The 116,306-nt window shown below is 36.7% G+C and overlaps 11 protein-coding genes and 1 long non-coding RNA gene across 17 annotated transcripts; 4 read left to right on the top strand and 8 right to left on the bottom strand.

Moving 5' to 3' along the window:
- The first annotated feature begins 8,702 nt into the window (after positions 1–8,702).
- LOC113767626 (probable serine/threonine protein kinase IREH1) lies at positions 8,703–20,611 on the top strand. 2 transcript variants are annotated; one of them, XM_027311780.1, is made up of 18 exons: positions 8,707–9,822; positions 11,576–11,646; positions 11,732–11,914; positions 12,007–13,392; positions 14,862–15,034; positions 15,415–15,661; positions 15,741–15,833; positions 15,917–16,057; positions 16,131–16,223; positions 16,800–17,001; positions 17,701–17,786; positions 18,714–18,802; positions 19,086–19,137; positions 19,221–19,277; positions 19,412–19,585; positions 19,676–19,753; positions 20,084–20,242; positions 20,339–20,611. In XM_027311780.1, the coding sequence occupies exons 1-17, from the start codon at positions 9,048–9,050 to the stop codon at positions 20,165–20,167; spliced, it is 3,984 nt and encodes a 1,327-aa protein (XP_027167581.1). In that variant the 5' UTR covers positions 8,707–9,047; the 3' UTR covers positions 20,168–20,242; positions 20,339–20,611. The 2 variants fall into 2 exon arrangements, with proteins under 2 accessions (XP_027167582.1, XP_027167581.1); XM_027311781.1 differs by lacking the exons at positions 18,714–18,802; positions 19,086–19,137; positions 19,221–19,277; ... (2 more) ...; positions 20,084–20,242; positions 20,339–20,611 and having other exon boundaries at positions 8,703–9,822; positions 16,800–17,012; positions 17,701–17,781.
- A 3,155-nt stretch (positions 20,612–23,766) lies between these two features.
- On the bottom strand, positions 23,767–27,212 carry LOC113767623 (probable inactive receptor kinase At1g48480). Its single transcript, XM_027311776.1, has 2 exons — positions 25,515–27,212; positions 23,767–24,758 (listed from the first exon to the last, which is right to left on the bottom strand). Exons 1-2 carry the CDS (start codon positions 26,902–26,904, stop codon positions 24,148–24,150), a joined length of 2,001 nt encoding a protein of 666 aa, XP_027167577.1. The 5' UTR covers positions 26,905–27,212; the 3' UTR covers positions 23,767–24,147.
- A 9,294-nt stretch (positions 27,213–36,506) lies between these two features.
- LOC113768020 (RHOMBOID-like protein 13) lies at positions 36,507–38,320 on the top strand. Its single transcript, XM_027312234.1, has one exon. The coding sequence runs from the start codon at positions 37,096–37,098 to the stop codon at positions 37,909–37,911; it is 816 nt and encodes a 271-aa protein (XP_027168035.1). The 5' UTR covers positions 36,507–37,095; the 3' UTR covers positions 37,912–38,320.
- Positions 38,321–39,564: 1,244 nt separating this feature from the next.
- Positions 39,565–44,148, bottom strand: LOC113767431 (protein ENHANCED DISEASE RESISTANCE 2-like). The gene is made up of 3 exons (XM_027311529.1): positions 43,993–44,148; positions 41,199–42,365; positions 39,565–39,963 (listed from the first exon to the last, which is right to left on the bottom strand). Coding segments are annotated over exons 2-3 (1,152 nt in total). The 5' UTR covers positions 42,350–42,365; positions 43,993–44,148; the 3' UTR covers positions 39,565–39,962.
- Positions 44,149–44,744: 596 nt separating this feature from the next.
- On the bottom strand, positions 44,745–45,577 carry LOC113768776. The gene is made up of 2 exons (XR_003468141.1): positions 45,480–45,577; positions 44,745–45,157 (listed from the first exon to the last, which is right to left on the bottom strand). It is a non-coding gene; the product is annotated as an uncharacterized LOC113768776 (long non-coding RNA).
- A 90-nt stretch (positions 45,578–45,667) lies between these two features.
- Positions 45,668–49,605, bottom strand: LOC113767951 (chaperone protein DnaJ). The gene is made up of 9 exons (XM_027312157.1): positions 49,158–49,605; positions 48,971–49,039; positions 48,695–48,790; positions 48,454–48,578; positions 48,024–48,219; positions 47,610–47,785; positions 46,865–46,994; positions 46,378–46,538; positions 45,668–45,779 (listed from the first exon to the last, which is right to left on the bottom strand). Exons 1-9 carry the CDS (start codon positions 49,449–49,451, stop codon positions 45,668–45,670), a joined length of 1,359 nt encoding a protein of 452 aa, XP_027167958.1. The 5' UTR covers positions 49,452–49,605.
- A 396-nt stretch (positions 49,606–50,001) lies between these two features.
- LOC113768366 (cell division cycle-associated protein 7-like) lies at positions 50,002–52,946 on the bottom strand. Of its 2 annotated transcripts, none has more exons than XM_027312695.1 (10): positions 52,739–52,946; positions 52,473–52,644; positions 52,210–52,373; positions 51,944–52,115; positions 51,649–51,844; positions 51,103–51,173; positions 50,935–51,012; positions 50,616–50,703; positions 50,450–50,505; positions 50,002–50,295 (listed from the first exon to the last, which is right to left on the bottom strand). In XM_027312695.1, the coding sequence occupies exons 1-10, from the start codon at positions 52,802–52,804 to the stop codon at positions 50,135–50,137; spliced, it is 1,224 nt and encodes a 407-aa protein (XP_027168496.1). In that variant the 5' UTR covers positions 52,805–52,946; the 3' UTR covers positions 50,002–50,134. The 2 variants fall into 2 exon arrangements, with proteins under 2 accessions (XP_027168496.1, XP_027168497.1); XM_027312696.1 differs by having other exon boundaries at positions 50,164–50,341; positions 52,739–52,943.
- A 1,488-nt stretch (positions 52,947–54,434) lies between these two features.
- Positions 54,435–56,822, bottom strand: LOC113767627 (nudix hydrolase 17, mitochondrial-like). Its single transcript, XM_027311782.1, has 5 exons — positions 56,392–56,822; positions 55,907–56,027; positions 55,686–55,769; positions 55,451–55,579; positions 54,435–55,338 (listed from the first exon to the last, which is right to left on the bottom strand). The coding sequence occupies exons 1-5, from the start codon at positions 56,478–56,480 to the stop codon at positions 54,988–54,990; spliced, it is 774 nt and encodes a 257-aa protein (XP_027167583.1). The 5' UTR covers positions 56,481–56,822; the 3' UTR covers positions 54,435–54,987.
- Positions 56,823–66,995: 10,173 nt separating this feature from the next.
- On the top strand, positions 66,996–82,116 carry LOC113767459 (stromal processing peptidase, chloroplastic). Its single transcript, XM_027311566.1, has 25 exons — positions 66,996–67,348; positions 67,675–67,857; positions 68,283–68,524; positions 69,837–70,035; positions 71,090–71,137; positions 71,313–71,420; positions 71,516–71,704; positions 71,856–72,155; positions 72,726–72,827; positions 73,339–73,473; positions 73,770–73,994; positions 74,284–74,487; positions 74,787–74,957; positions 75,471–75,620; positions 76,746–76,883; positions 77,264–77,491; positions 77,633–77,785; positions 78,123–78,252; positions 78,991–79,129; positions 79,383–79,503; positions 79,590–79,670; positions 80,269–80,370; positions 80,549–80,699; positions 80,988–81,119; positions 81,618–82,116. The coding sequence occupies exons 1-24, from the start codon at positions 67,118–67,120 to the stop codon at positions 81,077–81,079; spliced, it is 3,822 nt and encodes a 1,273-aa protein (XP_027167367.1). The 5' UTR covers positions 66,996–67,117; the 3' UTR covers positions 81,080–81,119; positions 81,618–82,116.
- A 2,461-nt stretch (positions 82,117–84,577) lies between these two features.
- Positions 84,578–88,048, bottom strand: LOC113767309 (glutamine synthetase nodule isozyme-like). Its single transcript, XM_027311358.1, has 12 exons — positions 87,659–88,048; positions 87,276–87,315; positions 87,066–87,169; positions 86,885–86,933; positions 86,674–86,780; positions 86,486–86,573; positions 86,179–86,307; positions 85,958–86,032; positions 85,795–85,848; positions 85,647–85,684; positions 85,342–85,501; positions 84,578–85,026 (listed from the first exon to the last, which is right to left on the bottom strand). The coding sequence occupies exons 1-12, from the start codon at positions 87,730–87,732 to the stop codon at positions 84,874–84,876; spliced, it is 1,071 nt and encodes a 356-aa protein (XP_027167159.1). The 5' UTR covers positions 87,733–88,048; the 3' UTR covers positions 84,578–84,873.
- A 10,391-nt stretch (positions 88,049–98,439) lies between these two features.
- Positions 98,440–102,526, bottom strand: LOC113767595 (zinc finger BED domain-containing protein RICESLEEPER 2-like). Its single transcript, XM_027311744.1, has 3 exons — positions 102,494–102,526; positions 98,897–101,007; positions 98,440–98,804 (listed from the first exon to the last, which is right to left on the bottom strand). Exons 2-3 carry the CDS (start codon positions 101,003–101,005, stop codon positions 98,736–98,738), a joined length of 2,178 nt encoding a protein of 725 aa, XP_027167545.1. The 5' UTR covers positions 101,006–101,007; positions 102,494–102,526; the 3' UTR covers positions 98,440–98,735.
- A 1,422-nt stretch (positions 102,527–103,948) lies between these two features.
- Positions 103,949–113,324, top strand: LOC113768593 (coiled-coil domain-containing protein SCD2-like). 4 transcript variants are annotated; one of them, XM_027313016.1, is made up of 18 exons: positions 103,949–104,580; positions 105,566–105,741; positions 106,686–106,761; positions 106,926–106,967; positions 107,149–107,211; positions 107,296–107,345; positions 108,011–108,038; positions 108,341–108,415; positions 108,497–108,607; positions 108,742–108,802; positions 109,186–109,299; positions 109,408–109,529; positions 110,241–110,310; positions 111,288–111,329; positions 111,491–111,531; positions 111,641–111,767; positions 112,071–112,219; positions 113,013–113,324. In XM_027313016.1, exons 1-17 carry the CDS (start codon positions 104,194–104,196, stop codon positions 112,199–112,201), a joined length of 1,716 nt encoding a protein of 571 aa, XP_027168817.1. In that variant the 5' UTR covers positions 103,949–104,193; the 3' UTR covers positions 112,202–112,219; positions 113,013–113,324. The 4 variants fall into 4 exon arrangements, with proteins under 4 accessions (XP_027168817.1, XP_027168816.1, XP_027168818.1 ...); XM_027313015.1 differs by lacking the exon at positions 113,013–113,324 and having other exon boundaries at positions 112,071–112,463; XM_027313018.1 differs by lacking the exon at positions 113,013–113,324 and having other exon boundaries at positions 104,508–104,580; positions 105,570–105,741; positions 112,071–112,463.
- Positions 113,325–116,306: the final 2,982 nt, after the last annotated feature.

Here is a 116,306-nt window from a genome sequence, read left to right as displayed (position 1 = left end):
ACAATTGTTTCTTGATTTGTCAAGTGTAGTTATTACAAGCTCACGACATGTGTCCCAAAAAGAACTCAACCCAACTTTTTATTAAAAAAAAAAATGACGAGTTTGCTCATTCCAGATAGGCCAATGTACATGCATGAAGAATAGATACAAAAGAGAATATGGATCCAAAAACATAAATAATAGTAGTAGTGTTAGTGACAAAACTAAAATGGCCAAAATAAGCCGCTCTATGGTCTGAAAGGTCTTAATTTGCTGAGAGATGAGGTGAGCCACCTTCCAAGAAAAGTTGACAACTCGATCGAATTCTTGGGGCTTGGAATTCAAGATAATAGCTGTATCTTATGATTCTAATTTGTGTATATATAATAAAGTAACACGTAATTTGATTTTTCGTATCATATGTGCAGATGTATAGTTATATATATATAGATATGGATCTTACCTGCAACATTCATGATTTGTCGAGTTGGCAATTTGGCGTCGATATTTATAATGGAATAGAAAAATGATTTGCAGAGTGTAGCCCTCTTAGTTTCCTCTCATGCAATCTTTTTCGAGTGTGGTCCTAAAGTTGGAGAAGGCGGTGGAAGCTGTTGACTAATGAATAATGTATGGTTAATATATAGTAATATAGAGCGCCCACCGCATTGCCATAGAATAATACTTATAAGCAACTGCATTGCTTTTTATGGGCATATTGAAATCGCACGCCAAATATTAAAGTAAAGTTTGGGTGAATGGATGAGTTGAATGATTCCTTTCGATGCGGTGTCAAGTGTTAATAGGACCTTTAAGGGTTCGTTTGGTTCATGTGTTCATAGTTCATACATATAAATACTTTGTGCAATCAATGTCCAAGCCCTGATGTTTTTTTTTTTTCCTTTTCTGGACCAAGAAAATACTTGTAATGATGTATTAAAATCGATCAGCTTGTATATCGGAGGGAAACATTAATCAAGTTCTAAACAAATTTCTGTACTAGTAGGTCTTCTTGTACCTCTTCGCTAAGCTGCTGGAGTACAGTCAAGAAGACTGGTAACAATAATGTATTCAACTTACAAGCTTTGATTCATATGATTCTTTTCCCGGTAATCTTCCAGATTTTGGTTTAGCAAAAATATTCTAGGGAAAAACTGGTCAAATGTCCTTGATGCATTGTATTATGGATAGACATTGATTGAGGTGGAGAATCAATAGTGATCTTTCTTTCCTCTTACTTTATAGTACTACAATCATGCATTTATCTGATTGGGTTGAAGGAGGACTAACCATTGGAGCACAGTATTATATCTCCACCAATGGAGGTTGAGGGGCAAGGTGCACGTTCTGCATGCTACGCGATAAACTAAGCACATAGTTTTTCTTCAACGCAAAGTTGGCAATCGTGCCAACAGTCATAAAGTCTACGAAACTTGAAAGGACCAAAGACGCGTTAGAATTTGTTTTTTTTTTGGTTGTTTTTTAAGTAGTGCTACTGTCCATTTCTTCAATGAGATCTTATGCATGGGTATTACACTTCTGCTAGCAACTAGCATCAGTTTTCTTTCCGAAATTGATGTTTTTTTTTTAAAGCAATACATTATAGTTATCTTGTTTACTTTCATATCTGCAAGTTTTGATATGGTAATATTGTGTGAAAGGATAAATTCTGAAAGTTTTGATACGGTAATATTGTATGAAAGGACAGATTCTATAGAGTGAATCACTACCGATTCAAACGGGTGTCTGAAATTTTTTCAAAAAATTTTGAATTTTTTAGAATACAAGTTAAGCGATTTGATTCATTGACCTACACTCATGAAAAGTTTAAAACTCTTCCTAGTGGCCAACCAAAAAATCTTACTATATCGGCTCGAATGTCGGTAAACTAATTGAATAATCGAAATTTTTTACCTAAAAAGTCATATATTAATATATATATAAAAAAAAGGTGCTACTAACACATCATTTTACATTCTACAACAAGTATGATGAAGCGTGTAAATCTTCATGAAAGATTAACCTTGTGATGAGATCTGACTAGGTTCAAGTTCAACAACCCTAAGACAGATTTAATTGGAAATAAAAAATAATTAAATCATGTGTCATTCGTGTATTTGGTAAAAGGCGCTAAACTCGGTCTTAAGGAGGGGGATGTGTTTTAAGACTTCCAATTTTGCATTGACCTTAAACATTGGTTTTCCAAACCAACATACGAATTTGTAACTCCATATGTGTAATTCGGACTGGAAGTAGATCAATGCTAGTTATAGCACGGGAGTACAAAACAGAGTTTTAGGCAGTAAGATGTGCTGATAAGAAGCATTTTTTGTTATATAAATGAGAAACATGATAACCAGCACTTCTCAGCGTCTTGTATCGTTAAAAAAAAAAAAAAAAACTATTTGCAATTTCAATTTATGATTCTTACTGCAAATGAATACTAATTGTACTAAAACAAGATCGAGTAAATGGATGTAGTGTTTAGAGTACTTTTGTTTGTTATTTTTTTTATTTTTTGTCGATACGATAGCTTCTTACACTATGGGAAGGGGAAGGTCTTTGTCGATACGATAGCTTTCCTATAGGGAGGGACTGAACCACTACCGGACCAGACCTGAATTTTTCAAACAATGCCACATTTAATTGTAGCAAATTGGTGGAAGGTAAGCTTTGCCTTAATGCATTGGTAGTGAACCACCAGCCTTATGCTTCTATGAACGTGTTGACGCATGTCATCAAATTAAATGAGAGAGTAATCGCAAGCTTCTTTAACATTTGTACTCGTAATAGTCCTCCACAAGTCTACATCAGGATCAGTAAGAGTAATTATGCTTAATAGTTGGAAGGCGGAAAGACTTGTTAATGTCCATATTGCTGTTCTTCATGTTTGGTAATAATAGTCGAAGTCCTCATGGGATAGAAGCATGGGTTTTGCTTAATACCAACTATTAGCCCAAATTTGGCTTCTTTCATCCACCATTAACATTTAATTAATGAGTTACTTCTTTTTTTTTTTTCAAATAGAATTAGTGATGCACATCGAGTACAGGGAGAGAACGAAATTATCTTCTTTGAATATTAATGCATCTATAAGCAACAAAATTGAATGATTGAAACATTCCAAATTTTGGATCTTGTTCTGTCCACAGCAATATATTATATTAACAAACGTGTCATTGCCCCACCCGTTGAATGAAATTCCATAACATCTTGCAATCAATTGAGTTTCAGCCTCTGTTATCGTTTTGGGAAAAAAAAAAAAAAGAGTCTTCAGCCACCACAATGCCCTTCTGGAGAACAGTAGCAAAAGGATATGTATAACGTCAATCTCAAAGGGTTTTAATTGTACACCTGTGTAATTCAAGTGTTAGAATGCGTGGCTCTTACATTCAATTATGCACATTTGACACCCATGCAATTACACACACAAGGTTCCAAGTTCGACCTCCACTTGCTATCATTGTTGGGTATCTTTAGCACGAACTCTGCCCAACCTGAGAGATTAGTTTGGGTGATTCCGAAATACCCCTCTAGACCAGAAAAAAAATTACACACACACACATATATATACATATATTTGACACCCATGCAATTACATATATATATCTATATATATATTTGTGTGTATTTAATACTTATAGCTTGGGTCTGATTATTGTCAAATTATAACATAGCCTCCATCACAAAAATTACAAATTACACGGATGGAAGTTCCTTTTTTGGAGGGTGAGGGGGTGGACTGTGGAGTGTTCTGCTCTTTAATCCGTCAAAAAAGTGAAGATATTGAATGGTAAGCAATGTCAAAAAAAAAATCTTAAAAAAAAAGCAACGTAAAAAATTAGTTTTGCTTGATTGACAGTGGACGAAACGGGGTTAGTCCAAAAATTTTTTTTATTGTCACGGGATAATTTTAAACACTATAAGTTGTAATACATATGAACTTGCAATCGTAAAGGTCGATTTAAGATTCAAATTATGCCCAAATGAATATGTCACTAATAAATTGTTTAAACTAATTTGTTAGAAAAGAAAATGAAATTAAAAATTAATGGTCCAAATAAACTATAGTCATAATTGAACGACTCTTAAATTCTCTCCATTTGCACCCTCAATCGAAGACAATCCAATGCACTCCCACTAAACAAAAGCCATAAATAATGTGGTTCGACTCTAGTCTTTGTTGTTTTGGCAGACCTCTCTTGAAATGGAAATGAATCCGGGAAATTAGTATTCTTGGGCACCAAACAGACCCCACTGTCCTGTCGCTAATGTGTTGTTTAAAACACAAGCAACTAGAGAACAAGACGTGTCGGCTGTGTCGCTACCTTGGGCTGCTGCCTTCTTGTGGCTGTATAGTTGGCAGTAATTTGATTGATATCCAGAAAAATAAAAAAGTACTAAACAATTGTTACGTACTCCCTCAAGCACCAAAACAAAAAAAGTAATAATAAGAAAAAGAAAAACAATTATTACGTATAAGAAAAATGTAGTATCCAGCTTTTGTTAATATACTGTACAGATATCTGCACAAATAAGATTAAGCCACCTAGAAAAATGAGTAAATTGATATTTTATACTGCATGACAAGTGAATGATAAGAGGGTACTGTGTGGCTTATCAATTTACTCATTTTTCTCTCTTATATGGCATAGGCAATTGAATAGAATTCATGGATCAATTTGTTAACTGGGTTTACCCATTTATCGTTCAGATTTTCTTTCAATTAACCAATCAAAATCAATCTCTTCTTTCTAGCAACTTTTACCCCTTCATTTGAATTATTTTCACTCTTAACAATATAATGGCACTTACTTTGGTAAATATATATACAGAGTAATTAAATATTCAAACTTTTAATACATATGTACAGAGATTGGTAATTAATATTCAATTTAATTATTTATTTAGTTACTTGTAAAGGAAATATTCTCCATTTAATCAAAATAATAAAAGTCAACATGGCTATTTTGTCAAATTAAATAAATTTTTTAAGATACACAGACATCCGAGATGTAACCAGACGAAGACAAAAACTTGAGTAGAACTAATCTGCGAGATCTAGTGGTTCAAAGTTTGCTACATATTTATTATGCATTCAATGCTTAAGTTGATAAGATGGTGTGACAAATTTTGAACCGCTCGATCTACACACCGAGTCTACTCAAGATTTTGCCCTAAACAAATATCATGCACATTTATTAAATTATCTATATTCTTTGTCAATTGATAATACCTACACCACTAGCTAATAGTCTAATAATACAAGGGAGGATCTAATTTTAGATCAAGATGTTTAACTTCTCGACCTACAGTCAAACAAATTTGCTGTCTATTCATTAAATTAATATTGTTACTCTGTGCAATATATGCACGGATTAAAATCTTGTTAAGATTTAGAAGGAAATGCGTATGGTCATATATAACAAGGATGAAATAAAGCACCTAAATTACTGTCACTTGCCATGATCTAAAATTTGGAATTTCCTACTTTTCGAGTTCACTTAACCACTATGCACTCTCTAACTTGCCATTCATGATTCAACATGCATGAAAAATTCGTACGTAGAAGGTGTTTGTACTTGTAACTTGATGCAACATAAGAATGAGCACTGGAATTTCTTTCTTTTTTCTTTTAAAGGTTAAATGGAGGCCGAAGCCAAATTACACAGCTAGATATCTGCTATATGCATGCTCTACCTAAAAGGTCTTCAGGCAAAGCTGCTTTCACCGAGTCTGAAAAATCATCCCTCATTATTATTATAGATTGAGATAATATTTTGCAAAGACATCTGCACCTGAATTGCCTTCTCTCAAAAAATGGGAAAGAGCTCACTCCTAACTGCGATTTAGCAATTCTCGCATCTTTAATACCAGACTATAGTAAGCATGATCTGCTGAAACATATTGTCGACAAGATGAATTGCCGGATGTAAAATTTGCTTCAACTTCAACATGTCGACTGAAGCCTTGCCATAAACCCCAAAGTTCCGCCGGCAAAATATCACCATAACCCACAGAGCCAAACTTCTTGATCATTTCTAAGAAGACGATCCACCGAAGAATCATCAGAATTCAACTTGGTCCAACCCCCCTCGGGAAAATGTTCTCCAGTGAAAGAGAACATTTTCCCTTAATTTCAGCAAATCGCTGTGAAAAGCAGCTTGAGATTCTTTGAGCTTTAGGGGAACGTTCAATATGAAGTGAGGTGGGAAGATTCAGAGTCTCTTCATGAATGAAGATACTACTGAATTATTTGTACTGTTGCGTTATACTATGAGCTCTGGAAATTTACGGGATCATGCATGTGAATTTTTCGAATGGGAAACCATTTCAATTTATTTGCTGTAGCCCTCTTTTCATTTTCCATGACGGGCCCATGCTTTTGGATCAAGCAATGGCCAAAGGTTGAGTTAGGAATTTTAGCTTTGAGAAATTGGGCCATAGTGTCTGGGCCTGGTTTTTTTTGCTTGTATCTCATATAACGTATCAGTCCAAAATGTTCAGCATCTTCACTCTTTTCAGTGGACAGTTTAAAACCAAATTCGGTCATTTCTAATGCAATAAACTGTTAATAATTTTTTTTTTTTTTTGGGGAGTGTAGCTCCTATTCTATCCATTCGTTTTTGGGTCTTGTGATAGTGGCAAGTCAAGTCAACTCAAAATAAAGCCCAATAATACGAGCAGAGTTACCCCATTGCTTCTGTGCCTTGCAAAGGAAAAAATCTACTGGGCCAAGTCAGAGCGGTAATGGGCCTTTGAGATATAATTTGCGCTTAAAATCATATTAAAGAGAGAGAGAGAGAGAAGCCGAAAAAACCAAGATAGTACAGACGTCCCAAAAGGAACAAAATTAACTGAAAGAAGAAAAGAATAGAGAACGATTGTTTGATCGCAAAGGAAAGTTCCGAACTTCACGCAGGATGAAGTAATCAAAAGCATAAACATTTTTTCAGCAGCAGGGATAGAATTGTATGAACGTGTATATGAATGAACAGCCAAAGATCTTAGCCAAGTTTGGAATGACTTTTGCAGTGCTTGTTTTAATAATAGTCCGTTAATCCATGGTGGAGCACAAAAATGTTGACCGTGACAGCCTTTTTTCGGATTGGTGGAAACACTTCTACTCTTTGACCAATTTACATAAAAGTGATACACCGTTACCATGCAAATTAGTGCACGAAAAAATGATTCGAAAAGGTTGAAACGCTACTAGCAAGTTGTTGTGCTGTAGGCCGTAAAATAAGTACATTGGAATGAATGGAAGAAAAGAAATGGTGAACTTTGCGCGCGTGACCTAAATCAATTTTAGTACTCACTTCTTGCTAGTTTCCAATTTACAAGCACTTGGGGTGAGTTTGGCTCGGATTAGATTAGAGGGGATCACTTATTTTTGGACTGCTAATTTTGAATCATATTTGAATGAGTAATCTTATTATCGTGTGTTTGGTTGGTTTTACAGTTAATGAAATGTGATAGGAAATAATGTCATTCTGTGTTTGATTCGAAATACGATGAGTTGGGATTACGTGATCATAGACCAAAATGCCTTTTTATCAAACCAACGATTAGGAGTATTAGCTGGGCTTGATAAATTTTGTTCCTTCCTAGGCAATTCAACCATTCATTTTGTCAATAATCTACAAAACGATGGTATTCTTCTGAACTCCTACAAAATGGTTTCTTGTGTCAACATGGACCTTCAAACCTCGAAAATCTCACTTGATGTTAACCTAATGTATGATGATGATAAAAATCACATAAAATCAAGTTTAGTATATTTATCTATCTTAAAATGTTTTACAATTCAAACACTAGGATTTGATCAGATCACAAAACGCATCGACATGACAAATTGACCAAAAACCTTCTACTTAACCTACTTTTTTTTTTTTGGAACGAATTCTATTGAATCTTCAGCTCTGTTTGGCAAGTGAGTTTTTTGGGTGTTTATCTAAAATTTTATTGTAGCTTATTGTAGAAGTTTTTTTAAAAAATTTTAAAGTGTGTTTTTTTTAATATTTTGAAGTGTATAATTCAATAATTTTTAAAAGTTTTTTGAGATTACTATCGCTAAAGTTTTTAAAAAACTTATAACAGACAAACTTGGCAAAAAACTTGTCTACCAAAAGCTTTCATTCTCCCTTTCTCTTTTACCTTGAAAAGCATAGCCATATTATTTTGGTTATCCACGAAAAATCAAAATCATTGAAGTTAATTTTCTTCCCCTATGAAATATTTTGGCGACGTAATTCAAAATATAATTACAAGGAAGTAAAATCTGAAGCGGCAGTTCAGCCAAATATCATAGAAGGTAAATATAGAAAGATTGCAAATTTACTTTCCCCCAAATTCTAAACACTTCTTCGCCCTTGCCACATTTTTTTTGACATTGGTTTAATTTAATTCCCCGTTGCCTGCAAAAACATTTTGATCTCCTTTGAATTGCTATTTTTTAGAAGTTTTTGTAGAAAAAATATATTATAATAATTTGATATACCTGAATAATTGAAAGATGTGTTAAAAAAAAAATAAATTCGATAGTAAACTACAATGCAAATATAACCGAAATCATGTCCCTAATTTTTCTCGCTATTTTTATCCATTTGGATTAATCTCAGTAAATTAAATTAACGTCCCAAAGTTTCAAAAAAACAACAGGTATAAAATCCAATCTCCTCAACAGTCGTAGTCTTTTTCCTTCCTCCTTCCTTCAACAGAATCAACCCCACTTCTTTCTCTCTGTCTTTCACAAGCCCCATCTGGTCTGGTCCAAACACGTTCAACCAAGATCAAAACCCACCGTCTCTCTTCTTTCTCTCTTTCTCTCTCTCTCCAAATTTATTAGTCCTTTTAATACCTGAAGGAAAGTAAAAGAAACTCCTTCTCCATTATTTCTCACATATGCCCAGCTTTGCATCACTCCTCATTCATGGCAACTCTCTTACCTTAGTCCAAAACCGCCGGCCCTGCATAGTTCCTATGCTGGGGCTGCAAATTCAAGCGAACCCATCTTCCTGAAACCCTGTTGTGAATTAAAGTTGAAAGGATAAAAGGGAAAAAAAAAGATGGTTTTCAAAGGCAGGTTTTTTTCTTCTAAAAAATCTGATACTTCTAGCCCAGATGGATCTTCTAATAGTCCGAGATCGTGGGGATCGAATTCCCCGATCCGATCGGATAAAAAGAAAGTTAAATCTGCTAGTGTTTCTTCCAAAGATAATTCTCCCGTCAGTAGCGGTACTAGTACTAGTTCTAGTGGTTTTAGTAAGAAAGATGGGAAAGGGAAGGAAACCCTTTTGAAAAGTTCCAGTTCTAGTCAGGCTAGGGAGTTGGGGAAGCCCAGTACAGGATTTTCGAGTAGTTTGAAGTCGAAAAAAGGCATTGGGGTTGAGAAATTAGGGGGGAAAGATGGGAAAGAAGTTGGGCCTACTCCATCGGCTGCGGCGGCGGTGTCGATGTCTCCGATAGTGGCTTCGTCGTTGGGGTTGAATAAGATTAAGACGCGATCGGGGCCGTTGCCTCAGGAGAGTTTTTTGGGGTTTGGGAGTGGGAGGGAAAAGGGGAGTGCTTTGGGGGCTAGTAATTTGTCGAAGGCGTTTATTGGTGGTGGGGCAAATAGTGGGTCGAGTTTGGGGTCTGGGAAGAAGAGTGGTGGTGTGAAGAAGGATGGAGGTGGTGGTGAGGAGAAAAAGAAGTTGATTGGAAATATAGAAAATGCTGGTTGGATTGATAATGGCAGCAACTCAGATAGTATGTCGACTGAGAGTGGACCATCGAGGGAGCAGAGCCCACATGTCCAGGCTCCATCGAGGTTACAGAATGCAGATTCCTCCACTGAAGCTGGTACGTTTTTCTAACTAAAATTGATTATGTCAGTTACATATGAACTGCTCTTTCATAATGTGGCAGTGTAAAATGTGGAGATCACGTTTGAAGGAATAAGGACACTGTGATTGTTGATCCGTCAAATGCTATAGGATTCTCTGATAAGAAATGGAATGCCGTGAGATTTTGGCTGCAAGATTGCTCCTTTTTGGGAGTTTGACATTCTAGCTAGCCAAATTTACGGCTGAGACGTGTATTTAATAGTTTGGCAGGGAGTTTAATGATCACGGGATATTCTTTAGAAGTTTTAGTGTACAGAAAAATAGACTGTGGTAATAGGGTTAAATCATAGGTGACTCCCTGAGATGACCGTGCAGGTACAAATAAACTAGAAAAATCAGTTGAATTTTGTAGTTAGATTTATATCCTATGGGGACCATGAATTTGAAGTATAAGTATCAATCTATAATTGCTAAATGGAGTGTTAGCTGGCACGCGAACATTTTCAGGCCACTGTGAGTTACTTTTCTCTTCTTTGGAATGTCTTTTATGAAGGTTGTATGCATTCCTTCTGGTTTACATCTAGTATTTGATAGGTGTAGTTGTTCGAGGATATTTAACATATGCTTGGGCACATAATAGATGTGATATGTCTGAAAATTAGAAGATAGTGCAAAATTAGGGAGGGAGATACAGAGCTCGGAGCAGCAATACAGGAGTAGTTGAAGATTCATTTGCCATAAACAATTTAGGTGAAGGCGCAATCCCAATTGAAGAACCCCCAAAAAAAAAAATCGCTGGCTGAATAGCAGATTGTATGACTTTAGTAGACGAGAGGCTGGTTTGTATGGCGTTAAATGCAGTGCTGTTGGGTAGTCCCCACATGGCCGAAGTTGCAATAATCTTATTTCACAGAATAGGCCGAATGTTACACGGGTGGTAGGTTTTCTTATAACAGCTCCACATGAGGTCTTAGTAACAAATGACCCTTATGTTTATGGCCCTTTGCCACAGTTTCCAGGCTTAAAATTCCCTCAAGGTCCTCTGAAACTAAATTCAGCTTTGAAGAACCAAATCCTTTTTAGTAGGTTGTAAACATGTAATCCTAATCTCAGGCATGATCTTGATGCCCCTTTCAAATGGCAACAAAAATAATATACTTACATAGATTAGTTAATTGGCTTTTTTTGATTCATCAATCATGAAAATATGTGATTATCAGTAGTCTTGATTTAGAGTGGCCTCTGGTGGTAATAGAGCCTTTCAGCATGCCACTTGGTTCTATTGATATGCTTGTAAGGATGGCTTTGCCTGTGACATTTAAGTTGTGAATTGAAGAAACCCCATGTATTGTTTGATGTACCAGTCTTTAGGTACCTTTAGAGAGTTGATAGATTTCTGAGGGTGAATAGAATCTAAATTGTATTATAACAAATGAAGCGGTTTGAGCTTAAGAACTGGTTTTATTGTATTTGAAGTTACACTAGTATAGAACAATGAAATTCTTTTTTACCTTGTCCAGAGTCTGGCTGCTTTGGATGTGTGGAACTTTTGGATTCTTTTTCTCATCATATCCACATAGAACACTATTCTCTTTACCGTAGTTGGACCACATTCAGTTGAGCTAAAATGCTACCTGTACAATTCTATGCAGTATTCCCTGTTAATGATCAAAGACTACCAATGCTGAATAAATGGCAATACAATTCTATGCAGCCCCTCTCTCTCTATCATCTCTCTCTCTTTCTCTAATTTTCTGAGTTGTCAATAGGGCGATTCAATTCTTCATGGGACCACTCTGGAGGCCCAAGAAGTTCCGATGTTTATACTCCAGACGTGAAGGTAATTCTCCCAATCATCCTATTGAGTTGACCAATGGCTTAACCTTGATTATTTAAGTACAAATGACGTTGATATGATTATGTAGACATCATATGAATGTGATAACCCAAAAGAATCGGAATCTCCCCGCTTTCAAGCTATACTTCGCGTGACAAGTGCACCAAGGAAGAGGTTTCCTGGGGATATCAAAAGTTTCTCCCATGAATTAAATTCGAAAGGTGTACGACCTTTTCCATTTTGGAAGCCTCGAGGCTTAAATAACTTGGAGGTAGTAAAACTTTCTTTTGCTGTTGTTGCTTAATTTTTTAGATGTTGCTCAACTTAAATCCGTATTTGCATAATTATTAACAATTGCAACAGGAGGTTTTGGGGATGATAAGGGCAAGGTTTGACAAAGCAAAGGAAGAAGTCGATGCTGATCTGCATATTTTTGCAGCAGATTTAGTTGGAGTTCTGGAAAAGAATGCTGAAAACCATCCTGAATGGCAAGAAACCATTGAGGACTTATTAGTGTTGGCTCGGAGTTGTGCTATGACACCAGCAGGGGAATTCTGGCTTCAGTGTGAAGGCATTGTGCAAGAGTTGGATGATAGGCGTCAGGAGCTTCCCATGGGTGTGCTGAAGCAGCTTCATACACGCATGCTTTTTATCCTCACTAGGTGTACTAGATTGTTGCAGTTTCACAAGGAAAGTGGGTTTGCTGAGGACGAAAACACCTTCCAGCTTCGTCAATCGCTTCAACCTGTGGACAATCGCATTCCTTCTGCCACTGGAATGGGTGGAAAGGTTTCTAGTGCTTCAAAGGCATCAAAGACCTCTACCACACGGAAATCTTACAGTCAAGAGCAGCGTGGTTTGGAATGGAAGAAAGACCATGGTGTGAAACCGGGAAATTTGCTGTTATCGCCTACTGATGCTGCAAAGAACTTGGACTCTCCTAGCAGGGACCGGATGGCTTCTTGGAAGAAATTTCCTTCCCCTGTGACAAAAAGCCCAAAAGAAGCTGTTTCATTGAAGGAGCAGGATGATAGTAATGTTGAAGCTACCAAGATATTAAACAACAGAAGGGTACTTCAGGATGGCGACCTAGCTACTGCTAAGCTTCCTGAAGTATCTTCGGCCAGAGATACTCAGGGACATTCTTCCCTTCCAATTAAGCACCAGCATAAAGTTTCCTGGGGTTACTGGGGAGACCAACCAAGTGTATCTGATGAGAGTTCAATAATTTGTCGCATTTGTGAAGAAGAGGTTCCTACTTTACATGTGGAAGAACACTCTAGGATTTGTGCAATTGCTGATCGTTGTGATCAAAAGGGTCTAAGTGTCAATGAGCGCCTGCTTAGGATATCCGAAACTCTTGAGAAGCTAATGGAATCATTTTCTCATAAAGATTTTCAACATACTGTAGGGAGTCCTGATGGTGTGGCTGCAAAGGTATCAAACTCAAGTGTAACCGAAGAGTCTGATATGGTGTCTCCAAAACTGAGTGATTGGTCTCGAAGAGGCTCAGAGGACATGCTCGACTGTTTTCCAGAAGTAGATAATTCTGCTTTCATGGAAGATCTGAAAGGTTTACCATCAATGTCATGTAGAACTCGTTTTGGTCCCAAATCTGATCAAGGAATGGCAACATCATCAGCAGGCAGCATGACACCTAGGTCCCCATTGATGACGCCACGGACCAGCCAGATTGACTTGTTATTGGGAGGAAAAGGTGCTTACTCCGAACATGATGATATTCCCCAGGTTGGTTTCATTTGAAAACAACTCATTGTCCTTGAATTTGTCTTTTGGTTCCTTAATCTTCTGCTGTAGGTAGTTCCACTTGTTGCATGACTTGACAATCTCTAACTCAATATCGAACTTCTGTGGTTTTTCTCATCTGCTTTCTTAAGTCAAATTTAAAAACAGGAGTACATGTCTATACCTGTACATCGGTAATTTTTCAAGATGTAAATTTTGAATAAAGAGTGCATGATACAAGTAAGTTTTGAATAAAGATAGTAAATCAATGTAGTCACCATGTAGTTTGGTCAGCTTTTCTATGTTTTTGTGTTCAAGTGACCTTACTAAAAATGTGTTTGTTTCTTGCTCTTTGGATCGTAAGTAAGTGCAATCCCGCACATGCCACTCTCAACTCTCTAAGTTAGAAAAAGAAAAGGTTATCGAACAGAAAGCAACCAGAGCTTCTCAAATTCTCCAATTTAGACTGTCTGCAACTTATTTAATGAACTGATAACACGGTGGTGTTGGAAATTGCCATTGTAGATGATACCTTGGGTTCGATTTCAATTTATGAATCATATGCCGTCACAAAGTTCAGAAGCAAAGTGTTTCCAGAATGAACATTTTTATGCATGCATTATTCAGTCCATCTGACTGCCATTTTAGGGTCATAGCTTATCTTGTTAGAATATTATGTGGACATGGACTGCCTATAATGAGTTTTATATGGCCAACCAGTTTGCATACTGTAAAGGATGAGACATAATGCTTTGTCTGTTATGTTACAGAAACGCAACTAGAGAAAATGCAATATTGTTTAATGGTTTGGTAGTTTCTTCTTCTATCAAGAGACTTTCAGCTTTTATTGCTGGGCTGATTCCTTTTATTACTGTTTTCCACCTTACTTTTAGTTTATAGATAAAGTCATTATTTGTGCATCAATGGCATGGCATATAATTTTTCCTCAGGAGTTGCATAATCATTCCATAATGTTGGTAGGTAATGATGCTGGTCACTGTTGCCCACCTAATAGAAAACAGATCGAGGGAAAAGGAAAAGAGGGGAGTACCTGTCTCCTATGAAAATGTCCATTTTATCCAGCTATGAAGCAGCTAATGTCTGTGACAGTATATCAGTTAGTTGAACCTAACTAGTTATGCAAATTGAAATACTGTTAACTTAAAAAGTTATTTATCCAGGAGATTATCTTGGATGTCTTCCTGGATATTTTGGAAAAGTTATTTGTTAAAATAGAATGATAACTTGCTGCTAAAAGAATGGACAGTTGGATTGGGAGTTCTTTGTAGTGTGTAACAAAACAAGATATTAGCAGCTAAGCCCATGTGTATTGTTAAAGCACTAAATAAGCAGAGGAGTGAAAAATGGATGATCAATTTGAAATTATGCCATGTAAATCTGTAGACTTCTCGAGGTGGAATGCTAGCTTGTATGGATACCAAAACTAAGACTTCCCTAACTTGATAATGCAGATGAATGAACTTGCTGATATTGCTCGATGCGTTGCAAACACTCCCCTAGATGATGAACGCTCTTTGCCATATTTGCTCACTTGCCTTGAAGACTTGAGGGTTGTCATTGATCGTAGAAAGCTGGACGCTCTTACCGTTGAGACTTTTGGAGCACGTATAGAGAAGCTCATTAGGTGGGTTTCTTTTCTAAATTTTCGTGCAGGGATGATGGTAATGTTGTCCACGTTAGAACTACTCACCCTTGAGAGTTCCTATATCAATCCCACATGATTTTTTCCAACCAATAATATATCCAAAGAAGGAAGGGAGTGATGGAGGGAGGGAGGGAGGTAGGGACTAAGTGGGAAGACTATGCCACAGTAGCAAAATCGCAAACCATTTATTCTGTTTTTTCTGAAATATGGTCGATCCATACCTCAAAGGTTTCAAGTAAGAACACCGGATCTGAAAAGCAAAATGGAAGCCCTCTTTCCTTTTTTTTTTTGGCTGAAATGTGCTAAATCCGTACTTCTAAGGTTTAATTGTTGACCTTTGATGGATGTTACTTGTTTAGGGAAAAATATTTGCAACTTTGTGAGCTAGTTGATGATGACAAAGTTGACATATCGAGCACTGTCATAGATGAAGATGTTCCTCTGGAAGATGATGTTGTACGTAGCTTGAGAACAAGCCCAATACATTCCAGTAGGGATCGGACCTCTATAGATGACTTTGAGATTATTAAACCAATAAGTCGGGGGGCATTTGGCCGTGTTTTTCTGGCCAAAAAGAGAACAACAGGGGACCTGTTTGCGATAAAGGTAGCTCAAACTTCCCTCTATTTGCTCATTTCCAGCTTGTGGGTCTGCTTGTTGATTAACTGGCTGATATCTTTTCCAGGTTCTTAAGAAGGCAGATATGATACGCAAGAATGCTGTTGAGAGTATTTTAGCAGAACGCGATATTTTAATTACTGTTCGCAATCCTTTTGTGGTGAGCAGGTCTATCTAGCGTATCATTTACCATAGGTTGAAAATTCTTTTATGATTCTTATTTGAAGATTTTTACTTTGTTAGGTTCGCTTTTTTTACTCGTTTACTTGTCGGGAAAACTTGTACCTTGTGATGGAGTACTTGAATGGTGGGGATCTTTATTCATTATTAAGAAATCTGGGGTGCTTGGATGAAGATGTAGCTCATGTATACATTGCTGAAGTTGTAAGTGCTTCCACTTGAATAAATTTAAATTGCATGAACACCAGTCAGACAACTGAACTTACTATGTGGCCAGGTTCTTGCTTTGGAATACTTGCATTCCATGCGCATTGTTCATCGGGATTTGAAGCCTGATAATCTGTTAATTGCGCATGATGGTCATATAAAGGTAAATGTTATTGTTCAAGTTTTTCTTGTTAACATGGTTTATATTATTATTTTTTTTTAAAAGTTGGAATAAGTTTGTTAAGCTGTATGCTTGAAATTTACTCTTATTTAAAATGTCTAATTTATCCAATTGCCAAACAGAGTGATGGTTGACCTTAAATTAAACAAAAGAGGTATGCTCAAGTTGTGTGGTACTCTTGTCTAACTTGGTACAGCTTGGTTATCAACTTTGTCACATGCTGTTATCTTGAGTCTTTCCCGCTGATTTATACACAACTGAGGTTTAAGTGGTGGTTTTGTTTAAGAAATCTGTAGATTTTTTGGGGAACTGTGAAGGCTCCAGGTCCCGAACATGTTTTTTGATGTCTGCTTGATTTTGCTTAGGCTTTTTTTGGCACGATACTTTGAAATGTCTGCTTGATTTTGCTTAGGTTTTTTTGATTCTTGATTATTGGCTCTCATGTCATTGGGGGTCTGGCAAGTGGTGGAGGGTTGAATGTCCAAAGCAAGATGTTTTGCTAGCTTGTATTTCATATTCATGTTAGTGAGGAAATCTGATGGATTCTTTAATTAACAGTTGACAGATTTTGGGCTCTCTAAAGTTGGTCTCATCAACAGTACTGATGATTTATCTGGTCCAGCAGTCAGTGGAACATCCCTGATGGAGGAGGATGATTCCCACATATCTGCATCTGACAGTCAAGATAGGCGTAAGAAACGTTCTGCTGTTGGTACGCCTGACTATTTGGCCCCAGAGATCCTTCTGGGAATGGGGCATGGTATGTAAGCTGTGGGTATCTCTTTTCATATATTCAGAAAATTTTTCCTTGCTTAATTCCCGAACTTGCTAGTACCATGCCTAATTTGACTAAACCAGGTCATTCTTGCTAGTGCATCATAATACATATGCAAATGCAAAAGTGAGTCTGCCCATTCTGTTCTGCTTGTGCTATAACAAATGGAGTCTCTTTCCTCTTCTGGTCTTCTTGTTGCTGGTGTTTCCATTTAACATCCGTTTCTCTCTATATGTTTTAAGTTGTCCAAGCTCTTACACACCTATGGACATCTGTTTGTGTATCTGCATGAATGTGCTAAATGCATCTGGTTGTCTGTTGCAATTGACATAGGATCATCCAAAGGGGCATACTTTCTACTCATCAATTACACAATGTTTTCACTTCAGATGTTCAGGATGCCAAAAATCTTTGTCAAACTGCTTTTCCCGTTCGTAATTTGTTTGTACTGGGAAGAATCTTGAGTGCATTTTGGAAACCTATTTGGTGAAAAACAAGAATTTTTTTTCAAAGTAGGCTAAAGGTTGCAGACGTGCTTTATTTCAATTTGGTGTTTTGCTTTTCTCTTCAATCACCACCATGGATTGAGGTTCATGGGGCTGAGAGTTTTATGTTGCGTCTGTTGGTTTACTTGAGAAGCATGTTTCTCTCTGATTGCGATATGCCATCATATGATTTTCTCAGGATTTACTGCGGATTGGTGGTCAGTGGGGGTTATATTGTTCGAACTAATTGTTGGTATCCCACCTTTCAACGCGGAGCATCCTCAGGTTTTCATCTTCCACAGGAGTTCTTGTTTAATACCTTATCTCTTGAAATGATAACTGTTCTTTTTTATATCTTGAAGAGGTATCCTTGTGAAGGTTATGCAAAAGTTCAGTTTAATTTGGGGGTTTTTTTTCTATTTTGTTGGACATTTTGTCTAACTTTTTTCTGTCCTCTCTCGCATTCTCAGCACATTTTGTGCTTGTATGAGTGCATGCTTGTTTATGCTGATTTGGTATGTCTGTATTCACAAATGTTGTTATGTTTTTATTGTTCAACGAGTTATTTCTTTCGTGTCAAGTCCTAAACAAGAATCTACAATTATGTCGAGTAATTCAGGAATTAGAGTTGCCATTTAGAGGGTCCATGTGTGGACACACATAATCATACTCTTTTGAGATGAATCTCTTTTATACTTTAGCGGAAAATGAAATTTATCCAGAGGTGCGTACCAATGTTAATCTATTCATGTTTCTACGAGAATCATTTGTGATCCTTTTCTGGATTACCTAAGATCAACTAATCACAATTTTTTTAGCTAAGAGCTGTTTTGTGGTTTTCTTCTTCACTTGTGACTTGTACGTTTAGTAGATTTTAAGCTAAAAAGGTCGACTCTAAGAAGCAGCCCCATGGGTATTTCTAGATATAGATTTAATCTTTTGAAAGCTTTAAATGCAGAACTTAATTCCTATTTTCTTGCTGCACTATCTCCCTTGAATCCTTTTGAGCGAATGGAACAAAGGAAAACTTTGGAACTTTTCTTTAAGTGTCTTGGGAAAAAGTGTAGAAGCCAATGAGAACTGCTCGTCTTGTTGAATAGCTTTATTAATTGAAAGTAGTTGGAGGAGTTAAACACATCAATAAATAAAGCTTCATTTCTTTATCTAGTATGTTCAGAAGAATAATCTCTGATTTCTTTTGCTTTTTTGTAGAAAATTTTTGACAATATTCTGAACCGTAAGATACCTTGGCCACGGGTCCCTGAAGAGATGAGTCCTGAGGCACTGGATCTGATTGATCAGTAAGAAAAACTCTTACTATTTTTACTTTCATGTCTACTTGTATGTATTAGAGCTAATTCCTTGATATTCCTGTGCTCTTATTTATTTGTTTTGAAAGTCTAAGCGATCTTATATGAGTTAATCTACTATTAAGCTAGTGTCCTCTCTCTTTCTCTTTCCTTTTGGTGTGCTTTTATTCTTCTAATGATGTGACATGCAGCAGACATTTTGCTTCTTTAATTTGAGTATGTATTGCAGTTAAGAATTATTTGACCTGCAAACTGCTGCTTTTTTTACTTATAGGTTGATGACAGAAGATCCTAATCAAAGACTTGGAGCAAGAGGAGCATCAGAGGTAATATCACCTACTTCCTCTCTTTGTGATCTTAATGTTTGTTTCACAATTTGGTCATCATTCCAAGTTAACTTGACATACAGGTGAAGCAACATCCATTTTTTAGAGATATTAACTGGGACACGCTAGCTAGACAAAAGGTGCGGCTTCTTTTTCTGTTGTTTCTGTTTCAATCTGGATGTCCTACTTGTTACATTATAGGTGACAACTTAAAAAGTTATTTCCACGAGTATTTCTGTTAAATGTTCTCATTTCGGTCATATGCTTTGCCCAGGCTGCTTTTGTTCCTGCTTCGGAGAATGCAATTGATACAAGTTACTTTACCAGTCGTTATTCATGGAACCCTTCAGATGAGCATGTCTATGCAGCCAGTGAATTTGAAGATTCCAGTGACAATGGTAGCATGAGTGATAGTAGTAGTTGCCCAAGCAATCGCCATGATGAGCTGGTATTCTGGTTTACTCGTTTAACTTGGAAAATTGTACAAGTTTTTTGGATTTGGTTTTAACATTTTTCTTTGTGAACCAATGAACTGTAGGGAGATGAATGCGGCGGGCTTACAGAATTTGAATCCAACTCTTCCATCAACTACTCGTTTAGCAATTTCTCATTCAAGGTAAACCTGGGATAGTTTTGGTTGGATATCTATTTGCTATACATGCCTTGAAACTGTTTAAAAGATCCTGTTATTTGTTGAAGAACATTGTAGATGCGTGCTTATTAGCGATTTTATCTGCTCTTCTCTTTTAAGGTTCTTCATAGTGACTGCAATTATCCATGCAGTAAAGCCATTGAGTTTGGAGTTAGTCATATATTTGGGGGTTCTGGCCTTGCGTCTTATTGATTTTGTACACTGGATAATACGTTGTAATTGAGAATCTAAATTTATGTTACCGTTGGATAATACGCATTTTAGCTCATCTTTTAACTTGATCTTGCCGTCCAGAATCTGTCCCAGCTCGCATCGATCAATTATGACTTGCTTACTAAAGGCTGGAAAGACGATCAGTCGACAAATCGCAATGCATGACAAGATGAGCGATTTTGGCAGTACAAAACCCATTGTGGAGGCAAAGTATCTCCCAGTTTGTATACCCTTGTAAATGTATGGTCTTTTCCTAAAGGTCTTGCAAATCTCTAGCGGTTCCATGCCTTTTTGCTTGCTTGAATTCATGCTAACCTGCTGTGGCTTTACTTCCAGATTGCAGATATAGAGAGGCAGCTTAAAGGCTTATAATTTGCGCAGGACTTTTGCTTTTACGTAGAAAGGCAACAGCCCTCCCTTATGTGTTGGGGGGTTTTCAGTTTTACAGTCGAATTTGGTTTATTATTTGGTTTTGAGGAAGCCAATTTGTGTTTCTGATTTTCTTTGAAGCTAGCTGGGCCTGCGTGAATTCATGGTCTTAGCTTTGAAAATTCTAATTAAGTACAGATTTCTCTACAGCAATGAAACAATTCTCTTTGGATTTTCAGATACTGAACCACAAAAATTTGGAATCTAGACGGAGGGAACAAGAAGAAGAAAATGAAAAAAAAAGAAAAGAAAAAAGAAAAGAGTGTTTCATGGCCAGATGGCCTTGCCTTTTTTATTACTATTGTTTATTTTTCGGGTGGTGCTAATGGGTTTTTACATAAGAGCCCAAAAAATTAAAGCCCTGAAACCACATTCCCGGAATCATCAAAATTGCGTTTTTTTTTTTTTTTGAAAAGAATAAGGGCCCAAATTTATCTGGGGCTTTTACAATTGACAGGTGTGGGGGGTCCATGAGAGAACAATTTTTCTGGTTGCACCGTGACCAAGTATCGGACATTTTTTTTTTAAAAAAAAAACCAAGACTAAAGGGGAAACAGGAGGGATCGTGCTTTTTACACCCTTAACTTTGATATCAAATACCAATCTTATAGCTGAAGTTTTGAATGTGGATAAGGTAGCCTTCAAATTTGGATAGAAAAACAGCTTCATCTGACAAAAAGAAAGACACATATTTGATTTTTTTTCCCCTCTCCAAAACGATTAAGAAGGTGTTCTTTTTATCGTTTTATTTTTGCGTGGAAAGGAACCAACCACAAACACTGATAGAGTTAGGCCATTCAAGTACGGTTTTGCCTTTCATAGCTTAGAAAAATTACTACTGGGGAAAAAAAAAATGTATGCATGAATTCCGGTTCCTAACAAATGCCGTGGTAACAAAACCTATTTAAAAGTCATCGAATTAGAATGGCTATGAAAAATACTCATTTCAAAAATTTTTAAAGACGTTGTGAGGTGGGATTTTGTTTGTATTCATTGTCCCCAACTGTGACATCATTTCAAATTTTGAAAGACCTTTGGATTTTTGGTGGTTACAAGTTACAGGATGATGTGAAATTGGACACTATTATGATTGTGACCTGTTTTGTTCACCAAATTAGATTTCATTGTAATCTCTAAAATTCCTGCTAAAGATCCTGGTTCTTCATTTTGAACAGGAAAGAAAGGAAAATTCAAGTCATTTGTATGCTCACACTTCTCAGAACTAGTATCCAAAGAAATTGTAACCCTTTTTTAAGTTCTGAGAGTTGGTACGAGAGAGCCCCCTCCCCCTACTAAAGAATGCATGGAAGATCCTTAGATGGCTCCTTCTCATTTGATGATGCTGTTGACCGACTCAGATTGGCTTAAAGATTCCCAATTTGGGATCCTTTGTGTGTGTGGATTAGGTGGTATTAAGAATAGTTTAATTATCCCTTTTCACTAATTCTACAGTTATTTGATCTTCCTTTGATTCAACGACAAAGAAAAACTCCACTAAATTGTGTCTTGAAGCAAAGCTTAGATGAGATATTGATGACAATAATTATTCTAGTGAATCTTAAAGAAATTGCTTGTTCGTTCTGATGATTGACAACCATTCATTCATTTCTTTCTTTCTTTGTTCTCTTTCTTGTTGGGGTGCCCGGAAAATTAAAGAGACTGCATGAATATGTTGGCAAATTATGCTGCATTCATCATATTTTTCCTTGCTCGAAAAGAAATCTTTGTTTCTTTTGTTTTTCCTCTGTTTTTCTTGGCTTGATAGACTCTGGAGATTACCTCAAACTTGAACTGAAGGTGTTCGTTCATGTAGGACTCTAATCTCGAGTCTCTGTCATTTTTATGAACCTTAGTAACATCTATCAACTCACAAAGGGATGTGGAGGATTGCAAGATTTCTGACCAAGGAATGGATGTGCTAATCCACCAACACACTTTCTTTAAGAGGGAAGGAAATAAGTGTGGCTGACTTTCTTGCAAATGCAGAAGCTAAATCCGATCAAAGTTGGATTATTTGTAAATCAGTAATCACCCGCCTGTTGGATTATCTCCCTTTCTAATCATTTTCTGCATTAAAATTTTAGTACTTTCTTTCTGTAGTGAACTACAAGCTAGAAAGACTGGCTGTAGTAAGGTGGCACGAAGCTTGAAGCTCATGACCTCCTTTTCTCGTATGCTATTGCCACTGCCAGCCGAGAGGATCTGCAGTACGGGATTCATGGTTCTATAAAGGTGGAAAGTTACACAAACTTATCATAACGCCTATAGCAGCATCAAGTTACCTGGCGGCAAGGCGCAATCAGTAGTGAACAGTGAAGAATGGTCGGTCTTGCTCTTGCACATAATTGCTGGCCTGGCATCACATCACATGGTGGAAACCACCATCTTTCCTATAAAACAAATCTCAGAATTATATATTTGGGACAAAGATAGTAGGCCAGCTCAATGCCACGAGACAAAATGAAAACCATCTCACCATCTCCATATTTGGTTAGAAGATTAAAGTCATGGAACTTTTGTTTTTTAGCTCCCTTTTTGACATGTACAACAAGTCTCTCAAGATTTTGAATCTCTCAAGCTTAGGATGCTAGCCAGTTTCTAACATTACATGAAAGGACCACCATGACATTAAACGATCTGCTTACCCACCATTTCACATCACCGGTTTCTTGCTGGACCACCATGCAAAGACCCTTTGTTTTTTCATCAACTATACAAACTTTTCACTAGCTCTCATGGTCACAAGAGGAAACTTTGAAAATCCTTTCCAGCCATGGGTGACTCACTGGTTGTACCATAATCAATCAAGTTAGGTTTGCAATTGCTGCTTTTTTGGGGGGTTTTTTGTAGCTCCTTCCTAGTTAATCAGAGGAAGCCAAAAATATTCACCAGCCACCGCTCCTCCTCCTCTTGTTAGCCAGTGAACATCATGAGATTTATAGTCTTCACTTGGTTAAATTCCACCTATTAATTATCAACCACTCCTACTATAAAGATCATTTGCCGAAGACAGATTCACAACCACATGGAATGAACCTTCCAGCAGCCACCAATATGCTATCCTGCCTTCACTTTAATAACATAACCACCAAAATCACACTTTTTTAAAAGTATGGAACCAAACACCCCGGAGGTACAGCTAAAAGTGATGACCAACTTCCAAGAAAGATAGGTTATTAGTGACTGTAACTGTGGCTTGGATAAAGGCAAAAGAGATCAACAAACAGCGGAGGGTATCTTTATCAAGGCAAGTTCTTTAACAGGATTATTAGCTCTTCCCCTAATCAACAGAATTAGAGGAGGATCAGAGAATTAATTACCAGGGAAAAAAAGTGTAAAAGAACCAAACCACACACCGCCAAAAGACGGTAAAAAGGGTTTCAATCTCAAGTTCAGGAAACAAAGATGTTTGAAAAAGAAAAAGGTAAAGTGAAAAGGTGAAGTCATAATTACAGCAACCATTACCCATACAACGAGAACAATGGAACAGATAGGCCCCAGAGAGGAAAAAAGACAAGGCTGCTACAAGGGGAATTAAAATTTTTTTTTTTTTTAAGAAAAGCAACGTGTACTGTTAAATTTCAATAAAATAAAACGAGGCCTCAATTAACAAACAACAATAACAGACAAGACTCTAAAATGGGCAGTAGGTTGAATCATTTTGGGTTCCTCTTTAGTACAATGGTGGCAGCACACCTGAATGGCCAGTCGACCTTTTAGTCGGCTTCATGGACTTGATCAGACTGTTCCAGATAATCTCGCACGCTTGATCGACGGAGCTCCTGAATCCGATTTGCGACCTCAGACATTGAAGGTCGGTTGTCAGGATATTGGGCTGCACAATCTATTGCAAGCTGCAAGAGCTGCACCATTTCTTCCTCAAGATTCTGATACCTGAGGAGCTCAAGATCAAACACTTCAGATGTCCACTCCTCTCGTACTATTGACTGAACCCATCTTGGTAGGTCGACCCCTTCTTCATTTAGGAGGGCATGAGTAGGTGCCTTCCCTGTAAGAAGCTCCAAAAGCAATACACCAAAACTGTAGACATCTGCTTTTTGTGAAACTTTTCGAGGATCAGTCACCTCTGGTGCGCGGTAGCCGGCAACTCGGGTGGGAGAGGATGGGGGTCCAACAAGGTGAGCTAGGCCAAAATCTGAGACTCGTGCCTCGTAAGATTTGGTGAGCAGGATATTGGACGACTTGATGTTTCCATGGGAGACATCAGGACCTTGAGAATGCAGGTATTCTATGCCACGCGCAGCTCCAAGAGCAATACCAGACCTGGCTTCCCAATTCAATGGAGTCCTACCAGCTCCTTTGTTTCCTGAGCAGGAGAATACAAAGCAATTAAAAGAATAAGATTAAACCAACGAACTACAGTTACTTTCTGTTTCCAAATATAGGTGTTCTGTTGGAAACATTAAAAGAAACAAAATAGGACAGCAGCATGTTTAAAATTTAAGATATTTTGACAAGGAATTTGAAGTTGCAGTTTTTTCAAACAAGTAATTAGTACACAACTAGATGATCACACAATAACCACATAAATTGTGGGCAAAAAGAGCCATAAATTAAGCTTATTGACGAAACAGAAGCAAAAGAGAAATGGCTAAAGATAATTTAATTACAATTACTCCCACAAAACCTTACTCACAGACAAAAGAACAAGTGGTCTTAGTTTTCATCATTGTATTATAGACCAATTAAACAATCAGAAAAGATAATCCATCACAATGTGTTTGTTGGAACAAGCTCAGTTAAAGATGGCAAATAAGACAATCACTTCCGTAAAATGAACCTGGCCGACACACAAAGTTTCCTAACAAATCAAATTAAATCCTTGTCTATGAGCCTATGATCGACCGCCTACTTGCAGCTTTCTTACGTTAATCTATCTCATAAAAAACGACAGCTAAAAACAAGATAAATAAAGTAACTTATGGTCCACAAACAGAAATCAGATATTGCAGAAATCACAGCAATTCATGAATCCAAGACAACAACTTGAAAAAGTAAATTTGCAGTGCATAATATATTCAAAATTAATAGTAACATGAAGAAAAATTCGACTAACACTTACCATGTAGAAGTGCAGACAAGCTTCCCGTTGGCATATAATCATATACAAGAAGCTTTTCCTCTCGGCTATAATAGTAAGCCCTGAGAGGCACCAGATTTTCTTGTTCCATGGCGCCAACAGCCTCAATTTTCTCCCTGAATTCATTCTCAGAAATAGTCACATCCCGCAATCTCTTCACAGCCACCACGGTTCCAAACTCCAAAACAGCCTTATAAGCAGTTCCAAAAGTCCCTTTTCCTAAAACCTCAGCAGATGCTCTCAACAAGTCCTCTAAATCAAACACCCTGGAAGAATTACCAAAAAACACTAATTTCTTCGACCCATTTCCTCCGACACTACCACCATTACCATTCTCCCCTTTCCCACTCACCGTCATTGCAGCAGCCGCGGCTGCAGCCACCGAATATGCATTATTGAAACTACCATGACTCTCCCCGCCTTCAACAATTGGTTTCTCCCCAGGAACATCAGTATCTTTAGCCTGCTTAAAGGTGGCTAAATCAACAGACCTGGCTTTTTGCCCACTTCTTTTCCTACACAACACAAAAATCACAAGCAATAACAGCAAGAATCCCAAAACAGATCCAATAACAATGCCCGCAATTGCTCCCCCAGACAACTTATGCTTTCTTCCATTGGAAACAAAAATTCCAGCTCCATTATTATCCACCGCAAAAGCAGGTGGAGTTTCATTTTTAGGACAATTAGCAAGAGGCTTACCGCATAATAATGCGTTCCCTGAAAATGCACTGACAGGCTTTCCCTCAAGACTTTTCGGAACCGACCCATTTAAGCTATTGTAAGAAACGTTAAATTGGACAAGATTTGGCAGAGCTAACTCGGGTATTGACCCAGAAAGATTGTTGCTTTGTAGGTAGAGGGTTCTTAAACGGGTCAAATTGTTGAACCCAGATGGTATTTCACCTGAGAATATGTTCTCTCCAAGATTCAAGCGTACTAATGAGTGAATGCTGAGAAGTTGAGAGGGAATGGGGCCCGAAAATTGGTTCCCCTGAAGATAAAGATTTCTGAGTTGAGTGAGTTGGGAAAGATCGGTTGGGAGTGGCCCTGACAGATGGTTGAGGCGAAGGCTGAGAGTGCGGAGTTGAGTGAGGTTTGAAAGGGTGTTTTCCGGGATAGTGCCGGAAAGGGAGGAACCCGGGAGGCGGAGGGCTATAACGTGGTTGTTTTCGCATTGCACACCAGCCCAGTTGCATGGGGTGGGGTTTGAAGCATTCCAGAAGAGAGTACGCCCGCCAACGGCGGAACGGAGGGATAAAAGGGCGGCGCGGTCGGAGGCCAGATCTGAGGAAGTTGTGAAGACGACCAAGAGGTCGAAGAGAAGGAAGAAAAGGAGCTGCATTGGTGGTTTTTGGGATAAAGACTGCATTTTTATTTAATTTTTTTGCTCCGGGCTGGTGGCGTGGGATAGTGTGTGTTTTTGTGGGTGTGCTACTGCGTGCAATTTGGGGTGTTTTTAAGGAAAGATGATGGTTTTTATGAGGGGGTTCATTGCTAGTAGCAGCAAGGGAATGGAAATGGGAAGGAGATGGGGGAAAAAGGATAGGGAGTTCTTTCAGTTAGGTCTCTGCATTTTTGTGGTTTTTCAGCTTTATGAGGAAAGGATCATATGACTGAATGAAGTTGGGTTGAGTGACTGACAATAAGTGTGTGTGTGTGTGTTTTGGGAGAGAGAGGAGTAGTGTAAGCAAGCAGTAGGGACAAGGGAGGGATCCAGGCTGGGAGTTGGGTAATAAAATCCAAGAATGGGGGTTAAGAAACCCTAGCTGTTTACCCATGTAATGCAATTATGTCCATGGATATGGTCAACCACAATGCAGGTGGCTGATGAGTATAATAACACAGAGTAGAGTAATCCCTTTTTCGGATTCTTCCTTTTTTTCTTTTTTTTTTGGGAAATAGTACTAGTAGTGTTTGGATAACAATTTTTTTAAAATAATATTTCGTTTATATCATAAATATATTTTTTAACTCATTTTTTTATATTTTAAATTATCATTTTATCTTACATACATCACATCACAAAAAGTATTACAGTAATTATTTTAAATAATATTCTGTCCAAACAGACCACAGCTTGAAGCCCCAAAAAAAACAAAAATTAAAAAAGAAAAAAAGGAAATGGAGCATTAGTGAGGAAATGAATGAATGGGAAGGCTCAAAGGATTGGGAATGGAGGAGCAGTCTTCTTGACTGAACAAGAAATTTTTGCCTTTCTTTTCTGCATTTTTTCCTTTTCATCAGTGAATTTCTTGGTTATAGGAAAAGTCGTTTTAACTTGATAAACTGGAAAACCAGGATTATTATTATTATTTTTATACAACTCCTGGTACTGTTTGTTTTACGTATTGTCCTGCCTAAGTTGTTTTACACGAAACTTCAGTAACCTTGACTTGTATGCGCAGATTCATCAATTGTTGTCTGGTTTGGGGATTATATTTGTTGGGGATGGTTTGTCTTCATTTGAAGTCCTCCTACTCATAAATGGAAATGGATGTGAAGATTACTATTCTAATCTTCTTTTAACTCGACCAAACTTTTTGCTGCCGTTTCTCTAATTGTCTGTCTTCTACACTTTGTCTTCTACACTATTCTTTCATTTATGTTGCTGTCTCATGGGTCATCAGTCATGGCCTAATCCTACACCACCAACAAAATAAAATAAAATTTAGAGCCTCATTTGTCTCCAATTTTCCGTTTTAATTTTGAAAAATGCATATCACCCTTGTTCTCTTTTCCAGAAAATATTAACCTCCAAAATACATTAAACCTCAGATGATCAGGAATTTCTTCTCTTCAGGACGCTTCAACGTCTAGCTAACATTGGCAAGTTGCTCGAGAACTTCAACAAAATGAATAAGAAAAGCAAAGCAAGCTTAAAAGCATAGGATTGCTAGATCTCAGCTGGCTTCATAATAATTAGCAACAACAAGAACATCAAAATATAATGTTAATAACTATAAAAAAAAAAAAATAGTTGTTTCACTTTCAAGTGGAACTACTCTTATTTCAGGTAGTGATCCTCAGAGCACAAATGTGAAAGAACATTTGATGGTTGAACCATCATGCTATGCTTATCTCTTTTTGTCGGTCCATTCCTATAAAAAAGAACTATTATCAATTTGATGCCTTTACTTCTTCCATTGTTGGATTTATTGACCATTGTCTTCTAAATTATATATATACATATATACATATTTATTGACCACCGTATAAGAATATGGATTTGGGGCAGCACGGTTGCGGAAGCAACCGTTCCGAAAGGTTAATGGCTAAAATTTGGCTTAAAAAAAAGTGTAAGATTCAGATTTCATATTGTACATCGTTTTTCACACCGTATGTGAGACTTACAAAATTTTGTGCACAAATCGGTCTAGACAATTTTTCTGTTGACTGTTCTTGCCCCAAATCCATGAGAATATAATCTTCCTTGATAAAGTTGTCAACCTTGCATAGTTTTAATATCACCAAATCAATTTTAATTGAAAGAAAGTCTCTTGATTTATTTAACCGTTGTAAGTTGAATTCAGTTGGGGTTACTTAATGAATGAGCTTTTGAGCCTTTGAAGTAATTGTCAAGTGACCTTAGTTAAAAGCAAGGTTTATCCAAAACAAATTAGCTAGGATTCCCCAGTTACCATGAGTCACGCCTACCATGGGAAAACTTTAACAGTCGGCAAACGCTCTAAGAACAACTTTGCCGTATCCGGTAGTGACAAAGTACGGTACAAACATAAATATAAATATTAACACAACAAAAATTTGGGCACCAATTTTAATGAGAGAAAAAAAAATTTAAGTATTTTATCTTTTCATCTTATCTTGTTAATGTGTACTTTTACTATAGGAGTGTTTACATCTCTCCAGTGTCTATACTGACGGTAGAGATCCTTGATCCTGATTTTTATATACCCAACAAAAAAAATTGCTGTTGTCACATCACATACATAATGGTAATATTTAGTTTATATTATAGTTCGAAGAAATATAATAGAGAAAGAGTCAACAGCTCTTCAAGTCCTTTTCTCTCTCTCTCTCTCTCTCTCTTTTTCTTAGTTATATATGTCAACTGGATGGATGACAACATTTATTGTTCGGAGCCTAAATTCGTGATATTGTAGGTCACTTACGTTTAGGTTATTTTCATTTGGTACTTTTTTTTTTTTTTTTTTTATTGATTAACACTTGCCTTTTAACTATGTTTTGTTTTCGTAGTAGAAAAAGCCAATCAAATCCAATTGGTTCACTGGGAATGCTACCTATTACCTCTACATTAGGTTACAAACAAATTGAGTTAAGTCAAGTTTTAACCTAATCGAATTGAATGTGAAGATTCGACCTAACGAATAAAATAATAATAATTTTTAAAATAATATATATATATATATATAATTGAGTCGGTTCGAAAGCTAACAAATTTAGTATCTTTGAACTCGATAATTAACTAAGAAAAAAGTAAGACAAATAATATTTACACTCCAAGATAACCTTCGACACCTTACCTTGCTTGATTTAATAAATCATTAGAGTCCAATGCCAAGAGTTACTCTAGCATTACAAATATCACTTGTTAAGAACAATTGATCGAAACCAATTTCCGCCGCCCCACAAGTGAGATGCTTATTAGAAGAGAGCGAATTACTATTAATTTTTTTTTTGGGTGAATTTAATTTGTTTGTGTATTAGTAGAGCCTGTGGAGGTTTCCGGATGACCCACCCAAATTAGAGGCGGTATAAAAAGGGATATATAAATGAGAGACAATTTAGGTGGGAGACTCCTTCTTAATAAGAGCATGCGCAAAATCGTAAGGTTAACTGTTACGTGGACCGGCCGACCGTCCCTCGGCCCTCTATTCTGAAAAGGCTGATTTTAGTTTAGTCTTTAAATTTGGCGGAGATTGGATAATAAAGGATCAATTTGGTTCTGGTTGGACTGTCAGCTTTCGTTGCTTTTCACGGTCCCTTTCCCTATTACAAAAATGTCCAAACCAAACATTATTTAAAATTCAGCCCAGCTTCTTTCTTTTGTTTTCTTTTTCTGGCAGATACAGATCACACGTATAAATAAATAGTAGTAGATGAGTGCCATAATTAAGTTAACTTGTATCTACATTTAGTTATTAGGCCAACTCGGGTATTAATTCTCTACAAAACTTATGCACCTTTTTTTTTTTTTTTGGGATAAGTGAGAGATATTAAGTCGAGGCCCTCCTACTTACAGTTTCTTCCACTTTTACTCCCCAACGTAAACCTTCCCCAAAACTCATGTGTAAAATTTGAATTTGAAATTTAAATTTTGCTCATATGTCATTCATTCAACCGTGATAGTGTATACACTGACAGTGTATATAAGATTTACTCTTAGAAGAATAGTAAATTGGATTTACTATTCTAATAAAGTTAACTAATTTTTCTTAAATTGTGTGAAAAAAATAAAAGTACCAAAATAGGCAGAAGGAGTATATATATATATATATATATATATTTTTCGTAGTTTATCATGCATGAAGTTTTGAAATAAGAAAAGCTTTTTGAAAAACACCCAATCCAAGCAGTCTAACAGAGGCAAAGGTTGTTCAGAATTTCAGGAGGGTTGTTTAACATTCACCTTTAGCCAATTGCTTAATCAAGGTCACTCACGGTTAATCGTACTAACGCCTGAATTCTGCTCAATTTTGTCGAAACTTGTAAGCAAATACATATAAATATCTAATACCAACCGAGGTCACTATCATATCCTTCTACTTCCTTTTTCCCTGCAATAAATACCTGTCTTCTTTTCGTCAAACAAGAAACCAATTAATGAAGTTGTGGGCTGAATCTGGTGTTTGTTGTGCGGCGCACATTTTATCCTTGCACGTAATTTTTTTTGTTTGGCTTTCCACCTTTCATATTTTTTCCTAAGAACTTCTCATTCAAGTTTCGTGGATAATAAAATGATTGAATATAAAACTGTTGTATATATGCATTAAACTTTAACCAGACTTGTTTAAACAATAGAAAACTATCAGGCAAATGCTAATGTTATAGATATTTATTGTTATTCTATCTCCTTATTTGGATATTTTCCATTTTCTGAATTTTAGACACTTTTACAAGTATTTAACATGTTTTATAAATGTACATTAGAGGGTAACACACATATTGCTAAGTTTTATTTATTTATTTATTTATGTCCATTCTACTAGAATCCTATATCTACTAATAGTCCACAACACTAAGGTTTTTCTTTGCTTTTTTTTTTTTTTTTATTTATGATGATGAGTAACACACAATTTGTAGTGGAGAATTGGGTCGGATGATAAGGTGGGAGGGATTGCAAGTAAGAGATCGTGACTTTAAGACCTCTCACTCATTTAAAAAAAAAAAAAAAAAAACTACAATCCACGTCAACCAATTATAGTGAAATTCAAATTTGGGATCTTTAATTAATTTCTAGAGTCTTTGATGCATTGACCACTAGATCAATATCTTACCCACGCCTAAGATCCATCCAAGGAGTATAATATGAATGAATGATACAGTGATACGCAGCAGCGCCGAACCAACAACTGCCCATTGAAACTGAGACACAATATCTAACAGGAGATTTTCAATCCACTCCATCAGCCCATAACACCCACGTATCCATGCCCAGGTCACAATCAGGCTCCTTTCATTACCTTTTATTTCCTCGCAATGGAAACCCCTGCATGTCACAAAGTCAAGCAAGGAGAGAATGAATTTTGCACGTTAACAACAAAAGTTTACTCAATTAACAAGGACGAATCAATTTCTTATAAAAAGTCGTATGTTTTGGAGTTGGTTCCATCCAAATTTTTAATCACTAAAGAGAAAAAAAAAAAAAATTCGTACACGAAAATGATAGTGTAACCAACAGACATTCTCTCAAAATTTATTATGCATATAATAATAAGGTAGCTAATGTAATGATCAGAATAGTCGCAGCAGGATTTATCAGCTGTGCACCACCACCAGACCAGAAGAGCTCTTGAATTCTGACTTCCTAATACTACTTGAGGTTGACGATTCAAATCACAAAGAACCAACCGTACCAGAACCAAGAGCCATGGAAGAAGATTTCCATCATCCCTGGATGCGGCTTGAAATGATCGCCAATTTGTTCCAAACTAAATAAGAATCCAACAGCCGAAATGTTGCCCTTGTGTTGTTCTAGTGTGCTGAAAAATCTGTTTTCTTCATAGTTTTTGTAGCAATCATATAGACTATAAGCTGTTCTTTTCAGCAATATTACTGTCAAGACAAATTAGAGCAGCATCTAAATCCTGCAGTATATATATATATATATAGGTGCCTATAACCAACAAAACTGGTGTATCCCTATTCCCTGCCAATTTATGCTCTATTCTGTTGCAGGATTCAGGAAGTTAAGAACAGTTAGGTTGATGCAAACAATTGGGATATGACATACTATCTACTTCAGAAGAAAAACCTGATTGTGATCCAAGGATTGCACTGAAGATGTGACTCGTGTTATTTGGAAGAGAACTGACCCGGCACAAGACAGCACTAAGGTCACTAGTTCAACAGCATGTAGCCAGATTTTGCTTAGCTTGACATGTTCTCTTTTTGAACATTAATCGCTAAAGAACTATGCTGAAATCCACACCAGCAGTCAGGACATATGACCTACTGAAAAGTTTCCATTCCTTTCAACCTTCATACTATTACAGCGTGTCTACGGAATCTACTCACTTTAGAACTAAATTATCTATCGACTGTGGAGCCTCATCCTACCAGCTGAGCTTGCTTAGCCCATCTCCTTAATCTGTCCTGAAACCATTAGTAGGCTCAATAGCAAAGTTTTTGGATCAGAAACGACTAATCATGAGTACCAGCAGCAGTTGGCAACATTGAAACCAGAAAAATTAGGCAGCTATCACATTGTACTATAAGTCCTCATGTTGCACTTTGAGGATAAGAATGCGGTCCTCAGACTATAAACCAACTAAAAGATCCAACAGGTTAAGTAACTTCCATATAATTTTTTTTTGCAATTCCGAACCTATTATGCTTCCATTGAAATGTTAAGAGAAGAAGCTTATGAACCATCCATGCATCCGTTGCTCTTTGCTGTAGTACTTCCTCAAAACATTCTTGTATTACCGTTTACTTCTCCAGCTTCTAGCAGTTCTGGGGCATCCATTTTATGCTTCAAAGTCACAAGAACTACTTGCTCAATCATTCAATGTCCCTGCATCACTGATTTACAAATTACTAGTTACTTAACGAGGTCAGGACATTTGGCAAAAAGGAGAGTGATTTTCTTTTCTGGAAAGGAGAGTTACTTGATTGACTTCCAATAGATACACAACTTTTTTCCTCCATCACACCTCATTCATCCTAAAACTTTCTGTTCTAAGGTTGCTTGTATAAACCAAAGCGCCATTGAATGGAATGTAAAAAAACGAAAAATCTCTGGTAAAATTCAAAGTGTCCATCACATATAGGAGAAATTTCATAAAATCGAACTCATAGGCACAAAAAAGAAAATCTTGTTGCAACAAACAGCTAATTGCAAAAAATACAACCCGTTAAAAGGCAAGATACCCTGTTTATAGTTACAGGAGTAGTAAAAAATCTTATAGGACTTGAACCTTACATATAAAGTTATGTGCATATTCACAATGAAAGGGATGATTTCTAGATACACAAGGTTTGTTTTATGTGTGGAACTGCATGCACGGCATCTGACTAGACTCTCCAGGCTGAATTTGAAGATCTCTCAATATCAACTATACTTCTGATCTGTTCACTATTAAACAGTTCATTTCAAACTAGCTACCTTTAAAAGGTAGAAAGTTACGAGGATGTAGATAGAAAATGCCAAAGGTATCAACCAGCATTCATCTTCTTCATGTGGATGTATCAGTACAAATTTCAACTAGAAATTCGACTCCGTCCCTACTCAGCAATGTACTTTTTAATTGGAAAAGGTGGGGAACTTAAAGGAGGGAGTTACTAATATTATTTTTTGCTTGGGTTAATTTCAGAAACCTCCCCTGTGGTTTTCTCCGATCACACCTAGCACCCCCCCCCCCCAACTTTCAGAAATCACACTTATAACCACCCTTAGAATGACAACTTTCATCACATAGTTAGCCCTTTTGTGTAAGAATGCATAGTACTTAAAAATTGTTTATAGGAGAGAGACTATTTTTTTGTTCCACTTTTACCTTGCTGGAAGATGGGTTTTGAATTTACAAGATGAAAATAAAAACAAAGCAATGTTGTGATAATATTTTACAAGCTAAAGAGGTGCAAGTGAAATAAGCACAAGAAGCTTCTTAACTATGCTACTGTAGAGGACCGTTGGGCAGGACCATTTCCAACGTATATGGTGCTTAAGTTATATAAAGTAGTTTGGAAACAAGATATCAGTATCATTCACTATCAATTTTCTTTGGGCAAATTGCAACAACTGATGCATCAATCTAATACTGATTGCTATCTACATTTTTATTCAGATTACAAAATCAATTTGATGAAGTACAAGTACAGCATGCAATGCTGTAATAGTTTATCAGGTATTTCAGCCTTCATAGTAATAGGCAATTGAAAGTAAAAAGCTGAGGAAGTTGGACCTGTTTTGTATGGTACTTGTGACAATCCAATCAAATGTGTATTTCCATGGTTACATGAGTTTAACTAAGTCTAAGCCAAACTAAGATTTCAAAAGTGTGCTGCTATTCATATCTGTTCGTACAACTGATGCATCAACGTGTCTTTCCAAGCAGCTAGTGCATCAATGCATTGCTATACATTATAAGATTAGTATATGGCAATGCTTATTCCACCAGATGAAATACACCAAAAATACAATAATTAGTAAGTCTTCTTATCATACATTTTGATAATAAGGAGTGCCACAGATAATTACATTGCCCAAATACAACTCCCCGTTAGAGCAAAACAGCATGTGGTACATGGAGTGTTACTAAAGTCAATTAGTCACGTCCTACCTGATATTTATATTGCAATCCAAATATGTCCAGAAACACCATCTAGAGCTAGTTGCCTAGATGGCGAGAATTGCAATGCAAAGAACTGTACATAGGCAGTTCTAATATGATGTAGTGCAACACCATAAGCGGGCAGAAAGTATGAGTCAATACCACATTGCACCACTATTCACAAAAGCTAACAAAAGTCATTACTAGGAAGTTCAGGTCACTGGTACTTGTACTACTTCAGAAACCAAGCGTAAGTACTGCAAGAAACCTCTAGCATCGTTAAAACCACTTGGAGAACCTCCCTGATACAATGTGAGAGGCCTTTGTTGCAGAAGTACTGATGCTAATAGAAGTTCCAGGTTGAGAACCATCATTTTGAGTAGCCTGCGTAGATGGTTTTGCTGTCCCCATGTTGGAGTTGCACCTTCATCAGAGGTGACATTGTTTACAGCATCTCTGGTTTTCTTTGAAGGCCTCCCTTTTTGCATCAGAAAATTTTTTACCATATTAGTTAGATCAACGATGAGGTAAAATGTCTAGAAAATAAAGTTCGGAACTAAAATGATTGTATCACTATAATCTAAACGGAATAAAGTAATAACAACAATGTCCTAATGCTATAAAATAAAAGGGTATCTTTGTCTAAAATTTTTTAACATATTGAGTTAAATTACTTATGGGGATAAAGTGACTATAAGATAACGTTAGGGAGTAAATTGATAGTAGTGATATAGTTTAAGGGGGTAAAGTGATAATAATCCTAGTTGTGCTTTAGTAAAGGTTTGACGGTCAGGAGTTGCCAAAGTTGCGAAATGGTTAAGTTACTATCGTGAAAAAGTTAAACTGTAAAAGAAATCGCTAAAATCTATAAAATGCGGCTTCAGATGCCTTGCTCAAAGGCGGTATATCTCAACAACGCCTTCCAAAATTCCAAAAATAATCAATTTTTTGAATAAAAGGGCAAATCCGGATAAAGAAAATACCTCCTCGCCGAGACTAATAAATTCCCCCAAATCATCCTAGAAATTCTAGAACTCCCTTGTAGGCTCGGTAATCATCATTCCTCAGCAAAACTTTGTCCACGTTCTTGCTGACCCTTGGGAGCCTGTTGTCCTGGACAATCATTTCTATTTATTATTGGGAAGTCCATTAGTATTTCTACTGATTTTCAGCCTTTTTTTTTTTTCTTGAATATCAAATCTGGGTTTTTGTCAGCAATTTCTTAAAATTCACAGCTTCAGTGAACTTCTCGGTTGCCACATCAAGAACCCATCTTGCAATGTTGGTGGTCCGCAATTTTCTGTAAGTTTTCTTAATTTATAAGGGCTTTCGAATTAATGGGTCGCCAATATTAGATCTGCAGTCGCGATTGTTACTGAAGTTTTGACATGGGTTTTGTGACGTATACTGTCAAGATTCAAGATTTTTGCTATTAGTAGTAATGCTTGGATGCTTTCTTTTGAGGACATAAAGATTTGATTTTTAATGAAAGTGTCACTTTTGAGCTAGATTATACTAATTCGGACCAGAGAAGGAAAAACAAAGAAAAAGTTGAATACTTGGGATTTCAGGGGTTTGGATTCTAGATGGGGAAGCCACTGATTTATGAGATTATGGAAAAGCCAGCAACAAGTTGTATGATAGGAATATTTAGTGCAATTTGGTTTTACATACAGAAAAAAGGGATTGGTTATTCACATGTAGGATTGAGTTATGAGACTGCAGTTGAAGGTCATTGGTGGAGGATAATCACGTCAGCATTTTCGCATATTAGTGTTCTTCATCTTGTTTTTAACATGAGTGCACTGTGGAGCCTTGGAGTCGTAGAACAGTTAGGACATATAGGTCTTGGAGTGAAATATTATCTGCATTACAGTCTAGTGTTAGTTGTTTTATCGGGTTTGCTGGTTCTTGGGATGTATCATTTTCTGATTCTGAGGTTCAAGATAGAGTATTTTCGGAGAGTGACTGCTGTTGGGTATTCTTGTGTGGTCTTCGGGTGGATGACTATTTTGGCAGTAAAGCAGCCGTCTTCCAAATTGGATCTTTTTGGGTTTCTTTCGCTTCCTATCAGCTTTGCGCCTTTTGAGTCCCTGATCTTTACCTCTATAATTGTTCCACAAGCGAGTTTTCTGGGGCATTTGTCTGGGATTATTGTTGGTTATGCTATAGGTTGGGGTCTGATCCATGGAATGAACAATTACTGGGCTTTTTCTATGTTGTTATGGATCGTGATAATATTTGTACTCAGTTTGAAGAAATCTGGTGCGTTTGATATTAACTTTCTGGAGATTGAGCCGGTCACTGATCCTTCACTTCCATCTGTGAGGTTTCTTGCCTCAGGAAATGGTAGAACCTTGCACATGAGTACGTTGCCCATAGCTGGTGCTGAAATGGTGTAGCCATTGAGCAAGATAAAGTCTTATTTTTGTTCTTGTCAGACGATGGACGACTGGCTTGAATGGCACAATTTATTGTCCATGTAATTAGTGATGCTTCAGGACTTTTTTTGGTGATCCTATATGTTTTCCACAAGAGCCATTATTGTTCTACTGATCTTGTTTTTTGGACTTAAGCAGCTCTGGATTATATTCCTGAGCCATTATTTCTCACTTAAATGTATTCGATGTTGCTAATCACTTATTGCCACAGTTTCCAGATGTATAAAGAATAGTTTCTCTGGCGATGCCTTAAAAGCTGGGCAGATGTATTATCCTTCTGGTTCCTTGTTTCTGTTTGATAACCACCAGCGAATTTGCTGTGCCTCATTTGTACCTTCTCTGGCATACATGTTTTCTTTCCTTTTGGTTCTGGAATTATGTTAAGAATTACATTCACATGCTTTTTCTTGTAGTTAAAATTTGTCCTGATTTTTTGTTGGAAAACCACGTGGAGCATTTCATTTGCTTGAGTGTGTAATTGAATATTCGTCTGTATGGATTATCAGCCCTTAACTTAACCTCTTACCACAAGGCTAGTACTTTGATGAAGCCTCATGCAATTTGTTTAATTACTTTGAGACATAGAATAATTTTTTTTTTTTAACTTAGTTCAGCTCCAAAAGAAAAGCGCTTTTGTGCAATCAGTTACAATATTTAAGTAAAAGTAGTGTTGTCGTTTCGTTTCTAAGAAAGAATTTACAAGCTAGTCACTTACGTGGGAAGTATATCATTGATTTGTTGAATCTGGGGATAAGGTCATGTTCTCCACTCGTTTTGTATAATATTCTGAGTTTATTGCACTAGGCACCTTCTCTGTTCCATAGCCATTCATTGTTTCTTCTACCATATAAAAGAACCAACGTGTATTGTCAATGAACTTGTCCACTGCATATTTGTCCCTCCTGCATTGGCTGGTAGCAAATTTCAGATAAACCAGAGACAACAGCTATAGAAGATGAACTTAGAAGGCTAGTGCTGATAACGATCCTGCTTCGGGGAAGCAAGAGCTGAACATTGTGGTGTAGGATCTTGATCTCCTCAGACACAAGGAAGAGGATAATTTGAGGGATGAAGACTATGGATGTGTTATTGATGTTAAATTATATTTTGTTTTCCCATTGAGGGAGTACTTTCATGGCCCTGTTTGATACGTTCCGGAATACAAGTTATCTTGAGATAAAGGCGAGGAGTTCTAATTAAGAAGAGGTTTAGGATGTATCTTTTCTCATCTATGCAAAGAATATATGCACAGCACGGGGGCTTAAAGGCTATATACGTTCGAGATTCTTTATGTCATATAAATTGGAGTAAATTTTATATACATTGACAGTGTATATACTATCACAGTTTGATGTATGATACATATACAAAATTTAGATTTCAAATTTAAATTCGGATTATGTGTCATGCATCCAATGGTCAAATTATGTATATCGTCAGTGTATAGAATATTAATTCTATAAATTGTAGCTTGCAAATGTGTCTAAAAAATTTTATTTGCGCCTCGGTTAACTTTCAAAGCGTCCATACTTAGGCAGAAATACCAACATTGAAGCTTTACGGTGGCCTTCCTCTTTAAAGTAAAACACATAAACCAGTCTTAACACATCAATATTATGTAATGACCCATCAAAGTTTTGAGGGACTGTCTCCTTTCACTGATTCTACGACAATATGACTGCAAATACATCGTAATACCGCTCACCCAAATACATTGTCATACCATTGCAAATACATTGAAAGGGAGGTTAGGGAAGGGGGCATTTGTTGGCAGTCAGAAACAATAAAGAATGCAATGTTAATACTGTAACTATTTACAGAGCAAAACAATCAGATTGTGCACAGGTAGCTACAAGACCCGATTTTGACAACAGACCAATAGATTTTAATGCCGCCAGAACTTCCCTCATTGAATTGATAAGACGGAGTCAGTCAGTAGGTAGCAGGAGCAACCATGGAGAAGCCAAATGCCCATTGATTCTTCATTAGATGTCAGCCTGGTGCTCAGCATATCTGCAAAGTTCAAAGTAAAAGAGAGAAATTTCATAATGCAGTAATAAAACACAAGAAGTCTATATTTCCTTCACCATCTGAGAGCCTCATACGTTACGTTCTTCACCATTTGAGAGCCATAGGTAGTAATCTTATGTCTAATACTCGTCCAACCGTAATGATGTAACAAACATTTCAAAGGTTGCTCGAAAACAAAAAAAATTCAAAGGTTAAAATAAATAAATAAATAAAACTGACATATCAACTACAAGATGAGGCTACTTCATGACAAGTTTAACAGAAATATACTGAAACCGCAATTTACAAGCTAACATTTTTCCAAACACGATTTGCATGTTTCAACTTGTAAGTGTTCTCTTGTCAAAGAAAAATATTATGTCCAACATTATTCAAATCGAAATGGTTTCGCATCCACCCTCAGAAAAACAAAGTAAATTGCAAAGGAAAAAGAGAGCTAATAGGAAAGCAGGAATGCAAATGGGGCATCAAAGACTACAGTAATAGGAATGCAAGGTAAAAGCAAACAACAGCATAACATATTCCAGAAACAAAGTAGTGGTGAAAAAGCAGATTTGCCAAAGTGAAGAGGAGATTAAAAAATGAAAATATACAGTTCTTTGTATTACAAGGAAAACCAGGGAATCAAATCAAAATCATTTTGCACTATGCACTGGGATACAGTAAAATCTTTAAAAGTAAGAAAGCAGATCCAGCAGGAACTGGCAACACTTCAGCTTATTTATGATGCAAAAATATGAACCATTCCAGCTTCTTCCCTAGACATCATGTTGCCAATTCCAGAACCAGAAGATATGGCTCTAGGGGAGAGGTACAAGCGTAAATAAGGAGTGAAGAAGTAGCCTTCGCCTTACTCCAATAGGGCTTTCTATAATGATTCGTTTGGGTAGAATTACAATTGCCTTATTGTGCCCAAATCTACCAACTCTTCCAGATATCATAAATCAGATTTCAATTGTATACTTTCAGTACAACTTTTATGTACTAAAATTCCTAAATCATTCTATGTTAACTTTCAAAACATCTTAATAAATGGAGACATTTCAAATGTTTAAAGGAAAAAAGACCACCACAGAGAATTTGTCTCCTATCATGGGTACCAGAGATTGGAATAATGCCGCAGCTGCAGAGCTTCATGAGTTAAGACTGCAGAGGTGAGGGACTAGCTAATTCTATACAATGTATTTGATGCAAAGTTTATGCTTCAGAAAACTTACCATTTAATTGTATCTGCTTTACATTTTTCATTGCCATGTGAAGAACCAGAATCAGAGCTACTTTCTGTGTCCTCTTTAGTTTCATCATCAGTAATCCCCTTGGCATGCAAAGAACCATAATCAGAGCTATTTTCTTGGGTGCATTTACTTGTTTCCTCTTTACTTTTCTCATTGACATGTGAAGAACCAGAATCAGAGCTACTTTCTTTGTCCTCTTTAGTTTGATCATCAATAATACCGTTGGTATGCAAAGAACCAGAACCAGAACCAGAACCAGAACCAGGACCAGAACTATTTTCTTGAGTGCCTGGAAGAATAAAACTCCCAATAGACTTCCATAATCGCATCGATAGAGAAGACTGCATACCCAGGCTGCCATAAGAATGCATTTCAATAGGCCTTGCTGAAGCTGGGTTCAACTCAGAAAATCTAAAAGCCCCTAAGATTCGTTCAGGAAGCTCTGACTCGGTCTGACTCTCAATGAGAAAAGCCAAATCAACGGTGAGAGTTGTTATGTAGCCAAAAGCCAGATGAACAATTGCATTTGCTACCATTGAAGATGCAATATCTATGTCAACTTCTATAAAATTATCTCCTTGGCTATACTTGCACGAAAGTGCCCTGCCAATTATGCATATAGCCTGCTCACCAACTGCTTTTTTAACTATCCAAGGTCCTTTAACAATATTTGCAATCATCTTTAACCTAGAAATCCTAAAATTATTATCCCCTTTCAAGAACTGGTCCACTAAAGATCCCTCTGGAAAAGAACTCATAGAGACAAAATATGCAACAGCACTAAAATTTTCCTTGCTTGGGACCTGCAGGTTGAAGGCCCAGACAAATGGTTCACCACCTGCTGGAAATTCCTCCTGTAGCACTTTCCTAACACGATGATTTGGATCGTTTAAAAGCTCCGAAAGTTTTGTAGAACCTTTAACCCAATCAAAACCTAGTGGCTTCAGAAGGTATTCACCAGCAGGCACTTTAACCCTCGTTGTAAAATAATCTGGTCCCCTTACCTTAAAAGAATCACCCAGTGGAGAAGCCCATCCATTAGAACAGTTATCTGGATCACAGAGTGGGACAGCACCTTCTGATCTAACTCTCTCTAGCCATGCAGGCTCATCATTTCCGTCAAGATTGGCCATGAGAAAAGAAAATAATCTGCTCAGAAAAATTAAGCACATGATAAGGGGATTGTAATTGTCTTTGATCTTCAACATTTGTATCAATTAAGAACAGAGTCAACATGCTGAACTTACAGGAATTAGTGACACCTAAAAAAGGTAAAAATTTACTGCAAAAATAATCCAAATTAAACACTGAAGGGGACGTTAGGCGGTAAGCCACATGCTTTGAAAAGAGCCACTCTTTAGCAGGACATTTTTACTCCGTAACAAGTTCGTCTCATTTCACATGTAGCTAAAAATTTTCCAAGTATTGGGAGAGCATTTACATCATAATCTTTCAATGAACCACACATAATAAAAAATATATTAGAATAGTTTCTGATTGTTAATAGACAATCAAGGCATCACTTCCAAGTTTAGACCCTGAAAAATTCCTCCATCTCTTGAAAATACAACAATAAATCTCAATGCTAACACCATTTAGATTTTAAAAAAAAAAATCAACAGTTTTTTGCCAAGTGGCAAAAATGCTCACTCATCATTCAGTACCTAAGAGAATTCAAATGCCATTTACTTTCTGTGCAAATATGGACGTCTTAGAATGTCAACTATTAATCTCCAAAAATTATACCAGATGCTAAGTTAGATAACTAGTAATTAATAATGATAGCTAGCAATCCCCAATGTGGTTGCAAAATCTAAAAGCCTCTTCACCAATGTTTCTTCTTCTTTTTTTTCCCTTTTTCTTTCCTTAATTTTGGATAAAGATTCTTTTTTCTTCTATTATGAGCAAACCCACATTTTTAATAAGGTCAGCATGTACATTCCTTTTTTTCCTTCTATATAGCAACTCAGCGTCCCATAAGTACTCCATAAATTGATAATTAGAAGGATAGAAGCTCATCAATTTGCATGCAACATTAACTTCAACTCAGATATTTCACATACAAATGCCATACCCTACGACTTTTACAAAAATATAAGTTCTGAAACTGAAATAAGGCACCATAAAATGCTAACAATTTCCTGATGAAAAAGGTTTATTTCTAGCTGCAAAACACTTGTGTAGAAGTATATGCAATAGACGCATATTTACAGGTTATTTGCAGATGTATCCTAAGCTTAATCACCAGATGGTTAATGTGCCTGTTTTTCAGATAAACAGACTTAAGAAACCTACGCCATCAATATGAGCCTTATCGCCAGAAAATCAAAGGAGGCAAATTCTGAAGACAAAAGAGAAGCAATTTTTACGATTAGTCTATGAAAATCAAAGAGGTACATGCAATTTACATATATGTATGATCAATCCTCAAAAGCAAAAGAATAAAAGATTATCAGTGAAAACCAGAAAAAACATCCGTTTGCTCACCTCATTATGATTCAATGAAATACAATTAACACGAAAAATAGGAAAGAAAGGACGGAGAAAAATTGATTCTTTGAGCTGAAAAATTCCATCTTAAACAAAACCCAAAAGAATATTTTCAACGTCTCTTATCCGGGTTGCAAAATCAAGGCAAGAAACAGCATCACATTGAACTAACAACACCAAAAAAAAAATGCATAATTCCATAAAAGTCCTTGAACAGTAAAAGAAAACAAGAAAATCCCGCGAAAAATTAAGAGAGAAAAAAGAAAGTTCTGGGAAATTGCAGTACCTCGTTACGTTCGCAAATCTGGATTGGAAGTGTTTTGTATTAAAAGATTGGGGGGTTTTAAAGATGCGATTTTGTGGAAATATCTATGGAAAATGGGAGTTTTCTTGTTAACGCGGTCTTTAATTTCTTTACCAGTATGTTGTTTCTTATATTACTGTCAGGATGCCTCCTGATTCGTTGGATAATGATCGAAACAGGAAGGTAAGGCAAGGTGAAGATGGTGGGCTCCCTCTACTTTCAAGATTTTAATTTTTTTTTGGGGGGGGGGGGCCGAGGGGGTGAAATTTCTATATTTTAATTACTGTAGCAGTCCTGATAGTTTTAGAATGTTTATTTCCTTCCCCTTGCATTTCTTTCCATTCTTTTCCATCACAATCTTCCTCTAAACTGCCCCTCTTCCTCTTCTTTTGCTCTTTTCAACTCCCTCAGATTTCCAATGGTTGCAATTCATCATCCAGTGGACAAACAGTAATCGACCACTACTGATGAAACCCTAACACATTTAACTCCCCATTCATTTAAATAAGTATTATATTGCTCTCAAGTCCCTTCCTATATATATATATATATATATTTTTTTTTTTTTTTTTGATAATCTCGAGTCCCTTTCTACTGACCAATACAATTAATCAATTATGGAACACCGGCCCACAACTCATGTGCAATCAAAATCCACATCTCATAGATAATCTATACATTACTGCATTATAGACAAGTTTGCTGATCAAAAGAGACAACATTTCAACGAGGTATAATGCCTGCAAAGTGCGCCAACCTGACCCAAAACTTAGCTATACCCAATAATTCAAGTCAATAGTCATCTACACTCTAAAGCATCTCTTGAGTAACAGATAAAAAAAATAGTTGAATTGCACAAGTCGCCCCACTACTAATTGCTTTTAATACAAGTTTGGTACAAACTGCAAGAAATGGCAAAAGCAACTAGCGCTGGACTTCAGGGTGCGGAGAAATACTTTTGGTTTTTGGCTCTTGTCTAAATAATTTACAGTAAGCTGTTCTTCCCACCAAGGTGAATACAAGTGTCATGATGAAAATTGCAGGAGAGTAAATCATGAGTGAACAACGTGGCAGGGGACTAGTAACTCTCCATGAAACTGGTGCTTCCATGCCAACTGATGCGAATCTTTTACCAGATTGCTTTTTCCTACAAAAATTAAGCGTGAGGCTGATCAGAAACAAGTGTAATCCTGTTATACATTCTGCTCAGGGGAAAAAAAAAAAAGAAAAAGAAAAAATTGTAATCCATATATATGCACTGCAGATGTGACTTCTTATTCAGAATTCAACTGATAATGCTTAATGACAACATGCGAGACACAAGTTCAAAAACATGGCAATAAATCAAGCTACTTGCACTCTACTAAGGATAAAACATTCAGAGTTTAATCTACCCATTTGTCCAGATATGCTCATGTAAAAAAATAATGATATACTTTTGTCTAACATAAGTGCAATATAATTCATACCCCAAAAAGTCCTTAATTGACTTCCACAGATAGGCCATACTTTTGCCCCGATGATCTGAAGCAGGCTTTGTATGTTGGTCATGATCATCACCTCCAGGCATCTCTGATTAGTTAATGAAACAAAATTAATCACTGGAGTAGAGTAATTTAAACTGAAGACAAACAGAGACACGAGTTCTAAATCTGGTTCATTTACCAAAGAGAATCAAAGGGAGAGCAAATTTACCACTGGATGAAATGCCGTCCCTGGATGTTTGCCTCAGCAAAGCCAACTCTTCAACTAGTGAGCGTTCTGCATCACTAGTGTCATCATGGAAGCATGTTAAATAGAGAATAACCTTGTAGTAGTCAAGACAAATATCCAATGGCGCATACCGAACAATCTAACAAAAACGCAAAGACCACATTTTTTAGTAGCAAAACAACTTGGATTATTCATAAAATGATGCTTAACAAGATTCTTTAAAACAAATGACCAACAATTCCACTTGATCATATGAAGCAAGGCCAAAGAGTAAGGAATCAAGGACCTCTTGGGATCATAAACCAAAATAGAAGTAGCTTTTTCTCTTTGTATCAAGGAGAAAAATAAATCAAGAACACTATATTACTGTGCCATTGAGAAGTGAATATTATCCTCAGAAGTTTTAAGCTTTTAAAGTAGCTCCTCTTACTTCCGTACTGATTGATGGATGTTAAAGGAAATTTTAATGTACTCAGAATCTATTATAACGATGAAAATTTTCATGTAATCAAAGCCATAGCCCTACAAAAGGGAAAAAAATACAATCCTGAACAAGTAGTTAAACGCAAAACACAGGCCAATCGTAACATCTAGGACCGAGAAAACCAAGGGTGTATATGTGTAAAACTAGTACAAATGCAATGAGAGACACACCTGATATCTTTCGGGATCTGAATATTTACAGAGAAGCAATGATCGCCTCGTACAGAGGGCTTTTTTATATGCGGAACTCCCATGGACCGCATCTTTATTGTATCCCCAGGCTGAATTCCAGGAGGGATGTGAAGATCTCTGATACCCTCCACTGTTCTGACCTGCTCAACAAAGTATGCTATAATTGTAAATATTCAAAGAATACCATGCATTTTCTAAAGGCACAAAGAGTTCTCTCTCTGCTGAAGTAAATTCTGCAAAGAACCAGCTAACTAAAGGGCAAAAGAAAAGTTGCTATACACACCATCTAAGAAAGAAGATGACATTTCCACAGTCAAAGTTCACCAGTACCATATGGCAAACTTTGCCTAATTTGTAGCTATGGTTGTAACCAGAAACATTTTTGCATTGAATCGCATGAGACAGCTTTCAGAAAGAAGTACTATGGATTTGATCCAGCTTTGGTGCCAAAATTACAGTGATTTACCTTGACAACAGTACCCAGAATGGCTTCAGTAAAATCAACTTTGACTTTTGAGTACAAATTGAGACCGTCCCTCTGAATCCCGTGCTTTTCTTCTATATGGAGAACAATGAAGAGGTCACCAGCTATGCCCCTAGATTAACCAAAATAAGCTTTTGTTTAAAACACAACTACCAACTTCAAGTTCACTAGTGCTACAAGACAAAACAGGCAGGAAATAGAGTCGACTGTGAAAGAAACAAAATTTTTTAAAAACACAGTGGTGAAAAAATTAATCATAATGGCTAGGGAAAGTCAAAACCTTATATGAAGAAATTCATAATGGCTAGTTAAGGAGTTAAGCTGTGTAATTCTTTTTGCATCCTGTTCCCTGACACCAAACTGGATAAAGAGATAACGATACAAAGTCCTTTAGATAGTCTTTTAGAAACAGAAACAGCACAAAAACTCAAACATCCCCCATTTTCCTCAAGTAAAAGAGAAAAATGAAAAGATATCACACTGGCCTCCTACAAAACCTGAATCAATCTATAAAACAAAGCAAGGAAGAAAATTCTTGCTTGCACATTGATATAAAAAATCTCAATGTCTATGCCAAGCACAATTCAGATTTCCTAACTCCCCACAATAGGTACAGCTCCACAATATTATATCCTGTATAACTTTATTCCCAAAAAAAAAAAAAAAAAACTTGCACCTTTTACAAGACCTTATAAGCAGGATATATAACTAAATTTTCAGCAAATACCTTTTGTTGTCAATATTTCCCTCTCCTTGAACTTGCATTGTTGCTCCATTATCAATACCAGGTGGAATCACTATGTTAATTCTTCTTTTTGACTGTATCCGACCATTGCCACCACATGTTCGACAATGGTCTGTGATTATCTTACCAACACCCCCACATTTTGCACATGTAGACACCTAGAGATATCATATATTTCCACAGAACGTCAAAAATGGCTTGAAGATAAAAAGAATTTTGCAAATAGAAGCTTTCAGAATTGGTGTTTCTTAGCTGGAACTTAGTTTAGATGTATGACAACCATTAGACTGAAAGGATACGTTCTAAACAAACTGACCAGTTGAAATAATGATAAAGAAGACTTTTTATCCTCTAATGCATACATCAACAATTACAACAATTACTTGAACAAAATACCTGAGACATTATTCCGAAAGGTGTTTGTTGAGTTTTAGCCACTCCACCTCTACCTCCACATGCATTGCATATTTTTATACTATTGCTGGTTTTTGCACCTGTACCACTGCAATCATTGCATGTCTCTAAAGAAGGTACTTCAATTTCTCGCTGACTTCCAAAAATTGATTCCTCAAAACTCAAACACAAGTCATATCTACAATATAAAAGTTACGCAATCAACATTTAGTTCTCCTTCTTTAAGTAAACACCAAATCAACGTAGACAGTGCTGAACCAGAAAGCATCATCTACAGCAAACAGTATTTGCCTTCAACATCGCTCTGATAAGTTAGGAATATACATTAAATCAGAACCATAAACCCCAAAACTAGATCATAAAGGCTGGTGGCAAAAGCAAACATAGAGAATTTACGGTGGCAGAAAGATACCTAATGTCAAGATCTTGACGGCTCTTACTTCTAAAACTGAAATTGAAACCCCCTGGTTCACCACTTCCTCCGAAGAAACTGCTCGACTCACCAAAATATTCAGAAAAGATTTCGAAAGGATCCACCTAAGGACCCAAAAAATCAACTATTAATAAACCATATAAGACCAAACAACCAACTTTCAATGTCAAGAAAAGCAAATGTTCTAAAGCAATGTAACAAAATAAAAACAGGAACTTACTCCTTGCGAACCACTAGTGGAACCAACAAAATCTCCACGTAAACCTGCCTCACCAAAGCGATCATATGCAGACCTTTTCTCATCATCTGATAACACCTACACATAGAAACTACATTTTAACACCCATAAAGAACCCTTAAATTGGACAGCAGAACGGCAGAATCCGGTGTAAGCATTTCAGCGCTATTTAAACGTTCAAATCAAAATACTCGGACCTCAATGCAAATTCACTATAATCTTTTGAACTGAATATTCGAAAAACAGAAGCAGACGCACCTCATAAGCAGCACTAATCTCTTTGAACTTTTCTTCAGCACCTGGCTTTTTATTCACATCAGGATGATACTGTTTTATCCGATCAACAATTCAGGCAATACAATCGAACAATTTAAAATTACAAACTTTTACTATTAATATAGAAATTAAAAATAAATAGAAAAAGATTAAGCAAAAAAGATTGAACCTTGCGGGCGAGTTTGCGATAGGCAGCTTTGATGTCTTGCAAGGAAGCATTTTTACTGACGCTGAGAACCGAGTAGTAATCGGGAGTCTTGGCAGCAGCTCGGGCTATGACAGGGCTCAAACGACGGCGTCTGGGACTGAAGCTGTAGAATAGATTAATGGGAACGTTAGATGATGAAGAGGAGGAGGAGAATTTGAGGGATTGGGTTTTGGGGGAAGTGAAATTTGGATAAAAGTTCGGGTTAGAAAAGGTGTTGTTGGTTGGATTGGGTTTTGGAGTTACTGCCAATTGCATTGCATTGATTTTTGGGAGAGAAGAGGAGGGATTGCGTTTTGGAGTTTTGGGGAAATTTTAGGTGGGTTTTAGGAGGGTTCTTGATAGACACTAGTATGAGATATCAAGTTACACAGCGTTATGCAAAGCAAAATTATCTTGAAGGCGTGATTCTTCGGAAGTTGCATCCTACTCAATCAATGAGGAGATCGGACGAGTGGACCACAAAACTCCTCTAATTTTACGTGCAAGTACATTCCTAGAATTATTTTCAACCATTTAAACAGCTAAATGTGATTGAGACAATTCTTGGGATCCCTTCTTCCCAATTCGTGCCTCAGAGCTAAATCGTGAAAATGAAACTGTATTTGCATATATGACCTTCATTCAACTCTAATCCCTTCCATAGAATCTTTCTTTCTTGATCCTACTGAGCCCACCTTCGGAGTCAGAACACATAGTGATCACCGTGCGATGCTTAAAGATGAGAGAAGCCATCCTAGACGTTTTACTCAATCAACTTCTCTAGAAGCGATCCATGGGTTTTTGCAGACCAGCATGCAATAGTTGGTGGAGTGGGCAATTGTAAACTTTTAAGTTACGCATGGCTAGAGCAAATCCAAGGACAGAAAGGATCAACACACGTTCAGTGTTTAAGAGAACAATAATTCATTTACAAGCGGTCAAGCATTTACCAAGACTACTTAGCTGAACCAAAATGAGAGACTACATTCCATGCCCTTACGCAGGGCTTTACAAGATCTAGTTGTCCATGTAACTCTAGTGATCACAACATGTGGCTCGTAGAAGAAGTTCTTGGCTAGGAGAAGCTTCTCATCCACCTCGTTTGTCTGCTTTCCGAAGTCTGTCCATCAAGTAATGTGCCACTGATTCATATCCCATCTCCCTTGCTATGTTTTAATCCAGAAGAAAAGGCCAAAAAACTTCCGCATCACTATATACAGTAACAAGTTTGGGTGCCAAAAGCACTGATCAAGAATAAAGTCTTGTGTTCAAACCTTTGAAAATAGCTATCCCAGTTGGTGCCATGTTGCGCTTCTTCAAGCAAAAGGAGCTGTAACATAAGAACACATCAGGAGAATTTCAGGTCCACAATGGCTTAGCAACATACATGCTGCAATGGCAAGTACAATGTAATCATGTGCCAGAAGTCTCCTGCTGTACCTGTTACAGATCCAATATGGTTTAGTTCCTTTTTCTTCAACACAGTGAGGGCACATCCACTCTTGATTTGCTCTGACGTCCTCAATTTCTTGCAAAGACCATGATAATAGAGCTTCAGTTCTAATAATACAACATCCTCCAAGTCATATTTGATTAAAGCCACACAAGATACAGAAGTAAACTATGACTATGCATGTATCAGCATCCAAATGCCTCGTCAAAGGTGTCAATTAAGGTGGTCATAAGAAGCCTGAATCAATTTAGTTATCTCCAAATTACAAAGCTGAGATTTCCAGCTTTACTTTGTGTATTAGCATACCTTCACCATATCTGACCTTGAGACAAGCTCGACAGAGAACACCATTGCTCGAGTGACAAACCGAGCAATCTGTCTTCCCTGCACCAAAATGAATGATTTTCACTTGGCAAATTTTACAAAAGTAACTTAATTATACAAAAACACTTAGTATTTCATCAAGCAACTAACCTATGCATGGCTGGTCCATGTCTAGATCACCACATCTTCTGCAATCTTCTTCACCACACAATTTCTTTTGCCTGCATTTGTTATTTGACAGTGGCAAATAGCTTATCGCTCTATATGTGATGGAAATAATACCAATACTGGAATATAACCAGAATGAAGTATGGTAATGTTTAGAACCAAATAATTAAGCATAAATCCACACTCTTAGCCAAGGTTAGCAACTGAAAGCACCAATAGCTCTATAGAGAGAAGAATGAGAGGGAGAGAGAGCTTAAGCTTAGAGGAGTAACGGGCTGAGTTTCACCACCTTCTGCTTAAACGGGGCAACTCATCGGATAGTTACTAAGTTCATGTGAGACTACATAGATCATGCCACTCAGGTGCTCGTTTGTGGCAAAAATATACGAGGAATAGATACTTGAATCAGTTCAAGACAGCATATCTAGACAATCATCATCTTCATTTGATCAGCACTTTCTTTTCCTTCTATATTCTTCACTTTTAGTAGTACACAAAATATTTATACAAAGGAACCAACTAGCTAACCTGCAGAAATGGCAGCAAATACCGTAAGTTGGATCATACAAACTTCCCCTCCCTTTACTCGAGCAACGCCGCGCCAAAGCATCTGGGGAAAGCCACGCAATTTCACCCCTTTTCACCCTCATTAATGGTGCATTTGCAGGCCTCTTCTTCTCACCATCATCTTCAACATCACTAAGCTGGGAAAGCCCACTTTCCCCTGAAAATTGAAAACCAACCCATGAGATTGTAAAATTACACATCCAATCCAATTATCCAAAAGTCAAAACAAACAGTCCTAATATTCCTTGATATAAACCTTTAACTGATAATTCCGAGATGCATGATTTCCCTTTGAGACGATTCGAACGGCGCAAAGGGGTGGAGGAATAATCAACTTTATGCCATTTTCTTTTCCCAGATTTTGCTGAGGAGGTAAGGGATCGAAGTTCTGATACAGCTTTTTGAACTCCCAAAGAAGCTAACCGAGCCTTTTAAAACCAAAGAATTGAAATGAAGTAACTTGAAATCAGTTCAGTAACTGACGACTCGAAAAATGGTTAAAAAGATGGAGAAATAAAGAACCTGGTTTTCCAAAATGCGGGCTTTTCTGAGGCTTTCATAATCAGTTTTGGCTCGGAGCCTTCCCATCCTTCCCATCCTTTTCACCCTCATTAATGGTGCATTTGCAGGCCTCTTCTTCTCACCATCATCTTCAACATCACTAAGCTGGGAAAGCCCACTTTCCCCTGAAAATTGAAAACCAACCCATGAGATTGTAAAATTACACATCCAATCCAATTATCCAAGAGTCAAAACAAACAGTCCTAATATTCCTTGATATAAACCTTTAACTGATAATTCCGAGATGCATGATTTCCCTTTGAGACGATTCGAACGGCGCAAAGGGGTGGAGGAATAATCAACTTTATGCCATTTTCTTTTCCCAGATTTTGCTGAGGAGGTAAGGGATCGAAGTTCTGATACAGCTTTTTGAACTCCCAAAGAAGCTAACCGAGCCTTTTAAAACCAAAGAATTGAAATGAAGTAACTTAAAATCAGTTCAGTAACTGACGACTCGAAAAATGGTTAAAAAGATGGAGAAATAAAGAACCTGGTTTTCCAAAATGCGGGCTTTTCTGAGGCTTTCATAATCAGTTTTGGCTCGGAGCCTTCCCATCCTTAAAAAGGAGGGGATTTGGTTCAATGGTGAAACGTTGGTGTCTTCTTAATTTGGGGGCTTTAAGGTTTAAGGGCAGAAGCGGCAAATGCGTGCTAATTTGGTTTGGGGGCAGGGAGGTAGCCGTTGGTGACGCATATCAAAATTTTGAACTGTGTTCTCGGGAGCGAGCCACATATGGTCTTGCATGCCTTGAGTCGAATACAGCCGTTTATTCTTACATGCCCCGATCATAGGCACGGTTTAAAGTCGTTGTCGCAGTTACGGTTGCAGCCTGGACTGTTTCATATTAACCTCGATATATCGATCACGGACTCGGTTAGGTGCAAATTTTGAAGCATTTAATATTCTAAAAATTGTGAATAATATTCAAAAATATGCTAAACAAAAATAATAAAAAAATTAGCAAAAGAAAATCTGTAAAATGTAAATTTGCGATTTGACTCGAATCGACTCGACCGAGACTATCCATATCAGAAACTTCTCCATCGAATTCTCGGTGATTCGACCAATTTTTCAACGATCCATGTATTTCGGAGCCATCTTGTCCTCGTTTCGGAACAGAGAGATCCATTCCGATGATGACTCAACTGAGTCGTCTCTTTCTCCGCCAAGACTTTGAACCATGATCATAGGTTGCTTAGGAGCGAGCACTTACAGGTATTTTTGTCAACATAACCCTTGTATTGACAACGAATTCAAACACATGTTGAGAGGCCAACTTGTATCCGCAACACCTATATGTTCCTGTACTATAATTTTGGAAACTTGTACGTTTTCTACATTGTGATTTTGGCTTTTCAAGATTGGCAGATTATAGAAGGCATTAATCTAACCAAATAAAGGCGTTAATGGAGACTGGGATGGAACACAAGCTTTGTGCAGCCTGCAAATGTCTGAGTCACTATTGATATTACTCACACAAGGGACTTTGTTTATTTATTTTGGTAAATAAACAAGAGATTTCATGTACTTGGTGAGATAAGACACAAGGTGACTGACTACCTTCCATTGTATGGACCAAAGTCAAGATCTTTGCTTTATTTACATTCAGATGTCTAAGCTGAAAACAAAATCAAAAACTATTGATAGAAAAGGATCAAAGAAAAAATAGAAACTCCTGATAAACCTTCAATGCGAGTTGGGCTTAGTTTCTAGCAGTTATAGGAGGACATAAGCGTGATGATGTCACTTACGATCACGAGGGCTAATAGGCTTCAGGAAAGGCATTTCGGTTTTATCTTCCAATCTTGAATGATGAACTCTCAGTGTGCATCACATACTTCGGAAAGTATATATATATGAAGCGAAGGCAATATGAACTTGTCAACTTCAATAAAGGAAACAGAAGAAGCTTGACAAGCTCCACTAGGAAATGGTGAGTGGAAGATGGTTGAGCTGATAAACCATTAAGAAATGGCAACTCAGTCATTTAAGCAGATTGGACAAGGTTGATGTTTTTTCTTGTTTGCAGGTTTCAGCTACAATACCAGGTTGTATCTAAAGGTGGTGTTGATAACACGGTGTTTAAGAGCAATTCCAAAACATTCAGCAGCAAGAATTTAAGATTTTGCAAAGTCAACTCCTTTTGTATCGATTAATCAACTCAATAGAATCTGTAGTCCACTGATAAAAGAAACACATCAAGTTCTCATTCAATCTTGGTGTGCTTTGCAGTCACATCTGATAACAAGTACAGAGATTTACAGAGATGTATATTAATCAGCAAACTTAGTACGTAGGAGACAACCTTAAAAGAATGAATGAATTTGAATGAATAAAAGAATGGATTTGAACCTTTGTACATCTCTAAATCCTCCTCCTCCTACTTCTCTATGAACTAGCTAGATATTTCTAAGCAACTCAGCTTTGTGGTTGCTCAGAATTTCGAAGTCCTACACAAGTGGAACAAGTGCCCTTTTACTGCCTTTGTACGCATTAGTGCCTTTTAACATGTACATACATTGGCAATGGTCATCTCTAACCTTGATCCCAAAGAGCTTGAGCTGCTGAAAGATCGGAGCTGAGATATGCTTAAAGAGGTTGTTTAGGCCACGAATCCGAATTGTTTCCATTGACTAACACAGATTCTTCAATTTCTGCCACCCTGCCAATTTTGGATTCCAGAGTTCTCAACCAATCCTAATAAATTGGCATCAGGCATCCGGGCTCCTAGATTTTAACTAGACTAACAAGGTAACGCCACGATCAACATCCTCATCTCCAACTTGTGCTACCCTACCAATTCTTGATTCTTCAGTAGAACAAGGTGGAAGTGGTAGGTTAAAGATCATGCGTATCCGGCATTCATCTTCCTTTCTTTGAAGATATGTAAGTTGACCAAAGGAACAATTAATGTCATCGTTTTGTCCACTCAGAGCTGGTCTGCCAAATTTTGGCTCTTCATTTCTCAATAGATCTGATAAACTTGGAGTCCGCTCTTCCCCTGCATTCTCCTGTTTGAAAAGAAAGCAATCCAATGCCTCCTTCATCCACTCATGAGCACATAGTATTCTTGCTTCATTAGCAGACAGCTGTAGCACAAAATAAATCACAAGATCAGAACCCTGATTCAGCCTTCCAAATTCAACCCTATCATTCAATCATCATAATAAACATAGAAATACTACTCTTCTCTGAACTTACCCATATGCGTTGACGAACATCTTTCTCAGGCCAGCAGTCTAATTCCTCTGTGACCCGAAAAGCCAACATATGACCTTCGTGGAATGCGTCTTGGCTCTTGCTCTTGAATGTCCAAACTCCCAAATTATCCTGCAATAACATGTAATGCATAGAAATTAGAGACTTGCTTATGAATCAATACATGTTCTGATATTCATGATCCCAATTCAAGAGATATATACTTGCAAATACTCACCTCAACATGCCCAATTACCCCAGCCTCTTCCATGGTCTCTCGTATAGCAGCCTGTTCAATGGTTTCATCAAGCTCCCAACCACCCTGATAATTCAATAGCATAAAAAACAATGTCAACTAGCGAATAGTCATAAGTTTCAATAATTGCTCTCATATTCAACAACCAAAAAACAATAAACATGTGGAACTACACATATGCACATCACTTAAAAAAAATTTACCTTAGGAAACATCATTCTTGGACTCTTCTGTGAGCTGATCAATAGGAATTCTAATTCACTGCTTAACTTCCCATGAACAGGGGCAGCCCTGTGAGTTTTCCTGAATCTATATGGAATGCATCTGCAAGTTATCAGATCAAAGTAAGATTTTAGAAAGAATCCAAAAACATCACAATCAAGACTTTGAAAAAAAAGAATTACTAAAACAGTATCAGGTCTCCCTTCTCCCCTTTCCCTTCAATTTCCTCTCCAGCCATCAAAAATAGAAAACAACTCGATCGTAGAAAATTCACAAAGGGGAAAGGTTTCGAAGAAGATTCCAAAACTTTCCCAATTCCTTGGAAAAGCCACTCCAAGAAATGAAATCCCACAAATATTTCACTCAAAATTTCAAATCCCACATGAAAATTTTCTTCATTTCCATTTTCCCAGCAAGATTTAGCTTCAAATTACACCAAAAGAAAAGGAAAAGGATGAATACACACCCAACAACTTGACGACAGCCCTCAAAATTATATCTTTGGAGGTCTCTTCCAGTGCGAGAAGGCATTGAAACCAACTTCTTGATTTGCATGATGATTGAATACTCAAAATCTCGTTTTTTCTCCCAAGGAACTACTTACAAGGAAAAGGGATCTTCCTACTTTCCCACGAAAGAAGAAAGGGACAAAGAAACAAGGCACCTGATATATTTAGGAGCTGAATTTCCGTTAAACCGTTAAAAAAACTCTCTGGCAAACAAACTCAACTGAATTGCCGGTTTTGAATTTTGATTTGTGAATGTTGCTGCTATTTCTTGCAAAGGGTAGATCACTAGATTGTGGATAAGAAATGGTTGGGCTGTCCGGTCCTTTAATAGAGAAAAGGGGCAAAGAAAATTACACGTAAGGTAAAGTATGGTCAATGATTAGTTGTATTTTGCGGGAATTGTTGTATTTTCTGGGAAGAAGGCGTGAGGTGATTTTATAGTACGACGCGGTTGCGTCGCTTTCGATTTCGACAGCCCCATTATGGACGCCCCGTGTCGTGTCGTTTATCTGGATCCAAAATTCTTACATATGACATCTATCTTTACATAGACTTTAGCCCATAAAATATTACCATGCCGTACGAAGTTAGGAAGTTAGGGTGGCTCGATTGAGCCATCAAATTGGTACCCTAGTTGTACAAAGTTTCGGTTATATATATATATATATATTTAGTGGATTTAGTTCTTCGGGGGCATCCGATAAATTTGAGTGGATTTACATAGAAGCAAATGAATTCGATTTGAGTGGATTTACATAGAAGCAAATGAAGTAGCACATCATCTAAAACAAAATCTAATTACTGTCGGTATGGAAGGAACGGGATTTAAGAAATGAAGAGAAGAAAAGAGAATTTGAACTCAAAAATTTCTAATTTGCGAGGTCTCAAATTAGGGGTGTGAATCGAAATCGAAATCGGTAATTTAAAATTTTGAAATCAGAATTTTTCGAAAATTTGGTATCAGAATTGTGCAAGTTATTTACCATAAAAGAAAAATGAAGGAGAGAAAGAGAGAGAGAGAATATTATGCATGCAGTGTTCTTTTTCTTTTTGGTAGGAAAAATTTTAGGAGGAGAAGAAATTCACTTCATTCTAATATCTAGGCATTATAATAGTTACCAATAGCACTTTATTTGGAAGGAAGGATTCACACCTAATTACTTCCAACACAAGGTCCAAGTTCTTAAAAATTAAGCCACAATACATTACATTAGTGAACACCATGCAAGATGTAATGATGAGATTATGAATTTTCTCGATCTGTACAATCTGTAATTATCAAGAACATGTCACTTATAGTGTGTGAATCAAATATACGCATGTACAAGAGTCTTGCACTTTAGATGTTGTAAATATTGTTCTTACTTTCTCAATAATACTTTGCATATTTAAGATGAGGGATAAGAGGGACATTTTACATTAATAAATTAAAAAAATACATAGGTGTATATCTTTAAGGTTTAATTAAGTTTGATGAACTTTTGAATCTCTCTCTCACGCACACACATATATAGATATATGCACGAGTACAAACTTGTTTAGCTATTCAAATTTGGTCAATGAAATTTTAAACTTGAATTTTAACTGCACCAACTTGTGAAAAGCTCGAAGGCACTTAATTCATTTATTTAGGTAAACAAAAAAAAAAGGAAGGAGGGATGACAAAACAGAAAATAGTAGTCATATAGTAGGAGGTAGATGACATTTTCGTGGATTATATTGGGGAACACATGATTATGAAAAATGAGTCATTTTACTTAAATATTGCGTGGAATAAATTGAAGGGCGAATATAACATGTACGTGAGTGTGGCATGCGTAGTACACTAATAAATAAATTTTAAAAAAAAATTGGGTACACGTGACTTGGACTCTGACTCGACCGAGGAATGATTGTGCTAAGGCACTCGGTTTCTGTTTTTTTTAAATTTCCGGCTGGTGGTTCAAAGTTCAAACTCAGTGGCGACCCAAATTCAACTCGGTTTTTCCAGTGGTTTAAACACGGTTTCCGGTTTCAACTCGCACGAGTTAATTAGACCTCGAGACTGGTTCAGCAGCAATGTGCTAAATTTGTTGCTCATGGATAAACTTGTAAATTACTCTCACGGAGAAATTGGTTTGATGCAACGCAACTTGATTCGTCGTCTTCTAGTAGACGCTGTGGGACATGGGTTTCTGGCTTTGCATTAAAAGGTCAATTGCCTTTATTAGTTTTTCTAAAGCTATCAACCATTGATCTGATCTGGAAATGATGATAGTAGTGGTTACCAGTCACTGTATATGGGGAGAGGGATGGCAGGCAGCATATTATATTATAGTCTTTTGTTGACAATCACCCGTGTGAATAGGGGGAGAGTTGTAGCTGTTATTATACTGCTACTTATCACGACAGAATGTTAGTTGAATTTGGGCTTAAATCATTCTGGTGACAGGAGGATGTGGCTAAGAAGCGGGTTCCAGTTAAATTCGTTCAGGTCAGTTCCCAAATTAATCACTTAACAAAGAATGTGTAAAAAATGACAGTCGTACTTTTCCAGATTTACCATTGACACTTTTATAAGAGATTTTTATTGGAGGGGTGGCTGGTTTGGCTCATTTTAGCGACTCTCTTAACATGAACCCACCTTTGGATCGTTTCCTGTACTCGAATGAGTTTAGAACTATTGTCAAATTGCAATAACTTTTGAACGCAAACACCGTGGTTGAGGGCACTTGCCATGTATTTGGTACGGTAAGGCGTTTGACACACACAACACCTAATTAAAGCTCAGTTTGGTAATTCAATTCAACACTTAAATTTAAGGAATTCAAATCTTAACATATCCAGACTGTTTGATAACTAAAAATTGAACATCTGAATTAATCAAGTGACATTGAATTTTCTAGGCAAAATTTACTCTTAAAATTAAGTGATAAACTATTCACTTATCACTGAAAATGATACGCATTCAAATGCGATTTAATACTTAACAATTCAATAACTTAATGGATTCAGATTTCAATTTTCAGACTTCAGTTTTATCAAATGCATTCTAAGTGTCTTAATTTTGATGGATTCCCCGTCCTAATGCGATAATTAATGCATTCTTCTTAGCTCAATTGACCGTATAATAACCAGTGACTCTGTTGGCAATACTGTTGAATAAAGCGAGACAGACACAAGCAAAATACTTAGTTAAACTAGTTAGTTTAACACAAGCTACACTAGTTAGTTAGTTTAAACTAGTTTATACTAGTTTAACTAGTGTAGCTTGTGTAGCTCAATTGACCGTAGTTTAACTAGTGTAGCTTGTGTAGCTCAATTGACCGTACTATAAACTAGTTTAAACTAACTAACTAGTGTAGCTTGTGTTAAACTAACTAGTTTAACTAAGTATTTTGCTTGTGTCTGTCCCGCTATATTCAACACTATGAATGTATTTGTCTCCTAACAAGAGAAATTCAAGAGTTAAGCAAACTCATCAGGTAATTTAGTATAATTGGAAGTGATATGAGATGCATTTCAGGACAGGAAGATAAGAATTAAGAAACAGTCAGCTTTTGGATTTGGACAATTGTGTGCCGACGACACTCAAAGAAAAGTCCAAAAACCACACATTCCACACGTAGTAAGGTACATTCATGCACATCTCTGATTGTTGCACAGTTTGTACGCTGCAACGCTTACAAGACGTAAGTGTGCTTCTTTTTTTTGTTCGACGATAACTATTATATAACTTATTCTATCCTACACTAGAGAGGTATGGGAGCCTAAAGAGGCTTGTACTGGGAACTAGTAGATACATAGATTTTACTGGATTAAAAGGGTGCTCTGACACTACCCTTAAATATTTTTTACTGCAGATAAAATTTAAACCCTTATCTACAGTGCAAGAAGAGATTTAAGTCTCACTTGGTGGCCACTAAGTCAGGTTCAGTGATTAAGAAGTGTGCTTGAATGGATATAGATGTGCGTGTATATATATATATAGTAACCTGAAACGACGTAAGGCAGTAATTTCTAATTTGTACGCAAAGTTGGAGGATGACAGGAGAAAATTGATTATTGCCCACTGGAATCTGGAATCACATGCGATGCTGACAAGAATAAAGGGATGGAGAGGATGATGATCTAAAATGTGGACCTCTACCTTTGAGCAACTTGTTCAGCATCCACAGAATAGATGGCCAATCATGCTGTATATGTTTTCTGACTTTTCCTTTTCATTTTGTCTTTGTGGGGTATCTATTCCCTTCATCACTTGTTAGCATATTCTTTCGTGGAGGATATCAGTCCACACATCTCTAGATTTTTCTTGTTCTTTCTTTCGTTCTCTTGCCATTGTCCTGGGTGCCGGAGCTTTCATTTATCTTTTTCTAAAGAGGAAGAGGAAACCACTTTTCCCGTTTTCATTTGTCAATTCAGCACGAAAGGTACAATTGCCCCCACTTCATAAATAAAGTGGCCTAAAGATTTTAAATTTGGTATAATATTCGTTGATATTCCTGTCAATTGGTCTGCCTGTTTTTTAAGCGCTAGCTTTGGATCACCACCTTTGAAACCAAATTGTAGACTGGGATCTTTCAAATTGGAATGATCTAGCAATTAAATGCAAGAAAAAAAGAAGGAATATTAGATAAATTGACTTGTTTCGACTTTTAATTTCGGTTTGCTAGAACTTTAATTGTTGTTGTTGGGCAATAATGTGTAGTTTTTTTTTTTTTTTCGATTGTCAACTCTACTCCTACTTTATTTACGGGGAGGCTCAACTGAGCCTATGGAGACCGATGGGGACAAAACCACCACCGGACCAAATGGGTGCATTACGCACCCGTCTGAATTTGAAGCAAAACCACAAGAGTAGCATTTTTGGTGGAAGGGGCTTGGTGGTGACCACCAGCCCAAGAGCTGGTGGTTAATAATGTGTAGTTCACTTACCAAAATTTGTAAAGTAAATAATGTAGTCGATTAGGTATGGGTTGTACGATACAAAAAAAGAAAATTCTACGTAAACGACAAAGATAGAAACAAACTAAGAAATGACTTGACCTCCTGATATGATATGATATGATATGTAGAAGAATCTAATGTTTGTTTTCATCATTATAGCTATATTGTATTTTTAAAGTCACAATTTTTGTAGGTAGACTCGTCGAAAAAATCATAATAAATTTTTATTGATCGCTGTAATTTTTAAAAATGATATATTTTATACATGATGTATACATTAGTAGGCATATCCCAATTTGAACTCGAACTTTATTTTTTGCAATATAGCATGCATTCATATTTGCTAATGTACACAAAATTAATTTACAAAAAATGACAATGTAAAATGCTTTTTATCTAGTCAAAAAATAATAATAAGTGAAATAGAAAGTGAAACTCTTTGAGTAGACTCCGAGAGTCCGTCAACGGAATTCAGAATCGTTGCTGGGCCTGAAAACTAGAATCTTGTCTTGCTTTGTAGTTTGAAAGGCGGAGTTAGCCCGTGATCTTCACAACCATGGGCTCTCGTAAACCCATCTTCGTGGAAAAACTGAACCCCCATGGCTGAGACTCAAATGATTGACAGGTCACTGGCTTTACATTATCTGAGAAATTCTGGGGTTGATAAATCGATATAAGCCCAATCATTTCAGCCCAGCGTTGACGAAGGGGTGACAAGGTGTTGAGTTGACTGGGGTCAAAAGGCCTGGTAAGTACCAAGGTAAGTTCAAAGAAAAGCACTTTTTTTTTTTCCAAACCAAAGAAAAGCACTAAGAAGTCTTTTATTATCGCATCATGTACATGCAATTGTTCGGGGCTGCGATACCGTATAAAAAAAATGTTTTTGATACAACTGCTTTTAACAAAAATACTTTTATATTAGTTATTTAAATGATGAAAAATTAACAATCAAGCACTCTAGAAGTATTTTTAGACCTTGCTTGATAGCCCAATTCAGCACTTAAATTTAATGAATTCAGATCTTAACATATTCAAACTGTTTGATAATAAAAAAATTGAACATCTGAATTAATTAAATGACAGTGAATTTTCGAGACAAAATTTACTCTCAAAATTAAGTGATAACCTATTTACTTATCAGTGAATGTGATATGCACTCAAATGTATTAGATTTAACACTTAATAATTCAATAATTTAATGAATTTAAATTTCAGATTTCAGATTTTAGTTTCGTCAAAACCACCCTTAGTGTTTAAAAACGCTTTTTTTTGTAAACGCATCGCAACTCTGATCGGATCTATATTTGAAAGGGATAACAAATTAAGGGTGAAAAATATGAACTTTTTATTGTATCCCACTGATATGCAGGAACTAAGAAGTGCTTCATGGGCTTACCACCCCTGTGACTGAATAAACACAATTGTACAAATTTAATGGGAACAAGATTTGGAAAATATTTCTAGATAACATAACAGAAGAAATATAAGGAAATTAACCGTTGACTTGATATCTCGTTAACTGATCTCGATTTTGAACTATTGATGTTACATATTAGTCACTGGTAAACCAGAGATTTGGGGAGTAAAAATTTTACCCGTGAAATTAAGGAGGCAGTAAACACAATCTTTAATTAAAGAAAAAATGAAACGGCCAGCAGAAGTAATCTAGAAGGATAGGTGACTATTCAAATAATGATTTGGGTATGCACTGAGAAAGGTCTAAACAGTCAAAATGTCAAGCACTAAGAAGGTCTAACAGTCAAAACCACTAGTATTAGTATATTATTTTTTTACCTGTTCTTTAGGGGAATAAATGTTTTTTCTTTTTTTTTTGGACTTGAAAATAGTTGATGAGTTCACACTTCACACAGGCACGTACTAGGCCTTACCGTCCTATGATAATTATTCTTTTTAAGATTAAGGTTGTTTGGCATTACGATTACGGTGACTTTGCTGAAAAAGTAATTTTGGAGAATATACGTACTCATAACATGTTTGGTGACCATCATTTTTTAAATTTAGGATCGAATCGGTAGAGCACTTTTGGCGTAATTTTAAAATTGGTATTTTTAGAGCAACTTTTATGTTTAAAAAATGCAAAATTAATTTAACAATTTTATTATAAATTTTAAACTAAATGAAGAGATAAATATGTTTTAGAAATTTAAAATAACACAGTATCAAATAGGAAAAATATACTTATGCAAATATGCAACCAAACGATATGATTAAGCATTTAATAAATACTTTGACTAAAAATTTTATTAACAAAAGTATTTATTATAGATAAACGGGCCCTAAATAAGTTAAGAAGAGATTCTCACCAACTGCGACCAAGGAAAAGCCTACTTTTCTTTGGTCGACAAAAGATAACTCCTTTTCAATTCGATTTAGCGGCGACGGCATCCAAGAAATATCTTGAAGATGCCCAAATTACTTGGGATTTATTTTGACCATAAACATGAATGCGAAATTCCCAGAGTGCTTCGCGGAAAGAGCATTAGGTAAAGAACTGTGAAAATTCTATTAGGAAATCAATTATCATTAAGGCCATAGATATCAAACAATTTTTGAAGATTTTTTGTATAGTTCACAACTATTTATACCTTTTGAAGTCAAGTAAGAACAATTGGAAGTTTCGTGTCCAACTTAAGATGGAAATTTGTGTTGGAAACTCCTTTTTTTTTTTTTAATCCTCTTTCCCGCTTATTAAATTCTCCTCCACTACTTAAAAAATATATAAAAAAAGCTCATTTTTCGATTCTAGATGAAAGGCTTTTCTTAAAAAAATTGGTTTTAACCCCCTTGGTTGGTTCAAAACAAGAGGACCATAGTTTTGTATCAGCCTATAAAGTAATCAACCTGTGTAAATGCCAAATAATGCATTTATTTTCTGCATGCAAGAAACTGAATAAAACATAATGCATAGTAAATAGTAGTAGCTAAAATAACAATTACATGTGTATATATATATATATATATATATATTTTTCGAACAGTCGACAATAATTTATTCTATACATACTATAACCTATTATAAAGGGGTCCAACTGAGTCAATAGGAGGACCGTAACTGAATATATAGTTGGGTTCTTAGCTTAAGCTTGTAGCTAAATATTATGCATCATACGTTCAATCATAGCTCTAAACGCATATATTATGTAGAAATCGAATCCGGTGACTGTCATCATCATGGTTTCAGTAATTATTCCTTCCTATCAGAAGAGCTGATACGCCGCCCCTGATCCCTTTCTGTTAAGCAAAGGCAATATCTTGCAATAACTAGTATTTACCTTTAAAAGAACCTTACAAAAAAAAAAAAAGGTTTTCCTTATTGTTGCCTTTCAATCATGGGTAAAAAAAGGGAAGAAATTAAAGAAATAATACACCAAAATATACCCAAAAAAGAAACACTTTTTATTGACATGTACAAGTTTTCACCTGCTCAGTGACGTAGTTCATCAAGTGGCTGATTACATATAAAGAGGTCCACAAAAGTCGTCCCTGTCGTCTCAAACTGAAACAATCCAAAGAAAGAGATAAGAATTATGTTCCCCTCTTCACCTACGACTCTCCTCATATAAACAAACCAAACCGCCCCCAATCCTTGTCTTCCCTGGACCCCTAAACTGTATTTCTCTTTTTCAAGTGCCTTGCTTAGAGAAGATCATCATGAGCAGCAGGGGAATACTGCTATCAATCACGAAAATCATGATCATCGTTTCCAGTGGTTCATAATCAAGTGAAGAAGATTATTCAAGAATCAGAGAAGGATGGTTTGGAGTGGTCGCCCTGGCTGCAGCCCGAGATCATGAGAGGCCATGCCGTGAACGTACGTGATCAGAAGATATTCGCCAGACAGCATTCAAGATCAAGACTCGGCCAACCCATCATCAGCAGTCATCACTGTTGAGGATTCATATTTCATGATGGGTGTTTTTTTTTTTTTTTTCTTTTCTGGTCGTCATGCTTAACTGGATATATATATATGTCATATGACGGCGGTAGTTTCAGAGGCTCTTTGTCTTGGTCCTCTGGGATAATAAGGCAGGTCATGCACAGTATAGGATTTTTAGTTACTATTCGTTTTCTGTTCAGGGTTTTGCTAGTGCTTTAGCTATGTAAATACTACTAGTTACTCAGAATTTCGGATAATCTTGTTTGGTAGTTCTTGCTTTTGTTTATTCTTCTTCTTCTTTTCTAAATCAAGTTTGTTTTAATGTGCTGATTATAGGGGTAACAGACTGGGAGTATCATAGATTACTTACAAAGCATGGCAACAGGAATGGTTGAAAATTGGTCGACATAAATTCTGGCATAGAATTTTATGCCTCATAAATCATGTTTTCTTCAATTTTTTTCCAAGTATATGATGATGATGACGATGATGATGTTAATTGAGAGCAACTGGATATGGAGTGACATACTTCAACACAAAAGTTGAACTTGATTCAACCACTTTTTTTGGATGTAATGCTTTTTTATCAAGAGCCTTATCTCGTATAGCACTTCCTGTTTTCACTCCCACTAATTAATCCCCTAATAATTCTTTTTACTTTGAAACTACTTACAATGTTATGAAAGGGAAAAATCCTAGAAAGTTTGGTTGTGGAGTTGGAATCAATTGCGTTTGCACAAAGGAACATCTTTGCTTGGAATTTGAATAGGTCCAAACCAAACATTGACCTTGGACTCCCAGCCCCAGCCAGCAGCATCATCTTCATCTCTGGCCAAAAGCTGGGGAGCTGCAAAACAAACACTCGGCCCAAGTTTGTTTGGATGGTAGTAGATTATTTGCAAAAATTTGGCTCCCTTCCGCAAGTGAGTTTTTTGGGTATTTGTTTAAAATTTTATTGTAACTTATTGTAGAAATTGTAGAAATTTTTTTTGAAATATTTAAATTTTTGGATATTTTGAAATGTATAATTTAAAAACTTTGAAAATTTTTTTAAGGTTGCTGTAGTTAAAGTTATTAAAAAATCTGAAACAGACAAACTTGGCAAATAACTTGCTTGCCAAATAAGGCCTTTATTTGTTTCTATCATAAATATATTTTCTATTTTACATGCTACGTCACATTGAGAAAGTATTGCAGTATTTTTTAAAAAAATTATCCCAAATAATCTTCTTGGAAGTCCATAGTTTGTTAATCAAAATTCTTCTTGGAATTCCATTCAACTTCGAATAGTAAACTGCACACGAAAATAAAAAATAGCGCCCAAGATTTTTTTCTATCTTTTTTATTTGGATCAATTGGTCTAATTTCCTTTCAGTTCAATTAGCTCTCTCTCGAGAGCATGACAAGAATTCAAGTTAATTTTATTCTGAATAAAGGTTAACTATAGAAGATGGGAATCCAGAAAACATACGAGGTTGAAAGTGGAAAATTTTTATTGTGAATAATTCCTTTTTGGCTTTTTTATCCTTTATTTTATTTTTGGCTAAAAAGTACTAGTAGTAAAAACTAGTAGTAGTAGTAGTAACTAGTAAGTACCATACTGAGATATTTCATATTAGGGCAGAAATATCCAGAAAAGAAAAATCTGCGCCAATTGGCTAAACCGCCACCACTTGCCCATCCCCCATATTTTGTATTACCGTTAAATTAAACCAAAACCCAGAAAAAGGAGAAAACAAAACAAAACAAAAACAATTTTTCTGTCGTCTTCTTCTTCTTCTCCCTGCTTCAATCTTCAACAATTTCGTCTCCCTTCCATAAACCCTAATATTTGAGCAACAAAACTAATTGTAATTATGCAGACTAATTCAGCTATATTCAATGCAAAACCTGTATTATTTGCTCCAGTCCCAATTATCAAGTCAGTTAACACCACTGACCACAACCCTTCATCATCATTAGCATCATCTCCAAGTTCTTTATTATTCCCAGCTCATAATCAGAATTGGGCTCACCGGAAGAAGGCCACCATCACCTCCCGTTCGGATAAACATCGCTGGAGTCGCACCCACCTTATCTCCCCCAAGGTGTTTGATTTTTTCTTTCTTCTTTTTTGCTTAATTGTTCCTGCATTTTAATCTGTTTTTATGAATTTGATTGAGTAATCTGAAAGAAAAAGAAAAGGGTTTTAGCGGGAAGAATTGCTGTAAAGTTTTTTTTTAAAGATTAATTATAGCTGGCAATTATAGCTTTAGGGTGGAAGCAAGGTGGGGAACTAATTCTCTTGTTGTTCTTACTTGTTTGCTACAGTGAGATGATTAGCTTGTGCAAGTTTTATTGTCTTTGCAGTTGATTTGTATATTTTGCTGAATAGTGAATAAATTGTTAGCTAAATCCCTTTTTTGAATGGTAGAATGCATTGAAAAGATTTCCTTGTGCCCCAACGAGCTTATTGGATGGGAGTAAATGTATTTCTTGCTTCCATTATCCACATCAGAAAAGGGTTGGTGGTCATAGATTCAGAACTGGAGCGTTCTTTGATAAATCTGCATCTCATATCTTGAAGCAGAACGTTGATAATTCCCTTGCAGGCAAGGTATGGATTAGTTCACGGCGTTTTTCAGCATTTTTCAGTTTCGTAGTGTTTAATTGCACGTCACCCTTATGATATTTGATCGTTTATGCGATGGAATGATGATAATCATACTTTCTGTGTGCTTTTTGTCGTTTAAGTGTTATTAGAAAGGATTATTTACTAACTCCTAATTTTGTGTTGACACTTGATTGATAACAGTTGGTCATGTTTCCACATAGCTTATATGATGCAGACAGAAGTGTGCTTTTGTTTGGTTTCTAGTATCCGACAGTCAATTTGATTTAATTGCTTTGTTCTCATATAATGTTGTTCATGTGTTAGGAATCTTGTTGGTTTATTAGCTCGTATGCACAATAAATAAACTCCAGCAATTAAAATTTTGATTTTGAACGTAGTATGGTTAACACTGGAAAGTCCAATTTTAGGTGAAACAACTAAATGTTCCACGTGCAACTCTTGGTCCAGAAGAGCCGCATGCTGCAAGCACAACGTGGCCAGATGGTGTTCTAGAGAAACAGGGTCTTGATTTATATGATCCTGAACTTGAAAGATCAGAGTTTGAGCGTTTTTTGAGCTCAGAACTACCATCTCATCCAAAACTTCACAGAGGACAATTAAAGAATGGTCTCCGATACCTCATTTTACCAAACAAGGTTCCTCCAAGCAGGTACTTCTTTTCTGGAATGGTGTATGATGATTTAATGATGCACAAAAGTAATTCAGTGTTATCAAGAGAGCAGATTGTATATTTAGTCATACAAGAGAGGCGTCATTGTCACATTAACAAGAATTGCTCTTCAGAAGTTTGGTTAATCTCACTCATCTTCTCTAATGGTGAAGTGTCTAAGAGTGAGGTTCTTGTTGTTTCCCTTAGGTAGAAATCCTTATGTACGGGGGTGTGGCAAGGATTGTCACTGGAAGGTTTGTGTTCAGAAGCTAGGGAGAACCTATTTGAAAAACTTCCCAGGCGACACCCTATTATCTTGGAATTCCTACATTCTTTTTCTTGCCTAGCAAGACATAAGAGAAAGAAATCCAACAGATGTTGGCCCTGCCTAACTCTAGAGTTCTACCTTTCTTCTTTTTCTTCTTTTAATTTCACTATTGAAATTCTTTTTGGGTCTGGAGGAGGGGGGGGGGGTGCATTTTTCTGTTATGATGCACTATGGATACGTTTGTGTTCCTCAAGTTTTGTCTTTGCTAAGAGAAAATGCGTTACTTTTTTGGTTAAACATCTTACTTTGATTCAAGAATGTACTATTTGCATGTGATATATTCTATGTAAAAGCTAACTAATCATCACATTCAATGAGCTTGATCATATATCTTATATGTTGATATGCATGTTATGTTTTGTTTAGCTTGTCTGTATATTCTAAATTATATATCTGTGTACAGTTTACAATTTATGTTTGATGATGTATGGAAAGCAAGCAGTAGGACATAATATAGGACAAACCAATACACGTAAAATTTTATCAAAAGTGAATAAGGTAATATGATAAATGTTTCAGATGATTTTCTTGTCAAGATGCATAGTTACAGTACCTTTGACAGCATAGATATTGCATTTCAACCTAAACATGCAAATTTGGTGGTGATGAAAGCTACAATCCCTACACACACACACACATATTGGAAGACTTCGTAGATTAACTATGTAATTTCCTTTCACTAGCATCTGATTTGCGACATTCAAATCTGTTTTCATGGATGAGCTGTTGTAACTGTAGACAAGCAATAGCTGTTAAATTAAAAAGGCAATGCTTTATGGTGTCCAACTTGTCTGGGCTTTGGAAAGCCCATCAAAATAGAATTCCCATTCCAGCTAATATATACACACACACACACGCACCCCTACACACACACATATATTTGAGAACAAGTGTAGTTTCATAGCAGCAAATATTGTCGCTTTATCCCCCATTTCTTTCATGTATTTTGTAAGTCGTACTGATATACACTCCTTGAACTTTAAGGTTTGAGGCACACATGGAAGTTCATGTTGGTTCAATTGATGAGGAAGAGGATGAGCAAGGTATTGCGCACATGATTGAACATGTTGCATTCCTTGGAAGTAAGAAGAGAGAGAAACTTCTTGGAACTGGGGCAAGATCCAACGCATATACTGATTTCCATCACACTGTGTTTCATATCCATTCGCCAACCAGAACTAAGGTTTGTAAAAAGCTAATAAAACACAATTAGATTCTTTTCGTTTTTTCTTTTTTTGGGAAGAGGGGGGGGGGGGGGAAGCAGGACAGACATCTGGAGGCCTGATTAGCCCTGGACCTCCAGTGGTGGGAGCTTGGAAAGGGCTTCCTGTGGCGAATGGGGAAAATTTCATTGGCCTTCTAGATTTAGGACTTAACTTTACAAGTCTTAATGCCTTCAAGAAGTAGTAGTAGTACACTTGGATTTTCTAATGAAGACAGTGCTGTTCTCTGGTTTGAATTTATGTGAACTTGTGTGGCGTTATAAACTTTATTTACAGCTTAATTAACCTAAGGTTGGGCAATAGTTCCTTAATAGTGTTGATATTCCAAGAATTTCCTTTAATGAAAACAGTGCTTTATTATTGTTTGAATATAAATGACCTTGTATGGAGTTATAGAACTTTATTTGCAGCTTGTGTAACCTGGTGTTGGTAATTATTCCTTAGCCATCTTGATATTAATCCTAGTATTTCCTTGACTATATCTCTGTCCGTACGCATAAACAATAACAATTGTGCCGCCAGCCCCTTGTTGTTGGTATCCTAAATATCTCATTTTTAAGCTGGAAATCACACACACACACACACTCTGCATACACAGTGCTGGATATCAACTTTTTCACCTTACCTCATTGGACAACTGTTTGCTAATTCTAGTTATCCATCGTTTCAATGTTCCTTTCTCTCCCCTCAGAGGAGAAAATGGACAGAGCTGAAAATTAAAGTCTCATAGAATATAAGAAGCTTGGAATGAGAGAGCTTTTTTTGTTAATGATGGTACGAATGGTAGTTATCTTGTGAACAGGGTCTATCTGACTGAAGTCAGTTTGTGTCCCAGTATTAATGAGCTACACTAGAAGTATTGGACCAACTTTCAATGTGATTTTTCTGGCACATTTATATGCTTTTTAAATTCCACATTTGAGCATGTCAAATTCAATGTTCTGTCTCTGCTTTCTATGAGTATGCCTAAAATGTTTTGCATGTTTTGACAATTAATTGGATCATGTTTTATAGGATTCTGATGATGAACTACTGCCAGTTGTTCTTGATGCCCTTAATGAGGTACACATTTCACATTCTAATTCTTGCAGGCCTATTTTTAAAACAAATGTTTTACTGAAATTTCCTTCAATTTTTGACTTCAAAGTAGTAAGTATGATTACATGTATAGATCCTTTTTTCTAGTTGATTGTGGTTAAGAAAGTATTGAATCTAATGAAATTTTTAATCAATGTAGATTGCTTTTCACCCAAAGTTTCTGGCTTCTCGAGTTGAAAAAGAAAGACGGGCAATTTTATCAGAACTACAAATGATGAACACCATAGAATATCGCGTTGATTGTCAGGTAATTGCAATTTTATATACAGGCATGCCACATTGCATTTGCTTCCTACTGTAATGGCCTATTGTAAGGTTTTCCATCTTTTCTTTTTGACACAGTTGTTACAATATTTGCACTCTGAGAACAAGCTAAGTAAAAGATTCCCGATTGGATTGGAAGAGCAGATTAAGAAATGGGATGCTGATAAGATTAGGAAGTTCCATGAACGTTGGTACTTTCCTGGAAATGCCACCTTATACGTTGTGGGGGATATTGATAACATTCCAAAGGCAGTTCAGCATATTGAAGTATGTCCCATTTCAGTTGTACAGTAACTCTTTTCCTTTTTGTCTTGACATGGGGATATTGGTAGCAGTTTCTTGTATGCTTCAAACGTCATTCTTCTTGCTTTCCATTTGGCCATTTTGATGATACATCAACTCATGCAAATTTGTGCAGAGTGTTTTTGGTCAGACTGGTGTGGAAAGTGAAACAGTTGTTCCTCCTACACCAAGTACTTTTGGTGCAATGGCTAGTTTATTAGTGCCTAAGCTAACTGTTGGGTTGGCTGGTAGTCTAGCTCATGACAAGTCATCTGGTTCTGTGGAGCAATCAAAGATCTTTAGAAGGGAAAGGCATGCAGTTCGTCCTCCTGTCCAGCATAACTGGTCACTTCCTGGGAGCAATGATGCTTTGAAGCCACCACAGATATTTCAGCATGAGTTGCTTCAGAATTTCTCAATTAATATGTTTTGCAAGGTGAAAAGCAGCTCACATTAGTTATGTCTTACGCTTTTTCTACACTAAGTTGTTTGCCCAAATATTCATGATCCCAATATGAAGAGTACTTTGAGTGAAGAGTTACAGTTGATATAGCTTAGGAATGAGAAGTTGAAAATGTGGGGTCTGTTTTTGGTCTAAGTGTGAATTACTTGGTAAAGTTGATTGAGGAGTCTTTAAGATGAATCCATTGCTGAGGTTTACTCTTCAGGATTACTGATATGACCAGGCTTACTCAGCTAAAATGTAGTACCGTTGAATTGTGCTTAGCATTTCCAGAACCAGTTTCTTTAACTGTTTTCAAATGCATTTACGTTTAGTTGTATCTTCCGGCTGATGGACTGGTCACTGCTTTTCTTCTTTGTTGCAAGTTGAATGCCTTTTTTTGGTGTCCGAATCCTATACTTTGGTTTATGTGGCTAACTGGCTGTATTCATTCATCTAAACTGATAGCATTTCTAGCTTGAATTGATCACATTCTTTTGTTTATTGAGACCTTGTGCTATCCTTCTTCTGTATCAATTTTCTCCTAATGTTATTTTGTGGCAGATCCCTGTGAACAAGGTTCAAAGTTTTGGTGATTTGCGTAATGTGCTGATGAAGAGGATATTTCTCTCTGCTCTGCATTTTCGTATTAATACCAGATACAAGGTGTGGTGACTTATCCAAACTCTTGTATCTCATTTATTAAATTAGTCCACCTGGCAACTTATTGGACATTATTTGTTGTTCCATCTGTTTTATGAGGCACTTATCTTTGGTTTTTGTCTTTTTAATATTAACTTAAAGTCAAAATATTCACATCCAGTGGGAAACTAAGAAACCTAAAGAGATGACTTGTAGGTCTTCTTAATTAGGCTATTATAGTATTATGTAATTGAGCGACTTTTTGGTAAGCAAAGATAGGTATTTCATTAGGTTACGAATTAACTGTTCGTAGTAATAGATCATCACCAGCTCAGGCATTCTTTGAGTCCCTTCTGCTTGTGTTATGTGAATTTCCATGAAACACAACTTTTTTTATGATGATTGACTCTCATAATCCATCTCTTCAGTTATTTTCAGTGTCTTCTGTATCTTTTTCCTTTTTCTGTTCATGTTTTACAGCTTCGGTTATTTGATTGTATAATATTCTTCCTAGCTAACCTTTGAGTCGTTTCAGAGTTCAAATCCACCATTTACTTCGGTTGAGTTGGATCATAGTGATTCTGGAAGGGAAGGTTGCACAGTGACCACACTTACAGTGACTGCTGAACCTAAAAACTGGCAGAGTGCAATTAAAGTTGCTGTTCAGGAGGTTGTTTGCTTTTCCCACCCTAAATTTCTTCAGCATTCACAACAATTTTCTTCATCTGTTTTCTCTCCAGTAGGTGTTGTTGAATTTATTAGGGACATGCACACATCATTGGTCTAAGTGCTATAGTTCAGCACTATTATCATAGTTTATCTGGGGAGCAGAACTTATGTCTTCAATGTGTTTTCATCTTAAACGAAACACATGACTTTTAACAGTAACATCCTTTATTCATGATGTATATTGTTTTACTTTTCTGAATTTTTCATATTTGTTATATCACATTGTGCATCATTCAGGTCCGTAGACTTAAAAAATTTGGTGTAACAAAAGGTGAATTGACCCGTTATTTGGATGCACTGCTGAAAGATAGTGAGCAGTTGGCTGCTATGATTGACAACGTTTCATCTGTGGATAATCTGGATTTCATCATGGAGAGTGATGCTCTAGGCCATAGAGTGATGGATCAAAGACAAGGACATGAGAGTTTGGTTGCTGTTGCTGGAACCATTACTCTTGAGGAGGTAAATCTCAAAGTTGAATGATTTTACCCGATGGCGCAAATTTTGTCTGCTAATTTTATTATTTGGAGGATATAGATGCACCTCATTTTTATCCTCTTATCAATCAATTTATATGGGGCTTATTTTGGAATGGTTTACTGTCTTGAAATTTTTATGATCGATAAGATTTCATTGGAGTACAAAAATTTGTCATAAAAATGCTGCAAATATTAGGATCTTTGAGATCCCAGTATATCCTGTTATCTCATTATAGAGAACCGAATATTTTGCTAAGACAGTCTACTTGCAGGTTAATGCTGTTGGTGCAAAAGTGTTGGAATTCATATCGGATTTTGGAAAACCTTCTGCACCCCTTCCTGCAGCAATTGTTGCTTGTGTTCCAATGAAGGTACACATGGATGGACTGGGTGAAACTGACTTCAAGATAACCCCAACAGAGATAACTGCTGCTATTGAAGCAGGTTTAAAGGAACCCGTAGAGGCTGAGCCAGAGGTACCCCTTCTGTACAACTTTTCTCATTTGCCTTTATCGATGGTTTTGAGATTCTGTCTTTAGAGTAATATAGAACTACATGGAAAGGGCCTGGATCAAAAGCACTTTTCTCCTTCATCCTTAAGGATCATTTTTCTATTCAAATTATCGAGTATGGACTGCTGGCTGAAATTTTGGTTACAACTTCTGCGTCTGGCAACCTCACCAATGAGCACTGCTAAGTCTAAAGAAGAATAGGGCATTTCTGCCCCATGAAGTTACTTTCCTTTGACTTGGATTTGATATGTCTACCCATGCAGCTTGAGGTGCCAAAAGAGTTAATAACAACAAAACAGCTGCAAGAATTGATGTTGCTGCGTAGGCCTTCATTTCTTTCTGTTGGACCAGATGTAAATCAGACTAAAGTCTATGATGCAGAAACAGGAATCATGCAGCGGAGACTTTCCAATGGAATTCCTGTGAATTACAAGGTAAAGCTTCACATTCATGCCAAGATGCCACAGAGTTAGAGTTAATATGTTTTTCATATCATAGAATTGAAACAAGATGGATGCATCTTAACTTGTTTTTATCCTGCTGCAGAATTTGAAGGTTTTTGAAATTGCTTCTCTGTCACAAATAACATTTGATTCATTGACAAAATGAAGTTGGGGATACCTGTTGGTATTCATTTTTTCTTTTCTGATTTTAGCGTCTCTTTTTGTGTTAGTTTTTGTACTAGCCATTTTACTTCTTCTTGAGGAGTGTTATTCATTAACCTTTTATAACAAGAACTTCTAGCATTAAGAAGTCAATTGCAGCTGGTGATGATTCTTGCTTTGCCCTTGTCCTTCCTTTTCCTTTCATCTAGGTTTGTCATTTTTGCATTTTGATGAAAATGTGAAGCTTTGATGTTTTCTAGAAAGCATTCAAGTTTTGCAGTTTCTTTGCCTGCGGATCTTGAAATTGGCATCTTGTTGATACATCTATTGTATTTTGCACAGATATCAAAAAGTGAAGCAAAGTGTGGCGTCATGAGGCTTATAGTTGGTGGTGGACGAGCTGCTGAAGATTTGGAGAAGAAGGGAGCTGTCATAGTGGGGGTTCGAACTCTGAGTGAGGGTGGTCGTGTTGGTAGCTTTTCACGAGAACAGGTAAAGATGCAACGTCTTCTGGTTTAAGTTTACCTTATTTTTAGAGTTGCATTATACATGTTTAGTGCAAGAAATACATCAAAACTAGTGGGTTCAATTGAACCCCTTATTATGAATTTGAATTTTATATTTGTTTCTTTCAAGCTATTCCCACATTTAAGTACTTAAGGATGTCTTTATTTGTAAATTTTGGCATAAAGTTTTGTTGCCAAAGTTTTGTACAAGATCAATGTTTTTATGGAGATAAGGATAACTAGATGTTGTGTTGGGATATAGGCACTTCGCTTTTGGTTACTGTCATTCGACTCCCTTCTTGTGCGGGTTCTCCTTTTAAGGAGTAGAGAGACAATACTTTAAGGAATGCATTTAGAACGCAAGTTGTAAACCTAATTGATGACTTTTATACTAATGGAAATTGCTCTGCATCATTCAGATAACCTGTACTCTAGTTGATGGATCCTTTCATGAGAAATTGGTTTTGGTATTTCTCCAGCTTCAGGATATTTGTTAAGTTCTGCTTTTTTTCTAGAACATATTGGATATTCGTAGTGTTTGATTGTCTTGAACGATTTGCTGGTTACATTATGCTGATGTTTGGAAGCTATTCGATGCTGTTGCTGTGGGACTGTGCTTGTTGTTCATATGGTTGTAAGTTAGTCAAGCTGAAAAAATTTTGGTTGTCTTACATCAACTAGGCTCAAGATTCTGTTTATGTTTGTCTAAAGGTATGTAGGAGCTAGAGCTTGGCTCTTGAGTTGATGTACAAAGTCATATTTTATATGTGAACAGCCGGTTTTGGAATAAAGGAATTGAAATGAAACCTGTGCTACTCGTCATTTAATTCGTTGATAATTGAGCAGAAACAGTTTTTCAATATCCTATCTTTGCTGATCTGAGCAATTTCTGGCACTGAAGATTCTATTGTGTATATCCAGTATTTTGTGGATATATTAATGTATACTGTTATGGCTTTTATAGCTTAATTTATTTAGGGAGTCAATGGATATAATTGTACCAAATAGCTAAGAAAATGTGGTGCAGTTTGAATTTCTGTGTCTGTGTAACTACTAATCCTCTACAAGGTTTTATTGATCATTCATTTTAAAATGCTTTATGCTTCTTCAGGTGGAACTTTTCTGTGTAAACCACCTTATAAATTGCTCACTGGAGTCAACTGAAGAATTCATTTGTATGGAATTTCGTTTTACCTTAAGAGACAATGGGATGCGTGCTGCTTTCCAATTACTTCATATGGTACTTGAGGTAATGTCTTTCCTCTTATTTCTTGTCTATTAGAAACAATTAAAATCGTCTTTCTATGTGATGAGCCAAGTTTGATATTAAACCGGCAAGAAATTTTGTCATTCCTTTCAGTTACACATTTGTTTTATTTTCTACATTTGATACTTCCCTATTTCTCTTATCCTTTCTGAACTATGAAAAATCAATGAAAGATGGGGGAGATAAATTAGATAGTATCTTGTTAGCATTTGTCTTCCAAAAATATGTCAGTAACTGCCCTATTTACTATTGGATTATTGTTGGTTTGTGTCAACCGATGCTAGTTAGTCTTGCTTGATGTTTTTAATTTTTACATGGTATTGTAGTCATTCTCATTCTTGCAATGATGTACCTATATGCAGCATAGTGTCTGGCTAGATGATGCGTTTGATAGGGCAAGACAGTTGTATTTGTCATATTATCGCTCTATTCCAAAAAGTTTGGAACGTTCAACTGCGCACAAACTCATGTTGGCAATGCTGAATGGAGATGAACGCTTTGTTGAACCCACGCCTCATTCCCTGCAAAACTTAACATTGGAAGGTGTACAAGATGCAGTGATGAGTCAATTTGTTTGTGATAACATGGAGGTGCAGAATTTTATTTCATTTTATTTTATTTTTTCTTTCTCATTCAATGTGTGTGAAAAATTTGTTAATAAAGTAGGCAATGATCATTTATTGTTGATGAGACATGTTGTCAAGTTTGATGACTTGAACTCTTGTCATCAGGTGAGTATCGTTGGTGACTTTTCAGAGGATGAAATTGAGTCATGTATCCTTGATTACTTGGGTACTGTTGAAGCAACAAAAGGTCTAGAGAGAGCACAGAGTTACAGGCCTATCACATTCAGACCCCCAGCTGCTGATTTACAACATCAACAAGTGAGAATCAATACAGTTTCTTGAAATTGATGCCTTTTTCAAATTTGCTACTGAATTTGGTTGTTAGTTCAATGATGGACTCTGGCTGGGCAGGCTAGACACCAAGATTCTAACACTTAATTCACCTTATTGAAATCAAATTGCCAAAAAAACTTACAAAATTGTATTTTGCACTTCTGTTAAAATATAGTAGAGCTTGCTCCCACACACACTTTACGATCTGTGCTCTGTGGGTGCATGGTTTGACAAGTTTGATTATATTTTGAAGCTTGACTTTGTGCTTCCAAATTTTCCTCCTGTCTATTTTATTTCATGGTGGTTGTTTCATCTTTATCAGGTATTTCTCAAGGACACTGATGAGAGGGCATGTGCTTATATTGCGGGTCCTGCCCCAAATCGCTGGGGTTTTACTTTTGAGGGGCAAGACCTTTTTGAAGCTATTGATGATGGGATTCCTACCCATGAAGGTGATTTTTTCACTAAACTGGGCAGTTTCTCTTAAAATCTTGTCTGCTTGCTGAAAGAGGCCAGAACTATAGATTTTGTCATCTCATTGGAGCTCACCCCATGTAGGAAAGTTCTGCCTGGAAGCTGATGTTGACTGGTCTTACCCCAAATTGAGTTGCTTCATATTTTATACCTATAATTTGAAGAATGAATGCATGTAAATACTTGCAGAACCTGTAGAATGAGTAAATGAGATCTAGAGGAAAGTCTTGAGAGTGGAAGGAAGAGGTTGAACCCAAGTGAAGTGTTTGAATCCTGCTTAAGGAGACATTGCAGTACTCTGCATTATCAATTGAGAAATGTCCTTAGGCAGAAAAGCACTGAAAAACTTCACAATGTACTAGTTGACCATAGATATTTGGGAAGATGGGAAAAGCTTCACATAGAATCCTAGGGTTCTAAATATCCCTCATTTACATCGACGTGTTTAACCAAGTGGTGAGCTGCTTGTTTGAAACTTGAACTCAACTGTTGTTCTCTTCGTCTTGACTGCATTAGAAAGGCTTTCTAAATTGGTAGAATCGTGTTATTCTTCCACATCGAGTTATAATTGAATTATTGCGTTGCCAACGGCATATGCAGTTCGAAGTTTAGTTGGTGCTGAAGGGATGATTTTTTGGGTTTTTGAACTTATGAAACTAGAAGTGTGGTTACTCTTTTGAATGTACAAATAACAAAAATGTGAATATGCAATCCAGGTGCGAATGAACAGTTGAAACTGGAGGACCAACTTATGGCGTCACAGAGAAGTGGAGAGGAATTGCAACAAGGATTTCGCAGACACCCACTATTTTTTGCCATTACAATGGGCATATTGGCAGAAGTCATAAATTCGAGGTAATCCCCAATGATTGCTCTTGGTTCAGTATATTTTTCTAGGCACATTTGATTTCATTGGATTGGCTTCTGTTGACCTCTCTGTTTATCATTTTTATTTATTGAGCCCTTGGAAAATCTTTCCTTCACTAGCTTATCTATCGCATTTGCACATTTTACTTTATCCATGTTCTCAATTTTATTTTTTCTTGCCTAGAACATGATGGAAGATCATTTTGTTAGTGTAACAAAATGTTGTTTGGTTTCTGTGTAGGCTTTTTACAACTGTTAGGGATTCCCTTGGATTGACATATGATGTATCATTTGAATTGAACCTGTTTGACCGGCTGAATCTTGGTTGGTATGTGATCTCAGTAACATCAACTCCTGGCAAGGTACCTTTTTGGCTTTAACGGGGCTAATGAGATCATTCTCTTATTATCCATGGTTTATTTGACAGTCTCCGCGTAATAATATACAGGTTCATAAAGCTGTTGATGCTTGCAAAAATGTCCTAAGAGGTCTGCATACTAATAGGATTACTCCAAGGGAGTTGGATAGGGTAAGTTACTTTTCCAATCTTTTACACTTGTCCCCTTTATGTATAGATTGACAAATCTAGACTATGAACTGTTTCCAAGCATCAATTAGATAAGCGGAAAACCATTGGCTTGGAAAAGAATATGATGTAGCATTTATGGCTGCTTTGTGATGTTTTTAAAGGAGGGAACAAAATACCGACAACATATTATATTGATGTCTTAAGGATGATCTTAATGAGACCAACTATGTGGCAATATCTGGAGTGAATTAGGTGGGCTCCACGGTCAATGATAGCAATCACAATCCTTGTATTCTTGCCTTGCCTCTGGTCTGGTTAGCTGAAATCAATCAAAATTTATGTAGATAACATTGTTTTGATTCATGAAAAGACAGATGAGCTTGTGGAAGTCAAAATTATCGAGAGAAAGCATTTGAAATAAAATGATATAGTTTAAGTCATAAGTTCAAACAAAACTAGGCACATGTGATAGATGAGTTGATCAGTATTCGTGCAATGAGAGGACAATTTTGCTCTAATGATCCTGAAATTTCTATTCTTAAAACCATGTTTGTATATGTTTTGTCTCTGTTACTTTATAACTTTGTCATGTTCACAGGCAAAACGAACTCTGCTGATGAGACATGAAGCTGAAATCAAATCAAATGCTTATTGGCTAGGGTTGTTAGCTCACTTGCAAGCAACTTCTGTACCCAGGAAGGTAAAACAAGAGAAGATCTTTTTTAACTGCACCTCGTCTTGGTATCATTAGGGGCAAATGCATACAAGTGAATCACCCTGTGATCAGCTAAAGTTCATGAATGTCAAGTATTGCAAGTTATTCAACATGTTATGTTTCTTGCTACTCTTTTAGTTTTAACTTTATTTTCTATGATCAGGACATCACTTGTATCAAGGATCTCACATCGTTTTATGAAACTGCCAACATTGAAGACATATACCTGGCATATGAACAATTGAAGATAGATGAGAATTCCTTGTTTTCTTGTATTGGAGTTGCTGGTGCTCAGGCTGGAGAAGGAGTTTCGGGTAAGATAGATATCTACGAAATGAATGTTGCTTTATCTAATCTTACAGGAAATGGAATTAGGCAAGTTGGTAAGTGCCTTGAGTCTGAGACCATAAGGATTAGGTCAATCAAATATTTCTTCTTGAGTTTAATCTTGGTCGTTTAAAGGTTTAGTGCGTAATGTTGCATTTGGTTTATGCTTTTGACGTTACCTGCTTTTTAACGATGACATGTAGAGCTTCTTGTCTATTACATGCAAGTGGAATAATCTGATCCTGGCAAATCATTTATTGAATTCTTGTCTGCAGATCTATTACAAGAGGAAGACTCAGTTGAGGGTCTTCAGACTGTAATTCCTTTGGGACGTGGCTCATCAACAATGACCAGGCCGACAACGTAAAAATCAAGAGCCTGAACGTGCTGGAGTTTTTGCATTAAAGGTATATTTCCTGGACTTTTTCCTTTCTTATTTCCCCCTTCTTTCCCTTGTCTTGAGTTACTAATGATTGAAAAATGAGAATGATTGTTAGTTTGAATTCTAAAACTAGTTGGAAAGGGGACAATTGAAGTTAGGGGATTAAGAAAACATTTTCGCCTTAACAATCATCTGCTGCTTAGGCTCCAAGGGGGTTTCCTTGTTAAAGTAGAGGCTCTGTGCAGCCTGTATGATCTGAAGATGAACATGTGGGAGATTTTTTTTTTTTTCCAAATGTATGAAGATATGAATTCACTGGTTCCAGCTTTCCAACCTTCATTAGTTCTTCATGCTTTTGTCCTTTCTGGTAACCTTCCTATTGAGGTTCTAGGCCTGCTTGATGGCTGTATCCTAGTGGAATACTCAATCCTAGCTGATATAAGATCAAAATTCCTTCTTGCGGGACAAAATAATTAGGAAACTTCATTCTCAAACCATAACACCTATATACCTCCCATTCCAGAGCTCGCGGGCATCATGCTGCTTCTCTGGAGGATTTGTGCGATCTTGTCGAATTATTACAATGTGGATGATTGAACACCGCTTTGAGGTGGACATTGATGCGGCAGCATTATTACCGATGACATATGGCAAGTACCTGAATCTGGGCTCGTGTTAACTGACGGGGTCTTTTAGAGCTCCCAGAGTCTCTCCTTGATGGTAGCACTCAAATGTCATTAGGTTTATGATTAATATACACCATCCATTTTTTTGGTAATATAGATAATGCAATTCTTATTGATGTAAACATTTTACCACGTACATTGTAGACAATCTCTCCGCCAAAGCCTCAGAATTGTTGTACCATTAAACAGCCCAGTTTTGTATCGCCAGTTATACATATACATTGACTTAGTAATGGAAAAGCTGTTCTTGTGTATTATCACAAAGGTTTGCCTATGCAAGCTTTCCCCGTGTATTAGCATCAAAGGCTTGCCTAAGGGGTAATTTTATGGACTCAAGACCGGAGTTTATAGTATTGCAGGAACTTTCTTGGTCATGTATTGTTTTTAATTGGTGGATGGATGGTAGATGCTTGTTACAGTTGTAGGCATTATAGAGTATTCTTTTCCATTCGTTGGTAATGCTTTTTGTTAATCACCTATCTATTGCTATAGAAGCTAAATATTTTAATTTTTTTAAAAAAATTGTTATAACAAAATAAAATATCTCATATGTTTTTCAGCAAAATTAATCGACTTACGCAAACAAACATGATATGCGAAAAAAGGGGTTCATAATCCTAAGTTCTAACTCATAATCTTAATTCTTAAACGATATTGAAATAAATAAGAATTTTAAATTTAATTGTTAAGCTAAACTCCAATGTATCAAATTCCATTAAAATTTTATCTTCATCAAGTATAGTTATAGTTAGTTTAGCTAATCAGTAATTACTAATTAGTATTTAGTGATAGGATTGAGATTTATTCTTGTATTTAGTAATATACATAAGTGGGCAAATATTCTACTTTTGTCTTCTATTGATTTTATGCGAAAGCATAAATAGTTTCCACTTAAATGCTCTTGAAATTTTAAGTGGGCATGGGCTGTGTGAAGTCTGCTAGTCATTAGTACATAAAAAAAAAAAAAAAAAAGTTTTGCAGCTTCTTCGGATCAACAACGGCAAATTACAAATTCCACGTAGCTCTTGGGGAAAGGAGAATGAAACTTGAGGCTCAATAAATAAAAAAACGGTTTGTCCAACGGATGTCCGTTAAGCACTCATTAAAATATATTTTAGGTGTTAAATTTTTGTAAAGGTAAGATTAATTAGGAAAAATGTATAAATGTGAGGATTGATAGTAATTATTAATGTACGTATATGCATGATAGATTAAGTGAAATTTAAGTGTATTAACAAGTGTTTATTGGATATTCGTTAGAAAATTTCAATAAAAAATTACTGTAATTATTTATATTTCATACCAACCGTAATAATTAATGCGCGTGGTAATGTTTAGATTCTCAGTCAGCTTCGCATTATGGAACTCAACAAAGAGAGAGGGAAGATACCAAGAATATATAAAGTAGCTTTGACATAATCATGGACAAGGGATCAGCATCTCTTTTTTTTTGCTTTTTGCTTTTTTGTAAGTACGATTCTTTACTTGAAATCTTTAATCTATGACTCCTGCAACAAAGAAGGGAATCACAATAAATCCAGGTAGATCTCTGCATATTCATTTCTTATTCTCATCCGGGACGAATCCAACGATTACACGGACTTTGTCAATAATACCCCGTAATGGGTGCTTTATTTTCCTGTTTTACACTCTTGATTTCCACTAACCCAATAATGAAGTGTGTCATCCCCTAGTTTTGGTATACAAATTTGATTTTCAATACTTCAATGTTGGCTTACTCCGTTTCATCCATGCTGTCTTTTCAAAAAATAAATTAAAAAAAAAGAGGGGAAAATATCCATTGTGGAAAGATTTGTAAGACCAATTATTAGTCCAAGAAAGAAATTGGTAGAGTTAAAATTTTTTATTATATGAAATTGTTACCGTTTGTTTTGACTCTGTCATCATCAAAACTATAACATAAGAAACCCGGGATTGGAGGAATCGGAGCGAAGCGAGCGACTGTTGGACCGGTGGAATTGGAATGAAAGTCGCGTGTCCTGATGCAATCGGAAAAACCAAACAATGCCAAGCCATATTGGTTGGAAATTATCCCACATCGTATTGCCAAAGTCTGAATGATGGATGGGGCATGCACGACCTCTTGTTATTCAACTCTCGCATTATTCAACTTGACCTGAGTCATGAGTGGGGTTAGTGGTTTGGTGTAATCTTTGGTGATTTACCATCCACTTGATTGCTTGATTTGTTTTTCAACAGCGCAAAGGAATACGCACCCAGAATCTAAGATAATTCCACCAGTTTACCAAAAAGCAATTGCTTGATTGCTTGATTTGTTTGTTGATTAAGATGATTGACAATATTTCCTCCGCAATCAGATGACTCTTGAGGTTTATTTCTTCTCCATGTTCTGACAAAAGCCTATCCTCTATTTAGCAAAGCTCAAACATAAGTTCCTCTTTGGCTAAGCAGTAAAAGACCCCCAAAAAAAAAAAGTTTCAACAAAAAAATAAAAAACATGTGAAAATTCCCTTGGATGTGCGCTCATTTTTGTGTTTACCACGCGAGACCCTATGTCGTAGTCCATATTACCAAAGTAGAAATCTCTTCATCAACGTCTTAGAGAGTTGAGAGAGAGCGTGACTCCCTGGATGTTGTTAGCTACTTCATAATCATCAGTTCAGTTCTTGGCTATCACATGATACAGGAACAATTACCCTTCAGCAGCACAATACAGCCGGCATCACTAACGCAATACTCCATCCATCATAGTGCAGATTCCTACTCCACAATGAGAGACACACGGCAAGATCCGCACTTTATGCATGCTGAGGTCTTGAAACAAATACATATGCATATGATTACTTCCTAGGCACCAATGGATTGCCCTTGATTTGAATAGCAAAAGATGGACAGACAGAGGCAAACAAATCTTATCAAAGAAAGAACAATCCTATGAAGAATCATATGTCCGGGACCAACCGACCGTTGGACTAAATAAATTCCACTGCTTTGTGTCAAAGGATAATGAAGCTGATATATAAGAATGATAACAGAGTACACTTCATCTAAATGACTCCAGCGTTCAAGAATGCGAATAAATCCATGATGCGGCAGAATATGGTTTAGGCCTCATGGCTTCCACACAATGGTTGTTTCTGCAATCATGGAAGTCACAACATAAGGATCCATGTTTGAAGCTGGCCTCCTGTCCTCGAAATAACCTTTGCCAGCCTTCTCTGTGTCCCTGCCAACCCTTACAGAGGCTCCGCGATTTGCTACACCCTGCGTGTCAATTGTATACACAGTCTCAGCAGTGTGACATGACCGAGCAGTTAATGAAAGAAGACAAAGGTAGAGATGAAAAAAGGTGCTCAAGACTCGTTAACTTTAACCCCGGAAACAGAAATAATATTTGGAAATGTCGGGACTTTACCAACCAAAGTTTCTGGTTGTTAACAAGTATACACTGGAATTCTAAATCAAGCAACCGAAAATAAATTGGCAAGAAGGTGACCATGCCAGCTAATTATCTCATCGACAACCAGTCACTGCTGCAAATCAATATTGTGATGGAATCAGAAGTGAAGAAGTTTTTACCCATGAGAAGGTGTTAATGTCTGCGGTTTCATGCTTCCCAGTAAGACGACGTTCATTGCCTTCCCCATAAGCAGCAATATGATCCTTGTGCCTCAATTTAAGCTTTTCAATAGCCTTCTTTATAACATCGAATCCTCCATCACTTCTCATCGACTTGGTACTGATAGCAACATCAATAGCGTTTTATGCCACAGGTTAGTATTGCATCTTAGAGCATAAATGCAACTCATAGTATGACTTTAACAGTCTACTTGAAATAAATTTGCAGGGAAGTAATTCTTCACAAAATAAAAAGGACTTCAAACCTGTAATTACTGTGAGCACCAGCACCATTCCAGTCACCCTACCAAAGAAAAAAACATTAGCAGCTCTATGATAACATCACAATCTCAGTAATCTCACAAGATGCTAAAATTGGTAAACAGGCAGATCTATGGAGTTCACGATTCTAACCTGAATAGGTTTTGGATCAAAAGAAAGGACCACTCCAGCAATTTCAGTTATCCTCTGTCAACAGGAAAAGAGAGTACAAATCATAAGCTAGTCGTCAACAAATTAAACGTGGATATCTAATTTTAGATTCTAGTTTAGTCAGTATGGACTGTAACTGAAGTACCTCTAGAATGTAGCGTGCCATCCAAACCTCATCGCCCGCAGAGATGCCGACGGCAGGACCAACTTGAAACTCCCACTATGCAAAAAAAGACAGTTTTTATACTTTTCGGCCACAAGCATGATTAAAGTTTTCTTGTTTCAAATCACGAGAGGCAGATAATTCCATCACAAGCTAGCCCACCTATATATATATATATATATATCTGAATTCATGAGTTATACCTGGCCTGGCATAACTTCTCCATTGATGCCACTTATGTTAATGCCGGCATAGAGACAGGCTTTATAATGTGAGTTAACAATGTCACGACCAAAAGCCTTGTCAGCTCCAGCCCCGCAATAGTATGGTCCCTGTGAGTTAGATTAGACAAATTACCAAATCAATAACTCTGTACAGAAGATACCATAAATTGAAGCTGAAAGATAGTAACCGGTAAAATATGACTCGAAACGATTGGATATAGGAAGCCAATACTGAATAACAACAACCAAACAACTTAATGGACATCAAACGAGACAAAGACGCTACCTGTGGTCCAGGATACCCTCCGATCGGCCATCCAATAGGCCAATTAACTTCCTTCTGCAGCAAGGTATATTCTTGCTCAATTCCATACCTGCATTATTTCATTGGATTAACACTATATGCCTGAACAAAACAATATAAAAAAAATATTTTCTAGATCAGTAAAAGTAAAAAGAATTACTAGAACGTACCAAGGTTCCTCTGCAACTACTTCAGGACTGCTAAATATCTTTGCAGCATTGTACCTCTTGTTTGTTGGAATAGGTTCCCCAGCAGGAGTGTAAGCATCACACATAACCTACAGTCATCACGATAAAAAAAAAAATTACAATGAAACTTAAAGCAGAACAAGATCGATTGTTTTTAAGTTGAGCAACTAGTGCTAGACAAAAAGGCCCTCACAAGAATGTTATTGCCCCTTCTGAATGGATCCTTGAATATTGCCTGAGGACTACATTTTGACACCCAAAAAGAAAGAAAAATTATTACTTTCTTGGAAATTAAAATAAAAGAATAAAAGGGAAAGTAAAAAAGACAAAAAAAGCACTGAGGTATTAAAACGACAAAAGTAAAAGAAACATACTATAAGATCACTTCACTATCTTCACCAGGGGCTTGACCAGTGCTTGAACCATCGTAGTTCCACTTGGGAAGCTTAGCAGGATCATTAACTGGTCCAGGTAAAGTCTGATTCACAGGATAAATAAATCGACAACAAAATCTGAAGAAGATCAAAACTTACACCCAAAAAAGGTTGACTAAACTAATCATTGTTAGTCAATACAGGACTTACCCTGCCTTTGCTTCTGATGTCCATACCAGATCCACCGATCCTGGGGGTCAATAGTCGAACACCGCACATACATCAAAACAAAGAGAAACTCTTGGTGTTTGTTGGGGGAGGGGGGGGGGGGTGGGGGAGGACAAAAACAACCGATAAAATAAAGAGAAAAAAGCCATAGAAGTCCAGCTTTATGTGTTTTGCATGCAGATAAGCTGATAAGGTACATACATCATCATAATATATTTTTCACGATTCATGAATTCAAATAAATCCCAGAAAAACCCATTGATCCAAATATGAAAAAAAAGCCCAACCATGCAATCAAAAGCTGCAGGAAAATGGAAAGATCCCAGAAAGAAAAGAAAAAGATGCAGATAAATGCTGCTGCTTACCAAACATATTCGGCAATGATTTTCTGCGTGGATTCAGAGAGATCCAAGTTAATGAGATCCGAAAGGAGAGACATCTTCACAAAACCCAAATACTCCCACAAGTCAACAGACTACTACTGGTACGAAGAATGGGAATAGACAGTGGGTGTGATTGGGTGGCTGCACAAAGAGAAAAGGGCGTGCTACTAAAGTACTTATAAAGTAATGGGCTGCTGGCTGGTGGTACTGTATTTCTCTACTTTGTTAGATGGTGAGCAGTAGATCTAGGGGTAGCTGAGCTGATGATACCAAGTCGCAAGTACATGTATCAAAGGTGAATGAACCGAACGAAAAATGATTTACATCAATCCCTAATAGGGAGTACCAAAGAACAATCCTAAAAGCAATAGGAGTATTATTATATTATAGTACCACTTTTTGTTGTGCGTGAAAATTGGAAAAATCAGGATTAGTGTTCAAGAAACAAACCCATTAATTGTTTCTACTAGATAAAGATTCCAACGCCAGGTTGTTGTTGGTGACGGATTCATAGGATCAGTGGAATCTGATAACGCAATTAGAAAAACACGGGATTTTTGGCAAAGGTTGGTGGAACGTGTTGACTGTCGAGCCTCCAGGATTTGACCAATGAAACAATTTCCAACCACGTTATCATCTTTCCACATTCTCGACTCAATTAACGAACCAATATGGTTCACACTTCATTTCGGTTCTCATTGTTCTCATTCAATTTCAATCAATAATATTAAAGTTATTATGATGATAAGCAATTAATTTCCACTTTATTTTAATTTTATAAGCCTTTATGTAGAAAGATTTAGTAGCTAAATTGTATCTTTGGGTTTGTCGCACATGAAGAATAGGACGTTAATTTTTGGAGAAAGGTTAAAATACTTGAGCAATATTTCAATGCTTGGTAATTAATTATAGTGATGGTCTCATTAATGTTCAATGTGCAATTTTATGTTGACAACAACAATTTAGCCACCAATTGTATGGAATAAGTTCGAAAATATGTCTACCGTATTATTTTCATTGATCAAAGTTTAGGATCTAAAACTACAAATTAACCACCGATTCAATGGGGTAGGGTTAAAAAATATACCTACTGCATTGTCATAGGTAGAAGTTTAAGTTGTAAATACTGAGAATTTAATTATACTCTTCCATAGATGCATCAAAGATAGGTGATTCGATCCATTTACTTATTTAATAAATAGATCAAAAGGATCGACTCATTTACGTCTATTTAATAAATGAGTTTAAGTTTACCTAATTACTCATTTATGATCCGTTTGAAAATTTATTTATTTTTTTCATATGTTATTTGATAAGAAATAACAATCTTTTATTATAATTAGATTATTAGATAGATTATGATCTGTAACTCTACTCTTGGATAGCTCTTGTTTGGAAAGAGATTTTCTATCAAAAGAAAATCTGAACGTTTTCCATGAACACATTTTTCAATCACTTTTTTACTTCATATATTTCAAATCGCTACAATGTATTTTTTACAAAAACTCCAAAAATTTGCAATCCAAACGCAACTTTGGAGACTACATTTTTTTTTTTTTTTTGGAGACTACATGTAAAATAAAAATAAAAAAAAAAAAAACTTTGGAGACTACATGGGTTGGTGAGATCTGGACTTACCATCACACTGGTAGGTGCGGTCAATGGTGCTAAGAAGTTTTTTTTTTTTTTTTTTTTGGAGCAATTTGTTAAAAGAAGACTTTGAATTATTTCGCCTGAAGTCGTTGCAGAGATGTTTACCGCTATTTACTCCGATCAGATTGGGCCCACAATCCCATATCAGATGTGGCCGGAAAAAGTAATGAAGAAATGAGCAGGACTTTTAATACTTTTCACTTTTCAGAAATGCCGAATCAAAAAGGAAAATAAAAAACTGCTAAGATTCCTTGAAATTCTCCTGGCATTTGTGAGAGGAAACGCTCCGTTTTGGTCCATGCAGAATACTGTAACAAAAAAAATTTCCACATATATTTTTATAAAGGATTAATCTTTTTTCATACACTGACAGTGTATATAAGATTTACTTTTTTTTTAAATGCCTTGTTTGGAAAGTTATTTCTTAAATATTTAGCATTGAATGAATGACAATTATGTAAAATTCGAATTTAAAATTTAATTTTCACACTCACGTCGTGAATGAAACGGTGATAGTATATATACTGTCAGTGTATATAAGATTTACTTTTTTTTAAAGACTTTGTTTGGAAAGCTATTTTTCATGACAATTTTTTTACATTTTTTATTAACACATTTTTCAATCACTTTTTTACCTCATATATACGAATTTGATATAGTACATTTTTTATAAAAAAATTTAAAAAATTGCAATCCAAACATGATTGGCGAAAACATCAAATCAAATGACTGTTGTACCTACAGAATTTAAAGCGTATTTTTAACTAATATTTTATCTCATATCATAAAAAATTATTCTAATGAATCTTCTCTCTTGAGCACACGCTCATGTGATTTGCAGTTCTGAATTAGCCGTCATTGTTTGCTTCTGATATCGACAGTTTCTTTGATCAGAACTTGTTTTTGTGCTTCGGGCTACGGCATCGGCAATGTCGCTGTCCCAAGTGTCCGTCCCGTAGTCATACTAGTGTGGTTCTAAAAGATATTGACAGCCAACACAATCTTGTATTATATGCCCTGAGATTGGCAATCACTTGGAAACTTTGTAGAGATTTCACAAGACAGAGAACTTATTATCGGTGGAAAACTATGCATCTTTCTGTCAATTTGCTAAGGTCCAAATTCCAACTGACATTTGGGTCATCAAACAAAACAGAAGTCTAGACCCTGTGACAAAAATACGATAAATTGTTACGTTATATACATTAGATCGTTACTTTATATTTTGTAAAATTTTCAAAAAAATTAATAATTCAAAGATTATTAATTTGATAGCTATTGGCAATTCAAGATGCGGATAAACAGATTGACACTTGGACGGCAGGGAATTATTGAGGTTGGAGGGAACTGGTTGGGCGAGGGCTATGGCACCATGAGACTAGCCCACACTGCTGCGTTGGGTTGAGCCCAAAAAGAATGAGTGTCTAATGGCTTTCTATCTGTAGTGACTTGAAGAAATTGCTCCTCCACGGTGAGGAACTACAACAGCACCATAGCACCACAGTGAACCTCGATCCAAAGCATCTTTTGTCATTCAGCCAGCCCAGCTCGCCTGACAGGAATGCACTGAGGGGCAAATTAAATTGGGCGACAAGCAGCCTGAGACTGTTGGATTGAAGTTACCTACCAACGAGAAGATTGGATTCGTGTATTCTCCAATCTCTGTGGAATTTAAGCTTTGAACATCCGTAGTTTGTTTCCTTTTCCACATTTTTGGGTACGAATCAACTTTCGTGTTTGTTCGTATGTTTTTGGCGGATTCCATTCTTTCTTCTTTTTTTTTTGCAATTAATTTGCAATTCTTTTCACTTCATTATTTATTTATAGTAAATTTCGATCAATTATCAATTTCGTACCTTATCTTCATTTTGTATTAATTACTAGTACTATTTTATTTTTTTCAAGTCAACTCATAGCTTTTCTTTTTAATTCTCTTTTCACATTATTTACTTGATCATTTACAACCATTATCAAAATTTGGACTAGCTGTCGTTTTTCCTATCATTCCAATCACTTATTACCACTTTTTTTTTATTTAAAACTAGATTTAATCTTATATACATGAATAATATATATAATATTATAATTAGATACACAACACATAAATTATATCACTACGTAACTTTACGTTCTCTAAATTCCAATCGATCTATTACTCCCTTACTTTTTTATATTTTTCTGATAATTATACCTTTCCTCTTATTTAATCAATTAGCCTATCAATCAATCAGTTCATGGTTTTAATTCTCCTTTTAATCACAAGATCTTTTTCTTTTATCTATGAGTAGGAAAATCTACAAACTAGTCACACATTTTTTCTATTTTTCTACTCCTATTGTTTGACTTGATTATTAATTCAATCTCATTATGCCCATTATTGATGGCAAGGCCATTAGGAAATTTATTGTATTTCATTTGTTATTTCTCTATCTTAAGTTCATTTTTTTATCCCTCCCCTTTTGTATCATTACTCCTTCTTTTTTTTTTTGTTGTAAAAATAGGGATTAAACATTAATAAACAACAAAGTTTCGCCCTATCTATTACATTGCAAAAGAGATAGTGCAGGGAAAACAGATCCCTTTCAAGTCCTTATCATAGACAAAAGTGAGTTCTTGAGGACAATTAACAAAAGTTACAAAGTTGGATTGTAATCTGCCTCCCATTCTTGCGAGTGCGTCCGCGCATCTATTTGCTTCCCGGTATATATAGGATATCTTAACATGCCGCAGCTGCGAAAAGGAGGAATCTGCAATCCGAAATGATAGAGTTCAAAAGGTGATTAGGATAGGTAACAGCTTTTAACAAAGTAACAATAGCTTCGCAATCAACTTCAACTTCGAGTTGAGAAATTTTTAAGGAAAGGGCTAGTTCTAGTCCATCTCGGATACCCCAACATTCCGCCAGCATGCTGTTTGTAGAGCCTAAGTTTCTGCAGTATCCTTTAATCCAACATCTAGAGGCGTCTCTGATTACATCTCCAGCTCCCGCTGGACCTGGATTTCCTAAGACTGATCCGTCTGAGTTGAGCTTGAACCAATGAAGGATTGGGGGAATCCATCTGATAAGAATTTGGGAATTTCTGCGAGGGGGGAGGCCAGATTTTGGGCCAAGGGAATAGAACTCAATAGCCAACTTAATGCTGGTTTTGGTTGGTGGAGGTTGTGATCTGTTGGGCTCAAATATCTTTTTATTCCTGGATTTCTAAATGGTGGAGCAAGTAAAGGCAAAGAGCGTGCCCCAAGGAATATTGTAGTAAGGGGAAGGTGTGGAAATTTTACATCCTTCCCTAATCCAAATATGAAAAGGAATGTGTAAAGTGGATAGATAATAGTTGGGATTGAGTTCCATCCAAACAGCTTGGGCGTGGACACATTTACACAAGACATGATTAGTATCCTCTATCTGACACATTTACACAAGACATGATTAGTATCCTCTATCTGTCCTGGGCAGAAAGGGCAGATATTGTCAGGGAGGATGTTTCTCTTATGAAGGAGATATCTTGTAGCAAGTTTGTCTTGTGAAGCTAACAAGAGGAATAATTTAGTTCGATAAAGTGTGTGAGTAGTCCAAATCCAAGTGAAAGAATGGCTTGGAGGGTGGGGTGTTTGATCAGTGTATTTGGGCTTAATATATAGCATACAAGCAATCTCATATGCTGATTTGAGACAAAATTCCCCATCTGGAGAATTCCTCCATATAAGGTTGTCTGTTTGTTTAGAATGATGAGGTCTAGGAATGGCTTTAACAAGTCCAGAATGAAAGGAGGTAGATGAAAGGAAATTTTGTTGAAGTTCCAATTACCATTGCTGTCAAAGAGATCTGCTAGTAGTAGCTGGTCTTCCTCTAGTAGGAGTGGTCCTTCAATTAAGGATATGAGGGTATTTGCTAAGAACCATTTCGCAGACCACACTTTAATCGATTTACCATCTCCTATGTTCCAACCCAGCCCTTGGTTGAAGATGTTGTTACCGTTTATGATATTCCTGAGGTTTATGGAACCTCTAGATTTGCTGAAGCTAAGAAGGGATTCCTTCAATGGTTGGTTTCCATGTATGTAGAGATCTGAAAGTATTTGAACCCAAGGGCGATGTGTGTTTTTCATCATCTGCCAATTGAGTTTGGCCAAACTAGCTTTATTCAAAAGGGCTGATTGTCTCAATCCCAATCCTTCCTCCTTTTTGGGAAGGGTAACAGTTTCTCACTTAATCAAGTGAAGTTTTTTCTTCCCCTCTGTGGATCCTCAAAGGAAATTTTTCTGTTCTCTATCGATGGCATCACATATTTTTTTTGGGATATGTGCTGCATGGAAGAAATAGGTAGGGATGGAAGAGATACATTGTGGATAATTGTCTTTCTCCCAGCAAAGGACAAAAGGTTTGCTTTCCAGCCTTGGAGTTTGGTCTGATTTTTTTTCAATAGGAAGTGGAAGGTTTTAGCTGTTACTTTCTTAACACTAAGGGTACCCTGGATATTTTCCTAGGTCTCGGGTACCCTGGATGTTTAGTGTCCTGGTAATAGAGTTTTTGGTGATTTCGTGTGTGTTTGGGGAAAATAGTATCCTTGATTTGGAGTGATTAATACGGAGACCAGAGAGGTCCCAAAAATTGCTCAGGATATTGTGGATAGTGGTTATGGAGGTATCATATGTCCTCGAGAAAAGGATAATGTCATCTACAAAAAGACAATGTGATAGACAATGTCTAGATCTCCTAAATTTGAGAGGGGTCCAGTTGTTACCATCAACTTCTTTGGTGATAGCCATTGACAGATATTCCATGCAAATAATGAAGATGTATGGAGATAAAGGGTCTCCTTGTCGAATGCCTCTAGAAGGGGAAAAATAATTTGTTGGGGATCCATTTATGAGTATGGCCAAATTGGTAGAAGTAATGCAATGAAGAATGAGGTTGATGAGGGACGGGGGAATGTCAAAGAAAGTGAGGGCTTGATAAATAAAAGACCATTCAAGACTATCATAAGCCTTATGAAGATCAAGCTTGATGGCACACAACCCATATTTGCCCTTTTTATTTTTTAGTCTGTGAATGGCTTCTTGGACAAGCATGATGTTATCTGTTCCACTTCTACCAGAGATGAAACTAGATTGGAAAGGGGAGATAATGGTTGGAAGGATGGGTCTAAGTTTATTGACAATGATCTTGGCTAGAATTTTATAAGTGGTATTACAGAGACCTATGGGTCTAAACTGCTGAATGATATCCGGGTTTTCGAGTTTGGGGATCAAGCAAATTAAGGTATCGTTAGTGCCAGATGGAAGGGGTTTAAGATTGAAAGCATCATGAATGAATTGGGTGACTGAAGGAGCAAGGAAATTCCAAAATTTCTGGTAGAAAATTGGGTGGAAGCCATCTGGCCCAGGACATTTGAGAGGTTTCATATCAAATACAGTCTTTTTTATTTCTTGGACGGTTAGGAGGGTGACAACTGACATGGGATATATTGGTTTCTTCCTCCAGATTAGATTTCTGAAAAGGGAAATTCTATGGATATAAGGATGACTGAGAGTGGTGAGAAGTAAAAAGGGAAGAAAAGAAATTAAGAATATGATTTTTTACAACATCACTATTGGTCATCCATTAACCTTCATTATCTCTCAAAGATACAATTTTATTTCGTTTCCTTCTACAGAGGGTAGAAGTTTGTAGAAATTTGGTATTGAGGTCATCTGAGATAGATTAGTCCAATCTAGATTTCATAATCCAGAGGAATTTTTCCTGATGAAGGATTTCATTATACTCAAAAAGCAACTGTTTTTCTAAAGACTCTAGGAATTGAGAATGGTGAGATTGCAACGCTTTTTGAGCACCTTGGAGTCTAGCTAGGATCCTATTTCTAAAGAAAATGTTCACAAAGGTCTTTTTACTCCAGGAAAGGATGTTAGAAGTGAGATTTTCGATAGAAATGGAAATAGAAGCGGGGGGCCCAGACCAAGATTGATAGAGGAGTTGTGGGAACTCCGGGTGTGACATCCAGAATTTCTCCAGTCTAAAATATCTGTTGAAGGAATTACTAATAGCCGGCTTGAGGTCTAAAAGAATTGGACAATGATCTGAGTGAGTTCTTGCAAGATGGTGTATTTGTGCCTCAGGATAAAGGTTATTCCATTCAGGGTTACCAAAGGCGCGGTCCAGTCGTTCATAAATGTGACTTAGGTCCCTTCTAAAACACCGCCAGGTATAACGAGATTCATTGAAACCTAAGTCTAACATGTTACAAGAGTCCAAACACTCTTTGAAAAAACTGGCTCTATTTAGTCTAATCGGGTTTCCCCCTTTCTTGTCCGAACTCATTAAAATCTTATTAAAGTCCCTCACCCAAACACAAGGGAGATTGGGGTTATTAGAGGAACACAAAATATTTCATAATTGTAGTCTTTCCTGAAACCGTGGACTAGCATAAATTCCACAAAGAATCCAAGGGGGTGAGTAGGGGGTTACCTGGATTGAAGCGTGGATGACCTGCGATAGGTTGGAAATAAGATCTATGCGAACTTCTACCTTGTTCCACAGTAGCCACATTTCACCTTTGAACCCGGAAGAGTCAACCACTGAGAAATTGTCAAATGGGAGTTGACTGCAGATTTCGCGTGCTCTATCTCCGTGAAGTTTAGTTTATACTAGTATAGCAATGGCGGGATTATAAAGCTGGAGTAGTTGAAGGAAGTGATTTTTGAAACTCGGGTGTCCCGCACCCCTGACATTCCAGAATAAGATCTTCATAGAGTCAGGAAATGGGTTGGGCATCATCGGCTCTAGTGGGCTCTGAGGCCTCACTTGAGAGTTAGTATTTCCGTCGTAGATATTGTCAGGAAAGCGAAATTCTTGACTGAATCTTGGGCGTAGTGTTAAGGAGTGGTCTCTGGAGTCTACGCCTAGCAGTTCGATGGCCGTCATCAATATTTTTATGGCTAATATTTCTTTTATTGGCGTGATAATTGTGACAGAGCTTTGAGAGTCTCTGGCAGTGACTGAAAGTGGAGATATGGAGAGTACTTCTTGCCAGACGTTTATTTGTGGCATTGTTTCGAGTTCTCGAACGGGGTTTGAGCCCGTGAGTTCCAGGGCATCTGTTCTCTGAGAAGTCCCCTAAGCTGTCACTGGACGATTCTGAGTCCTCCTCCATGAAGAGGTCCAACAATAGTGGCGGTTTGGGTGTCTCCTTGGTTCCGGGTACTCCCTTCCTGGCTGGGACTGTTGTGATCGGTTGTGAGGGCGATTTGGCCTTTGGTGGTGTTGTTCGTATGGAAGTCTCCCTGCTCTGATTCTCCTCACCTCCCTGTTCCTTGATGTCAACTGGTCTTCTGGGTCCAGGTATGTGATAAAAGCTATCCTGGTCTGAGTTGCCCAAATCTGTATTCTTCCCAAACTGTGTTGGTCCTGGATTTGACGGATTTCTTCCAAGGAGAGATATGGGTTCGCGAATAGGAGTGGGTCTACCACTCTGTGAGAGCATATCAGTACCTACTCCTCTTCCTTGAACATGTGGTTGAGTTGCGGTGCTTGAGAGTTTTCTTCCGATCTGTGAGGGGGGTAGTGGTTCCAAACTTGGTGAGTTTGGTAAAAAGGGTGGGAGTTTCTCGAATTGGTTCTTGTCTTCCGGAACATTGATGTGGCTTGTTGGTGATTCATACTGAGCTGGGAAGATTTTGGTGAGAGTAGCGTAGGATTTTTTTGAGGTTGGGGTGGGTGGAGGAACTTCTCTGGTTTTGGATAAGTAGCTGTTGGCGGGAGGGCTATACCTGTCTTTCGAAGGTAGGTAATCGAAGCTGGCTTTCGGCAGGTCATTTTTGGATTTAGGAGGTGGGGGAGGTTGGAATTTGCAATTTCCATTTGCAGGCAAAGTTTCTCCCGACTGTTTGCTAAGAAGTTTTGATGTAGGAGAAAGAGCACTAGGAAGGGAATTTGCACTATGAAGTTTGCAAAGAAATTACTCCTATCAGTGTTTTTTCCTTCGTCTTATTATTGAGTTTGGCCACACACACACATATATACATATTTTTTTGCTTAACACGTTGGAGTTTGACTCTTTTTTTCATTACGTGTTTGGACAGGAGATTATTTACCCAAATATATTTGCTTACATTATCATTACAATTTTCAATATATTTTTTTATCTTTCCAATTATCTTTTTATCTCACATACATCACATCACAAAAAATGTTACAGTAAAAATATCTCAAATAATTTACAATCAATGCCCTTTATTCAATTTCATTAGCTCAGCGTGGAGATAAAGTTTATTCTTTTCATTTTCAAACTCTTTTTGAATGCTGAATCAAAAAGTAGTTTATCTATCAAATTAACATTTAGATTTTCAAAATTTATGCTGTAATTTCTAGTTATACTAACTATTAACTGCAAAATGACCCGTGGAAATGCGTGGAAAGAAACTAAATTTACAAATGCTGGAGTGTAAATATTAAATTTTCTTCATTTTAATTTTAAATTCTCGTCCCTAATATACAATCTAAGGACGTCGTAGCATCTAGAGCTGTTAAACGAGCCGAGTCGAGCTCGACTCGAATCCGTAATCGGGCTAGCTCGAGCTCGCTCGATTGGTAATTCGAGCTCTACAAGGCACTCGAACTCGACTCGATGTGTTGGTAGAAAACTCGAGCTCGGGCTCGAGCTTGAGTTTTGAAATCGAGCCGCCGAACTCGAAGCTAGAACTCGAGCTCGCGAAAAACTCGAGTCGAGCTTTTCGAGCTTGAAGCTCGAAGCTCGAAACTCGAGCTCGAGTTCGAAGCTTAGCTCGTTTATGGGAGAGCCCATATCACAAGAAAATACACTTTCTCTGATTTATCATTTAAAGCCAGAATGACAATACAAGCCATGCCAAATGACAATACTAGTATTTTCCTGATTCAATTGAACAAGCCATGCTAAATGACAATACAAGGCAGAGTCTAAAGTTAAAACTACAGCAAAAACCATCAAATGGAGAAATAAAATGTCCAAAGCGGGATTACAATGTCCAAACCACATCAAATTACAAGAAGTTAAAACTGCAGCAAGAAGTTAAAACTACACCAAATGACAATACAAGAAGTTAAAACTTCAGCAAACCAGGTCAGATTACCACGTCCACACCAAAATGTCCACATTACAACCTGAAAAATTATATAAACAGCCACATTACAATATCAACAGCCACCAGTAATCCAAACCAGATCAGATTACCACATGTCCACACCAAAATATCCAAACCAGATCAGATTACAACATGTCCAACCCAAAATGTCCAAACCAGATCAGATTATAACATGAAAAATTACATAAACAGCCACCAAGCAACATCAACTGTCCAAACCAGATCAGATTACAACATAAAAAATTACATAAACTGTCCCCAAGCAACATCAACGGACAACAGCCACCAAATTAGTCATTGAATGATTCAGGAAGTTCAACTTCTTCAAATGTGATTGATTCGGCCACATCAAGTGATTCCTACAGAATAAAAGTATGAAAGTTAAAAAATTCATCAAAATCAGAAATAAGGCAACTGTAACAACAACAAAAATATCCAATCAAATACTTACACGAGACTTATTCTTTAGGCCATGAAGACTGCGGATCCAATCGTTGCCACAAAGCAACATTTGCACCGTCTCAACCGACATAGAAGCTCGTCGATCATCAATTACTCTCCCTCCAGCGCTGAAGGTAGATTCTGAAGCCACAGTGGTAACAGGAACGGAGAGTATATCGGCAGCCATCCTCGACAAGATGGGAAATCTCAATCTTTCTCCTTTCCACCAACCCAAAACATCCAGATTTGCCCTTGCATCACAAGCATACCTACTTTCCTCTAAATAAACATCTAAATCTGATTTTTCTGGTGGAGCCCTATCAATTTCACTCACATGCATGTGAAACTTTTCTTTGCCAGTTAAAACGGCGGGTGCAGTCATTTTCTGTTTCTTACTAGAAGAAGTAGAACCTTCATTTTGTCTCCTTTTTACAACCTGCCTTTGTTGTTCAGAATGGGAAACAACATGACAATCAACATATTCATTGTAAAGCTCATAAAGAATGTCTCTAATCTCAGCCATGAATCTAGGAGCTGCATCCTCACCATAAATCACCGGAAAAGCATGATTAATAAGGAACATTTTGTATCTCGGATCCAAAATTGCACCCAAAGATAGCAGCACATTACTTTCCCCCCAATACTTATCAAATTTAGCAGACATACTTCCAGCCATTGCCCGAATATGCTCAAAAGGATCAAGAGCTTTTTCATTTAAAAGCTCTTTAATCCTATAGAGCTCCACAAGAAAAATGTTAGATGTTGGATACTCAGTCCCGGAAATCATATCAGTGATTTCATGAAATATTCCTAGAAATTTGCACACTTCTTCCACTTTCATCCACTCAAAATCAGTAGGAACATAGTGAAATCCAGGGTCTATGTCTGCATATCTTGGAAAGACATCCTTGAACTCTAAACCTGAAGCTAACATCAAATAGGTGCTATTCCACCTTGTTGGACAGTCCAAAATTAGTTTTCTAGAGGGCAACTGAAGCTGTTTTTTAATTTTGGCAAATTCAAGAAGCCTAGATTCTGAATTGTTCAAGTATTTTATCCCTTCTCTAACAACATCAATCACACCACCAAGTTGACCAAGACCATCTTGCACTAAGAGATTAAGTATATGTGCACAACATCTAACATGAAAAATTTTTCCTCCAATACTTAATCTCTTTCTTAGAGAAAAATCCTCTCTAAGTCTCCTAATGCACACATCATTGTATGAAGCATTATCAACAGTTATGCTAGAAACCTTATTCTCAATCCCCCAATCAATGAAGCACTTACTTAGAGCATCAGCTATAATAACTCCAGTATGAGGAGGAGGAACATTGCAAAAATTCAACACACGTTTTTGAAGCACCCAATCAGAATCAATAAAATGACCAGTCACAACCATATATTGAATTTTTTGACCAGATTTCCACAAATCAGTTGTAATACTAATCCTACCAGGACCTTTCAACAATGATTTCAGCTTCCTTTTTTCAATTGTATAAGTACTCATACAATCTTCCTTAACAGTCTGCCGATTAATCTTTTTATAAAACGGAGAAACTGCTTTCATGAATTTGTTGAAAACTACATGCTCCATCATAGAAAATGGGTACTCATGTGCAAGAATCATGTGTGACGCAAGCTCTCTTACCTTGGCATGATCATACGAGAAATTTGTGATGGAAGTGATACCATCACTTCCACCTTCGGTGAATGAAAGCACTTGTTGCTTTTGTTTGCTTTGCTCCCCAATGGCCATCTTTCTTTGGAGGCAAGAAGTCAGGTGTCTCTTGTGCTGAGATGTGGCTCCGGTTGTACTCTTGGTGAAAAGCTCCTTGCAATGGTTGCACTTCACTTTGACCGTCCCATTATCTAGCACTACTTCAGTCATCTCATCCCATATGCTGGATTTCTTCTTCCTTTGCTTTTTCTCAAAAGGACCAGCTCCTCCATCTCCATCTACTTGCTGTCCTCCTTCATTGCCATCATCTTCTATTATTTCTATTTCTTCTTCACTCATTTCATCAGCTCTTTCTTCGTTGTAATTCAATTGTTCCACGTCTTCATTAGTTTGCTCCATCGCAGGACTTGATGATGAACCTTGAAATGAGTTGTACATTCCTTAATCAAAAACATTTAATAACCAATACAGATTCTGATTAGTTAAAACAGAATTTAGAATAAGATTTCTAAGAAATAAGGTCCAAAAGTAATAAAACAGATTTCAAAAAATAATGCCCACTTCAAGCTAATTTTAACATTTCTTTAACTTGTTCCTATCTCAATTCTCAAGCTTACATTCAGATTAATGAAATAACAGAGAAAAGCTCTTAAAAACTCTTAAAATGGCAATCCAAACAAGGGACAGCGATGAATTCCAGGGAAATACTGAATTCATAGTTCCAATTAGTTTGTGCATGGGGACAGTATAGTGGCATTTCTAGTAGACATTTATATTAAACAAGGAAAGAAATGATATATCCATCTAAGAAATGTCAATTCCAATTAGCTCAAGAAAGGTAATATGTGTGAAGTTCCCAGGTTGAAGGTTGTCTCTTTCTTTCTGACCTGTGGAGTTGATAGCTGGTAAGTTAAAGGGTCAAGTAAGGGATCTTGAATTGGAACCCACAAGAAAGTGATAAATGTATAAATAACCCACAAGAAAGTGATAAAGATATAATAATATTAGGGTCAATGATTAAAAAATATTTGCTAATCGAATTATTCCTCAGATTCTGAATTGACAAATGACAAATGAATCTTCCTTTTTTAAGGAGTAAAATTGAAAAGGGCAGAGAATAATCCAGGCGCGAGGCGCCAATCAAATGTTGAAAGAACCTATCTGTTCAACTATCCAAGATGGATGGTAGACATTTATTCACATGCTAAGGCCATAATTAATCATAATAAAAGGGCTTCTAATAGTCAATTTGCTGCATAAAAATTCATCTGCCATGGCTGGATATTTAACCATCACCAGTTTCAAAACAACAATTTGGGCAAGTGATTTAAGGTTCCAGAAGTATGTCTACACCCGTCACAGTAATCGAGTTCCAGAACTATTTGTTGTTTTCTTTACTGCCTTGTTCTATGCAAAGTCCCAATCTTTTTTATTTTCTTAAAAGAAAAATCCCATGGGAAGCCTTTGGCTTTGTTAGTAAGTGATAATGAAGAAAAAACTACAAGCAAAATGACAATAAATCTGCAAAATGCATACTCGTGCGGTCTCCGTGGCTGGCAGTTGCTAAGACTTTAAAAATATAATATAATGGATCAGTATACAAAGTCCTGAAATCTTGCAGATTTTGCAAGATATAAAATGTAGGAAAGTGAGCGAAAGTGCAAGAAATGTTTTTGATTTTCCTAGTAAACAAGCGTATATGAAAGAAAAAATAACTAATTTTTCTTTACTTTCTCACATTTTTCCCTGCAACAAACACTACTCCAGAGATCAAGATAGGCACTATGGCGAAAATTTTTTACTGGGGTATGGCCTATTTCAACGGCTCTCACTCAGTGACACAGTAAACATGTGAACAGAAATCAACCACGGCAAATAATTATCAAAACATCAAGGCTACGATAAAAAACCATCAAGGCTACTTACCAGAATGCAGTGAATCGGGGTATGGTAGAGGCCCCTGGCGGCTGGCTCTACCGAGATGGCTCCGTATGGCGCTGCTCCGTATGGTGGCTGCAGCTGTGGAACGGGAAAGAGATGACAGAAAGGGGAAATCAAAAATTAGGGATGGCGCTTGGCGGTGAGAATGGAGGCTGAGGGATGCGGCGTGAGAATGGAGGTTGAGGGATGCGGCGTGCGGTGGTGTGAGAATGGAGGCTGCGGGGTGACGGCTGTGGGAGGAGAAAACGAAAGACCAAAGGACTGAAGGAGGAAAGCATGAATTAGGGCTACAGACGGACAAGAGATGCCTTTGACTAGATTACCACATACACGTGGAAATGACGAAAATGTCCTTATTTTTCGAGCCTACCGGGCTTAAACGAGTCGAGCCCTGCTCGGTTCGTATATTAAACGAGTACCTATGAGAGCTCGAGCTCGGCTCGTTTCTCTCTGTTAACGAGCCGAGCCGAGCTCTTATTGAGCCGGGTCGAGCTCGGCTCGCGAGCTGCCCGGTTCGATTAACAGCTCTAGTAGCATCCGCCCGCCTACGCACCAGTCGCCTCTCCCAAATCCCAAATCTATGCCGGTCATCACCGCTTACCTTGCTAGAAAGAGTGACTTTAAAGCATAGTTATTAAACCCGGCCCGGCCCGGCGGTCGAACCGGTCAAACCGGTGGACCGGTCATTGGACCGGGCCGGGTTTGGAATCACATCGTTTGTGCAAAGAGACCGTTGACTTAGTCAACGACCCGGCGGTCGAACCAGGTTAAACCGGAAACCCGGCCGGTTTTGGCCGGTTTTGTCACTAACCGAATTTTGTGGAAAAATTATATTGCTATTGTTGGAACTCGAACTTCGGACCTCTGCCCCAACACTACCGCCTGCTTACCACCAAACTACTTCCATATATGTTGACATAGTAGCTTTATTATGATATATAAATGTTTTTTCAATTCTATCTTTTTTTCTCTAAAACAAATTTATTTGGAATCTTTTAATAAAAATTTATTACCCTCCAAACTCTATAAGTTATAAAATGGATTCCAAAAATAACATATTACATAATTCATTTAAAGACAAATATTATTTTTAATAATTTTTTACACTTAAAATTCATAAATAAGCTAGATAATTACACTAAATATAGATAAAATTTTACACTTGAAGTTTGGTATATTAATAAATAACTTTATATTTGATTGATTCTTATATGAATTAATTATTTTATAACAAATTAAATTAAATGAGCTTTTGTTATGGCATTATTTATTACAATTTATATCATATATCTTATATAAATAATTATGAAATATAATATTTAAATATATGTAGTGACCCACCGGTTCAACCACTCACCCACCGGTTAAACCAGTAACCCGTTGACCCACCTCCTTCGCCGGTTCCTTCCCGGGTTGGGTTTAATAACTATGCTTTAAAGTCTTTTAACGACAATTCTTTTTCTTTTTCTCCCCGTTTCAGAAATATCTCTACCTGGACATGCGTTTTCACCTCCCAAATTCAACGCTTTTCCAATTCCCATCCAAGTCTCGTCCGAGAGGAAATCTAGCTCAATTTCCCCTCCCAAAAATCTAGCTCCCAAACCTATACATACACAACTCTATACGTATATATTCATATAGTAGTACACACACACATATTTCTGTATATTTTTGAAGTCGGAGAAATGGATCGGAGGACCACGGAAAGTCTGGTCTATGCGCGGCAGTGGAGTGGGGGATCAAGCAGTACAGGCTCATCGTCGCCTGCAGGATCACCGGCGCATCCACGATCGAGGCTACCGCCGGCCACAGGGGGGATGTCTACTATTAAAAGGACTCAGAACGTTGCTGCCAAGGCCGCCGCGCAGCGACTGGCCCAGGTCATGGCTTCGCAGGCCACCGCCGATGACGATGACGATGATGATGATCTTGGATTTCGGTTTGCTGGTGCTCCTCCGCCGCCTGCCAGCGGTTTTTCTAGTAATGTGAATAGTAGCAGAGTTGATAGGAACAGTCACAGTGGATTCCCGGCTGCTTCGCTTGCTACACCGAATAGATCTCCATCACCTGCGGTAATCAGGCTGAACTTTTTTGAATTACTTTTTGTTTCTCTTTTTGGGTGTAATTTAGGTGCTTTGAGCTGAGGAACTGGACTGTCCGTCGATAATTCTTCAGTTAAATTTCAAATAAGTTTTACTCACTAGATATTTACTGGAAGCAATGGACTCTAAGATATGAGGTGAAGAGCTTAAAAGTCAATTGGTATGCTGGAAAAAAGCATGCTTTGATTCGGCATTTTGGAGGAGTCAGTGCTATATGCCATTAATTCAACAAGTAAAATAAGATTGTTTGAATTTGGAATATATATTGAAATTGAAATTTCTCTGGAGTGCCAAAAATTATGCCAGAGTAAAGAACTTAAAAGCAAAAAGATAAAAAAGGCTTTGTGAAGGAACTATTTTATGAACATTGTTAGCTATACTAACGAGCAAAATGCTTAGAAGGTGGTAGCATTTCTTATTGCAAAATATGGTCTTGAGTCCTCTGAGACTTTTTGGAATGATATCATAATTTTCTGAAGATATTCTAATTATCTAAATTTTGCCCATCATCATGCAATTTTTTGGCTATTAGTATAGGTGCACATTGGTTATTACTGTTCATGCAATGATCTTGGACCAGTTAGAGTCTACCTGTGTACATGTTTTGCTGACCATGTCATCTTTTTGTAGAAACAGTGATTAAAATATTTTATGAAATGATAGGATTTGAAATTATGCGAAATTATTTTTTTGAAGAAATTCATTTGATTTTTCATTTTCTAGTAAGATTCTGTGGAAGGTGTAAAGAAGTGAAACAAAGAGAGCTGTAAGATAATTTGTGCAAATAAGATTATTTGGTGATTTGCTGTCTGAAATTCTAGGGAGTTTTAGTTATTTTGCTGTCTGAAACCAAATAATGATGTGCAAAATACAAATTTTGAAAATTGAGACTCCTAACTTTCTGCATGAAGATTATATGTGATTTTAATGGCTAACTGGATGTAATCATGTTTAGTTAGGTCGGAACTTTATGGATCACACGCCTTCAGTACGTTCCACTTCTGCTGGAAGGCCTTCAATGTCTGTTCGTTCAACCACCACTACTGTTTTGCCCCAGAATAAACCAACACTGAGAACTCCAGTTGCCATCCCACCAATAGAACCTCCAAGTGGCAGATTTCGAGAAAAGAGGTGATGTACTTTGTTTAGCTGTTCTTTAAAGCTCGGTGGCTTTCTGTGTTTCTTACAGTCATGGTTCTCTTTAGCTGTGTGGCTGACTTTTTATTTTCATTTATAAACCTTTGTCATGTGTCATTCTTTAACCTAATTTTAATTATTTTGTTTTCTTTGTGTATGTGTATAAGGGTTAAGTTGGTGGGGGTGCAGGTCTGGGGAATGTAGTTTTGGAAGGATATGCTCCTTAGAATGCACTAGAGAGGCATCTGTCCTGCATTTGGGTTAAGGTAACCCAAATAGAGTTAGAGGATGCGAGACATGTTTGCTAGATCCAGAAAATCTTATACATATGAGCAATGGAAGACATGTTTGCTAGGCCCTGAAACCTGATATGAGCGATCATCCGTCTTTTTTGGTAAATAATAATCTAATGCTAATCATAATCTGAACTATTTTCAGATTAGTACTTTTAAGCCACATGCCGTTGCATAATACATGAGTCATCACTGTTTTTTACTAAATTCATTATCCAATTGAAACAAAAGATCTGTTGGCAATATATCGTTCTCAACTTCATTAAATTTGAAAGAGGAATTGATCAAAGGCATATAAAATCCTTGGTGAAAACTTTTGTGCTCTGATGTCTGACACCAGTGTACTTTCTGATAGCTAAATAGAGCCAAATGCTAATTACTAGGTATATAGCATTTCTGTAAGTGGTTAAGGTCTGCCTTGACTGCTGGTATGTGGCAGAATCTTTGGCATGCCTTTCATGAAATATACATGATCTCCTGAAAATTTCACATTTATGTTAGTAGCTCAACTGCTTAATCTAAGGTATAATTTTACTGGTATCACATGGGAGATGATGTATCCAGTCATTACCTTTTTAGCTGTGAAGGAAAATAATGAGTTTTATCAGAAGGTGTCATAGCGTGTCACTGTTGTTATTGATTCAGGCTCACACCAGATGTTGGACTAGTTGACTTGAAAGCTTCAGGAAATGAACATGAAGCTTCTGCACTTCGAGATGAAGTAAGGAACTCCATTATTAGCGTACATGAATCATCAGCATAAATGATTAGAGTGTATGACGATCTAGAAGGGCATCTCATCTAAGTTTATCTTATATATTTTGTATTTCTAAGGGATAATCAGGATCCTTAACATGTTTTAATGAGTTGAATATTATTCTGCAGCTTGACATGATACAAGAGGAAAATGAACTTATTCTTGACAAGGTGGCTTTCTGTATTCCTTTATTATTTTCTCTATTTTAACACCCCAGGAAAATGATCTTCCTCCAAAGTCCCAACAGTTCAATTTTCCTGGCCTAAAAGAAATACTTAAGCACCTGGAGGGGAAAAATAAAGACAGCTATTTGTGCATTAAGTTTGATTGGGTAGCTCATTTTGCCTACAGCTTCGTCATGCAGAAGAAAAACGTGAAGAAGCCGAAGCTAGGGCCAGGGAGTTGGAGAAACAGGTAGGCATCACATTCAGTTTCTGGCTTTCCATTTTAGACTTTTATCCCTGATTTCTTTCCATAACTTCCTTGTTTCGTTAACAGGTTGCTGCTCTGGGGGACGGAGTATCTCTAGAAGCTAAGCTATTGAGCAGGTACTACTTTGTTTCTCCTGTTCTACATCATTGTTAACATCCTTGGCTTAATGTTAGCTAAGAGTGTGCAAAATTGAAAAATTCCTATTTACCGACCGAATTCAATTTGAATTCAGAATTTTCGAGATCAGTAAATCGGAAATCGGGTTTTCCGAATTTGAAACATATGAATTTGGTTTGAATTCAGTAATGGTGTTTTCAAATCGGAAATTGAATATTTTTCAAATCGGAAATCGAATATCGAATTCGTTAGATATATATTTTATATATGTAATATAAAATTTATATTATATAGTTATACATCTAACTAATAATTGTATTATTTAACAGTACAATAATAAGTCTTATTTTAGTTGTATATTTATGTTATAATTGTAAACATATATTATACAAAAGTTAGCATTTAGTTTAGCAAAACATATATGTAATTATAATAAAAAAATTAGAAATACAAAACAAAACTCCAAATTGAGTTCGGTGAAATTGATTATTACCGAATTCCGAATTGAATTCGGTACAAATTTGAAATTGGAATGTGCGAAATCGGAATCGAAATCGATCAAATTTCCTGATGTCCAAATTTCGAAAAATTCCGAATTCAAAGTTCCCAATTACCTAATTCGATTTCGATGCACACCCCTAATGTTAGCTATGACTCTCTGCAGGAAGGAAGCAGCAATTCGGCAAAGAGAGGTATGTAACAGCTATGTGATTGGTGGAATTTGCAATAAAAGTTTTCTACTGATTGATGCTTGAAATGCTGGCAGACAACAAGCTGGATATTGTGTAGAGCCATGCTAACACTATGATCTCTCTCTCTCTCTCTCTCTCTCTACGTGGGGGGTTGGGTAGGAAAGGGGGCCACTACTATAGCTTTGCTTTTTGCTAGTTTTGTCTACTTTCCTTTTCGTTTTCCTAATATTTTGCCATCTTCAAGAAAAATTAGATATAAATGTAGTGACTGTTGTCTTTTTGCTCCAAATTTTCTGCTTCAGGCAGCTCTTAAAGCTGCGCAGCAGACGAAGGATGGGAGAGATGAACAAATTTCATCTCTACGTGCTGAGATTGAGGTTAGCAAATGTTGCTTGGTGCAATGCTATTTTGACAGGATATCAAACAACATTCTCATCATTTTTATTGGTTTGATTCAGAATTTAAAAGATGAGACAGTGAATACCATGGAGCAGCTGCGAGAAGCTGAATCTGAAGCAAAAGCTCTACGTGTTATGACCCAAAGAATGATTTTGACTCATGAAGAAATGGTTGTGTTATAAATCTGATGTCTTTATTACCTGCTCATACAACACAAATGTTAACCAGATTCCTGAATATCTTTCCCTTTTTCGTTTTTCCCTTTCATTTTCTTTCCAACTTGGGGGTTGATTTGGCAATTTAGGAGGAGGTTGTTCTGAAGAGGTGCTGGCTTGCTCGCTATTGGGGCTTAGCTGTACATTATGGTAATCACTTGTGACATTATATACCAATCCAAGTGTCAATTCAGGTTGCATCTTGCTATTCATATTTTTGCATTTGGAATTGTTTGAGGAATTGGATGTATCAAGCTATGCTGAAACTCTTTTCCTCTTTCAACTTTGTCTTTGTAAAGTAGGTGTCACACTGATGTAATTTGTGCTATATGCCTTATTGCTAGGAATTTAGTTTGTTAGGAATTACTTTGCATCTGTAATTCATGGTTATTTTCTAACTTCACTTAAATGGATAGTTTGTTGTTTTCTGTCTTTTATTCCTTGTTTCCTCTTCTTCGTTGGCTTTGATGACCAGCTATTTTCTAATTAAAGTTCTTCTGAAGCTATTGTTCTTGACCTTTTGTGTCTTCTAGGTATTTGTACTGATGTAGCAGCTTTGAAACATGAACACTGGTCATCTCTGGCACCTCTTCCATTTGAAGTTGTCATTTCTGCTGGACAAAAAGCGAGGGAAGAGTCTTGGAATGGTATCTCTTCTTTACCATTGCTTTTTAGATTTTGGTTAAATGGCTAAGTAGATTTTCAGTCCTGGGCATGAGTATGACTAAGCAATTATTATCTCTGACATTATTCAGGTGGAGATGATACAGAAAGAAGGAACAAACATGTACGGAATTTAAGTGACTTAACAGGGGAAGGAAATATTGAGAGCATGCTTTCAGTTGAAATGGGCTTGAGGGAATTAGCTTCCTTGAAGGTTGTTGTTCATTCAAGACTACTGTGTTTTTCTGCCCAGTTATTTTGTTTCTTGATTACTTCAACTATGTTTTATAAACGGATGGAGTTCAAATGTTTTAGGTCCTGCTTGCTATCGATGTTGACCTATTTATTCACTTTCCTTTTCTGTTCTTGTGGCATTGATGTTTCAACTGATTTTGGAATGATTATGTTTTCTTTATCAAAATGTTCAGAGCTAAACTTGGTTATTAAGCCTTCAGATGTGACCTAAAATAAATGTTGGAATTAGTTCTTTTGTTTGTCTGAAGCTGATATTATTCCATAAGTGGGTTATTGATTACCATACCAACCCAGTAAATGGAGTGAATTGTGGCTGCCAAAACTTGAGGACGCATTTGACCCAAACCCAATTAATTTGGATGATCATTTGACCTCCTAGTTTAACATATTTTTGTGGTTGATGTCCCTTCTTTTCTTGTGGATTACAGGTGAGTTGTTGCTTATGAATTGTTATTTTCTTGTTTCTCTACTAGTAATCAAGCAATGATAGTTGGCAGAGAGGCAATTAAAAAACTTTGGGACCCACTTCCACCCAAACCCAATTAATTTGGGTAACCCATTTGACCCCCTAGTGTAACATATTTTCTGGTAATTGTTCCTTCTTTAATTTCTGATTATAGGTGAGTCATTGCTTATGAATTAATACTTTCTTATTTCTGCTGCCATCAAGGTTGAAGATGCTGTTGTCTTAGCACTTGCCCAACACCGACGTTCAAGTTTGGTTCGTCATTCTTTCTTGGGTATGGTCAATCATCTGGCTTTATCATCATTTCATTAAATTTGAATAAATATGTAAGCATCCTCTTATATCTTAATACAGCATGCTTAGTCTCATTTGCAGGATGATTGGTGATTATTGTGGCTTTCCCATTTTCTGACAAACCAAGTTTTCAAGTCTTGTCTTTGAGAATCTGTTAGCAACAAAACATTTTCCTACTTTTGAAGAGTGTAGCATATCAAATTTGTTCTTTGTTGTAGGGAGTTCTCAGCTCCACCCCTAGTGTGTTGGCATGTTTTTCAGCTGAACGGGTAATTCTGTAATTCTACCACGTGAATTCCCATCTGCATGTCCATTCTGACTGCGATAAAGTTTCTGTTCCTGTTACTATCTTAATTACTTCATTTCATCAAACTAGTCAAGCCACTTCATTTCATTTCATGCATATGATTTCTCGTTGTGTTCCTTTGGAGTTTTGTAACCATTAAAACAGGCTCAAGAATTTAATGTTTGTGCTTTTCATGATTCTAGAGATATTCTTTAGACCCAGAGATGCTATTAGCATAGAGCAAAAGGCATAGGCTTCGATGACTGAATAGATTATCACCTAACAAGGAGGTAGTTTTTGTCCTCCAGGTTAACCTGGATGATTTCTAAGTCATGCAATGTTTAACACACTGTCACCTTGTGGCACCTTTTCCTATCTATTTACAGACTTTTCTCCTCCTTTCAACTGAATTGGCATGTTTTTTGTTGTTTTAGTTCAATAGAATTATCATGCAGTTCTGCAATCGTGAATGTCTGTTTTTGGGTTGTTTACAGAAAATATTTAATGTAGCTCTTTTTTTCAGTAATGGGTTTGTGACATATATAGATTGTTGGAGAACATGTTTGAAGTTGTTCATTAACATTTTTCCTCAAATCTCTGCCATAAAAATAGAGCAATTGACTTTACATTTCATTAGAATCATCTAATACTTTTTTGTCCTTGAATTGCAGAACCTAAATCAACTATTGAGACGAAATATATGGAGCCGTTTGGTAAGGAACATGTTGAGTTCTTCTAATTGTGTTATTGTTAAACAATATAAGACTAGAGGATGACGAAAGTAAATAATTGAAGTGTCTCCTTGGTTTAAGCATTTCATTTGTATCCTTCCATTAGAAAGAGCATGTCAGTAATTTCGCTTCAATATTTGCAGAATTAAGTCAAGAAGAGTCGCAAGATGTTCTCTTCAAGGAGGTATATCTTTTTGTTAATATTCTTTGCCGCTGTTTTCGTGTATAATGCTTTCTTTTTTGGAGTAATGGGATTTCGTCCCAGCTTGCTTACATGCTTTTCAATATTTCAGGCTTGGCTTACGTACTTTTGGAGAAGAGCCAAAGATCATGGTGTTGAAGAGGATATAGCTGAAGAGAGACTTCAGTTCTGGATAAGCCGTAATGCACAATTGCCAACATCACATGATGCCGTTGATGGTACTTTTCTTTTCCTCATTTGCTTATTGTAGATTCTTGCTTGTAAAAATAGATGCATTTAAGGCCAACAATGGCTACACCTGAGTAACATTAATCTCGCGAGTCCATGTCCAAGTAGCATGGAAATGCCCTGCAATTCTTGTTGCATGTGAACATCTGCTGGTGTTAACGGATTTCAGTTTATATGGCATAACAACTCTTAGGCATTATTATTTCCTGCTAACAAGGATCATGACTAGCTCACTTGTGGGCTTGTTTGAGAATTATCAGGTCTAATTGCATGCAATTTCTGCTTTATTGCAGTTGAACGAGGCCTAACAGAGCTGAGGAAATTGGGAATAGAACAGCAGCTGTGGGAAGCCTCTCGCAGGGAATTAGAACAGCAATCTATTCCGACTTTGATGCCAGGTGTCGAATCTGACAATTCCTCATGATCCACTTGCACTTCATAGGTAATTTGTGGTAGTTTTCTTTTAGACCAATCTCGGCTACAATTTTTCTCGTTGGGAGGCTCTTTCGTATATGTCCCTGTTGATTTGTCATTTGAGAAGTAGAGTGAGTCTTAGCTTTTGAAGAAAAGGCAGCCATTTGTATAATAGATTGACCAATATAAAAAGATTTTGCATTGTTCTTGTATTCAAGTTCAATGATATTCATTTTTTGATTGATCTTACAGTCATATGTACATTGGGGATTCGTACAGTATGAATTGAACTTCATCACAGAATATCTGTACAAACTTAAATATTCACGACCTTTTTACTTAAAACTAGTTGTACCAGATCTTTTGTTGTATCATGTGTGCTTCGACATATTTGTAGCTAATGGGGTCTAATATTTGCCTTATTTATTGGATAATCGTAATTGTTAAGTTGTTTTGAATTGCTCCAAAGTAATGTACCTTGTCTCAGACGTCTTTGAAACTTCGTTAGAACATGAGAAAATCTAGTGGGAACCTCCGGCTATAGTCAGGGAGTTGCCTCTCATTATGACTTTCTTTCTTTTCTTTTAAGGATTTTTCTCATGGGCACCCGTTAAAACACAACAATTACACCTAAATTATGGTATAAATATGCACGCTAGCATTTGTTGCACCTCTGAATTGTGATACGTGTTGAATTAATTGTAATTTTTTTTTTTTAAAAAAAAAGATTAACACTCGAGTCTCTTTTTAACAAGTGCTCAAACTACTATTTCTTTAATATCTTTTTAATTTAATTTGGAATGTTCTTGGTGTGGGGTCAGGTGGCAAGTGGGGTTTATTTAACCGTGAAACCAAGTCGGATGCGACTTCAGAATTGGGCTGGGAATGTCTGCTTTAAGCTGATGACCGCTAAACCAGCAATTGATGACGCAGGAGATGCGGGTTTACTAAATCATTCAGAAAAAATTCGTATTACATCAAGTACACATGGGGTAGCAGAAAGCACTTTTATTATAAGAGCTCTTAGAAGAAGTGATTAATATGTTGCTTTGCAGCACTTTTGCAAAGGGACTTTTGGGGAACAAAGTGTCTGGTTTTGATTTCTGAAACGAAACTTCTGATCATTCTTTTTATTTACTCCAAAGAAAATTTCAACAGCAAATTAGGAAAAGCGTTAATTATAATTAATCTTCTTACGGTATATCCCATTTTTCACCTTATCGCCTAACTTTTAATTTTGGTCACATAACCCTCCTATAGGACAAAATTACCTTTCATTATTATTTTGACTTTTCATTTTTCATTTTTCCTACTTTATTTCTTTTTCTCATTCTTTTTTCTTCTCTCTTCCATCCTTCCTAATAAAAAAGCATCATCTCAATAGAAAACTTTATTTGGAGTTTGTAATTGGATTTATGGGCGAAGTTTGGAAAGGCATTAAAAGCTAATTCAATTTTTTGACAATGCCGCAAATTGCAATTAATGATCATTAATCAAGTCGCAAATTCTTCTTGTGATTTTTTTTAGAATAAAATGAGAAATTGGGATAGGAAGAGAAAAAGCAAAAAAATTGAAAAGTGTAAAAAATGCTATTTTGGGGAAGGGTTTTGAATATTTAATGACCATTTGATGTGAAAATAGATCTTTGCAATTTCTTTTTTTTTTTCTTTTAACTTCGATCATTGAGATGAAGTTTCTTATGGGAAAGAGAAATAAGTAAAGAAAGAAGAAAGAGGCAAAGAAAATAAAGGAGAGAAAAAGGGGACAGAAAGAAAATAAGAAATTAGAATAATAGAGGGGTAATTTTATATAATAGGGGATAAAGTGAAACAAGAAAAAAGTTATGGGGTAAAGTGACAAATGGAGTATATCTTAAAGGGATTAATTAATTGTTATAAATTCTTAGGATTATAAAACTGAATAAAGAAAGTCAAAGCAAATGATTTAAAAATCTGAAGCATTTATGTCAATTGTTTATCGTGAAATTACATGATTTTTCGGTAAAAAGCTACTTTGGGAATTGGAGAAGATTAAAAAAGGTACTAAAGTAGTAGGAGTGGTAGTAATAAAAGTGGGAGTGAAGGAGAATATCAATAATGAAAGAACGGGACAAATGATAACCTTATCCATGACAACCAATCAAGTTCCATAAACATAATACAGAAAGTCAGATACAGAGAGCTCCAAACTTTGCAGCGTGCCAGAAAAGCGGCACGCATTTTACCGGCCATTCAAGTGCACATTGAAAGGGTCTTGATGCAAATGCCAAAAATGGTCATCATCCGTTTAATGAAGTTGCAAATTACTACTAGCTGCTAGTCCTCTGAAAAACTGACATGGGAAAAGCAAAAGCTTGATTGACGGGCTAAATGGAAACTATCAACTTTTAATGGACTGGGTTGACATGTTTGGATTCCTTGAAGGTTCAAATTAGAATTTGTCCTAAAATAAATTAATGAGGCTATCTTCTTTCTTTTAATACCAGGTGAGGTAATACTTGGGAGCAAGATATGAAGCTGGAGAACATTGAGTGGTCATCGTGGAAGAGGAGCCAGATTTCCACTCGAATACTGGCTAGCATCTTCATATTCCACCGACCCGGAAAGTGATGTCCAAATTTGCCCAGTCAAACGACAATCTTCACTAACGAATCTTCAAACAGTATATTGTTGTTTCCCAGCTTGGCTTTATAAAAAGAGCAAATCAGGAGTCATTTAAGTGCTGGAGGTTGGAAGTGCATATATTTTGTTTCATTCCTTTTGCTAAATTTTGGACGTGCGTAAAATTTTTCATGTTATTCCCTTTTGTTAGAATGAAAATTATCATAGAAAGACAGATAAAATCCAAACATTACAAGGTTCCTTTGTGTAAAATACAAGTTTCTCCTGTAGATCAATATATTATTGCTTTCAGCTAAAGTTGCATTAACGTAAGCTTGAACAACTCATAAACCCTACACTTATGATGCCATCCTCCATATCAGCAGAACAGTTCTGCGACAAAATTACCTTGATTTGAGTGTTTTTTGTGCGCCCCTATGCGCCTAACTGGGGACGACAGGCTTAATCCATTGCATGTTACGGAGCCCAGCCAGCCACTGAGCCACCCCATGAGTTAAGATAAACAATAGAAGACAAATATTATTTTACCTGGACCCTTGCAGGGGTGGCCAGTCATAAATTAGTCTCGAGGTCTGATAATTTATTCCTTCAGGCGCAGGAGGAGAATTGGCCAATGCCTGCATGATTGTTGCAGGTCAAGTGGGAGGCTAGCTGCAATAATAATTGGAAATATGTGTGTTTTTTTGCTGGTACAAATTATCTGTCTGTCTGTCTTTGGCAGTTATATAGGGTAGTGGGAAACAGAGAAGATTTCGAGTATATGCAACCTCTCTCTGGTAAAGGCCAGAGGGCACCTTCTACTTACTGGTAGTAGTTTTTCAGAAGGTTGGTGGGGGGACCCCTATTTTGCAAGCTATGATGGACCTATGCTAGTGGATAGCTCATCATTACAAGACAACACTTTATTCACAGAGGTCAGAGACAAGCAGCTCTCAAGGCTCTTTTTTTTTTTTTTCCTTCCTTTCTTCAAAAGCAGCCCTCAAGGCTCTAGACCTTGTGTTCTCATTCATATTACTACAATAATAATTAATAAATAAATCAAGGTATTGTTGGAAAATTGCTGTATGAGATGTTTGTTTTTGGTTGAGTCAGATGATACTCTTGGAAGTCTCAAGAATGTAAAGATGATTTTGAAGGAAATGAAATTGCAGATTTTGAAGAAATTCATGGACAAGCCCAGAGTCAACATCTGCTTCAGCTGTGGTTTTCTTTCAAACTGCAGACATTGCGAAAATCTCCCAGCAAACCAGGAAAATCAATTTTTTTTTTTTTTAAAAAATTGATGGTAGTACTTGTAAATCAACCGAATCCAACCAAACAAGCAATTCAGGAAATCCACGAAGATACTCTGCATCATGTTCTTGGCAGTGCTCATATGATTCTGCATGACAAAACCAAACAAAATACTAAAGAAATTCTTACAATACCTATCATATTGTGCATTGAAAATGAAGTTTCAGAGATGTTCTTAGGAGACATTATGATAGTGGTCAG

This window comes from Coffea eugenioides, chromosome 4 (assembly GCF_003713205.1).
Source record: "Coffea eugenioides isolate CCC68of chromosome 4, Ceug_1.0, whole genome shotgun sequence".
Lineage (NCBI taxonomy): Eukaryota > Viridiplantae > Streptophyta > Magnoliopsida > Gentianales > Rubiaceae > Coffea > Coffea eugenioides.
Note: the sequence above shows the minus strand (reverse complement) of the source record. Positions and strands in the feature narration are given on the sequence as shown.

What these genes read in the sequence shown, in the direction of transcription:
- LOC113767626 (XM_027311780.1), top strand. Translation starts at nt 9,048, where the DNA reads ATGGTTTTCAAAGGCAGGTTTTTTTCTTCTAAAAAATCTGATACTTCT. An exon ending in AACATGATGATATTCCCCAG is followed by an intron (nt 13,393 to 14,861) that starts GTTGGTTTCATT and finishes TTGATAATGCAG; the next exon opens with ATGAATGAACTTGCTGATAT. An exon ending in ATGTATACATTGCTGAAGTT is followed by an intron (nt 16,058 to 16,130) that starts GTAAGTGCTTCC and finishes CTATGTGGCCAG; the next exon opens with GTTCTTGCTTTGGAATACTT.
- LOC113767623 (XM_027311776.1), bottom strand. Translation starts at nt 26,904, where the DNA reads ATGCAGTCTTTATCCCAAAAACCACCAATGCAGCTCCTTTTCTTCCTT. An exon ending in CTTGTCTGCACTTCTACATG is followed by an intron (nt 24,759 to 25,514) that starts GTAAGTGTTAGT and finishes TCTCCTGCTCAG; the next exon opens with GAAACAAAGGAGCTGGTAGG.
- LOC113768020 (XM_027312234.1), top strand. Translation starts at nt 37,096, where the DNA reads ATGGGGAAGCCACTGATTTATGAGATTATGGAAAAGCCAGCAACAAGT.
- LOC113767431 (XM_027311529.1), bottom strand. Translation starts at nt 42,349, where the DNA reads ATGGCCAATCTTGACGGAAATGATGAGCCTGCATGGCTAGAGAGAGTT.
- LOC113767951 (XM_027312157.1), bottom strand. Translation starts at nt 49,451, where the DNA reads ATGCAATTGGCAGTAACTCCAAAACCCAATCCAACCAACAACACCTTT. An exon ending in CGTCAAGATCTTGACATTAG is followed by an intron (nt 48,220 to 48,453) that starts GTATCTTTCTGC and finishes TTTATATTGTAG; the next exon opens with ATATGACTTGTGTTTGAGTT. An exon ending in TTCTGGGTACTGTTGTCAAG is followed by an intron (nt 46,539 to 46,864) that starts GTAAATCACTGT and finishes TTTGTTGAGCAG; the next exon opens with GTCAGAACAGTGGAGGGTAT.
- LOC113768366 (XM_027312695.1), bottom strand. Translation starts at nt 52,804, where the DNA reads ATGGGAAGGCTCCGAGCCAAAACTGATTATGAAAGCCTCAGAAAAGCC. An exon ending in CTCGGAATTATCAGTTAAAG is followed by an intron (nt 51,845 to 51,943) that starts GTTTATATCAAG and finishes TTCAATTTTCAG; the next exon opens with GGGAAAGTGGGCTTTCCCAG. An exon ending in CAAGGTCAGATATGGTGAAG is followed by an intron (nt 50,704 to 50,934) that starts GTATGCTAATAC and finishes GGTCTTTGCAAG; the next exon opens with AAATTGAGGACGTCAGAGCA.
- LOC113767627 (XM_027311782.1), bottom strand. Translation starts at nt 56,480, where the DNA reads ATGCAAATCAAGAAGTTGGTTTCAATGCCTTCTCGCACTGGAAGAGAC. An exon ending in GGCTGTCGTCAAGTTGTTGG is followed by an intron (nt 56,028 to 56,391) that starts GTGTGTATTCAT and finishes GATAACTTGCAG; the next exon opens with ATGCATTCCATATAGATTCA. An exon ending in CAAGAATGATGTTTCCTAAG is followed by an intron (nt 55,770 to 55,906) that starts GTAAATTTTTTT and finishes TTGAATTATCAG; the next exon opens with GGTGGTTGGGAGCTTGATGA.
- LOC113767459 (XM_027311566.1), top strand. Translation starts at nt 67,118, where the DNA reads ATGCAGACTAATTCAGCTATATTCAATGCAAAACCTGTATTATTTGCT. An exon ending in AATATCGCGTTGATTGTCAG is followed by an intron (nt 71,421 to 71,515) that starts GTAATTGCAATT and finishes TTTTTGACACAG; the next exon opens with TTGTTACAATATTTGCACTC. An exon ending in CAACTTCTGTACCCAGGAAG is followed by an intron (nt 80,371 to 80,548) that starts GTAAAACAAGAG and finishes TTCTATGATCAG; the next exon opens with GACATCACTTGTATCAAGGA.
- LOC113767309 (XM_027311358.1), bottom strand. Translation starts at nt 87,732, where the DNA reads ATGTCTCTCCTTTCGGATCTCATTAACTTGGATCTCTCTGAATCCACG. An exon ending in TGGCACGCTACATTCTAGAG is followed by an intron (nt 85,849 to 85,957) that starts GTACTTCAGTTA and finishes TCCTGTTGACAG; the next exon opens with AGGATAACTGAAATTGCTGG. An exon ending in ACATTAACACCTTCTCATGG is followed by an intron (nt 85,027 to 85,341) that starts GTAAAAACTTCT and finishes ATTGACACGCAG; the next exon opens with GGTGTAGCAAATCGCGGAGC.
- LOC113767595 (XM_027311744.1), bottom strand. Translation starts at nt 101,005, where the DNA reads ATGTACAACTCATTTCAAGGTTCATCATCAAGTCCTGCGATGGAGCAA. An exon ending in GCCTAAAGAATAAGTCTCGT is followed by an intron (nt 98,805 to 98,896) that starts GTAAGTATTTGA and finishes TTTATTCTGTAG; the next exon opens with GAATCACTTGATGTGGCCGA.
- LOC113768593 (XM_027313016.1), top strand. Translation starts at nt 104,194, where the DNA reads ATGGATCGGAGGACCACGGAAAGTCTGGTCTATGCGCGGCAGTGGAGT. An exon ending in GAGGGAAGAGTCTTGGAATG is followed by an intron (nt 109,300 to 109,407) that starts GTATCTCTTCTT and finishes GACATTATTCAG; the next exon opens with GTGGAGATGATACAGAAAGA. An exon ending in AAGATGTTCTCTTCAAGGAG is followed by an intron (nt 111,532 to 111,640) that starts GTATATCTTTTT and finishes TCAATATTTCAG; the next exon opens with GCTTGGCTTACGTACTTTTG.